The 144,179-nt window shown below is 31.8% G+C and overlaps 13 protein-coding genes and 4 pseudogenes across 15 annotated transcripts in view; 15 read left to right on the top strand and 2 right to left on the bottom strand.

Moving 5' to 3' along the window:
- LOC100800673 (rop guanine nucleotide exchange factor 7) overlaps positions 1 to 793 on the bottom strand; it is a 4,267-nt gene extending 3,474 nt beyond the window's left edge. The window contains exon 1 of the mRNA XM_041017049.1: positions 14 to 793. Coding sequence (XP_040872983.1) covers positions 14 to 656 — 643 coding nt within the window. The 5' untranslated portion in view covers positions 657 to 793. The remainder of the gene's footprint in view (positions 1 to 13) is intronic.
- A 3,301-nt stretch (positions 794 to 4,094) lies between these two features.
- LOC100806714 (probable glutathione S-transferase) lies at positions 4,095 to 5,341 on the top strand. The gene is made up of 2 exons (NM_001317479.1): positions 4,095 to 4,415; positions 4,982 to 5,341. The coding sequence occupies exons 1-2, from the start codon at positions 4,095 to 4,097 to the stop codon at positions 5,339 to 5,341; spliced, it is 681 nt and encodes a 226-aa protein (NP_001304408.1).
- Positions 5,342 to 12,377: 7,036 nt separating this feature from the next.
- HSP26-A (Probable glutathione S-transferase) lies at positions 12,378 to 13,752 on the top strand. Its single transcript, NM_001251510.2, has 2 exons — positions 12,378 to 12,833; positions 13,222 to 13,752. The coding sequence occupies exons 1-2, from the start codon at positions 12,513 to 12,515 to the stop codon at positions 13,576 to 13,578; spliced, it is 678 nt and encodes a 225-aa protein (NP_001238439.1). The 5' UTR covers positions 12,378 to 12,512; the 3' UTR covers positions 13,579 to 13,752.
- A 4,442-nt stretch (positions 13,753 to 18,194) lies between these two features.
- On the top strand, positions 18,195 to 19,572 carry GSTU24 (probable glutathione S-transferase). Its single transcript, NM_001317627.3, has 2 exons — positions 18,195 to 18,650; positions 19,038 to 19,572. Exons 1-2 carry the CDS (start codon positions 18,330 to 18,332, stop codon positions 19,392 to 19,394), a joined length of 678 nt encoding a protein of 225 aa, NP_001304556.2. The 5' UTR covers positions 18,195 to 18,329; the 3' UTR covers positions 19,395 to 19,572.
- Positions 19,573 to 23,080: 3,508 nt separating this feature from the next.
- On the top strand, positions 23,081 to 24,145 carry LOC100808141 (probable glutathione S-transferase). Its single transcript, NM_001317655.1, is given in 2 exon segments — positions 23,081 to 23,401; positions 23,789 to 24,145. Coding segments are annotated over 2 exon segments (678 nt in total).
- A 2,834-nt stretch (positions 24,146 to 26,979) lies between these two features.
- Positions 26,980 to 28,097, top strand: LOC547578 (glutathione S-transferase GST 7). The gene is made up of 2 exons (NM_001251730.3): positions 26,980 to 27,411; positions 27,554 to 28,097. Exons 1-2 carry the CDS (start codon positions 27,091 to 27,093, stop codon positions 27,908 to 27,910), a joined length of 678 nt encoding a protein of 225 aa, NP_001238659.3. The 5' UTR covers positions 26,980 to 27,090; the 3' UTR covers positions 27,911 to 28,097.
- An 836-nt stretch (positions 28,098 to 28,933) lies between these two features.
- On the top strand, positions 28,934 to 30,205 carry GSTU27 (glutathione S-transferase GST 6). The gene is made up of 2 exons (NM_001251714.3): positions 28,934 to 29,374; positions 29,648 to 30,205. Exons 1-2 carry the CDS (start codon positions 29,054 to 29,056, stop codon positions 30,002 to 30,004), a joined length of 678 nt encoding a protein of 225 aa, NP_001238643.3. The 5' UTR covers positions 28,934 to 29,053; the 3' UTR covers positions 30,005 to 30,205.
- Positions 30,206 to 33,954: 3,749 nt separating this feature from the next.
- On the top strand, positions 33,955 to 35,914 carry GSTU28 (tau class glutathione S-transferase). Its single transcript, NM_001248331.3, has 2 exons — positions 33,955 to 34,379; positions 35,333 to 35,914. Exons 1-2 carry the CDS (start codon positions 34,059 to 34,061, stop codon positions 35,678 to 35,680), a joined length of 669 nt encoding a protein of 222 aa, NP_001235260.3. The 5' UTR covers positions 33,955 to 34,058; the 3' UTR covers positions 35,681 to 35,914.
- Positions 35,915 to 38,217: 2,303 nt separating this feature from the next.
- LOC102660209 (probable glutathione S-transferase) lies at positions 38,218 to 39,788 on the top strand (annotated as a pseudogene).
- Positions 39,789 to 42,822: 3,034 nt separating this feature from the next.
- Positions 42,823 to 45,301, top strand: LOC102660336 (F-box protein At5g46170-like; annotated as a pseudogene).
- Positions 45,302 to 46,836: 1,535 nt separating this feature from the next.
- On the top strand, positions 46,837 to 58,497 carry LOC100785150 (abscisic acid 8'-hydroxylase 2-like; annotated as a pseudogene).
- A 13,909-nt stretch (positions 58,498 to 72,406) lies between these two features.
- GSTU30 (glutathione S-transferase GST 8) lies at positions 72,407 to 74,333 on the top strand. 2 transcript variants are annotated; one of them, XM_041016894.1, is made up of 3 exons: positions 72,407 to 72,619; positions 72,770 to 73,180; positions 73,673 to 74,333. In XM_041016894.1, exons 2-3 carry the CDS (start codon positions 72,860 to 72,862, stop codon positions 74,027 to 74,029), a joined length of 678 nt encoding a protein of 225 aa, XP_040872828.1. In that variant the 5' UTR covers positions 72,407 to 72,619; positions 72,770 to 72,859; the 3' UTR covers positions 74,030 to 74,333. The 2 variants fall into 2 exon arrangements, with proteins under 2 accessions (XP_040872828.1, NP_001238675.2); NM_001251746.3 differs by lacking the exon at positions 72,407 to 72,619 and having other exon boundaries at positions 72,803 to 73,180.
- A 1,810-nt stretch (positions 74,334 to 76,143) lies between these two features.
- On the top strand, positions 76,144 to 82,119 carry LOC100812052 (uncharacterized; annotated as a pseudogene).
- Positions 82,120 to 93,844: 11,725 nt separating this feature from the next.
- Positions 93,845 to 95,007, top strand: LOC100805827 (probable glutathione S-transferase). The gene is given in 2 exon segments (NM_001317640.1): positions 93,845 to 94,165; positions 94,651 to 95,007. Coding segments are annotated over 2 exon segments (678 nt in total).
- Positions 95,008 to 102,371: 7,364 nt separating this feature from the next.
- LOC100306368 (adenine nucleotide alpha hydrolases superfamily protein) lies at positions 102,372 to 104,136 on the bottom strand. The gene is made up of 4 exons (NM_001349703.2): positions 103,740 to 104,136; positions 103,524 to 103,633; positions 103,292 to 103,410; positions 102,372 to 102,835 (listed from the first exon to the last, which is right to left on the bottom strand). The coding sequence occupies exons 1-4, from the start codon at positions 103,909 to 103,911 to the stop codon at positions 102,763 to 102,765; spliced, it is 474 nt and encodes a 157-aa protein (NP_001336632.1). The 5' UTR covers positions 103,912 to 104,136; the 3' UTR covers positions 102,372 to 102,762.
- Positions 104,137 to 128,597: 24,461 nt separating this feature from the next.
- Positions 128,598 to 129,158, top strand: LOC102660585 (glutathione S-transferase T2). The gene has a single exon (XM_006584201.1). It carries the CDS (start codon positions 128,598 to 128,600, stop codon positions 129,156 to 129,158), a length of 561 nt encoding a protein of 186 aa, XP_006584264.1.
- A 7,793-nt stretch (positions 129,159 to 136,951) lies between these two features.
- On the top strand, positions 136,952 to 139,763 carry LOC100786732 (uncharacterized). Of its 2 annotated transcripts, none has more exons than XM_003530191.5 (5): positions 136,952 to 137,547; positions 137,657 to 138,004; positions 138,098 to 138,437; positions 138,701 to 138,823; positions 138,999 to 139,763. In XM_003530191.5, exons 1-5 carry the CDS (start codon positions 137,287 to 137,289, stop codon positions 139,115 to 139,117), a joined length of 1,191 nt encoding a protein of 396 aa, XP_003530239.2. In that variant the 5' UTR covers positions 136,952 to 137,286; the 3' UTR covers positions 139,118 to 139,763. The 2 variants fall into 2 exon arrangements, with proteins under 2 accessions (XP_003530239.2, XP_025985026.2); XM_026129241.2 differs by having other exon boundaries at positions 138,104 to 138,437.
- Positions 139,764 to 144,179: the final 4,416 nt, after the last annotated feature.

The following is a 144,179-nucleotide window of genomic DNA, read 5'->3' on the forward strand; positions in this document are numbered from 1 at the left end:
TCTCATTGAATACCTGGCAAGGCTGAAACTCGTTTCTCAAACTCCTTATTCTCCAAAACCAAGTGCTTCTTCTCACCATCTTCACTTCCATGAGGACTAGCACAATCAGATGCAGCAATTTCCTGAACCGGCCACCCCACAGAAGGAGATGAAGATGAGTCCTCAGTGCTACTCCTACTATGCTCGCCATGAGTGGTCTCAGATGACAGAAACTCAGAGCTGAAACTGCTCTCACGACCCTTTTCTTCAATCAAATCAGCAAAAGTTTCTCTCTTTGAACCATTTTCAATTCCTTTATTACTTTCTTCAACAGCCTCAGTACTCTTCTCAGCCAAACTCAAACCCTCCATTGCAGCATGAGAAGCTTTCCCTTCTTCTTCTTCTTCAGAAGAAGAAGAAGAAGCATGGAGAACAGGGGTGTTAATCACCATGCCATGATGGTACTGAATCCTCCTCAAGCAAAACCCTTGTTGTGAGAGCTGAACTCTGAAACACAAACTTCTAAGAGATTTAGACACCCAGAACACCAGAATGGAAAATGGGTTAGGATTAGTGGACCTTCTACTGAGCCTCACCAAAGGGCCACAATGCTTCTTCTGATGTTGATGTTGTTGGGTTTGCTCTCTCACTTCTTGTTGGGTGAAAGTACTATCCATACGTTGTTAACTTAAAACCATGTCTTGTGTCTGGTAGTGAAGAGAGAGAGAGAGAGAGAGAGAGAGAGAGAGAGAGAGAGAGAGCAATTTGTGGGCTACTACATCTGATTGCTTACTTATATTTCAAGGGAGAACCTAGGCATCATTACTCAGGTTTTGTCCCAAAAACTTTATGTGAAGTATGAGACAGAAAACCTTGTTCATCTCATTTCATATAGATTTTGTTTTAAATGTTGAAAAGTAGAAATAATAGTTTATAGGTTAAATTTTTCTTTTCAAATAGAAAAAATTGAGTAATATTGCACTTGTACTGTGTACTGTCTTCAAGCATGTACCATTAATACAAGTTACCCAACAGTAAAATTCCTTTGTGTCTGTCTACCGATGCGACATGTTTCTTGAGGTACAGCTAGCGGACAAATAATACTAATATTGGAGCTGCTATATGTATTATGTACGTAAGTTTATGCTTGAAAAACTTTAAACTAGGCGTATGATTCATATTTGGAACTATTCAAATTATTCTTGGAGTCTTTATCACAGATAACAGAGGGAATAATGTGAAACGAGTTTTGAAAAATTGAATGACTAATTGGTTAAACCGTAATATGTTTTAATATAAGGACTAAATTGCCAATCATAAATATTTAAAACAGACCATAATAAGGTTTAGTTTTAGTTTACTGGTCAATGTTTGTTACGCTTTTACTTAAAGTAAGTATCCAAATCAAATGGGTATTAATTAATGCCAATGTTTTAAAAAATATAATAAAGAAATGTCATGGGAAGTCGTGTAAGCGACGGATCTGGCCATGATGTCTACCAAATTTGTGCTTCATTTTGTTCATAACTCGTTAAATAATTACAATAGTTACCCCACCGCAAAGAGAAAACCTAAATTAATAGTACTAGTGACTAATTTAGGATTCCATTCCAGCCCAGTTAATTACTTAGTCAACCTCATTTTGAAATTACTAACTACTATTGTATATTAGATTAATGTCTTCACTTTGCATTGCCTACGCTCTAACATGTACTCCTTCATTGATCATTAAAGTCATTCAACAAATTGTGTCCTGAAATCATACTTTTTGACACTAGTTACGGTCATAAAGGGTTGCTCAGTGAAGTGTGAATATGCTAAGAAAAATTGGATTCTCTCCGAGCACAGTTAAATTTAAAAGGAAAGAATTTGAAATTGTTTGGCTCTTGGAAGGCAGTGTTAAATGTTAGCAATGCATGGGGAAGTTTGTCTCCCGGTGCCTCACATGACCTGGGGAATCCCAAGTATTAGAAAGTCATTTAGCAAAAGTGATAAATGTTTCTAATAATTTTGGGGTTCCAAAAGGAATATTATCAAACTGCCAAGAAAATGCATCATTGGTAACATTGTAACAATGCTTAGGGCTTTAGGGGTGTTGAGTTAGCTTGGTAATTTCAAGAATCAACATATCGCTGTACTATTATTTTGTATTTTTCTTCCTCTATCTCCAGTATGTTTCTTCTATAGGGTGAAGGTCTTTTTTATTTTTATTTTTTCTAGATGCCATTGACGTTATGGCATAAATATGACGACTATTAGATAGTGAAATTGACATTATTGTAAAGAGAAGAACTCTATGGTCAATATGACCAATACGTTGTTGTGCTTCTAAACAATATTAAAAGAAAAATCAATCAAATCATGCAACACACGAAAGGGCACAAACTGAATTCAGAAGGAACACTTACAAATCCAAGTGAAAAAGACATCAGTTTATTAAGTTAGTTGCAGTTGAGATCTAATCAAATCAAAGCACTTCAAATAATGACAATAACATATTTTCTTACTTTCCTTGCAAGGCTTTTCCTAGTAACAAAACTAACATAATTTTCTTATTTATTCATGATAGCGGTTGTTCCAACAGAATTTGCCAAGGGAAAAAGAAAGAGATCTCACCAACAACGGCTAGCAACTACGTTGAGGTGGACCAAACGTTTGAAAACCTTGAGAGGGAACCACAACAAAACTTAAGCCTCAAGAATTTTGAGTTTGCATTAAAGCTAGCCTTATTTACTTACTCGCTTTTCCCTTTTGTTGATTTTTCTTCTTTAATTTACAAGTTCTCAAAGTGGTGTATTTAGCTTATTCCTTCTTTTAATTTGAACCCGCTTCAATTCAAATTTTGAATAAAAGGGTTAAATAAAGAGGGTGCTCATTTCTTGCCTCTTCTGCCCTATAGCATTCTTTTGGTTCCATTAAATGTGGGGAAGTTGGTAAGGGCATAGGCACAATGGTGTGAAAAGCATAAACAATTAAAGACGAAATGACTTCTTCTAGTCTTTTGAAATTTGAATATGAAAGAAAAAGTGATGAAGGAAACTCTCAGAAATTAGTAACAAAGTCTGAATTTTATCTTCTTTTTTTACATGCATTATTTCCTTACAAAATTAAACATGTAGATGATAGGATGCTTTTTATTTGGTTGTAATGTTTGCCATCGTCACAATTTTATCTATAAATTGTGTTGCTAACTCACTTTTTTTTTCTGGGTCCAGGGGAGGGGGATATACAATTCACCTGATTTAACTAAAGCTTAGATCATTCATGCTATGATGAAGACTTGAGAGATTCTATTACATAATATATATCTATATATACATATAGATAAGAGATTCACCGAAATGTAAGTCTCAACCTAATCTAAAGAAATTGTTAATGATAAAATTTATGTCATTATCTACAGCCGCCACTTGTGTTACGCGGGATCAGAAAGCAAGTGAAATAAAAAATAAATAAATAAAAGGCAGGAGAAAAAACAATATCCAGATTCTGAATTTATTAATACAATAGATCACCAATGGCAATAACGAACTTACTAGATTTTGCATGTGTTTAGTTGTTGAGCCCTAAAAGGCCCAAAGTTGTTCAGATCCATTGGAGTATTGGACTATAGATGATAGGAAAGGCCAGGGCCACTCATGTAGAGTGGTAGAGCTTTTTGTAAAGGCAAGGGAACTGCTATTCTCACCCCCATACGGGTGGCTTTTCTCTTTATTCTGAAAATGTCCTTCCTACGGAATTGTCTTTTGTACGCATCGCTTACCTTATCTCTTACATCATCATTTTCCACATTTGTGTACTGAGAATCTTCTTTGATAGGAAAGGTTATCTTCATATTTTTCTTATTTTCTAGATCCTTCTCATGTGTATATGTCTCCGCAACGCATTCATAGGCAGCATGCAATCAACTAATTACGCGGCACCATCTACACTACATTAAATGGAATTAATAAGCGCGGCAGAACTTTACCATTTTTCTCTGTACCCATAATATGTGTAATGAATATAACATATATGCTCTATAAAAGGAGAATAATTAGGAATACATCACTGACAAAGAAACACGTAACCAGCTATAGTTATTTTTTGAGTGAAGGTTAGAAGTGCTACAAACAATGGCAACTAATCAGGAAGAGGTGTCTCTTTTGGGAGTTGTTGGAAGCCCATTTGTGTGCAGGGTGCAGATTGCCCTCAAGTTGAAGGGAATTCAATACAAGTTTTTTGAAGAAAATTTGGTCAACAAGAGTGAACTGCTTCTCAAATACAACCCTGTTCACAAGAAGGTTCCGGTGTTTGTTCACAATGAGAAGCCCATAGCAGAGTCTCTTGTGATTGTTGAATACATTGATGAGACATGGAAGAACAACCCCATCTTGCCTTCTGATCCTTACCAAAGAGCCTTGGCTCGTTTCTGGTCCAAATTCATTGATGACAAGGTGTATAACTCTTCTTTTCTTTGTTTGTGCTAATTTATCACTAAAACATCATCTTTCATGACATCTAAATATGAGATGTTGTTATATGTTAGAGAACTCAATAGTTAACTGCCAATTATCATGAATTTCTTTAATATTTTTCATTCACTATTAATTGTATACCAATTTTGTCTAAAATTATATTAATGATTCATTTAACAACTACCTCCATTTATTTTTGGGACGTTTATTTCATGCAATTTTTTTTTCATTTCTGAGAATATCATTCATGACTATTTTTTAAAAATATGTTTGATCACGTTTTTAATATTTCTAAAAATAACTTTAAAATTCAAAATAATTTAAATAAAAATAGATAAAAAAAAGAATTGAATGGTATTTTAGGAAATAAACGTGTGGAAAACTATGATAAAAAAATGGAAGTTATTATATTTCCTAGAATCAACAATAGGTGTGAATAATTTTTTAAAATTTATAACAAACGTCAGTATGTAATATTTTCATGCTAATTCGTGAAACAAACGCACTTTATGAATACTAATAAATAATGTGATTTGTGAAATTAGATTGGGGGTGCTGTATGGAAATCTGTTTTCACGGTTGATGAGAAAGAGCGTGAGAAGAATGTTGAAGAATCGTTGGAGGCTCTGCAGTTTCTTGAGAGTGAGATCAAGGGCAAGAAGTTCTTTGGAGGAGAGGAGTTTGGGATGGTAGATATTGCTGCTATCTTCATAGCATTTTGGGTCCCTATGGTTCAAGAAATTGCAGGGTTGGAGTTATTCACAAGTGAGAAATTTCCTAAGCTCTACAATTGGAGCCAAGAGTTCATGAGCCACCCTGTTGTGAAAGAAGTTCTTCCTCCTAGAGACCCACTTTTTGCCTTCTTCAAAGCCCGCTACGAAAGCCTGCTCGCTGATTCAAAATAGATTTATTTAAGGATACTTGTGTGAACAACTTGTCTCTCGTTGAGTTATTGATGTTTGAATTTCATGTCAATTTGATACTATATGTAATGTAACTTAGGATCTTATTCCCATTTTGGCCATTTCATTTAATAAAGAAATTCTTTATATATATATATATATATATATATATATATATATATATATATATATATATTTATTTATTGTAGTGAGAAGCTTTGTCTTTCGGTGGATGCTACATGGATCACACCTTTATAGGTAGTTTGGGGTGCATCATCTTTATCCACCATTAGATTAATTTATACCTTAAAATCACACCTTACGCTAATCACACTAGATTATATCTCCCCATCATCTTTCTTATACCTTTACCCTCCAGCAACTCTTCTTCTGACTACCATTCTCCGTCGTTAAAGACGATTTTCGATGGTTACATTTCATTTTTTTCCTCACAACCTCCACACCTTTCCTCCCTCTCTCCACTTCAGATTAACAAGCGACATAAAAAATGGTGAATTTTGATGATAACAAAAATATGTTTGAAGTCATAACCAATAATGGTTTATTCTTTGATCATGTGGCATGTGGTTTGAAAAGAAACCCTAATCAAAATAGAGATCGCTACATGTGCATGAAACAACAAATAATAGACAAATTTACCAAAATTTAGTGGAATGCATGTTGGGTTTTTTGGGCTCTCTTCCTATGTGAAGTAAAGGCCCAAATGAGAAGACTCATTTTGTCTTATTTAAGTGGAGATGGGTCAGATTAGAAAGAGACACACAGAGAGAGACTCATCTGAGAGGAAAAAATAATTACAAATCATTGAGAGAAAAAGAAGGAGAAGGAAAATCAGTGATTTTCACATACCCACTAAAGAGCATTCTTCATATTGCAACAATGAATTCGTTCACCATTGGATCGGGCTGATATTTGAACAACAAGTTCTACGCATGTGATACTTCAAATTTTCCGGTTGGATCGGGAGAAAGATATCTTTAGAGAGAGATAAGTGTTTTGCATTATCTACTTTATATTTTGGGGTTTTATCTTCTTGTCTCTATTGTACCAATTAAGGGTTTGTTTTGATTTGACTGTTTGTAGCACGTTTTAGTGCACTTGTTGGAGGTTCTCTTGTATATTCATTGATTATAGTGAAATTATTTCTTTGGTCTGGACGACCTGTGATTTTTACCCTTGTATTGAGGGGTTTTCCACGTTAAACAAATTGTCTATGTTTTTTTCTTAATTTCTATTTTGTGCTCTATATTTCATTGGTACTCCTCACAGATTCTTGCAAGTTTGGAGGAATTTATTTCCGTTGCTTATTACTCTATTATAGAGTTTGTTATTATGTTTGCTTAATTTCCCCCATCAGATTTCGATAAAATTATTAGATTTTTTTTCAATATAGAACACTCATCTCGATAAAATGGCTTGAATCCTATTTACTTACGACAAGAAATTGAAAAACGGGTTAATTTAACCCTCCCTTTTGTACAATGTGTAATCGATGACCTATGTATAAATGAATAAGAATTCTTTGGATTTGAAGAAAAAAAACAACTTTGCTGACATATATTTGTTTGGTCAGAAAAGTCCTCCGAATATTCTGGTCTTATATTGGTAATTGTTTTCAATATTTTAAAAATAAAAAATAAAAATAGCGAAGAGAGGATAGGCTCATTACATCAGAGCTTTTGGTTAAGGGGTTGTTTTTTCTACTTGCTTGAACAATGGAGGCACATATGAAGGGTGATAGAGACAAGAGCAAAAGCAAGTTCAGGTCTCGGTAATAGAATGCTGAGTGTCATTATTGTCACATAACAGAGCATATCCAGAGGAATTGTTTTCTATGGAAGAAGGAGAATAAAGAGAAGAAGGGTAAGCAAATAGAGAAGGATCATGATGATGATTGTGTGACTACTACTACCAGTGATGATCTTGTTATTCTCCATGACCCTGATTCGCTTAATCTTGTATTTGATGAAAGCATGTGGATAATTGATAGTGGTGCTACACTGCATGTTACAACCAGGAAGGAGTTCTTCACATCTTACACTCCAGGTGATTTTAGAATTTTGAAGATGGGTAATGATGGCATGTCCAAGGTGATTGGTGTTGTTGATAGTGGTGCTACACTGCATGTTACAACCAGGAAGGAGTTCTTCACATCTTACACTCCAGGTGATTTTAGAATTTTGAAGATGGGTAATGATGGCATGTCCAAGGTGATTGGTGTTGCTGATGTTTGTTTGCAAACCAACATGGGAATGCAATTGCTACTTAGAGGAGTGAAACATGCTCTAAATGTTCACTTTAATTTGATCTTTGTGTAGGTACTTGATGATGTTCTGGGAAGTGGAAACTCACCAAGGGTAACTTGGTTGTGGCCAAGGGGGAGAAAATTTCAAAGTTGTATTGGACAAAAGCTTTGGTTGCTAGAGACAGTGTGAATGCTATGGATATAAAGGCATCTTTGAGGCACCGAAGGCTTAGTCATATCAGTGAGAAGAGATTGAATTGTTTAGCCAAGAAGGATATGCTTCAGGGATTGAAGAATGCAAATTTGGAGAAATGTTCTCATTGCATGGTTGGTAAGCAAACCAGAGTATCCTTTAAGAAGCATCCTCCCTCTAGAAAATCTGAGTTTTTTGAATTGGTGCATTATTCAGATGTTTCTGACCCTTTGAAGGTGAAATCCTTTAGTGGTGCACCTTATTTAGTTACCTTCATTGGTAACTGTTCCAAGAAACTTTGGGTCTATGTTTTGAAGACAAAAGACCAAGTTCTTGAGAAGTTCAAGGAGTTTCATGTCTTAGTTGAGAGGAAGTTAAGTAAGAATCTGAAACGCATTTATACTGACAATGGTGGTGAGTATTGTGGACCATTTGATGTCTACTACAAGCAGCATGGTATTGCTCATGAGAAAACTCCTCCTAAAACTCCTCAACTGAATGGTTTGGCGGAGAGGATGAACAAGACATTGATCGAGGGAGTGAGATGTATGCTCTTCAAAGCAAAGTTACCCAAGCACTTCTAGGGTGAGGCACTGTACACGGCGGTGCATGTTATCAATCTTAGTCCTGTTGTTGTTTTGAATAGTGAGGTGCTGAGCAAAATTTGGTTTGGCAAGAATGTGAAGTATGATCATTTAAGAGTTTTTGGCTGCAAGGCTTTTGTGCATGTTCCAAAGGATGAAAGATCGAAGTTGGATGTAAAGTCAAGGCAGTGTATCTTCATTAGTTATGGTTAGAATGAATTTGGTTACGAGTTTTATGATCCTTTTGAGAACAAGCTTTTTAGAAGTCGTGATGTGAAATTCATGGAAGACCAAACCATTGAAGACATTGATAAGGTGGAGAAGTTTACACCCAAGGAAGACAACGGTGTGGCTGATTTTCAACCAGTTCAACCGTCTATTCAGAATCTGAATACTGATGTTCAGAATGATGTTGGTGTCCAACAACTTAGAGATGAAGTAGATGTTCCTACTGATGATGATGATGAGGAACATGACATGTCACAAGATGAAAATCTTGGTGATGCTATCGAACCACCTCAAGTTCAACTCAGGAGGTCCAACAGGGAGAGGCAACCTTCTAAGAGGTATTCTCCTAATGAGTATGTGATCCTAACAGATGATGGAGAACTTGAGTGCTTTAGAGAGGCTATGGAAAGTGAAGAAAAGAGAAAGTGGTTGGATGCAATGAAGGATGAGATGAAATCCATACATGATAATCACATTTTTTATTTAGTGAAGTTACCTAAGGGTAAAAGGGCCTTGGATAACAGGTGGATCTATAGGGTAAAGCATGAGAGTAACTCTACATCTCCAAGGTACAAAGCCAGATTAATGGTGAAGGTCTATAGTCAAAGAAAGGGTGTTGAATTTAATGAGATTTTTTCTCCCGTAGTGAAAATGTCATCCATTAGAACCGTATTAAGTTTGGCGTCTACTCTTGATTTGGAGGTAGAACAAATGGATGTAAAAACTGTTTTCCTTCATGGTGATTTGGAGGAAGAGAACTACATGAAGCAACCTGTATGTTTTCATGTTGAAGGGAAAGAAGACTATGTGTGTAGGCTGAGAAAGAGCCTATATGGTTTGAAGCTGGCTCCGAGGCAGTGGTACAAGAAGTTTGAGTTTGTTATTTGTGAGTAAGGCTACAGGAATACAACTTCTGACCATTGTGTCTTTGTTAGAAAGTTTTCTGATGATGACTTCATTATCCTGTTAGTGTATGTTGATGACATGCTTATTGTTGGGAAAAATGTTTCCAGGATTGGCAGGTTGAAGAAGCAATTGGGTGAGTCATTTGCCATGAAAGACATAGGAGCTGCTAAATAGATTCTTAGTATAAGAATCATGTGTGACAGAAAAGAGAAGAAGTTGTGGCCGTCACAAGAACACTACATCAAAAGAGTGTTGTAGAGATTCCAGATGGAAAAGGATAAGGCGGTGAGCACTCCTGTTGCTACTCATTTTAAGCTGAGTTCTAAACAGAGTCCATCAAATGAAGTTGAGAAATTAGATATGCAACAGGTTCCTTATACATCTGTGGTGGGAAGTTTGATGTATGCAATGATATGCACAAGACCAGATATAACACATGTTGTTGGTACAATTAGTAGATTTTTGTCAAACCCAGGTAGAGAGCATTGGAATGCTGAGAAATGGATTTTGAGGTATCTTCATGGTGTTGTTGATATGAGGCTTTGTTTTGGTGGTGATAAGCCTACTTTGGTGGGATACTCAGACTCAGATATGGTTGGAGACATTGATTCCAGGAGGTTCACTTCGGGCTATTTGATTAAATTTGCAGGGGGAGCTATTACTTGGCACTCCAAGCTATAGAAATGTGTAGCTTTGTCTACTACAGAGGCAGAATTCATTGTCATTACCAAAGCATGCAAGGAGTTGCTATGGGTGAAGAAATTCTTGCAGGAGCTTGGTTTTGTTCAGGATAAATATCTACTATTTGTGGATAGTCAGAGTGTTATTCATCTTGGTAAGAACTCAACCTTTCATTCAAGGTCTAAGCATATTGATGTGAGGTATCATTGGATACGAGATACTTTGGATGCTAAGCTATTGGAGTTGGCCAAAATCCATATTGATGATAATGGTGCTGATATGATGACTAAGGCATTACTAAGAGGGAAGTTTGAAGTTTGTTGTGAGATCGCCGGTTTGGCGGTCACCTCCCCATAGTTGTAAGGGAGAGATTTGTTGGGTTTTTTGGGCTACCTTCTTATGTGGAGTAAAAACCCAAATGAAAAGATCCATTTTGTCTCACTTATTTAAGTGGAGAGAGGTCAGATTAGAAAGAAACACACACAGAGAGATATAGTGAGAGAGACTCATTTGAGAAGGGAAAAGAGTTACAAATCATTGAGAGAGAAAGAATGAGAGGGAAAATTATTGTAATTTTTGCATACCCACTAGAGAGCGTTTTTTAGATTGCAACTGCGAATTCGTTCACCGTTGGACCCAGTTGATTTTTGGAAAACAAGTTCTACATGCGTGATTCTGCAAATTGTTTGGTTGGATCGGAAAAAAGATATCTTTAGAGAGAGATAAGTGTTTCGCATTATCTACTCTATATTTTGGAGTTTTATCTTTTTGTCTCTGTTGTATCAATTGGAGGGTTTAATTTGATTTGACTGTTCGTAGCATGTTTTAATGCACTTGTTGGAGGTTCTCTTGTATATTCATTGATTATAGTAAAGTTATTTCTTTGATCTAGATGACCCGTAATTTTTATTCTTACATTGAGAAGTTTTTCACGCTAAACAAATTATGTCTCTGTTTTTTTTCCTTAATTTCTATCTTACGCTCTATATTTCATTGGTGTTCCTTATAGATTTTTACAAATTTTGAGAAATTTATTGTGACTGCTTATTACTTATTATGTTTGTCTATTTTCTCCCATCAATGTCATTTAACTTTTGAATAATCGGGGAGTCCAAATTTTTAATTGTAATTAAAAGACTAATTAAGTCATTATAGTTTATTGAGATAAAAAGGAGTCATTTTTTTTATGATGTGACTCCCGACATAGCGTTTTAGCTCCTCATTTCCGACAAACAACAAGTTGAGATTGTTGACAACTGAAAAATTTTCAAAAACTCCACGAAATTGAAGTCAGGATTCACTAACCAACCAAGCTACAACATAATAAATCAATTCAATCTGAAACGAAGAGTATTAGTAAGTAATATCACGTTCTCTGATACATTTTAAGACGAGGAAGGTTTCTTCAATATTTTTGAAATCCTCCTTGAATTTACTAATTGCGGAACATATTCAATTAGAAAAATATTTATTAGTAAAATCATTAATATCATTGATTGTTTTTTAAAATTCCTTTATTGCATGTTATTATAATTTATAGAATAAATTATAACACTCCTTATTCCTTAAGCCTTTATGAAATTACAGTTAACTTTCCATTTTTTTTACACTAATTCCTTTTTAAGTTTAAAAATGTTATATTAATACTTTCTTATATGTTTAAAAATATTATACTATGTTAACATTCCTTTAAGTTTCAAAATATTACACTAATTTTTTTTTAAAATACTTAAAATGTTATACTAACATTCCTTTAAATCTTACGGTAACATTCACTAGAAACAAGGATGGTCAAAGATTCAAAGTAATGAATTTTTTTTAAAAAAACAGAAAATATTTATATAATTACACAAAATCTTAAAAAATGTTGTTATTATTTACTCTAATTTATAATTTGAATTTAGGATCGAGTATATTTAAGGAAATTTCTCTACACGGTTTACGCAATCTCTTACATCATTTATTTTTCCACATTTGTTTACTCTGAGGAATCTTCTTGATAGGGGAAAGTTTTTTCATATTTTTTCTAGATCCTTCTCATGTGCAATGTCTCCGCATTCATACGCAGCAATCAAAATGGAATTAATACACGGTAGCACTTTCCCATTTTTTTGTTATCGTCCCCACTATTGACTATACCCATGATATGTATATAGGTATATCTTTTCTAATTGATTACGTATCTGCTGAATACTAGCTAGTCCTGATTCCTAGCTCTATAAAAGGAGAATACCATAGGAATTCATCACAGACAAACAAACAATTTACCAGCTATACTTGTTCCTTTTGAAGGTTAGAAGTGCTACAATACAAACAATGGCAGCTACTCAGGAAGATGTGAAGCTTTTGGGTATTGTGGGAAGCCCATTTGTGTGCAGGGTCCAGATTGCCCTTAAGTTGAAGGGAGTTGAATACAAATTTTTGGAAGAAAATTTGGGCAACAAGAGTGATTTGCTTCTCAAATACAACCCTGTTCACAAGAAGGTTCCAGTGTTTGTTCACAATGAGCAGCCCATAGCAGAGTCTCTTGTGATTGTTGAATACATTGATGAGACATGGAAGAACAACCCCATCTTACCTTCTGATCCTTACCAAAGAGCCTTGGCTCGTTTCTGGTCCAAATTCATTGATGATAAGGTAACTCAACATTTCAAAAATCTTCTTAGTTTTCATGATTTGTGCTGATTTGTCAGCAAAACATCACGATGAAATCTATATATGTGAAATCTTTCTGGTGTGGAATATATATGTGAAATCTTTGAATATGTTAGAGAACTCAAAAGTCAACAGCCAACCATGATTTTTTTTTAATGTATCAACTTTTTGTAAAACAATATTAGTGATTTGAAACTTTATGGAATCATATACTATGATTTTGGGAGAAATTTTATTTTATTTTACTATTTTTATCTGGGGTGGGGGGATTCTGTCACGTATTTGTTTCTATATAACTCGATCTAAATTCTGTTTGTCCTAATCACTTTATGAAATAATTACTAATAAATATTGTGATTTGCGAAATCAGATTGTGGGTGCTGTATCGAAATCTGTTTTCACGGTTGATGAGAAAGAGCGTGAGAAGAATGTTGAAGAAACATATGAGGCTCTTCAGTTTCTTGAGAATGAGCTGAAGGACAAGAAGTTTTTTGGAGGAGAGGAATTTGGGTTGGTAGATATTGCTGCTGTCTTCATAGCATTTTGGATCCCAATTTTTCAGGAAATAGCAGGGTTGCAGTTATTCACCAGTGAGAAATTTCCTATACTCTACAAATGGAGCCAAGAATTCCTTAACCACCCTTTTGTGCACGAAGTCCTTCCTCCTAGAGACCCACTTTTTGCCTACTTCAAAGCCCGCTATGAAAGTCTTTCTGCTTCAAAATAGACTTATTTAAGGATATTTGTTGAACAACTTGTGTCTTGTTGAGTTATTGCTGTTTGAATTTCATGTAAAATGATACTAGCTATATGTAAATCCCAGAAAAAAAAAAAAAAGAATCCTAGGATCTTGTTTTCGTTTTGGCCATTTCAGTTAATAAAGAAATTATATTTTTCGATATAAATTTTGTTGTGAAAAGCTTTATTCTTCCTTCATAAAATCCTTCAATGTGCATAATCTTATTCGTAGAGAGACTTAGAGCGGCTAGTAGCTACTACCTTGAAATTTTTTCTTTAATTCGAAGGACAACGTATATATTATATAATAATAATTATTGCAAGTTGGAAATCGTGTAAGCATGTTTCATGACTATATGAGTTAACAATATACTGTCTTGCCTCTGCAACCTTCATGGATTCTAAAATTATTCCCTTGGCTGCAGTTGTTATTTCAATGTTGCAACATGAGTTAACAATACATTGCATTAACATGAGTGAACAATACATTACGCATGCTGTTTTTAAGGATTGTTTTATGATTTTCTCCGCTGTTTTCTGTGCTGCACAAGTGATGGCCTTTCAATTTTCTGATTTTTTGTTGTTGTTTATAAACTGCTCTTTACTTTGGAGTACGACTTCACTATTAATTCATGAGACAATTGCTGAATTGTTGAAGTCGTGAAATATCACTCGACTTCACTATTAATTAGTTTTGCATTTTTAATATCACTTAGTTATTATTAATTTATGGTTTAGTATTTTAGAATATTAGTGTTTAGTTATTATTAATTTACGATTTAGTTAGATAAATTATTATACATGTTAAATTAATTTTGTTAAATTATTATTTTGTGTTTTAGAATATTAGTGTTTATTACGGTTTAGTTACATAAATTATTATAGATGATCAATTAATTTTGTTAAATTATTATTTTATGTTTTAGAATATTAGTGTTTAGTTATTATTAATTTACGATTTAGTTAGATAAATTATTATACATGTTAAATTATTATTTTGTGTTTTAGAATATTAGTGTTTAGTTATCATTAATTTATGGTTTAGTTACATAAATTATTATAGATGAGCAATTAATTTTGTTAAATTATTATTTTATGTTTTAGAATAATACCGTTTAGTTATTATTAATTTACAGTTTAGTTATTATTTTGTGTTTTAGAATATGAGTTAGACAAATTATTATTACACTGTTCACTCCCGTGAAACCTATAAAAAGAGAGTTCATTCTCACTTCGATGCATCTGTTGCATCCAAACAATCACCCTAGTTCTCTGATTTTGACGTGTTTCTTAGAGTCATACTGACATAATTTTTTTAGTGTTACATACATGAAAAAGGTATTTAAAAATGTTTTAATTTTTTACATTACATGTAATCCAATGATTCCTTACTAATCAATAATTTTTTTTTACAAATGGCTACTGAAGAACCCATAATAAGAGATAATGTTAGTGACTTCAGTGATGATGAGCAACAACATGATTTTGGTGAACATGGTGAACCAAGCAATCAAAGTGAGTCATCTTCATATTTTGAAACTATTAGTAGCCAAATTTCTAAAAATCAAGAGTACTCAAATCCTTATCAAAGGACAACGAGTGTTAGTACAAATGACCTTTATGAAGGGTTGATATTTGAATCAAAACAAGCCGCTGTGAATGCCATTAAACAATTCCATTTTATGCATTCATTTAATTTTGATGTGGTCAAGAACAAGCGTGACAAGTATGTTGTCATGTGTAATCAATATGGTAATGGATGTTATTGGAGGGCGAGAGTATCGTTCAGCAAAATACGCAAAAGGTGGGAGCTGAAGAAATTAAACGGTATTCACACATGCACAAATTCTACCATATCACAAGATCATGTTAGGTTAGATTCTTCTGTAATTGCCCATAATATTGTTCATTTAGTGAAAACAAATTCGGATATCGAAATCAAAACCTTGATTGCAGACATGCATCAACGGTTTCATTACATTGTTTCATACAAAAAAGCATGGACAGTAAACAAAAAGATCTTGAAATGGCATTTGGAAGTTGGGAACAATCATATAGTTACCTGCCTATATGGTTCACAGCTGCTCAACACTTTGTACTAGGTACCATAGTAAAATACACAACTTCATCTTCAATGGAGGAAGGTAACGATAACCCTCTTAGGGTGATTCTTAACCGTGTATTTTAGGCGTTTAATCCATGCATTGAAGGCTTCAAATATTGCAAGCCACTTGTGCAAGTAGATGGGACATTTTTAACTGGCAAATACAATGATACTTTGTTGACTGCCATCGGACAAGATGGTAGTAGGGACAATTTTCCACTTGCTTTTGCAATTGTTGAGAGCGAGACTAAAGAAGCTTGGATATGGTTCTTGCATTATTTGTGAAGATATGTTACTCCGCAACCAAATTTGTGTATTATATCAGACAGGGGAACTGGTTTGCTAGCAACTTTACAATCCAAACACGTTGGTTGGAATGGACCAGATGTTTCGTCTGTGTATTGCATTCGTCACATTGCATCAAATTTCAACAAATAGTTTAAAAATGTTAACTTAAAAAAACAAGTCATCAATATGGGTATGTTTCTTCCTATTTCATGCATCATATTCTTGCTTTATTACATGTTCACTAAATTTTTTACTCATTATTCTATCTTTTCGCACAGGGTATGAGATGAGGAAATCATGATTTGAGGCTAAGTTGCTCGCTAGGCGAGCAGAGTTTCCACAAGCAGCAGATTGGTTGGATCAAATTCGTAAGAGTAAATTGACTCAGGCCTACGATGAAGGAAAACGGTATGGCCATATGACTACCAACCTTGTTGAATGTATGAATTCTGTTTTGAAAGGAGCCCGAACATTACCTATTACTGCCTTAGTCAATGAAACATTTAATAAAATAAATGATTCATTTGTCACTAACGACATCAAAATCATGAATATGATAAAGGCAGGGCATAGGTACTCCGAAGACGTATATGTCATGATGCAAGAAAATCAACACATTGCTACCTCACATTATGTTCGCATGTATGTTCGAGAAACAAAGGAGTTTGAGGTTCAAGAAATTGCAAATACGCGACTTGGTCGACGAGGAATGGCATGCACTGTCAAATTGAATGAATGGTTGTGTGATTATGGACAATTTCAAGCACTTCGACTACCTTGCTCACATGCAATTGCAGCGTGTGCTTTTTGCAATTTAAATTATGATGACTTTGTTGACCCTGTATACAAGTTGGAAAATATTTTCAAAGTTTATCAACATCATTTTCATTCCCTTGGAAGTGAAGACACGTGGCCTCAATATTTAGGTCCGCATTTTATGTCTGATCCTTCGAAACGACGACAGATATCAGGCAGGCCAGCCACTACTCGGATACATAATGAGATGGATGAATCAATTCCAAATAGGCTTAAGAAATGCTCATTATGTAAAACTGAAGGACATAATCAGAGTAACTGTCCATACAAACAAGTACATAACTAAAATAACTTGTAATTTTTATGTTTTTCTTTCATTTGTATTGTGCGTTTTATATTAATGTATTAATTATGTTGTTTTTAATTTTTATTGATAAATTATTTAAACTTTAAATAAAAAACATTTAAAGTAAACTATAATAAAAATATATATAACATGTTTTAAATAATTAAACATTAAAATAAAATAATAACATATCAAATAAAATCACAAAAAATATACTAATGAAATCAACTTAATATTATTTATTATATATTTAAATATATATTTTTTAACTTTTTTATTTTAAAAAAATAAAATTGTTAACATTATAAAATTAAAAAACAAATTTATGAAAAAAAAGGTTAACAAATTAAAAACAAACTACAAATAGTAAAATAACGTTTTTAAAAAAAAAAGGAGGTTACGATCTCAAAATCGTATACCTCATGAAATTTTTAAAAAATAAGTAAGACAGTTTTACAACTTTAAAGTAATAAAACAAAATACGAGTTTTTTTTTAATACGACTTTAAAGTCGTAAAAAAATTATATTTACATTGAAGTTGTAAATATTTTTACGATTTCAGTTAAAAAAATAAGAAAACTAAAAAGTCGTAATAGGTGCTAACAACTGTTACAACTTAACCCGTTTTAGATAATTTTTTAAAATATACCCCAAATGAAAAATTGCGGATTATTTTATCCCCAATTGGTAAAAAAGCACCTGAATACTAGAAACAAGGGTGGTCAAAGATTCAAAGTAATGAATTTATAAAAAAAAAAAGAAAATATTTATATAATTACACAAAATCTTAAAAAATGTTGTTATTATTTACTCTAATTTATAATTTGAATTTAGGATCGAGTATATTTAAGGAAAGTTCTCTACGCGGTTTACGTAATCTCTTACATCATTTATTTTTCCACGTTTGTTTACTCTGAGGAATCTTCTTGATAGGGGAAAGTTTTTTCATATTTTTTCTAGATCCTTCTCATGTGCAATGTCTCCGCATTCATACGCAGCAATCAAAATGGAATTAATACACGGTAGCACTTTCCCATTTTTTTGTTATCGTCCCCACTATTGACTATACCCATGATATGTATATAGGTATATCTTTTCTAATTGATTACGTATCTGCTGAATACTAGCTAGTCCTGATTCCTAGCTCTATAAAAGGAGAATACCATAGGAATTCATCACAGACAAACAAACAATTTACCAGCTATACTTGTTCCTTTTGAAGGTTAGAAGTGCTACAATACAAACAATGGCAGCTACTCAGGAAGATGTGAAGCTTTTGGGTATTGTGGGAAGCCCATTTGTGTGCAGGGTCCAGATTGCCCTTAAGTTGAAGGGAGTTGAATACAAATTTTTGGAAGAAAATTTGGGCAACAAGAGTGATTTGCTTCTCAAATACAACCCTGTTCACAAGAAGGTTCCAGTGTTTGTTCACAATGAGAAGCCCATAGCAGAGTCTCTTGTGATTGTTGAATACATTGATGAGACATGGAAGAACAACCCCATCTTACCTTCTGATCCTTACCAAAGAGCCTTGGCTCGTTTCTGGTCCAAATTCATTGATGATAAGGTAACTCAACATTTCAAAAATCTTCTTAGTTTTCATGATTTGTGCTGATTTGTCAGCAAAACATCACGATGAAATCTATATATGTGAAATCTTTCTGGTGTGGAATATATATGTGAAATCTTTGAATATGTTAGAGAACTCAAAAGTCAACAGCCAACCATGATTTTTTTTAATGTATCAACTTTTTGTAAAACGATATTAGTGATTTGAAACTTTATGGAATCATATACTATGACTTTGGGAGAAATTTTATTTTATTTTACTATTTTTATTTGGGGTGGGGGGATTCTGTCAAGTATTTGTTTCTATATAACTCGATCTAAATTCTGTTTGTCCTAATCACTTTAAGAAATAATTACTAATAAATAATGTGATTTGCGAAATCAGATTGTGGGTGCAGTATGGAAATCTGTTTTCACGGTTGATGAGAAAGAGCGTGAGAAGAATGTTGAAGAAACATATGAGGCTCTTCAGTTTCTTGAGAATGAACTGAAGGACAAGAAGTTTTTTGGAGGAGAGGAATTTGGGTTGGTAGATATTGCTGCTGTCTTCATAGCATTTTGGATCCCAATTTTTCAGGAAATAGCAGGGTTGCAGTTATTCACCAGTGAGAAATTTCCTATACTCTACAAATGGAGCGAAGAATCCCTTAACCACCCTTTAGTGCAAGAAGTCCTTCCTCCTAGAGACCCACTTTTTACCTTCTTCAAAGCCCGCTATGAAAGTCTTTCTGCTTCAAAATAGACTTATTTAAGGATATTTGTTGAACAACTTGTGTCTTGTTGAGTTACTGCTGTTTGAATTTCATGTCAAATGATACTCGCTATATGTAAATCCCAAAAAAAAAAAAAAAAGAATCCTAGGATCTTGTTTTCGTTTTGGCCATTTCAGTTAATAAAGAAATTATATTTTTCGATATAAATTTTGTTGTGAGAAGCTTTATTCTTCCTTCATTAAATCCTTCAATGTGCATAATCTTATTCGTAGAGAGACTTAGAGCGGCTAGTAGCTACTACCTTAAAAATTTTGCTTCAATTCGAAGGACAACGTATATATTATGTAATATGTAATTAAATTTCAGCCATACAATTATTTGTGTCTCTGGTTGACTTAATGTTGTTCAAATTTGATGTCAAATTGACACTTAAAGTAATATGTAATATGATTTCCTAAGTTCTCTTTTGCTTGCCAAGCAGCAACATGAAAAGCTGTGTGAAACATAGAATTTATAGTTTATTGAGATAAAAGAGCCGAGTGAAAAAAAAATCATGGTGTGACTCTCAGATAAACCACAAGTTGAGATTGTTGACCACTGAAAATTTTCAAAAACTCCACAAAAATGGAGTCAGGAATCAGGAGGATTCACCAACCAACCAACAACATAATAAATCAATTGAATCTAAAAGGAAGAGTATTAGTAAGTAATAACACGTTCTCTAATACATTTTTAAGACACTTTTTTTTTTTATAAAGAAATCTGTATAGTAAATTTTAAATTAAATAATAAATTGTTAATAAAATATAAAGCACCATTAAATTTTTTTTATTTTTAGAATTATTTGTTTACATGCAGAAATAATTATTAATTCTTAAGTATCCCTTAAAAGGATATAAGAAAATTAGTGTTTATAACACACATTTATTGTAGGGGTGTTCAAATCTAAACAAATCCAAAAATAAATCACAAAAATTGATAAAAAAAAAACTTCAAACCAATAAAAATTTATTTGTTTTGGAATTTTTTATTACTATTTTGTATAATCAATCAGGTTTGAATTTGGATGATATTTTCAAAATTGAACCAATTCAAATCAAACCTCACATTATATTAATATCAATCTTACTAGGTATTGAGCATTAGGTAATTGTATTTTAAACTTTTAATAGTTATAATATATAATTTATAATTTAATTCTTTTTATAAGATGTTCATAATATGTGGTTTTTATTAATCTATTAATAATAAATATTAAATTAATTTATAATATTTTTTGCTCTGTAATTTGATCTGCATAATTTACTTTTACATGTTACAGAAAGAGCATAGCAATATAGTTGAAGAATAATGCTAAATATCAAATATTATGCAAGTTACTTTTACATCACAAGATGATGATGCCAATATAATTAAGAAAAAATGTTAAACAGTAGTAAAAAGTATTGTTTTTCAAATTTTAAAAAGAGATAGAAAAGAAAATTTATATTTTAGATCAGTATAGCATAATAATAATTATGTAAATTTAGTTATTAAATTTTATATTGTATTTATAAATTTTAAAAAACATAAATTCATCAAACTGTAAAAAATTAATTTGGTTTAATTTAAATTTCATGTTACTTTTAAATTCAACTAATCCAAATCACATATTAATTCTATGTTTGGTTATTATTTTTCTTCTAAAAATCAAACTAAATCGCATTACATATACCATGTGTTTTCAGTTTGAAGAGAAAGAAGTGACGAGAGTTTTAAGGGAAAAGTGAAAAAAAATGTGGGACTTATTTAAAAAAATGAAATGACTCATCTGGTTATCTATCATTTTATTTTGAAATATGTAAATATAATATTAATACGAATAAATACATATTTACAACAAACACACATTTTTCTATTTCTTCTATTTATTTCTACTTGTCTCAATCCAAGTAACTTAAAAATCTTCTCATTAAATACTCATTCTCTCTTCTATTCTCTTCTCTTTTAAATCTTTTTAAAATTTTCTCTCATTTTTTCCATACGCTTTGGCATGCACGAGCATTGCAATAGGACCTTCTTTGACATCTCACAAGAATGTTAGCACCTCAAATCATTTATCATACAAACAAAACATTAACGCACTATAATTCATTTGTATTAAATATAAGATTTAAATATAATTTTAATATTAATCCTTAAAAAATAAGACCATTTTGACTTTGGTCTTTTAAAAAAATTATTTTAATTTTAGTCCATGTAAAATTTTTTTTTTTAAATCTTTATTGTCAAATAGCAACATTAACTGATATGATAACTACAATATTTCACATAATTATGAAATCTTAAAGAATAGGTACATCTAATATGCTTAAAACTGAGTAAGTATATCAGACTGGTCGATAAGATTTTTTTTTTTTTATGTAATTTGATGAGATATATTAAAACATAGTTTATTAAAAAGTATATGCATAATTGTTTTGTCATGCTTTTTAATTACGTGGCAAAGTCAATAAAATCTAAATATCATTGTTATGTCATCAAATTGGATCATTTGACAGAGACTAAAACTAAACATATTAAATTTTACGTGAACTAAATCAAAATAACATTATTTTTCAGAATACAAAAAATCATATTTAAGCCTAATAAGAAATTACATAAACTCTTGCATCATTTTTTTTCTCTCTCTTCATATATACGTGCATAAAATTATTTTGATGAGGAAGGTTTCTTCAATATTTTCAAAATCCTCCTTCAATTTAGTGATTGCGGTAGATATTCAATTAGAAAAAATATCTCTTAGTAAAATCAATATCATTGATTATTTTTTTAGAATTCCTATATTGCATGTTATGATAATTTATAGAATAAATCATAGCAATACTCGTTGAACTTTTATCAAATTATACATAATTTTATCCTTTTTTATTTTCCTAGACTTCTTTTTTTAAGTTTGAAAACATTATATTGACGTCTCTTTAAATGTTTGAAAACATTACACTACAATAATCTTCCTTTAATTTTCAAAATATTACATTGACACTTTCTTATATGTTTAAAAATGCTATTGTAATATTCCTTCAAATCTTACACTAATATTTCTTATAAGAAATGTCAAAAGTAATGATCCTATAAAAAGATGTATAATTATATTAAATTTTTATAGATGTTATTGTAATTTACTCATGTATTCTAATGAATTCATCTTTTGTTTCAAAATAATTGTCGTGTGAAAAAAAATATTTATTCTAAAATAAGTATCATTTTAAATTTTTAAAATAACTTTTATTATTATTTTTATTTATATTCCTTATGATATTAATGATATGGATAACAAAAATTAACAGTAGATTAATTAATGGTGATAAAATTAAATTTAAAAAAATAAAATTTGTTGACAACAACCATAATCACTCCTTTTCAAGGGTGTGTATTTTATAGGATCCAATAAAAACACGGTGTGTTACTATCTAAGTTTTATCTATCGAGTAAAAAAGTAAATATTTGACTATTCATTAGGAGAATATATATATATATATATATATATATATATATATATATATATATATATATATATATATATATATATATATAATACATCTTATCTAACTGATGACGTATCAGCTGAATACTAGTCCTGATTCCCGGCTAAATAAAAGGAGAATACCTGGAATCCATAAGAAACATTAATTCACCAGCTATAGTTGCTCTGTTAGAAGTGCTACAAACAACAATGGCTGCTAATCAGGAAGATGTGAAGCTTTTGGGAGTTGCGGAAAGCCCATTTGTGTGCAGGGTGAAGATTGCCCTCAAGTTGAAGGGAGTTCAATACAAATTTTTGGAACAAAATTTGAGGAACAAGAGTGAACTGCTTCTCAAATCCAACCCAGTTCACAAGAAGGTTCCAGTGTTTATTCACAATGAGAAGCCCATAGCAGAATCCCTTGTGATTGTTGAGTACATTGATGAGACATGGAAGAACAACCCCATCTTACCTTCTGATCCTTACCAAAGAACCTTGGCTCGTTTCTGGTCCAAATTCATTGATGACAAGGTAACTCAACATTTCAAAAATCTTCTTAGTTTTCATGATTTGTGCTGATTTGTCAGCTAAACATCACGATGACATCTATATATGTGAAATCTTTTTGGTGAGGAATATATATGTGAAATCTTTCAATATGATAGAGAACTCAAAAGTTAACAGCCAACCATGATTTTTTTTAATGTATCAACTTTTTGTAAAACGATATTAGTGATTTGAAACTTTATGAAATCATATACTATGATTTTGGGAGAAATTTTATTTTATTTTACTATTTTTATTTCGGGTGGGGGGATTCTGTCACGTATTTGTTTCTATATAACTCGATCTAAATTCTGTTTGTCCTAATCACTTTAAGAAATAATTACTAATAAATAATGTGATTTGCGAAATCAGATTGTGGGTGCTGTATTGAAATCTGTTTTCACGGTTGATGAGAAAGAGCGTGAGAAGAATGTTGAAGAAACATATGAGGCTCTTCAGTTTCTTGAGAATGAGCTGAAGGACAAGAAGTTTTTTGGAGGAGAGGAATTTGGGTTGGTAGATATTGCTGCTGTCTTCATAGCATTTTGGATCCCAATTTTTCAGGAAATAGCAGGGTTGCAGTTATTCACTAGTGAGAAATTTCCTATACTCTACAAATGGAGCCAAGAATTCCTTAACCACCCTCTTGTGCAAGAAGTCCTTCCTCCTAGAGACCCACTTTTTACCTTCTTCAAAGCCCGCTATGAAAGTCTTTCTGCTTCAAAATAGACTTATTTAAGGATTTTTGTTGAATAACTTGTAACTTGTTGAGTTATTGCTGTTTGAATTTCGTGTCAAATGATACTAGCTATATGTAAATCCCAGAAAGAAAAAAAAAGAATCCTAGGATCTTGTTTTCGTTTTGGCCATTTCAGTTAATAAAGAAATTATATTTTTCGATAATATCAATCTTACTTACACACATTCAAATCAAACCACACATTATATTAATATCAATCTTACTTACACACATTATATTAATATCAATCTTACTTACTAGGTATTGAGCATTAGGTAATTGTATTTCAAACTTTTAATAGTTATAATATATAATTTATAATTTAATTCTTTTTATAAGAGGTTCATAATATGTGGTTTTTATTATTCTATTAATAATAAATATTAAATTAATTTATAATATTTTTTGCTCTGTAATTTGATCTGCATAATTTACTTTTACATGTTACAGAAAGAGCGTAGCAATATAGTTGAAGAATAATGCTAAATATCAAATATTATGCAAGTTACTTTTACATCCCAAGATGATGATGCCAATAATATATAATTAAGAAATAATGTTAAACAGTAGTAAAAAGTATTGTTTTTCAACTAAAATATTTTAAAAAGAGATAGAAAAGAAAATTTATATTTTAGATCAGTATAGCATAATAATAATTATGTAAATTTAGTTATTAAATTTTATATTGTATTTATAAATTTTAAAAAACAAAAATTCATCAAACTGGTCTGAATCAAACTGTAAAAAATTAATTTGGTTTAATTTAAATTTCATGTTACTTTTAAATTCAACTAAACCAAATCACATATTAATTCTATGCTTGGTTATTATTTTTCTTCTAAAAATCAAATTAAATCGCATTACATATACCATGCTTGTTTTCAGTTTGAAGAGAAAGAAGTGACGAGAGTTTTAAGGGAAAAGTGAAAAAAAATGTGGGACTTATTTAAAAAAATGAAATGAATCATCTGGTTATCTATCATTTTATTTTGAACTGTGTAAATATAATATTATTAGGAATAAATACATATTTACAACAAACACACATTTTTCTATTTCTTCTATTTATTTCTACTTGTCTCAATCCAAATAACTTAAAAATCTTCTCATTAAATACTCATTCTCTATTCTATTCTCTTCTCCTCTTTTAAATCTTTTTAAAATTTTCTCTCGTTTTTTCCATAAGCTTTGGCATGCACGAGCATTGCAATAGGACCTTCTTTGACATCTCACAAGAATGTTGGCACCTCAAATCATTTATCATCCAAACAAAACATTAACGCACTATAATTCATTTGTATTAAATATAATTTTAATCCTTAAAAAATAAGACCATTTTGATTTTGTTCTTTTAAAAAAATTATTTTAATTTTAGTCCATGTAAAATTTAATTTTTTTTTCAATCCTTATTGTGAAATAGCAACATTAACTGATATGATAACTACAATATTTCCCATAATTATGAAATCTTAAAGAATAGGTACATCTAATATGCTTAAAACTGAGTAAGTATATCAGACTGGTCGATAAGATTTTTTTTTTTTATGTAATTTGATGAGATATATAAAAACATAGTTTATTAAAAAGTATATGCATAATCGTTTTGTCATGTTTTTTAATTACGTGACTAGTCAATAAAATCTAAATATCACTGTTATGTCATCCTGCATCATTTGAGAGAGACTAAAACTAAACATATTAAATTTTACATGAACTAAATCAAAATAATATTATTTTTCAGAATATAAAAATCATATTTATGCCTAATAAGAAATTACATAATCTCTTGCATCATTTTTTCTCTCTCTTCATATATAGGTGCATAAAATTATTTTGATGAGGAAGGTTTCTTCAATATTTTCAAAATCCTCCTTCAATTTAGTGATTGCGGTAGATATTCAATTAGAAAAAATATCTCTTAGTAAAATCAATATCATTGATTATTTTTTTAGAATTCCTTTATTGCATGTTATGATAATTTATAGAATAAATCATAGCATTACTCGTTGAACTTTTATCAAACTATACATAATTTTATCCTTTTTTATTTTCCTAGACTTCTTTTTTTTAAGTTTGAAAATATTATATTAACACCTCTTTAAATGTTTGAAAACATTACACTACAATAACCTTCCTTTAATTTTCAAAATATTACATTGACACTTTCTTATATGTTTAAAAATACTATTGTGATACTCCGTCAAATCTTACACTAATATTCCTTATAGAAAATGTTAAAAGTAATGATAATATAAAAAGATGTATAATTATATTAAACGTCTACGGATGTTGTTGTAATTTACTCTAATGTATTCATCTTTTGTTCTAAAATAATTATTGTGTGAAAAAAATATTTATTCTAAAATAAGTATCATTTTAAATTTTTAAAGTAACTTTTATTATTTTTTCTATTCATATTCCTTATAATATTAATGATATGGGTAACAAAAATTAAAAGTGAATTAATGGTGATAAAGTTAAATTTAAAAAAATGTTATTTTTTTATCTATTTATTAATTTTTTTTATTTGTGTAAAATAATCTAGTATGATAATTATAAATAATGAAATAAGAAAGTATTTTTTTTTTGTTGACAACAACCATAATCACTCCTTTTCAAGGGTGTGTATTTTATGGGATCGAATAAAACCACGGTGTGTGTTACTATCTAAGTTTTATCTATGGAGTAAAAAGTAAATATTTGACTATTCATTAGGAGAATATATATAAAAAAAATTCTATACGGTTTACGTAATCTCTTACATCATTTATTTTTCCACATTCTATAAATATATAATACATCTTATCTAACTGATGACGTATCCGCTGAATACTAGTCCTGATTCCCGGCTCAATAAGAGGAGAATACCTTAGGAATCCATAAGAAACATTAATTCACCACTATAGTTGTTCTGTTAGAAGTGCTACAAACAACAATGGCTGCTAATCAGGAAGATGTGAAGCTTTTGGGAGCTACTGGAAGCCCATTTGTGTGCAGGGTTCAGATTGCCCTCAAGTTGAAGGGAGTTCAATACAAATTTTTGGAAGAAAATTTGAGGAACAAGAGTGAACTGCTTCTCAAATCCAACCCAGTTCACAAGAAGGTTCCAGTGTTTATTCACAATGAGAAGCCCATAGCAGAATCCCTTGTGATTGTTGAGTACATTGATGAGACGTGGAAGAACAACCCCATCTTGCCTTCTGATCCTTACCAAAGAGCCTTGGCTCGTTTCTGGTCCAAATTCATTGATGACAAGGTAACTCTACTTTTCTTCTTTTCTTGCTTTGTTACTGATTTATCCCCAAAACACCACCTTTCATTACATCGATCTAAATTATTTTGCCCTCATGATTATTTATCAAAATATTACTAGTAAATAATGTGATTTGTCAAATTAGGTTGTGGGTGCTGCATGGAAATATATTTATACTGTTGATGAGAAAGAGCGTGAGAAGAATGTTGAAGAGTCATATGAGGCTCTGCAGTTTCTTGAGAATGAGCTGAAGGACAAGAAGTTTTTTGGAGGAGAGGAAATTGGGTTGGTAGATATTGCTGCTGTCTTCATAGCATTTTGGATCCCTATAATTCAAGAAGTATTGGGTTTGAAGTTATTCACAAGTGAGAAATTTCCTAAGCTCTACAAATGGAGCCAAGAGTTCATCAACCACCCTGTTGTCAAACAAGTCCTTCCTCCTAGAGATCAACTTTTTGCCTTCTACAAAGCCTGCCATGAAAGTCTTTCTGCTTCAAAATAGACTTATTTAAGGATAGTTGTGTGAACTACTGGTCTCTCATTTGTGAGTTATTGCAGTTTGAATTTCATGTCAATTTGGTTTTATATGTAATTTAGTAACCTGGGATATCTCCCATGGAGAAAATAATCCTTGGATCTTGTTTCCATTTTGGCCATTTCAGTTAATAAAGAAATTCATTTTTTCCAAATAAATTTTATAGTGAAAAGCCTTTGTCTTCCTTTATAAAATCCTTCAATGTGCATAATCTTAATATTGGTAGACTTGGAGCGACTAGCCAGCTACTACCTTGAAAGTTTTATTGCCTCAATTCGAAGGACAACGTATATAATATCATATGTAAATTCCAGCCTTAAAACTATTTGAGTCTCTCGACTTAATGCTGTTCGAATTTCATGATTGTCACTTACAATTATATGTAATGTGTGATCTTTGCTAATTAAATTCTCTTTTGCTTCCCAGCAACATGAAAAGCTGTATGAAACAGAGAATTTGTAGTTTCTTTAAACATGAAAAGAGCCTAGTCAAATATGTTTATTATTTTTTTTATTTATGGTGTGACTCTCTTTAATTGGCTCCCTATTCTCCGACAAGCCACCAGGTTGAGATCGTTGACCACTGAAAAATTTCCAAAACTCCACAAAAATGGAGTCATGGATTCACCAACCAAACCATCCATCCCTAGAACATTATTAATCAATTCGATCTAAAAGAAGAGTATTAGTAAGTAATAATACCTTCTCTAATACATTTTTTAAGGCACTTTTTTATTATTAAGTAATTTGTAGTAAATTTTAAATTAAATAATCGATTGTTAGTAAAAATATATAACATCATTAAAGATTTTTAGAATTATTTGTTTTCATGTAGAAATAATTAGGTGGCACCATCTACATCAAAATGGAAATGATACGTGACAGCACTTTCCCATTTTTTTCTTATCGTCCCCACTATTGACTATGTCCATGATATGTATATGTAATGGATATAATATAATATAGGTATATCTTTTCTAATTGATCACGTATCCTCTGAATACTAGTCCTGATTCCTGGCTCTAGAAAATAAAACCTTAGGACCCATCACAGACAAAGAAGCAATTAATTCACCAGCTACATAGTTTTTCTGTTTGAAGTGCTACAAACAATGGCAGCTACTCAGGAAGATGTGACGCTTTTGGGAGTTGTTGGAAGCCCGTTTGTGTGCAGGGTCCAGATTGCCCTCAAATTGAAGGGAATTGAATGCAAATTTTTGGAAGAAAATTTGGCAAACAAGAGTGATCTACTTCTCAAATCCAACCCCGTTTACAAGAAGGTTCCAGTGTTTATTCATAATGAGAAGCCCATAGCAGAGTCTCTTGTGATTGTTGAGTACATTGATGAGACATGGAAGAACAACCCCATCTTGCCTTCTGATCCTTACCAAAGATCCTTTGCTCGGTTTTGGTCCAAGTTCATAGATGACAAGGTAACTCAAATTTCAAAATAAAATAAAATTCATGCTTTGGGCTTATTTATCCCCAAATAATCACCTTTCGTGACATCTAACTGTGAAATGTTAGAATATGTTAGAGAACTCAATACTACCTCAAATTCATCTAACAGCTTACCATGAGCTCTTTTTAATTTGTACTATATTTGTCCTAATTTGTACTATCATATAAGTGAATCCATAACCTGTTTGTCCTCATTACTTTATAAAATACTAATTACTAAAAATTAATCTTATTTGTGAAATCAGATTGTGGGTGCTTCATGGAAATCTGTTTTCACGGTTGATGAGAAAGAGCGTGAGAAGAATGTTGAAGAATCGTTGGAGGCTCTGCAGTTTCTTGAGAATGAACTACAGGACAAAAGGTTCTTTGGAGGAGATGAATTTGGATTTGTAGATATTGCTGGTGTCTTCATTGCATTTTCAATCCCAATTTTCCAAGAAGTAGCAGGGTTGCAATTATTCACCAGTGAGAAATTTCCTAAGCTCTTCAAATGGAGCCAAGAGTTGATCAACCACCCTGTTGTCAAAGATGTCCTTCCTCCTAGAGAACCACTTTTTGCCTTCTTCAAATCCCTCTATGAAAGCCTTTCTGCTTCAAAATAGATTGTTTAAGAATGATTGTGTGAACTACTTGTCGCTCATTGAATTATTGTTGTTTGAATTTCATGTCAATTTGATACTATATGTAATTTAGTAACCTGGGATATTAGGATATCCCCAAGGAACAAAGAATCCTAGGATTTTGTTTCCATTTTGGCCATTTCAGTTAATAATTAAAGAAACTCTATTTTTTCTTGTTACAAATTTTGTAGCGAAAGCTTTTGTCTTCCTTTGTTAATTAAGACGAAAGCTGGCGTGTATAAGACTACTAGCATATCAAGCACCGTGTGAAAGAATTTACGACAGTAAGATATAGTAATTACAATAACAGAATTCAGACATTTCATTCATGATAATTTGATAAATACAAGAAGGGATATAATGAAAATCTTGTCTTCATTTTCGTGATTTTAGTTAATTTTATTTTTCTATTCTCTCTTATATTTTGTGCTTCTTATGTAAAACTCTCTTTTTTACCCAAGTAAAATAATTTTATTGAGAAAGATATCAAACTTAGCACAAGTGATGACAAAAACTTGCCAGCTGTAAGGACAATTACAAGTTGGGTTGGGCAGAGTGAGCTAAAATAGTTTGAGCTTAAATTTTTATAATATAGACCGATCAATCATTGGGCTAATGGGACCAACCCCTTTTAAGACCCCTACCTTCAGGCAATTGCTTCCTACACCGTTAGATTTTTTCTACACCCAACAATATAATTGAATTGTTGAGTTTGCTCTTACACCCCTACACACATCCCCTTCCTCTGCCGCTTCTGTTTTTACTCTCCCTTCTCCCTTCTTGCGCAGTGATCTCCCCTCTTTCACTCCTCTGTTTAACTTCACTTGTTGGTGTTTCCTTCTACCGCTTTTACGTCACCGTCACCGTCATTATTATTGTAAGTAGTTTTCTTCCAATTTTTCTACATTAAAGAATCGGTATCATTCATACGGATGGTCATTCATACAGATGGTCAATCAGTATGAACTATTTAAAAAAATTAAAAATAGATATTTTTAATGTTTTTAAATAAATTTAATTATAACTTTTTATAATTATTACATTAAGTAGATTCTTTATTTTTGACTTTATTATAATTAATTTTGATTTAATAATAATTTTTTAAAATATATAAATTTTAAATAAAAATCATAGGTTTAATAAAAATTTATATATATAAAAAATATATTATTAGATCAAAATTTATTATATAAACTTATATGTGTATTAAATATACATTAAAAAATTTATTATTATATATAAAAAATATATTATTAGATCAAAATTTATTATATAAACTTATATGTGTATTAAATATACATTAAAAAATTTATTATTATATATCGCAAAATTACTTATTTTATAACATAACTAATTTATTAACTTAGTTAATTAAAATATTATAATAATAACATAAAAGTCACATTTTCAAATTCTGCATTACAATAATAACCTTACATATTAACTATTCATATGAACTTTACACGAGGATAATGTTAAAATTCTAAAAAATCTACCGGATATAAAAGAAAAAGGATGAGTGCAGGAAGAAAACGTCCTACCTTCAAGGGAAAAATGTCCTACCTTCAAGGGAAAAATCTTGTTCTTGATGCATCCCCAAACTAACACAGAGGGATTTACTCCATTGAGAAATTTTATTAAATGCATCTTACCCATCCATATGTTTGATTTTTTATTTTTTTTACCGCTCACCACTTTTCATCAAATAACATGAAACCAATTGAGCTTATAATTATGGATTGGGGAGAGGTGGCGTGAAACTAAGCAGGGGCCGACGAATAGATAATTACGGAAAGATGGAGGGAAGAAGACAAGTAAGAAAAGGAAAAAGAGAAAAAGAAAAGAAAAGACAGAAAAATGAGCAGGACCAAAAGAAAAGACAAACAAAGAGATGATACTCTCTGCATAAATGACGTTTAATGGTTCTTTATAGAAATAACGAAAATTTTTAGAACTGATTTTATGGTATTAATTATTTATTAGAGTAAAATTATAATAAAAAACTATATTTTATCAGAAACCTAAAGCGTCGTTTAATGAATTCTTTTAGGAAAAATATGTTTTATTTTTCATACTTTTATAAAATCTTATTTTTAGTTGTTGAAATTTCATACCATCTAATTTAACCCATGTATTTTATAAAAAAAATTGTTTTTAAATTCTTTTTACAAAATTCTTACAAACAACGTTGTTAACGTCTATTTAACGTGACAAATAAGCAAAGTATATTTTTTTTTATTTTTTAAATTAATTAAAATGATATGTATTTTTTTTTTTGAAAAATAATTATTAATATGTCTCTACGATATACATCAAACAGTAACTTTTAATGGTTCTATTTTGTTTTTATTTCCATTCTATGAATTGGCATGATAGGTAAATAGTGTAATTTATGTATCATGTAAGAAATGACGTTAACAATAGAGGTCCTCATAATTTGGATATTTATGCAACTATAACCATACCTAATAAATAATTAGATTATAAGTAGGTATTATAATTATAACTAGTTTTTTAAATATGGGTATAATTTAATATAACTAGTTATTATTTTTAAAATAGAGGTATATAACTAGTTATGAATAAACTAGTTATATATGGATAAAAATAAGTTGTTTGAAATATTCATTTCTATAAAACAAATTATATTTTTATAATTATAATTAGTTTTTTAAATAAAAATAAATTATTTAAAATACCTACTTTTATATAACTAATTATATAAAAATATTTAGTTATAGGTATTTTCTAAAACTAGTTTTTTTAGTAGTCTTAGTCAACATAATTTATGACTAGAGACTAAAAATAAGATTCGTGTAAAGAGAGACTAAATTAGATGATATGAAACTTTAATAACTAAAAACAAGATTTTATGAGAAATAATAACTAAAGATATATATTTTTTCTAATTCTTTTAATATTAAAATATCATTTATTTTAAAATAAAAAATTAATGCCACGTTTATTATCTTGGAATTACTATTTCGTATAAAAAAAAACAGCTTAGACGAATTCATATAAAGACCACTGTTTTTATTTGACCGAATAAAAGTTAAATAAAAAATTGTAACACAATAAGTTGTTTGACAGGAATACGCATGCATGTACCTGGTAACATGGTATTATGGATTTCGTGTTACACGAATTGGTAATTGGTAAAGTAAAGCATTTTCCGTTTTTTATACGATAAAATTTGAGCAAGTTTCATGTAAAACTTGTGGTTTTTCTTATTTTGAGTTTTTCATTTTCATTTGAATGTAATTTATACGTTTTAGAGTACTTGTCTAATTATTTTGTTTAAAAATAACTGTTTTTTTTATAAATAAAGATCATGTCTAAAAAGGTTTATGATAATTAAATATTTTTAAAATTAAAACAATTCAACTCTAATTTATTTTTGAAAAAAAAAAGGCAATGCTTAAAGATTAAGGATCGATTAAAAAAACGTTTTCAAAGCATATTAACGTCAACTGGTTTTGTCTTATTCATTTATGTTTTTTTAGGTTTGCTTCATCTGAGAATTCGTTTTCTGTCCTGTTTTTCTTTGCTCTTTATTAATAATCACAAAATAACCACATCAATTTTACTTTATTTTATAATTCTAAGGAATTGTGAAGAAAATAATGAATTTACGTATACATATTTAAAAAGAACAAAATAAAAATATTATATATAGTTATTAATAAAAACTAAATAAAACTCAACATAAAAAAGAGTTTACCCGTTATTTTCTTTTTATTTTTAAAATGCCGTATATTCAAGATTAGTGACATGAATTATTTATAATTTTTTTTTTACTTTTATAGTATTCAAATATTATTTAAATTAATCTTACTTATTTTATGTAATATTGTAAAAAAAATATTTATATTTTCTAGATCTAGACACAAGGGCTTTCTAATTAGTTTTGTCATCTTGTACCTCTCTATATAATAATTTAATTGCTGAAGAGTGAAGACCACATAGGATTCATCATTTTCCAAACGAGCATCTTCGTAGTTTCTTAAGTCAAGAGAAGAAGTGAAGTGCTGCTTCAATGGCTTCAAGTCAGGAAGAGGTGATCCTTTTGGGGGTTATTGGAAGCCCATTTCTGCACAGGGTGCAGATTGCTCTCAAATTGAAGGGAGTTGAATACAAATATTTGGAAGATGATTTGAACAACAAGAGTGATTTGCTCCTCAAGTATAACCCAGTTTATAAAATGATTCCAGTGTTTGTTCACAATGAAAAGCCCATATCCGAGTCCCTTGTGATTGTTGAGTACATCGATGACACATGGAAAAACAACCCCATCTTGCCTTCTGATCCTTACCATAGAGCCTTGGCTCGTTTCTGGGCCAAGTTCATTGATGACAAGGTAACTCTCAATTAGATCCCTTCCTTTTATTCTTTCCTTTTCTTAAAATAAATCGCTTATATATATATATATATATATATATATAATATGGATCAAACTTCTTTAAGAACTGTCTTGAATTATTGTTATGATTTGTAATTATAGGATTATGGTAGAATTTTCAACTTGGGGAAGAAATATTTGTGTTATGTATTCTAAATTTCTAACCGTAAATAATATAGAAATTAGAAGCTTCTACTACTCACTGACAAGGGGGAGAGGTGCAGGGTTGTTACGGTGAGGCATTGCCGCACACGATTGGATCTACTACTCACTCCGTTATGCTATGCTTTCACTTTAGAACTCATATCCCTCACACGCGAAATGCTTTTGAGGAACCGAAACGACAATGACAGAGAAGATGAACCAGCTCGATTTGAACGCGCGCGTAGATAATTAGGGTAACTTAAACAAAGACGGTCCTTCACCCAAACCCGTCTTTGTTCAAGTTTTTCATATTTACAAAAATGCCATGAACTAGCATTCTAAGACGGTTCTCTACGACCGTCTTAGAATGCACGACGTAAAAACAAAAAATATTACTTCTAATTATAAAAATGTCACCGTCTTACATTTTAAGACGGTTATTAATAACCGTCTTAGAATACGCATCGTAAAATCAACCTCTTTTAGTAGTGAAGGCATTATCAAAAATTAAATTTTAAGGAGCAAAAAGGTATTTAAATCCAAATTTTATTTACTTTTACATAAGTCAATCATATTTCTGATTGATGTAATGTAACTTGGTAGGAAGACTGCATCCTAGCTTTTAGATTTCTCCAAGGAGATTAGCATCTATGAATGATGATTGGAGACATTGGTTGCTATTATATATGTATCCAAGAAAAATCATAGTTGTTTTTATATATTCCAATTATTTACTAACATACAAGTAATGTAACTTGGGAAATCAGTGCGTGGCTCTAGCAGCGAAATCTGTTTTTATTGTTGATGAGAAAGAGAAAGAGAAGGCAAAAGAAGAATTATTTGAGGCTCTGAATTATCTTGAGAATGAGTTGAAGGGAAAGTTTTTTGGTGGAGATGAGTTTGGCTTTGTGGATATTGCTGCTGTGATCATACCTATAATTCAAGAGATAGCAGGGTTGCAATTGTTCCCAAGTGAGAAATTCCCAAAGCTCTCCAAATGGAGCCAAGACTTTTACAACCATTCACTTGTTAACCAAGTTATGCCTCCTAAGGACCAACTTTTTGCCTATTTCAAGGCTCGGGCTCAAAGCCTCGCTGCTAAAAGAAAGAATTAACAAAGACTCAGAATTCCCAAGGAGATTTTAATATTGTAGAAAGTGAAAGCTACTTACTATCTATGTTTAGTTTTCGTTTTGTTCAACAATCTATGTTTAGTTTTCGTTTTGTTCAACAATCTATGTTTAGTTATTGCGGTTATATTTTCATTTCAAAATGAATTAAGCGATATAGGATTTCGCCATGTAAAAAAAATAAAAATCCAAGGTTGTTGACATTTTCGCTATTTCAAATGAGTTGTGTTAATTATTGGTTTAAACTATTTAGTAAAGGGACCAATGAGATTTAGCTTAAATCAAATGAGTATCCAATGATTTTTTATTTTTTTTTACTTTTTAATAAATGCCTTCTCCTTTGGGTCTTGGTCTTGTTGACATATTCGCTACTGCAATCAATAAAAGGAAAAAATATATATCCTCCCTTCCCCACACCATATAAATCTTTTGGTGGATATGCTTTTTAGGGATACGGGTGTCGGAAGAGATAAGGATTTGATGCAAAGATACAACGATTCTTGAAAGATATGATATGCCACATGTGAAAATATCAACATGCTGTAAGTTGATAGATAGTCAATTAAAATTTGTTTAGATAGCACTTTAGAAGAAAAAAAACAAAATTTTAAATTTATCAGATCAACAACAACAACAAAAATTAAGATAAAAAACAAAATTTAATCATTTATCAAAATCAAAACCAAAAGTATATTTAAATTTTTTTATTTATTTTCTAGAAAAAATTCTTGCGATGAATTTTTTATTTCTAGATTTTGATTTTGGGCTCGATTTTTATAATCACTCATTTCACCACTTGAATATATGATTATTTTTTTTTATTGTTTTAGTCGATTTTGATTTTGGATTCTTCTATAAGAATGATTCCCTACGCAGTACACCACACTAAATGATAAAAATTCTCCAACAATAAAACTTGTTAAGAAATATATAGTTCTTCCACATAAGAACTAAGTTAGTTAAGAACATGCATTGAAGATGTGGTAAAAGCATATTCAATAAATCAATGGTGTTTATTTAAGCAATTCATTTGGAATTTTTAGTTGAGTCCAAAACGGGTTCCACTATATGTATCATTATATTTAAGCAACTAACCAGCATTTATTATATTTCAATGCTACAACCCTTTAAAAACTTATAATATTATTCTTTTTATTTGCATTTGATTTTTTTTCCATTAAAATATTAATTTCAAACAACTTTTTTCATAAACAACTACTTTTTATATAAGTAACCATGCTTAAATTTAAGCAATCCATTCTACCAATCACATCAACTCCAATAATGAAAATAAATAAAGAATGATTTCAAAATTTACACAATCCAGTAAAAAAACTCCATTAAAATTACTCTAAATTTAAGAAAGATTTATTATGTTTTTGATAGTTAAACTTTTCCGGACTTCTTTTAGTCTAAATCTAAATTTTGAGCTAAGAAAATCCCTAAACATTTCTTTCTTACAATTTTTAGTTTGTATTATCAAATAATAACATTAATTGATATTATAATAATATGGTTGATAACTCAATGACTTATTATGTCATTAAGGAGTTGATGACATTAGATTATCTGATAAATAATTTAAAGTACATTTTACTAAAAAAAAATATGTGACTATTTTATCACATTTTTTGGTAATGTGATAAGTTATTAGATCATTAATGTTGTTAGGTCATTGATTAATATTTTATTTAAAAATTACTAAAGTGATAATAGAGAACAAATTTAGAAACTTTAAGTGATCAAAATTTAAATTAAGAATAAGCCCACCCCAAAAAAATTACAAACTAAAAAATAGCAAGCCCATGTACAAATCTCATAAATAAACTATTCTAGTAAAAGATATTTCATTATTTTTTTTGTCTCCATCTTTCAATTAATTAAAAAAAAAGATTATAACTAATCTAGAGTTGGACAGAGATAAGTAAAATATGATTTAGAATTCTTTTTATTAAATATCAAACTCATATATGATCCGACAATTTAATCTTAAGTATAACATATTAAATTTTTGGAGTGAGTCACTTACTTGCTTAGATACTTCATCGTATAATATAAAATGCTAAACACGTGCTCCCACGTAGAGGTGACGTAACTCTTGTATCATTTCTAAGTCATTGACTATATGACAATGGAGTTTTCTTCACTTCATGCAAAAACAACTTTTTTATTTGATTTAATTACATTTTTTCATCTTATTGTTTAATTAGTTTTTGACAAATTTTATTTTTAATAAATTAATTGAACACATTTTATCTCTTATTTTTTTAAAAAAAAAGATTGCAAATTTTTTCTTTTTTTTATTTTACTCATAATATAATTATAAATTTACCCCTAAAAAAGTTGGGCATTTGAGGAGAGTTCTATGTTGGATTTGATGTGGAAGATATATTTTTTGTTTAAATTGATTCTGTTGGTTTTTAAACTGCCGAAATTATAATTTAACTTTTTAAAATGAATATTGGTGTTTTCAAAATGGTCACAAATCATATTTTGAAATTTTTAACCAACATGTTGTCACAATTTAATTAACGACATATATATAAAATAAAAATTTTCATGTATTGCGGAACTAATACAAAAGAAAAAAAAATTAGAAACTCAAAATAAAATCCGATTATTTATGACGGAGTTAAAACATATTTAACCAATATTTTATAAAGTGATTTGAAACGCTATATTGCAAAGTCTAGAAAAAAAGTTTTTAAAAATCGACTATATTTCACATAAAATAAAAATATCTAAACCTTATGTCATCTATCATGCACCTTTGATAACCTTTGTAATTGATCTCGTGTCCATGAATACTAGTCCTGGCTCCATAAAAGGAGAACACCGTAGGAATCCATCATAGACAGAGAAACAAGACCAGCGATAGTTGTTTGAGTGAAGGTTTGAAGTGCTACGTACAAACAATGGCCAACAATCAGGAAGAGGTGATACTTTTAGGAGCTGTGGGAAGCCCATATGTGTGCAGGGTGAAAATTGCCCTCAAGTTGAAGGAAGTTCAATACAAATTTTTGGAAGAAAATTTGGCAAATAAGAGTGAACTGCTTCTCAAATCCAACCCAGTTCACAAGAAGGTTCCAGTGTTTATTCACAATGAGAAGCCCATAGCAGAATCCCTTGTGATTGTTGAGTACATTGATGAGACATGGAAGAACAACCCCATCTTGCCTTCTGATCCTTACCAAAGATCCTTGGCTTGTTTCTGATCCAAATTCATAGATGACAAGGTAACTCTACTTTTCTTCTTTTCTTGCTTTGTGCTTATTATATTTGTCCCTAAAACATCACCTTTCATGACATCTAAATGTTAAATCTTTGAATAAGTCAGAGAAGTTGAAGAAACTTCATTCACTAAGTGTACCAAATTTGTCTAAAATCATATTAATGATAGATCAAATTCATTTAAGAACTACCTCCCATTATTATGATTTGTTTGGAATCTTGGGAGAATTTTGTTTTTTTGGGGTGTCACATTTGTTTCTATATATAACTAAATCTAAATTCTGTTATCCTAATTACTTTATTAACTAATTACTAATAAATACTCTGATTTATGAAATCAGGTGGCGGATGCTGCATGGAAAGCTGTTTTCACTGCTGATGAGAAAGAGCGTGAGAAGAATGTTGATCAATCATTTGAGGCTCTTCAGTTTCTTGAGAATGAGCTAAAGGACAAGAAGTTCTTTAGAGAAGAGGAGTTTGGCTTGGTAGATATTTCTGGTATCTTCGTAGCATTTTGGATCCCTATAGTTCAAGAAGTACTGGGTTTGAAGTTATTAAACAGTGAGAAATTTCCTAAGCTCAACAAATGGTGCGAAGAATTCACCAACCACCCTGATGTCAAAGAAGTTCTTCCTCCTAGAGACACACTTTTTGCCTTCTTCAAAACTATCTTTGAAAGCATTTCTACTTCAAAATAGGCTCGTGAAGTAACTACTGAGAGACTCAGAATTTCTAAGGAAAATTGTGTTGACTACTTGTTTGTTATTGTTGTTATGATTTCGTTTCAAAATGTTGTTTGTAAGTGTTAGGTAATTCTATTCTACTGATAAGGAACAAATTGTAAAGATAATTTTTCTGCCCATTCTTATTGAAACTTTAGATATTTAAAGAGTAACATAATACTGCAAAGCACAAAACTACAAAGCTGATAATGGGCATAACAGAAATGCCACCTAAGGAATAACAGAATTCCACTAACAGCCTAATGATTGTCTATCAGAGGGAGAGGGAATTCTTTAGCGGTATCAGACATAATCCTCCAAATGAATGGGCCTTCTGGTTATCCATTTGGGTTTGTAATCTCCTTGGTTTGAATTGCTAACAACACCCTCCCTAGGAAACTCGACATAGTCCTCGAGGTCGTACACATTGTGCAAGGTGGTCCATTCTTCCCAAGAGGCATCCTCTGGAGTGAGGCCGTTCCACTGCACCAAAACCATACGTGAAGGTGGTGTTGTCAAATGATCCCATTTCCAATCTAAGAATGACAGAGGTTCAACCACCGGATGGTTCTCTGTTTGGATGGGTGGGAGAGTAGCGGTCTGAGTGGGTGGAGGTCCTTTGTGTGCTTTCAAGAGTGAAATATGGAATACGGGGTGGATTTTAGAATTCGTCAGGAGTTCAAAGTGGTATGCTACAGGGCCTACTTTATCTGTTATTGGGAAGGGTCCGTAGAACCTCTTTGAAATTTTGGTGTAATGGGGACACACATAGGTTTGGCGATAAGGCAGTGGGCAGACGTATACCAAGTCTCCAACGTCAAATGATACATGACGACGGTGTTTGTTGGAATAGTGTTTCATGGCCTTTTGTGCTTTCCGTAAACGTCTCTGTAACTGAATGTGAGTAGCTTGGCGTGACATTACCATAGAAGTCATGACTTCCATCGGAGAAGAGTCGAGCAATGATGATGGAAGGGACGGGGGAGGTTTGTCGTATGTATCTATGAATGGTGATAGCCCTGTAATAGAATGAGTGGAAGTCTTGTAACACCATTTTGTCAATGTCAGGAAGTTGTACAATAGGGATGGACGATCATGCACGAATGAACGTAGATACTGTTCCAGAATGTGATTAAGGACTTCTGTTTGTCCATCGGTCTCTGGATGGTACACGGTGCTAAATCGCAACTTGGTGCCACTAAGTCAAAAAAGTTCTTGCCAGAACGAGCTAATGAAGATTGGGTCTCGATCTGAAATGATACTTCTGGGGAAACCATGCAACTTGCAGAAGATGTCCATAAATAAGGTGGCGACCTTGTATGCAAAATGGCGTGGGGGTAAAGCACCAAAATGGGCCCCTTTAGAGAAACGGTCGACCACCACCAAAATTGAAGTAAAGCCATGGGACTGGGGAAGTCCCATGATGAAGTCCATTGAAATGTCCACCCAAATTCCATTTGGTATAGATAGAGGTTGAAGGAGGCTTGCTACTTTCTTGGTCTCTTACTTTGTTTGTTGGAACGTAGGGCACTAAGACATAAAACGGTGGACTAAATCGCACATTCCTTCCCAATTAAAATTATCTTGAATGCAACACAATGTTTTCATGATTCTGAAATGTCCCCCCAGGGCTATAGAATGGTATTCATGCAGTAATAAAGGAATGAAGGAGCAATCAAGAGGAAGCCAAATTTTGCTATGATAATGAAGGAGGTCCCGTCAAATGGAATATTCCGGGTGGGCATTTGGATGAAGCCCAACCTTGTTCCATAAGTCCAGAAAAACAGGGGACTGCTAAAGTGACCTTTGTAGGTCTACCAGGAAATCGAATGCTGAAGTGAGAGGGTGAGAAGTTGGCCCCGGTGTGGCATACGGGACAATACATCTGCGGCAACATTGCCGAAGTTAGACCTATATTCAATTGTGTAATTATGGCCCTATAATTTGGACAAATAAGTTTGTTGCTCGGGTGTTTGTATTACTTGTGTCATAAGTTCTTTTAAGCTTTGATGATCCGCGAGAATGACAAATGGGTGTCCCAGTAGGTAATGTCGCCATTTGCGCACCATGATGGTTATAGTGTGCAGTTCCCTGGCATAGGTTGAGTTGCATTGTAAGCGGGGGTAGAAGAGCTTGCTGAAAAAGGATATTGGATGATGTTGTTGAGCCAGCACTACACCCATTGTGAAACCACAGGCATCGATTTCTAACATGAAAGGGATGGAGAAATCAAGAGGAACCAAAACAAGGGCAGTGGTCATGGCGTGTTTCAGTTGGTCAAAAGCAGCTTGTGAGTCTGAGTGCCAAAGGAATTGGTACTTGCGTAGCAATTGGTTAAGCAGTGTTGCAGTCAATGCATGGTGCAGGCCAATCAACCATGGCGCTAATTTTAGATGGGTCAAAGGCCACCCCTTCTACAGACACTGCGTGGCCTGGTTATTGAAGAGATCATTTGGCAAACAGGCACTTGGATTGACGAAGGTGAAAAGATTTCGAGACAACATTGCGAATACTTCCTCCAAAGGGAGCATGTGGTAGTGATGAACTGTATATGAGTATACCATCAAAGAAAACAACAACAAACTTACACAAAAATGGTTTAAGCAATTCAATCATTATCTCCTGAAAAGTTGTCAACGCGTTACATAACCAAAAGGGCATTATGCGATATTTGTAATGACCTTGATGTGTTAGGAACGCCTTTTTGGGGATGTCTTCGTCCGCCATGCCTATCTGATGGAAACCTTGACTAAGGTCAAGCTTAGATAACCATGAGGCTGAGTCTCAATTCATCTAGTAGCTCTTCGATAGTGGGCACTGGGAACCTATCCTTCTTCTTCATGAGAATGACTGGAGAAGAAAAGGGACTATGGCTGATTTGAATGAATTCGACTTCAAGCAACAATTGAATTTGTTTCTCCAATTCAACTTTCTGGCTATGGGGGTAACGGTATGATTTTACATTAATGGGTTTGGAATTTGGTGGAAGGTGAATGTGATGGGAGATAGGGAGAGGTGGAGGGAGCTGGGTAGCCTCGATGAAAATTTGAGCATATTGGAAAAGGAGTGTGGTGAGTTCTGGTGGTTCTATGTGTTGGTCAAGGCTCAGGGAAGGTGATGTGGGGTGATCTTGGGTTGGATCTGGTATGGGTGTGAGTATGAAAAGGTCCAAAAATGACTGTGTTTGAAACATGTGCTTCAATTGGTGGGCTGAAGCAGAAACTAGGCGAACGGGAATATCGGCAACTAATTGGACCGGCTGGCCCAAATAGATGCAAGGCATTGAAAGTGTGGTGTAGTCAGTGGTAATCGGGCCCAGTTGGCGAAGCCAGTGTACCCCGAGAACAATGTCAGCTCCACTGATGGGTAGGGCATATAAATCAATGGTAAATGAATGACCCTGGATGCTTATCGGCACCTGAGGGTGGTAGTGGTTGTAGACCATGACCCGTTGTTACCCACCATGACATTGAGGGGCTCTATCGCAGAGGAGGTTAAGTCCAAAATCTTAGCTACCCTCGTTTGTATAAAGTTATGCGTACTGCCCCCTATCAATGAGTATGGTTAGCTGGTGATCATTAACGGTGTCGTAAAGACAAAATTTTTTGGAGCCGGCATATCAGTCATTGCATTGAGGCTAAGGTGGGGAGTATTGTTCTGGTCAAGGCAAAAGGCATTAGCTTGGAGGGCATGTGGGTCATCCGACAGCAAAAGAGGGTAAGGGTATTCAATATCATCCTCGACTATGAGGAGATGGAAATGGGGCTAACAACGGTGGATGGAAGTCCATTTATCATCACAATGATAACAAAGACCTTTATCGCGTCACACAACCATCTCCTCCGGGGATAATCTTTTGAAGGGTATTTTAGGTAGTGGTTTTGCTGGGAGCATGGGTAGGGAAAGAGAACAATGTTGTTGAGTAGCACATCGATAGTCAATAATTTTTTCTGCCTTGCGAATCGCATTGTCAGGTTACCACCAGTGTGGGATAAGGAGACATGCTGAAAGGCTTAGACCTCGCGGCACAATTCTAGGTTGAGACTGGAAATAAAACAACTAAGGAGGGACGTCGGTGGTAACTGATAACTGTGAAATATGAGCTAATATGATAGTCAATTTTGGCTAATAAATGGGTGTAATTTCTTTACTTTATTATTGTTTTTAAGGAAATAATGAAGAAATTAACATCTTTGCAATTTTTTATTAGCAAAATTCAAAAGAAGAAGATTTCAAGTGCTTTAGAGGAAAAATTGGTGCAAAAACTGGAAGAAAAAACCTTGAAGAAAAATTGAAGAATTGTACAACTCGCTCAACACACACTCTCGCTTAGTGGGCAAAGTCAGACTCAACGCGTAGCCTCGCTCAGCGCGCAACTCAGGCTTAATATGCAGTCTCGCTCAGCGTGCAACTCGGGCTTAATGTGCAGTCTCGCTCAACGCATAAGTCAGACTTAGCCCGAGAAGGTCCATGAGGAAAGCCCAAGGTGCGCTTAGCACGCAAATGCACGCTTAGCACGAAGTCAACGTGAAAAGTAAGCTACCTCATGCCTATAAAAGGAGTAGGAGGTAGAAGGAAAACACACATCGAATCTCAGAGCTATCCAAAAACTAGGCTTATCCTTTAGGGGAAACCTTCTTTCTTAGTCATTCCCCATTTTCTTGCTATTAAACTCCCTTGTAATGTAATTGTTTTTCTTATCTATTAATGCAATTTCAATTTTCTATTCTCTTTTTGCTACTTTTCATCTCTATTGTGTGGTTTCACTACTAGAAAAGTGATTTTTTACAACGTCAATTTTATATCGGTTGGAAAAAAATATCTTAGAAAGAACACGGTGGCATTTCTGTAAATAATTATAATAATTCTACGATGGTTATACAAAAACCGCCTTAGAAAATTTTTATTCTAAGACGGTTTTATAAAATCCACCTTAGAAAATTGTGTGCTATTTTTAATATTTATTGTGTCCCTCTAGCTACTCTTCGTGCTCCCTCATTCTCGAAAGAGCAAGCGTTGCTTCCACTCCCTCGTCCCGCAGGTCAAAAATTTCGTTGTCCGCATCGACTACGTGATCTCTGACGGCGATTGTTCCTCCTCCTCTGCCGCCTCCAACGACAACCCTTTCTAGAACCTCCTCCGCCTCGTCTTTGGCGGAATCATGAAACCCATTCAAACCCTCAACCAATTCCTGAGTCCCAAACGCCTTTCTTCCTCTGTCACCGCTACCGCTGCCACATTCCCTTCCTCCACCTCCTCCCTCGCCGTCGATTCCGACGAAGACTTTGACGACGGCGTCACCCACCACTCCCCAACCCAAGTCCTCAAGAACTTCAACGAGATTCGTCTCCTCCGGATCGAGTTCCCTAGCAGTGACAATCGAAGCATCACTAACTCCTTCTACACCAATGGCGACCTCAAACTGCACATCGTTTGGACCGTAATCTCCTTCAACGCCGCCTCCTGCATACATTACCTGGTTCAACCGATAATCTCTGAGCGGGCCACCCTCGACAACTTGTTGCTCACAAATGCCAATGGCCAAGGGGTGCTTTACATGAACTGGGAGCAGCTGGAGGAGCTGAGGGTGAAGCTGCTATCGGCGCCATCGACGTATTCTTACAGGTTATTCTTAGTAGGCATATGCTTGTAGCACTACATGTATTTTTTACGGTAAGGTGTGCATTTCTTTCTTCTTCTTTTTTAAATTTCAAATTAGCCTTGATGGGAGCGAAAAATGGCAGCTTTCTTGATGAATCTTGGTCTAACATGGAGGATTTGATTGGAAACAGAAGATTTGATTGAGTGTTTTGTCTGATTTTTGTGGATCAATCTTGCTTGGTTTCCTTTTTCATAGTAATGTTCTTTCTGCTTTGAGCTCTGATTCATTTATTCACTACTGTTTCAAAGCTATGTCTATTTTTGGCATTGCTTGCCATTTTAAAGGTTCCAATTCTAGATTTTGGGTTCTCAATGCTTTGTCAATACACTGTTTACAAATGAATTTGGAATTGTAGTCCTTGATTGAGTTTTGTGTTGTCTTGTGTTTTAATTTATGTGTGGCTATTGAATTTGTGTCGTTTTAGTTGTTTTTACTTTGGTACCAATTCTTTTGATCTTGTATGGGTTGTTTACTTTTGTTTGGAAATTAATATCACCAACATATGACCTTAAGTTGATGATTTTTTTTTCTTTTTTGCATTGTTAGACTAACAATATTTTCCTTATTTGTTCTCTCGATGGAAACTGAGCTTTCCTTCCCACAAGCTTTGTTTGATTCAACTTACTGCTAAGTTGTTATGTATTTCCTTTCCTCTGTTTATTGCATCAATCCATAAATAGGGCTGCTTTTTCTCCTTAGGTGCACTTCTTAAAATGCTTTATCATTTTCGTGTAGTCCATGAATTTCAACACATTCATATCTTACCAAGAGGCTTCCTGTCTTTCTCTCTCTCATAAAATGTTTTCCATAAAATAAAGTAATTAGCATAAGCAATGATTTCTAATTTTCTATGATTTTTTTTATGCTCCATGAAACACTTAGGGTCTTAAAACAATCATTTGATTCTATGGTTATATAAGAGCGAATATTTGTTTGATATATGGTGCTATTGTGAATTCGGACAGATATTTATTTAGTTAGATGATGCTTTTTCCTCTTTCTTTTCATTCTTTACATGTTACAGTGTTGGATCGGATGTGTAGTATGTGCCGTTATTGTGGTGTGGGCTTGTCAGAATCAAATTTTGACAACAATCAACAGGGACATGAGAGTAGTCTAAAGTTGAATGTTAAAGTTTCCATTAGGCCTTGCAAATCTTGTGGAGAGAAGCTAGAGCAAGCAAATGTGAAATGGCATAGTACAAGTCCTTATGCAACACCACTTATCAGTCTGACTACGTGTATAACTAAGTACTGATAGTTGTGTCTCCACTTGCAGTAATTACTATCCCCTTGTCCTCATTTTATAATGTTGATGATATTAGTCTTATATGACAAGATGGTCTTTATATAACCTAGTCTTTCTTCAATATCTGATATTTCTTCAATATCTGACTGCCTCTTTGTTTCTATGTTTTTGCTTTGCAATGTGTGAAACAGATTTTCAAACACACGCTAAATATATAGATATTTATTTGAATTTGTGTTTGGTGAGTATTGATTCTGAAATGTACGTGTAGGTATGGAGATATATTCAAGACAAACATATTGGGGTGTCCTTGTGTGATGATATCAAGCCCTGAGGCAGCTAGAATTGTGCCTGTGACTCACGCACATCTCTTCAAGCCAACGTACCCTCCAAGCAAAGAGAAGTTGATAGGGCCAGAGGCTGTGTTCTTTCAACAAGGTGCCTATCACTCCATGCTCAAGAGGTTGGTTCAAGCCTCATTTTTACCCTCCACAATTAAGCACTCAGTCTTTGAGGTCGAGCGAATTGTCATCAAAATGGTGCCAACTTGGACCAACAAAACTATCAACACCTTTGCAAGAGATGAAAAAGGTATCACACATGACATAACTTAACTACATCTACACATATGTCGATCAAAACTTTTAGAATTAACCATATCTTATCATATTAAGAGCATGCTACTTAGTCGGCTTAATGGTGGAAATTTGAATAATATGCATGAGCTTATAAATTTTAATCTTAGTTTGACTTTTGTGTACCAAAAAATATTAAGAATCATGATAGATAAATATTAACTTCATTTTGGTTGGATTATAGTAGAAAGAGGAATAACAAGAAAACGAAAATGTGATAAGTAATGTGATAAAAAGTATTTATTTCATTATGTGGATTTAGAATCTCAAGAAATTTTCTAGGTTTCATTTAATTAGTATGCATTTGAAGTAGCTGCAATCTCAGCCTTTGGGGAAATAAAGGAGCTTGAAATGGAAGAAATCAGGGAGCTCTATTGTTGCTTGGAGAAGGGATACAACTCTTATCCATTACATGTTCCTGGAACTTCCTATTGGAAGGCAATGAAGGTATGTAAAATGTATTTCTTATTATCCTGTTTTGTATTTCTTGCCCTGTTTTTGCATAGTTTGTACTTTTTTTTTTGGAAAAATGTAAATTATATTAAACCCAAAATGATACAACAATAAACGGGGCATACCCCATAGCTAGAGAAAATCAAAAGTCTCCCTAATACAAGAAGGCCTATATCAAGATGTTAAAACAAATGCAACAGGTGCGCTTATCTATACATAATAAACTTAATCTTGCTAATAACCTCTATTATAGAAAATTGGTAATCTTCAAAAATCAGCTTGTTCCTAGACAGCCAGATGCAGTAGACTGTAATTGTTATAGTTAGACAACAAAATTTTCCTTGAACACCTGATGTGGATCGGCCCCTAATTAAAGAGTCAGTAATACGCTGCAAAGAAGTGAAACGCCTGCGGAAAGGAGCCAAATCACGAATGTGAGCCCAAACTTGGAGAGATTTCCTGCAAGAAAATAACAAATGAACATTTGACTCAGCCTCATTTGAACATAAAGGGTTGAGGGAACCCTTGTTCAAAAAAGCAGCTTTGTCAAGAGTAAGCAGCCGGTTCCTTTTAGCAAACCATAGAATGAAAGACATCTTAGGGGGGATTGCTGGGTTCCATATAACAGAACACCAACTAACAGTAGGCTTGGCACCTCTAATGTATTCATAGACTTTGCCAACAAGCAATTGTTCATTGGTGCTCCAAGATTGAATCCTCTTTTTGGCCTCTTCCGTACTTAGCTCTTTGGAGATAATAAAGTCCCTTATTTGAATGATTTTCTTTATCAAAATTGAATCTGATGAAGAAGTATTGTAATTCCACACATCGCTCCCTTTGAAATAGTAATGGTGAACCCATAGAACCCATAGAGAATCTTTCTTACAATGAAAGTCCCACAGGATACGGGAAAGAAGCGCAATGTTCCAGTCCTTGAGATTAAAAAGGCCTAAACCCCCTTCTTTTTTCAAAGAACAAACTACTGACCAAGCAACCAAGGGCTTGTTTTTGCCAATATCTGCTTTGCCCCACAGAAAATTACGACACGAAGCGTTGATCCGGTCCAAAACAGATTGAGGCAAAGGAAAAATCCCCATCCAGAAATTCATAATTCCTTGAATAACTGCTCTGATCAACTCTGGCTTACCTGCATAAGATAAAGACTTCTTGCTCCATCCCTGAATCAGGCCAGTAATCTTGGAAAGCAAGGGAGCATAATGGCATACATTTAATCTAGATGATAAAAGGGAACACCCAAGTATCTAAAAGGGAAGCCACCCAAGCTAAATCCAGTAAGCTGTTGAATATGAGAAAGCTCATAAGGCCTAATACTGACTGAATATATGGAAGATTTATCAGAGCTGATGGAAAGCCCTGAAACCCTATAGAAGTGCTGAAGCTTGACAAACATAGTTGACACAGAAGGGATATCTCCTCTAGATAGAAGCATAATATCATCTGCAAAAGCCAAATGAGATAGTTGAATACCTGCACAGTTGGGATGAAATTTAAAATTGGCATCATCCTTGAGGCTGCTCATATCTCTGGAAAAGTACTATAAACAAAGCACAAACAGATAAGGGGAGAGAGGATCCCCTTGTCTAAAACCCCGCTGCCCTTTGAAGTGGCCATAAATGGATCCATTGACTGCCACACTAAAGGAAGTGGAAGAAACACATTCCATGATCCAAGTACAGAACTGGGTTGGGAAGCCAATGGACTTAAGCATCCAATCCAAGAATTCCCAGGAAATGTAATCATAAGCTTTATGCAAGTCAATTTTCAGGAGGCATCTTAGAGAGGATCTTTTTCGTGCATATTTGCACAAAATCTCTTGAACTAGGAAGATGTTGTCCACCATCTTTTTGTTCTTAATGAAGCCAGTTTAAGTTTCCCCAATAATAGTCTCAAGCACTAGGGCTATGCGGTTGGCCAGAATTTTAGACACAATCTTGTATAACAAATTACAACAAGATATGGGTCTAAAATGGTTAACCTAGGAGGCCTGATCGTGCTTAGGAATAAGCGCAATAATAGCATGATTAATCTGCTTTAAAAAAATTTAAGTTGTAAAGAATTCATTAACCGCCTCAAAGATATCATCACCAATGATATTCCAAGCCTTCTTGAAGAATAAAGCATTGAAACCATTTGGCCCTAGAGCTTAAATAATTATTGCAAATCGTTAGATAGTACGAATAATTTTGATACGAATGGATTACGAGAGATATTTCCGTACGAATCATTATGAGACAACGTGGCAAAATTTTATTTAGTTAAACAATAAGTTAAAACTTTTAAAAGAATAAAAATAAAAGCAAAGAAGTGGGACAAGACCCATGGTGTTCATATACAGTTTTTGCTATAAAAAAATTCCATACCATATAGCCTTTGCATAATTATTTTCAACCATTTGTGCATAATTAAAAGATCAATCTTAGTATTAAAAAAAAGACTAATCTATTTTCAACCATTTAGTAACTTTTTATCAGGGATATTAATTTGTTAGGAAGAAAAATTAAACTCACCACTTATCTCTTCTTTCTTCGGCTTCGACTTTCAAATTAACTTTGTAAGTCTTACCATTTTGTGTAACAGTATTATATGATCTTTAAATTATGATAAAATTCAACAATTTTACTACGTATATAATAATATAGGATTGGACTGTGGTGCTAACACCCACTACTAAAAGAAGCCCTTTTTATCACACCAATTCTACGACGGTTGTTTACAACCGATTTAAAAAGTGGTACGATGACATTTTTGTAATTATTGTCACTAAAAATGCATTTTACGACGCACATTCTAAGACGGTTATTGAAAACTGCCTTAAAATGTTATACGAATTAAATTTTACAACGGGTTTTACTGAACAACCGTCATAATTTAAAAATAAAAAAAATCAAAAAGACGCGAAACCGTGCGTACTAGCTAGCCACCTGCTTGTTTCTCCTTTCGCATTCAAGCCCTAGCTACCCTGTTCTTCATTCTTCCGGTCCATTGAACCCTACTCTCTTCGTTGTTCACCATTGAACCCTTCGATCTTTGACAATCCAGCAACGTACCCTAGCCTCTTCTCCTTCCATTCAACCCCATGACGTTGAGGAACTTCCCGACTCAAACTTCCAAGTTCGTGAAGAAATTAGTTTGAACGAAGGAGTGGCAGTTCGTGAAGAAAGACATTGGAGTCACTGCGAAGAAACCAGGTTAGTGAAAAAATTAGCTTCTTTTACTCAAGATAAGGTTGTCGTAGTGTTGAACAGAGGTCGTGGGTTCGATATAACCTAGTTTTGATGCTGATGTTTGGTAATGGTGGTTGCAGGGAAGATATTTGATGTATTGAATGAGTTGTTGGTGAACAACAGCTGATACGTAATTCACTGGGCTACAAACGGGTCAGTGGGTATTTGTTTATTTTCTCTTGTTCATGCATGTCCGTATTGTATCTTGATATATAGTTGATACTCAGGTTGATGTTGTTTAAGGAACTTGAGTTGAATGGATTGAAGATTAATTATGTTGATCTTAACAATTTTTTATTTTTTGTCTTTAGGGAAATTTGTGTTTGCCTGCATTTATGTGTTTATAGTGTATGTAGTTTTAATTTAAGGTACTAGATATAATACTATAGGTTTTGTATTATATGAATGAATGCAAGGTATCTGGGTTGGGTTATGGTAGCAGAAGAGCCATCTTTCTTTGGTTCTGTGGAATTGAAGTCTGCATTTTGTTCATGGTCCTGACCTTGATCATATTTTAATTTCCTGAGTTCACGTCAACTTTTGTATTTGCCTCTTCCATAACTTCATCAGGAGAGCAAGTCTCTTCATTTTGATTCCTTTCATTTCTATTCTGAGGTAAATGAACTTGCTCATCCGGTTCTCCATCTCCAAAATCATGCAAATGAAGCACTTATGCAAACTTAGAAATCTCCTAAGTTGTGTGCGCCTTGCAAAGATAAAGAACTTGTTGGGATTTTTTAGAAGAAAAGATTTTTCAAAAGAAGTAGTGATATGTTAGGCATTAGGCAAAGAAACTTATTAAACTTTTATTCTTTAGCATTATATATGGAGTCAAAGGGTAACCTAAAATTAAAAAATATCAACAGACAGCAACACTGTAATCTTAAAATCAAAGTGATTGTATCCTTAAGTCTAAATGATAAAAATAATATCCTAAAAATTTGAAATATAACGAAAATTCCTAAAAACTAGGGAATTGCAGATATTTAGGCATATTTTCAACCAGACTCCTATATCAATTGTAAGTGTCTATAATTAACCAGCATCCAAAGTCATGTCTTTGGCATCAAGCATTCAAGCTTCTATGTATAAAATGCAAAAGTTTCCCGTTCTGAGTCTTGAATCCTTGTAATATGTATATATATATATATATATATATATATATATATATATATATATATTGTTGAAAATTCAGAACTACATTGCTTAAGGACTTGAGATACTCTAGAACTTGAATTTGAATGAATGGAGATAATTGTCACACTCAGCCCTTAGCTTTTTATTAACACACACACACACACACACACACACATATATATATATAGTACAAAGAAAGAAAAAGAGAGAGAGAGAGAGAGAGAGAGAGAGAGAGAGAGATGGGGAAAGCTGCCTTTGGATAAGGATTAGACACTCAGCTTCCCACACACTCAACATGACAACACATAAAGCTTAATACATACTCAACCTCACTCACACACTCAAAACAACCTTTTACCTACACAGTTGTCTACACAATACAGTTGTATACAATATATATTTAACACTCTTCCTCAAGCTGGAGCATATAAATTAAATGCTCCAAGCTTGGAACATGAGCTGAAGCATAAGAAAGATTCTTCTTCTAAGTTAGATGATGCGGTGAAGCTTGATTGCTTGATTGAAACCCCTGATTGAAACTCAGTTGACTACCAAACTGGAAAGGACTGCCTCCAGATGAAGTTGATGATTCCAAATACAAAATTTGATTTAACTGGGGCAGGTTGCTGACTTGTGTGGATGTCGAGGCTGCTGCTGTCGGAGTGAATGAGGATTGAGGAGTTGATGCACTGGAGGTTGATCAAAACATTGAGGGAGAACTGTCAGAAGTAACAAACACAGTGGATGACGATGATGTACTAAATGTGGAGCCAAATGCAGACTTAGTGGGCTGCCAACTAAAGTAGAACTTAGACCACATTGGCAGCCCACTAAGAGTAGACCACCGAAGAGGAAGCAGGGGTGCCAAGTTCAAAAGATGTGGCAAGACTTGAAGAAGGAAACAACAAATTCCCAAAAACAAAAGCTGCACTTGCTCCAGGGCTAGACTTCAAAGTGATTAGTATTGATTAGGAGACCACACACTCCCCCTCACGAGATGGAAGGTGGAGTCAACACTTCCAGCTTGGGATGAACAATAAAGTACAAAAATAGACAATGAAACATGTCAAAAATACATTGGCAGCAGATTGAAAATGACTGAAAAACATTCAAAGACAATTGGAATATGTTAAACCATTAAGCAGAAGCCACAACACAATGCTTAACCACTTAACAGAAGCAAACACACTTAACCACCTAAAAGGTAGAAGCAAACCAAAGCTTAACCATCAAGAGCAGAAGCTAAACATGGTGCTTAACCACTCAAGACAGAAGCAAAACACAATTTTTGAATGCTTAACCACTAAAGGCAGAAGCAACACAACAATGTTTAACCATCCATGGTAGAAGCTTGACATCAATGTTTAACCACCATGGATAGAAACTTAATGACCTTTTTTTTAATAGTAGGGGTTCTTGACCAGATTGAACCCCCGGGAACAGCAATTGCTTCAAGGACAGAGACAAGGAAGAAATTGTTGGACAACAGGATCAACAAATGACTTATAATAGGGTTCTTGACCAGATCGAACCCTAGGGACAGGGATATTAATCAGTAGACCACAAAACAAATGAATAGAAGGACATGAGACAATGAAGTTGCACAGTAAAGGGTTAAGAGAGACAAACTAAAAGAAGCCTTGTGAGCACTTCTAGCCAAACTAAAAGAAAACTTAAAAAAACAAGTAGCACCCCTACCAATCTTTCTTCAAAAGTCCAATGGAGGATGTCCAAGGAACAGAAAGAACAGGGTCTAAAGTTGACATTTTTAGAACCATAACACAATGGAACTTCAAAGGCAGCTGGAAGGGGAACCTTGGCAACATTCAAAACCATACCAAACTGAGTAACTGCTTTTAAGGAAGCCAAAGCAATGGGTAACGACAGTGGCCTTAAATAGGACCAGAACATGCCATAGTTCTGTAGACAAAGAAGAAGGGCCAAAAGGAGAGGTTTGAGCGGCTAACGACGGTGGCTGACAGTAGAGAAGGAGAATACGGGATCAGCAGAGGCCATTTCTGATCAAGGAGAAGAAGCCCTAACGGAGAAGGAGAAGGAAACACAAGGGCTGGAACGATCAAGCTGTCAATACCGGAAAACAGGGATTGAAATGTGCCCAGAAGGAGACAACAAAGTTGTTAAAACTGGGTGCATAGGGCTGGAAGAAGCCACTTCTGACCAAAGAAACAAAACCCTAATAGAGAAAAATGAGGGAACACGAGGCTGACACGTTCCAGGTGGTCATAATTAAAAAACAAGGGCTGGACCGTACCTAGGACTGGCCGACGAAGTGATTGGAGGTGATCCAGAAAGGTTCCAACGGCGGGAAGGCGGCGCGTGGCCTTCACGCGCCAGAAATGATGCGCTGCTGATCACGCGATGTGCAGGGGTCGGTCGCGCTCCTTGAGGTGCACCCAACCCTGGTTTCATCGGAAAATTTGACGGCGGCGAACGGCGGCCAGAGGCGATGACGGCAGACAGCGGACGGCGGCTAGAGCAGGTCAGAACGGGATCATTCCTGCTCTGATACCATGTTGAAAATTTAGGACTACATTGCTTAAGGACTTGAGATACTCTAGAACTTGAATTTGAATGAGTGGAGATAATTGTCACACTCAGCCCTTAGCTTTTTATTAACACACACACACACACACACACACACACATATATATATATAGTACAGAGAAAGAGAGAGAGAAAGGGAAAACTGCCTTTGGATAAGGATTAGACACTCAACTTCCCACACACTCGACATGACAACACATAAAGCTTAATACACACTCAACCTCACTCACACACTCAAAGCATCCTTTTACCTACACAGCTATCTACACAATACAGTTGTATACAATATATATTTAACATATATATATATATATATATATATATATATATATATATATTAAATAAAAGTTGCATTTTTTATATATGTATACTTTAGTTGTTTTATCCTTGAGTCGGCCCTGCCTTTGAACTGGATGAAATTCTTAATTCAAGAGTCATAACCAAAAATGTCTAGCTTATTTCCCTAATTCTTGTGAAATGATGTACTCAACCAATCATTAAAGCTACTAGGGAAGATGCATAAGTTATTAGAGGACAATTTCCTTGTTTTAGCCTTGAGGACAAGGTTGCTTCTGCACCTGGGAGTATTGATAGCCTAGTCCAACATGATATGACTGAATTTTTAGAGACTGAAGGTCTTGTCAAAGTCTATGTTAGAAGAAGAAAAAAAGGTGATTGATGATTGTTATGCAAGAGGACAATTATGTGCCTAGAAGGACAGTGTGTGGTAGTTATTATTATTCTGGGTGTGGTTTTCTTGCTGTGTGTTTGTGAGAGGACCAAGAGAACTCTCTGTTAGGGCTTAAACCTGTGTAAAATGTTGCTTTACTTTAATTCTAGTTTAAGCCAAACTTTCAATAAATAAAATTCTTGTCTTATTTGTGTGTTCAAACTCTTGAATTTAAGCGAAAAACTCGAAAGAATGAGACAAAACTGTGTTCTTTCTGCTGGAGAATTCTCATTAAATCAGCTAAACTAACACAATTATGGGAGTCTAACTTAGTTAGTTAAGCAGGTGCATGAGTTGTTATAAAAAAAAATAACACACATATAGGCACAAACACATAACATACATACATCCTAATTAAGGAGAGAATAAAACATTTACACAGTCCAATTTTTGGTTTTGCTAACTTAGCTAGCATACTAAATGCTTTTCTGCATATACATGATATATAGACCCAATATTTGTTAGAGAAAACTTAGCTAGCTTACTAAATGCTTTTCTGCATATATAGATTATACAAATACAAAATAGAAAACCTTTTCCTAACAAGAACCCAGGTACAAATTAGAAGCTGCAAGGGCTGGGGCAGGGACAAGGATAGTGTGTTTAGCAATTTTCCCATTGAAGAGTGTTGTCTTCCACCTCACTTTCTTAGAACTTGTAGTTGGGCTTGGGCTCCTTGAAGGAGAAAGAGTAGTAGTAGAACATGAAGTTGCGCAGCCATCCTCATCTTCTCAATCAGCGCTTCAGTATTCACTTGCTTAGATAAAATTTCCTCAAGTTGTCTCGGGTCAATCAACAACTTCACTCTCCACACCCCATTCTTAGCTGTTGGCAGCACTTCAAGCGCTGACCCATGTGAAAAATTGTCAACATAATCACATGCTGCATATTTGCACATTTCCTCTAAAGACGTGCTTCTTAAAGGGATGGTAGCCTGTCATGACCTCTATGAATTCCCTGGCTTGCTTTAGTCAACTGGACAGCAATGCAAGGCCTCTTTCAGTGTGAATACCATTTCCTATGGTAGCTCAAAACCTGTGTGAAGTGCTTTTTCATCAAATTCTGCAACTTACGTAGATAGAATGTGTCCTACTGTGTCTCATGTAAACATTGCCTTTACTAGCGCTATTTGTTTTGGCAGTTGGCATTTCAGATTAGGTCATCCAAATGTTCATAGTATGAAAGTTGTGCTCAAAATGTGTAACATACCTTTTTATCAATACAACAGGTTCTGATTTCTGCATTGGCAAGTGTCATTGTCTTCCCTCTTTCCCTTCCCTTACTCAGTACTCTAGTGCCTTTGAACTTATTCATACAGCTTTGTAGCACCCATCCCCTTTCTTATCCAGCACTGGTTATATATAATATGTAACATTTGTTGATGGTCACACTGACTTGGGTTTTTCTGTTGAAATGTAATTATAAAAGTCTATAATCTGTTTAAATTATGGTGGGGGGCTATTGGGAGTTCTATTGCAAGCTCGAGGTGAGAAGAACAAGATGTACTATCAGCAGCACACAGATTCTCAAGTTGTTGATAATCTCATTGGTGTCATCTTTGCTGCACATGACACCACAGCAAGTGTTCTAACATGGGTCCTCAAGTACTTGCACGACAACACCAATCTATTGGAAGCTGTGACGGTCACACTCTTTCTCTCTTTCATTATTCAATTTTATTTTCTCTCATTATTGCTTAATTTCTCATTTTTATACACATTTTTTTTATCATATCATCTATAATGTTTAGAACTTAAATCATAATTAATATGAATTTTATATTTTTATTATTACTATCAATCAATTTACATTATATGATAATATGTGATTGATTATGTAAAAATTAATCATCTTTGTATATGTTATTTACTCGTAATATTAATTATTATTCCAATTTTTTTATATCTTCTCTCTCACTTAAAGTACATATGCCCCCAAAGCTTGTCAACTCGTAATATTAATTATTATTCCAATTTTTTTATATCTTCTCTCTCACTTAAAGTACATATGCCCCCAAAGCTTGTCAACTCGTAATATTAATTATTATTTCAATTTTTTCTTTTCCTTTTTTATCTTTTGTGGAAAGTATCGTTATGATAACTTCAGCTCATCTCCAAGGCCTGATTCAAATTTAATCTAGTTTTTATTCTCATTTTTTAAAAACAAGAATTTAATTAATATCTCAATCATGCATGATTAATTTTGTTAAATATTATAAAGGTTGTGAAATAATTATAATACTACTAAACTGAATTTCATCAGGTGATCCAAGAAACATTGAGAAGTGCAAGCATTTTGTCATTCACATTCAAAGAAGCAGTGACAGATGTTGAGTTGGAAGGTTACACTATTCCAAAAGGTTGGAAGGTCCTTCCACTCTTCAGAAGCATTCATCATTCTGCTGACTTCTTCCCTCAGCCAGAGAAGTTTGACCCTTCAAGATTGGAGGTAAAATATGTTGGAAATTTAACAATGAGTTTTAAATTATGATAATGGAGTATAAAATAAAATAACTCATGCATATATATCCTTAACATATATGTGATGTCAAAACCCATTATTGCATTCTTTTTCTAATCTTATTGATGAATATCTCTCTCCTTTTACACATCCAACAACAAAATATCTCATTTATCTAACTTCATATATATAAGTGTGCACAAATTAAATAAATGAATAAAATAATACTACATTATAATAAGAATTCAAGCAATGATTTCGGGACCAGGGGTTATAGAGGGTGGGGGGGTTATATTTTATCTTTTATGCCAGAAACATAAGGTTATGAATGGTTAGAGATTATCCTACTGTAAAGTCCCATTCGTTACCTATTTGAATCTTTCCCTTCTAAGGCGATTCAGTGTTTTTCACAATCTTGCGAGTTTCAGAGGCACGTGATATAAATTTGTAGGGTAGTAGGATAATTAATTTATTTCTCTATCCTTTTGGCTCAACAGCAAACAAATATTGCTACATATATGATATTATATTATTTAATAATATAATATCAATGCATAATTTTTTACACTAATAACATACATCATATTCATCTGTATGACATAGTGACATTATCCTTAAGGTAATTGTGTAGAAATTAGGGCTGAGACATATAACCATGAGCAAATAATGCCTGAAATAAAAACTTTGTAACTTAACCCTTCTTTGTAGGCATGATTATTGTGACCAATTATATAACACTTTCCGTTTATGGAGTTCATTACAAGCTAAGAATTAGCATGGGTCTTGCATGAACTTTTTTGCAAAATTAGTTTGTTAGCTACGATAGAGATCTCTCAATTATATAGTGCTAGCTGCATGTTCCTTAATATATGGAAATGGTCCTTTTTGACGCATTAAAAAAAAAGGGTTTCTTTTAGAGTGTACATTCCAAAACATTATAGCCACTACTAGAAAAGTGATTTTGATATTTGAGTTAGATATTTTTTATTTTGATAAAGGTTGAATCATATCTATTTCAGATCTATTGTTGTAAATTCAGATTTGGCTCAGATCTCTTTCATTTTGATGAAGGTTGCTTCTTTTGATAAATTTTTGTACTTAATTATGTAAATTGTTGTAATATGTAATTAAATGATTTTATAATTGTTGAAAATGATGATTAGATTTTTGGCTTCCATCAATGTATAGTTTGTTGCTTAAAACTATCAGACAGCAAGGACAAAAAACCGTAGAAAAAACCAAAAAAATACAATAAAACAACACCAATAAAAAAAATTCAACTCCAAGACAATTATTATATACCTGTCTTAGAATGATGGACAAACTAAGTCGGTTATTAAATGACCGTCTTAATTTGTCAACCATTCTAAGACAGTCATTTTAATAATTGTCTTAGATTCACAACTATGAACAAGACAATCTAAGACGGTTATTATTTAACCGTCTTAGTATCTCTACCATTCTAAATCGGTTAAAGAGAAAATCGTCTTAGAAAGTAGAGTATACTAAGACAGGTTAGGTGCAAAAATCGCCTTCGTAGATCTACCTAACGGTCTTAGAATAATCATCTTTCTAAGACGGTTCAACAACTGTCATAGTATATGTGATGTCATTTTACGACATGCTCTTTCAAGACGGTTAAAAACCGATTTAGAAAGACCTAATTGACCGACTTAGAAAATGCTAATTCTAGTAGTGTTTGGTCATCCATGCATCTGTTTTTAGGGATTATACATTGAGAAATGATAATGTCTAAAAGAATTGGAAAAAAGCATCTCAACATTGCATTATTAGGGATATAATGACTTTGTTGTGTCTTTGCATATATCTTCATACTTAATGTTATTTATGATTCAATCTTTACAAAGGGATTTGGGAGAGATAATACATAAATTAGTAGATATGGGTGAAAATTGGAAAAGCAGTTAATAGAGAAAAATATTAATATTGCATCAATGATAGTTAGGCATGCTAGGCTTCAACATAATTGCATTATGAAATCATCTTTTGTTCTTTTCTTGTTTATTTTCTTGTTTATTTTATTATTCTTGCCTTTTTAAATTTAATTTCTTTGTTTCTTCTTATTTCTATTCTACTTCCTCTTCTCTTGTTTATAAATTGGATATTTATCAACACAAGTACAAAGTCTTTGTGGACTCGATACTCGATCTTTCATATTAATCATTACTACTTGTGATAAAATTGGTACATTTGTCAATCTGTTAACAGTAACTTGACAATGCGATTCGCAAGGCGTTCGAAACTGGTTAGGTATTCGTTCACTGTATCCCTCTATGGCAGCTTGAACAACACACCCTAAGAGTCATCATAAAAAGATGGTGCAAATCATGATTCCAACACTTGAAGCATGGTTGGCCAAGAGTAAGGAAACAATTCTTGTACATCCACCGATACCACGAAAGGGCAGGGCCTTCCATATAGAATGCGGCTACGGTGAGTCGTTTTGCTTCAGGTATGCCTTGGTAGTCAAAAAATTGTTGAATTTTAAAAATCCACCCAAGTGGATCTTGCCATGTCAAATTTGGGGACCTTTGGCTTCATGTGTGGTTTGGTGGATAGAGGAGGAGGTGGTGGTGTTTTGGGTGAAGGTGGGGGAATGGTGAGGGTGGCAAGCTGATCCAGGATGATTTCGATCTTGTTGTTCAACTCTGTGTGGCCTCTGGTGAGGTGAGCCATTGCTTCTTCCAAACATTCAATTGAAGCCTGGCGGGTATTATGTTTCGGCAAAGAGGCACGGAAGGAGGAGCAGGTCGAACCAAAACCAAAATGTTAGGTAATTTTATTCCACTGATAAGAAATAAATTGTAAAGATAATTTTCCTGTCTATTCTTATTGAAACTTCAGATATTTAAAGGGTAACACAATACTGCAAAGCACAAAACTATAAAGCCGATAATGGACATAACAGAAATGCCACCTAAGGAATAATAGAATTCCACTAAAGGAGTAACAGAATTCAACTAACAGCCTAATGGTTGTCTATCAAAGGGAGAGGGAATTCTCTAGCGGTATCAGACATAATCCTCTAAATGAGTGGGCCTTCAGGTTATACTTTTGGGTCTGCTATCTCCCTGGTTAGAATTCCTAACAGTAAGTTGTAATCTAGGATTTCTCCATGTCAAAGATGATGGAAGCTTGCTTGTGGGGCTTCTATGGAGGCTGGATCTTTGAGCTTCAATGGGGTCCTTTAATGGTGATTTTCCACCATGGGGATGCAGCGGAAGACAAAGGAAAAGAGGTGAGAGGAGGCGCCATCCATTAAGGAATAAGCCATGGAAGAAAGAGCTTCACCACCATGATGAGCCTTGGATAAGAAGCTTGGAGAGGATGCTTCAATGGAGGAAAAGAAAGAGGGAGAGAAAGAAAGAGGGGGGAGCACAAAATTGAAGGAAGAAAAAGGGAGAGAAGTTGAACTTTGTGTTGTGTCTCACAAGACTCTCATTCATCAAAGTTACAACAAGTGTTACACATGTTTCTATTTATAAACTAGGTAGCTTCCTTGAGAAGCTTTCTTGAGAAAACTTCCTTGAGAAGCTTCTTTGAGAAAACTTCCTTGAGAAGCTAGAGCTTAGCTACACACACCCCTCTAATAACTAAGCTCACCTCATTGAGAAGCTTCCTTGAAAAGATTCCTAAAGAAGCTAGAGCTTAGCTACACACATCTCTCTAATAGCTAAGCTCACCTCCTTGAGATGAGAAGCTAGAACTTAGCTACACACCCCCTATAATAGCTAAGCTCACCCCCATGACAAAATATATGAAAATACAAAAAAAAAAAGTTCCTACTACAAAGACTACTCAAAATGCCTCGAAATACAAGGCTAAAACCCTATACTACTAGAATGGCCAAAATACAAGGCCTAAACGAAGGAAAAAACCTATTCTAATATTTACAAAGATAAGCGGGCTCATACTTAGCCCATGGGCTCAAAATCTACCCTAAGGCTCATGAGAACCCTAGGGCCTTCCCTTGGATCTCTGGCCCAATCTACTTAGAGTCTTTTATCCAATGCCCTTGCGGGGTAGGGTTGCATCATTCCCTCCATCTTGGAAAGGATTTGAACTCAAATCCCGAGGTTCTTCATACTTTGGGCTCCTTCCCTCAACACCTGTAAAAAGAACAAAAACATATGTATTAGTGGTGTTTGGTATGTTGAAGTAAGGTAAGGTCTGAAAACCCATTTCCTGGGCATCTTCCCATGAAGGAACATGGTTTCTCACCAACTCAATGAGTGGTGCTACAAGTATAGAAAAATATGGGACAAACCTTTTGTAAAAGTTTGTTAAGTCATGGAAGCCCCAAATTTTTCTTATACTTGGTGGAGTGGGCCACTCAGGAATGACCTTTATTCTCTTAGGGTTCATGGGAACCCCTTGATCACTATTTGAAAAATTAAGAAAAGTAACGCAATAAAACATACCTTTTTCTGTATTTTCATATTGATTATTCCTACCAAAAAGTATGGCAAACCTAAGGTGTCCCATATGAGTACCTAAGTTTGTATTGAAACTAAAAATAAGAAAAAACCTATCTAATGGGTCCCTATGTACACACACCATGAAGATGTTAGGTGTACGAGTGATTTTACAAAAGAGGGTTGTACCACTCAAAACATTTATCATACCACCTATTTTAGGGACTTGGTGCCTAATAATACCTATTTTAGGCACCAAAAAAGCACAAGGATTTAAGCTCTTGCAAACCAAACCCTCATCCAACAACTTCTTTACTTGAGGAATAAACTCAAGTCCAAGAGGTGTGGCAATGCTAGCAAGTGTCTTTATACAAAAGAGAAAATGTGGAGATTGTCTAAGAGGGAAAGTTTCTTTAATGTTTGTCTTTATTGTAAAATGAGTTTGCTTCTTAGCTAACCTCTTGGAGGAGACACTTACCTCCTTACACTTCTCTTTAACCACTAATGGTTGTCCATCTTCTTGGGGGTAGATTTCTTCACTAGATTCTTCCCCTTTTGCTTCTTCACTTTCACTAGAGGAAGGTGAAGTAATAGCCTCATCTTGGCTACTATAAATGTCTTGGCCCCTCATAATCATGGTTTTTGTGGTGGGGCATTGAGAAGTAATGTGTCCTCTTCCAAGACATTTAAAGCACTTTATAGAGCTAGTTTTCTCTTGCATACTAGCCTTAGGGGCTTGCTTTTCTATTGCCTTCCCCTTATCATCTTTGGGCTTAGAAGGTTTCACCCCTAAGATGCCTTGACCTTGGTCTTTCTTTGGATAAGAGTGAGAGCCATAAGATTTTGAAGTAGACTTCTTTTTAAGTTGTTGCTCTACCCTTATTTCCCAATCTAAGTTAGCCTCTACATTGTCCTTCCCATGGAAGTATGAGAGGTTAATGTTAGCCTCTTGAGGCTTTCTTTCCTTTTCTCTTCTATGGGAGTGAGGTCTAAGATGTGACCTATGTCTTCCTTCGTAATAGTCACGAAGTTCTTCACTTAGGCTCTTGCAAGAGTTATGACTACTATAGGAGGCATGTTTTTCTCTTTTCATTTCTTTCATTATTTTTCTTCTTTCTTCCTCTCTTATTTTCTTTCTTTCATCTTGACTTATTTCTTCCACTCTTCTTTTTTCCTTTTTCTTTTCTCTCTTGTTTTTCTTTCCATAACTTGAGGGAACTTAAATCATCTAAGATTCTAGATAAAGGGTCTTTATGACTAGTACCCTTGCCATTAACACTAGATGAATGATGACTCATGTTGGTTCCTAAGTTGTGGTTCTTTCTTGTTGGAGGTTTGAAAACAAAAGGTAAAAGAAACTATGGTTGAAACTAGCCAAAATAAACACTAAAAGAGGTGTGAAAGATAAGGTAAAAACTAATTGGTAAAATGCAAGCTATCTAGGCGGTTTGACAATGGAAAGTAAAAGAAATAAGCTACGAAAGTAAGCAAGAAATGTAAATTAGGCGAATCCTAAGAGTGTTTGGATGACCACATTTAAGGTTCCCAACAAAACACTCACAATCCTAAGGGAAAATTGCCTAAAATTATTACACACAAAAAGAAGTAGGGTGACCTATTGGAGGCTCCCAACTTACTTCCAACGAAAGGCCTTTTTGTTACAAAATTTGAAAGCAATGAAAGTAAAGTAAATTGTCAATTACAAAATTGCAAAAAGGTCCTCAATTTTGGTGGTTTTTCTCTCTTTGGTGATTCACTCAATTTGGAGTGCTTCTTAGTCCAATAGCTCATAAGGTGATTGGCCCCTTGCTTCTTGACTCAAATTCTTCAAGGGATGGCACCAATCCTCCTTTCCAATTCCCTATATGGCAACTTACAAACAAGGAAACAAAGAGACAACAATAACCAAAGACCAAAAAATGAAATGAAAGTTAAACCAATGGAATTTTAACAAGACATTTTTTTCTAGGATTATTCAACAATTAAAGCAATGAAAAGGACATAGAAGCAAGTTAGGACTCAAAGAGAAACTTAGAATGGCTCTAGAGTAGAGTAAAAAAACTAAAAAAAAGACTCAACAAAACTCTAGCTTTGGCACTTGTTTTCACACTAATTTTCTATTGAAATTTCGGAACTAAGATTGGTATAACATAGGCACCAATTATAGAATAAATTTTGAGCCAAAACAACAAGCACACTTCCCTTTCACTTTTTTTTTCCTGGATACTGATTTTTCTGCCAACTTGTGTGATTTTTAGTATTTTTTCCTTTTATCCAAATCACTTTTTTCTTTTTGTATAAATTTTTTACAGATGTCTAGAAAATTCAGTAAAAATTTCAGCTCAAAATTCGATGTAACAAATTCTCAGTAATTTTTACAAGTTTATATGTCCAAGCTGCCAGCACCAGCGATTTTTTTTTAAGCATGGTATATTGATTGCCTTGGGCTTACTTTCAACCTTACTATGTATGTAGAACTCACTAATCTTGTTTACCACAGTTTTAGGAGTTCAATATTCACTTAGGAATAAAATTTCAGCCAGCAATTCAATCACCAAAACTCAAATTCACAATAGACACAATCATAAGGAAACCTAAAAGTTCAAGAAAAGGTTCACAATCAAAGACTTTCTAAGAATTTTGCATGAACATGTTAAGGACTAATTAACATGCAAGATTTGACTCAAATCAAATAATAGGCTAAAAGAATTTCATACACTCATGAACAAATGAGTTAGACAAAGAAACAAGAAAATAAAATTCAGCACAACATAAGAAATCTTATGTGACAAGTTTCATGATAGACATGACTTCTATGACAAAACTACAATAGGTGAACAAGTCACTCTAGATTTTTGAGGTTTTCTTCTACTTTAATATTTTTGTAAGAATTTTATGGTTTAGGTTTCAGCCAAAAAAAATAACAAGACAAAACTCAAAGGAACCTAAACTCAACATAATTCATGGTTCAAGAACAAGAACAAGAAATTTGAACCATAGAAAATCAAATCTAGCTTCTATAGCAAGTTTAATCGGTGGAAACTCTAAAGAATCATGTTAACAACATTTAGCACAAGACATGTGAGGAGATACATGGAGAAAAATGAAGAAACAACAATGGAAGAGAAGGTAAAGCAAAAAATTTAATGGAGGTTTAAGGAGCACCTACTTGAAGCTCTTGTGCTCTGATTACCACTTGATGGAAGCTTGCTTGTGGGGCTTCTATGGAGGCTGGATCTTTGAGCTTCAATGGGGTCCTTTAATGGTGATTTTCCACCATGGGGATGCAGCGGAAGACAAAGGAAAAGAGGTGAGAGGAGGCGCCATCCATTAAGGAATAAGCCATGGAAGAAGGAGCTTCACCACCAAGATGAGCCTTGGATAAGAAGCTTGGAGAGGATGCTTCAATGGAGGAAAAAAAAGAGGGAGAGAAAGAGAGAGGGGGGAGCACGAAATTGAAGGAAGAAAAAGGGAGAGAAGTTGAACTTTGTGTTGTGTCTCACAAGACTCTCATTCATCAAAGTTACAACAAGTGTTACACATGTTTCTATTTATAGACTAGGTAGCTTCCTTGAGAAGCTTTCTTGAGAAAACTTCCTTGAGAAGCTTCTTTAAGAAAACTTCCTTGAGAAGCTAGAGCTTAGCTACACACACCCCTCTAATAACTAAGCTCACCTCCTTGAGAAGCTTCCTTGAAAAGATTCCTAAAGAAGCTAGAGCTTAGCTACACACACCTCTCTAATAGCTAAGCCCACCTCCTTGAGATGAGAAGCTAGAACTTAGCTACACACCCCCTATAATAGCTAAGCTCACCCCCATGACAAAATACATGAAAATACAAAAAAAAAAGTCCCTACTACAAAGACTACTCAAAATGCCTCAAAATACAAGGTTAAAACCCTATACTACTAGAATGGCCAAAATACAAGGCCTAAACGAAGGAAAAAAACCTATTCTAATATTTACAAAGATAAGCGGACTCATACTTAGCCCATGAACTCAAAATCTACCATAAGGCTCATAAGAACCCTAGGGCCTTCCCTTGGATCTCTGGCCCAATCTACTTGGAGTCTTCTATCCAATGCCCTTGCGGAGTAGGATTGCATAAAAAGAAATGCAAGGTTGTTCATGTGTTGACATTTTGCTATTTCAATTAATAAATATATAAAAGCATCTTTGTATTCTTCGAAGTTATTACTCCCTAAGATTAAGAAACTTGAAGCACCGCGCACATAATATGCAAAAGCAGCAACTCTTGCCGTGGAATAACTGGGTTGGCTTTACGTCAATATTTGCTTATTAACTAGTGTTTTTATTATAGGAAACAAGCTCTTAATTTGGACAAAGAACATGGGACAGGACCTAAACCGAAGTGGGTCACTGAAATGGTGCAATCCAAATGAAATGCAAAAGCTGAATCCCCTGTAATAATTACACAATCTGTCCAATTGCTTTTATCTAGAGAGCCTTAAAGCAGTCTTTCTAATTGTTACTTTATTGCAAATGAAGTGCACGATGGATCTGTAATTGAAAATGCTACTGCACAGTTTAATACAAATACAATGGATAAAAACAAAATGAATGTAAAAGTAAGGATTCTAATCGGTTGACATAATTATCTTTGTCCCAAATGTAATTTTGTAACTGCAAAACAAAACGTATTCAAATTTGGCCAAATATCAAACTTTGAGAAATTATTAGGAAATTTAAGAGCAACAAGTGTCTATGCATGTTCTCAACCAATGTTTGCGCAACACATTCAAAATGTATAAATTATAAGAAATAATTAATAACACTTTGCTTGCTTCACGTCATGTGACGTTTAAAGAGTGATTATGTGATTCAGAATTGCTTAATTTCTCATACAATGCATGTAATTTTTAGAAGAAACAAAATAGTACGTAAAGACCATTTCTCTTCCTTTTATTCCAGGTTGCCATAATTTTGTGTGAGTAATTATCGCTTTTCGATTTCTCGTTTTATTCTCTTTCACAAAGATATATCAGAGTTTGTCTGTGGCATCATGCTTTAATCAAACCAACTTAAAATTCATGTATATAAAAAGAAAAACCATCTTAATATTCAAAATTTTCATTTGCCTTTTGTTTCTAAAACTGCTACCTTTCTTTCCTTTTTTTTTATCTTTATCCAAAATTTATTAAATAACAATCTCGCGTAGTTTGGGGAGGCACAAACACACCCATTATTTAGGCTCCTTCCCTCTATCTTGTTTTTATTCTCACTTACACTCTAAGGCAACTTTTCTCTCTTTACGTATACTCTCCTTTCTCTGCCCATAAAAAATTGACACACTTTAATTAATCACCCACTCACATGCGCATGTTCTGACACACACACCAAAATCTCTCATCAGTAAACTTCAATTCAGAGCGTGTTTGTCCCCGTTCAAGACACAGGATCTCCGTCCAAGCACAAGCTATCAAGTGTGTGTTTGATTTGATGTTAGAAAATATTATAAATCTAAAATTGATATTAGATTGAATTTTACATGTTTAATTTTATGTTAAAAAAATTATAAAATTAATTTTAGATTTAGAATTGATTCTAAATTAATTAAAATAATTTTAAATAATTTATTAAATTAATTTTATCAACAGTGTAAGAATAGCTTCCTAACTTTTTTTCATACCAAATGGGAAGTTGACGTGGTTTTGAAGTGAAAGTATATATGTTGACAGTAAAAAGTTTCCACCCACAGCACTCTCACTGGCCTAACAATATTTACTGACCCTCCCACGTACTTATTGTCTTGGCAACCATTTCTTCAATTCGAAATGTCTCATTTTCATGCACATAGTGATCATAGTGCTGCTGTGCAAATGCCACTAGCAAGACTTCATCATTGCACCAGTAGCAACCAAGGCATGCATATATGTCCGTTTAGTTTTGGTACCAAAGAGCAACCAAAGTCTGAGAATTTATGCCTTGGAGAAGCTTCACGAATTCTTTTGGAAAAATCCGCTAAATTAACAATCTTCAAACACTCGAGATCAGAATATAAAATAGAGAAAATTTGTATTTTCTGATTGATTGATTCTGTACAAAGGGTCCTCAAATATGTAGGTACAAGAATCGGCTTAAAAATCCCTCAAAAAAATCGGCTAAAAAATCCCTCAAAAAAAAATAGGCTAAAAGTGAGAAAAGAATAAACTAAATCTAAAGGTATGATCCTAGTTAATTGCATAATATCAGTAAATCTCCTTAAAATAGGCTATAATAATGAAAACAATAAAAATAAAATGTAGATAAAGCAAAGCCAACCAAATCTATACCATATCTCCAAATGAGAGTCCCTATCATATAATATCCCATAATTTTCATATCTCAAAAAAAAAACAAAAAGCATATTAGCCCAAACATCACCCGTAGTCCCCACATGAGCACAAACCACTTTTTAAGTGGTGAAATCCCTTTCGAAGCATCAATGTTAAATTGTACGTTAATGTATGTCCTTATCACATAACTAAATGCATGTTAAATCATGTGCAAAACCAGGTTAGAAATCGGAAGTACTTTCACCCCCTAAGACACACAGGGGATCTTTATATATATATCGTGAGAGATGAACTGAAAGAACAATAAGACACGAGAAACTATAGGTTCAAAGACAGGTTGTCTTCAACGATAGATTATTCGAAAATTATCTTTATCATCATTTCCTATAATTATAAAAACTAGACACACATTAAGCGTGGCGCGGGTTTATAAATAATTAAAGAAATATTTAAATAAATTATTTGTTTGATAAATTAAATTTAAAAATATAATTATCAATGATATTTCATATCATTTTTTGTTAAATGCGACAAAAGAATTATGTATAAATTAAAATATTTTTTATATATTAATATATTTATAAGAAATATTCTAAAATCAGAGATTGACCATTCAATTAAAGTTGATTAACGCGAAAATAAAAATAAGCGTTGAGTATAAATTTTATGAGGGTAATATAAGAATAAAGTGAAATTGACATAATAAAGCAGTCAAAGAAATATATTTAATGAAAGAAAAATAATCAATCATAATGGTAAAAAAACATAAAAATGATACAAATAAAACACCAAAAATTATTCATTTAAATAGACTTTTTGTATCTTTTGATGATGAAGATGTATCTTTTGACTTCTTGGATGGTTGTACCTTTGGACTTTGACTTCTGACAATTTGTTTATTCGCCTTTTTTTTTAATGGACTTTGTGAAATTTGATAGACTTGTTCATTAGATGATGAAGATGTACCTTTTGACTTATTAGATGTTTGTAACTTTGGCCTTTGACTTATAATTAGTTTTTCACCTTACTCATCTGATGATATTTGTTGTGGTGAAGTAGGCTTCTTTTTTAATAAAAATATTAATCAGTGTACAAAACTATTAATATTTTGTACAATAAGTAAAAATGAAAATAAATTATAAATATGGTTACATGTTCTTGAGGAGAGAATCATGTTGAATGATATTTTTTGAGATAAAAGTACTTGTGACGGTTTCAAATCCTTCCTTCAAGTTGTGAGCATGATTTCAAAAATAGAAGTATATTTGCAAAGGATATACAATATTGGGGTATGTCAGTCTTATTTGCACTTTGGGTGTGAAGGAATTCAAATGTTGTGATGTTTATAATTTGTTGTGCATCTCGATCAAACATTCTGAATGTTGCTACAGCTATGTCATTAGAGACTTTCAATTGTATCCTCAACCTAAAAGATATTTTTAAAATTTTAATATTTATTTAATTATGTTATAAAAAATAATTCATTATATACAAATATTAAATCTTGTTGTTGGATACTTGGATGGTTGTTTGCATTCTGTACAAGTGTATTGATTTTCCTCTTTTGTAACTTTCTTTTGGCATCTCTCGCATGCAACATAATTCCAACCAAACGTATAGTCGATCTCATTGATTGTTGCATGAATTGTGAACATATTATCCTGTTATTTTATATATGTTAAAACTAAGAAAAAAATAAAGTATTATTAAATATGAATATGAAGGTCATGGTAGGTTAGCATACTTGTGATTCTTATATTCATTCTTATATCTTGCAAATATCTTCTATTTTTTTACATTCTCTTGTCAAGATCAATCTTGACCGAACTTGAAGAATTATATACATAAAGAAAAGAAAAGAGATAGAGTAGTAAGATATATAAAGTGTAAAATATAAATTTTGTTAAAAATTTTAAATGTGTGAAAGTAATCAAACCTCTGAATTTCTTAACTATGATAGAAGTGATTGTAATTATCTTTGAGTCTTCTTCTTAGATGTTGATTGTTTTTTCAAATCCTAAGACTATGTTTGCCACAAGTAACTTTAACAATTTCATTCTTGAAAATAACCGATAAAAAAAAGATGTGAAAATATAATGTTCTATATTACATTCTTCATTTCCATGTGAAAATATAAAGAAATATATAATGAATTCTACAAAATTATTACTTAAACAAAATTTATAATTAATGATAAAGAAAGGGTAATTTATTTACTCTTTTAGTAGCAATTTCAATCTCCTTATTTTTGTTGGTTTGTCAGTGACAAGTACATCTTCTTCATTTCCAAGTGCATGAAGTGTACTAATAATGTCAATAATAAAATATGAGATATGATAGAGTGAAATAAATTAGTAATGCATTTGCAAAATATTAATGTTGTACTTGTTAAGACAACTCTATCATCCATCTTTGATCTAGAGTTTTCATTGAACCAAACTCAACATAGTGTATTGGATGCTAATGGATATGTTATTGATTTTCTTGACAATAGTAGTAAGTAAAAATAATCTTTTGAACGAAAATGCAAATCGGATTAAAATTAAAAATATTAAATAAATTTAATCAATATAAAATCTGTTTAAAGTAATTTAATTCAATTTTTTTTTTTTTGCATTTTGTAATGTGTAATATTGGAGATAGCAAATAAAATTATATTTGTAATACTTAAAGTTGATGTGAAATATATTTCTTTAAAGACTAATGTGAAAAATAAATAAATTTCAACTTTGTTTAACCAACATATTTTTTTATAGATTAGTTTGAAAACTAATTTTAGATCATGAACTTTATTGATGTGAAATATTTATTTTTTATATATCTTTATAGAGCAGAAAATATATTAGAATTTAGAAATTACTAATATGAAAAAATTGAATGATATGTAAAATGTAAAAGAAAGTGATTATAAAATACAATATAGAACATTGAAGAATTTGGGTCTTGAACATGAGAAGCATTTGGAGATCAGTAAGATTGAATTGAAATTATTTGGTATAGATTTTGTTATGTTGTGAGTAACATTGAAAAAGAAAGAATGAAAAGAAAAGAGACGTGATAAGTACAAAAGTATAATGTTCTCCTTCCTCCATATCAATTTTGCTGACATGACAATATAATAGTCAGGAGGTCAACTTTTATATAAATTAATTTTAGATCATGAACTTTTTTTATGAGAAATATTTATTTTTATTTATATTTATAGAGCATAAATATTAAAAAATAGAAATTACTAATATGAAAAAATTGAATGATATGTAAAATATAAAAGAAAATGATTATAGAATGTAATATAGAACAAAGAATGAGAGTCATGAACATGAGAAAAATTTGAAGGTCACTAATATTGAATTAAAATATTTTGGTATAAAATTTTATTATGTTGTGAGTAACATTGAAGAAGAAAAAAAAAAAAAAAGATTGACCGACACAAAAAAAGAATATTCTCGTTCTTCCAAGTCATCAAATTTACTTACTTAATATGAGGAATTCAACTTTTATATATTATAAATAAATTGTCAATATATTATTTTTAAGAGATTTATCACAATCATAGTTGGTACTTCCTAAATAATATTTTTTATAGTAGTGTATTTTTAGTTACTTAGATGGCATTACTAGGGAATATTTTGGTTAAATGAAATAGAATAAAATAAATTTTAAAAAAATATTTAAATTAAAATAACATGATTAAAGTGTGAGACTCGTTGAAATTTCTGAAAATTTTCCTTTTTTTCTTTGTAGAGAAAGTATAAAAAAACAAATTGACTTCTAAAATTTTTCATAATTTCTTTGACTTTCTTTCCCATTAAAATTTGAAACTTTTTTTTTCCTCTTGTTTTCCTTTCTTCAAATCAAAAGGATCATAAGGTCTAATAGCTTGAATATTTCATCACAATTCTGCCACCCGTGAAGACGATAGATGGAGAAAAATTGTAAGATGTAATAACGTTCCCACGTACGGGGACCAGTGCTATTGTATACTATTTCCATGTTGTACAGTTCAATTCTATTATTACGATTTGTGATGTAATCCCTTACATCACTTCTAAATACTAAACTCTAAGCAATTAATTAACGATGGAAGTCTTCTCGACAGCGAAGGTATTTTTTTTTCTATTTGTTTCTGGATTGTTCTCATGATTTTAGTGCAAAAAAAAAAAAAAAAAACTAATACAAAATAATTCTTAGTCAACATCGCGTAGGCTGAATATTATATTATACTAAAATATTGTACTAAAATAATCTTTCTAGCTCTATATATAGCCCACCAAGCCTTAGCAATTTGAGAACAAAACAAGTGTTTCGAATAGATTATCCTAAGTCTTTGGGAATAGTGCTGCAATGGCTTCAAGTCAGGAGGAGGTGACCCTTTTGGGAGCTACTGGAAGCCCATTTGTGTGCAGGGTTCATATTGCCCTCAAGTTGAAGGGAGTTGAATACAAATATGTCGAAGAAAATTTGAGGAACAAGAGTGAACTGCTTCTCAAATCCAACCCAGTTCACAAGAAGGTTCCAGTGTTTATTCACAATGAGAAGCCCATAGCAGAGTCTCTTGTGATTGTTGAATACATTGATGAGACATGGAAGAACAACCCCATCTTGCCTTCTGATCCTTACCAAAGAGCCTTGGCTCGTTTCTGGTCCAAATTCATTGATGATAAGGTAATTCAACTTTTCTTCTTTCCTTGTTTTGTTCTTATTTGTCCCCTAAACACCACCTTTCATGATATCTATTTGTATGTTGGAATAAGTTAGAGAAACATTTAAAAAAAAAAATTGAATAAATTCTATTCATTAATTGTAACAACTTTGTCTAAAATCGTATTAATTGGGGTGGGGTATTATATATGTTTCACAGTTGGTTGTACAGAAATATCAGCAACACAATTTTTAACATGCCTTTTTTTCAATCATTTTCTATTATTAATTAAAATTTATTAAAAATAACAAGTTTAAGTGAATCACACTTTTAAATCTTTCCTAATCTTGTAATTTTTAATCAACTTTATTCAATAGTATAGTTGTTAGAAAGAGTGTAGAGATTGTTTTGCTAGCAGTTAGCACTACTTTTTATGCTATATATATAACCCAGTTAAGTCTGTCCTAATTATAATATAAATTAAGCACTAATAAATACTGTGATTTATGAAATAGGTTTTTGGTGCTGCATGGAAATCCGTTTTCACAGCTGATGAGAAAGAGCGTGAGAAGAATGTTGAGGAAGCAATTGAGGCTCTGCAGTTTCTTGAGAATGAGATAAAGGACAAGAAGTTCTTTGGAGGAGAGGAGATTGGGTTGGTAGATATTGCTGCTGTCTACATAGCATTTTGGGTCCCTATGGTTCAAGAAATTGCAGGGTTGGAGTTATTCACAAGTGAGAAATTTCCTAAGCTCCACAATTGGAGCCAAGAATTTTTGAACCATCCAATTGTCAAAGAAAGTCTGCCCCCTAGAGATCCTGTTTTCTCCTTTTTCAAGGGTCTCTATGAAAGCCTTTTTGGTTCAAAATAGATTTGATGATGTGGTGTGAGACTTAGTATTTCTAAGAATTATGTGTTTGTTAAAGGCTTCTATGAAAGCCTCACTGCTTCAAAATAGATTCATGTATGTGAGACTCAGAATCTCTGGGGAAAATTGTGTGTGGTGTGGACTACTTGTTTTGTTTGTCATTGAGCTATATCGCTGTTAATTAGGATTTTGTTTCAAAATGATGCTTATAAGTTGTAATCTAGGATTTCTCCCTTTGAAATCCTAGGTTGTTCTTGACATTTGCTATTTCAAAGAATAAATATATAGCATCTTTCTATTTCTCAAAGTTCTTTCTCTTTATGATTTAGAAACTTGAAGCAAAGCTGTGTTTGCAATGATTGGAATTTCTTTGCCAGATATTATGAGGGACATTGCGTATAATAATGTACTAATTGCAGTGGTAAACTATTGCCATGGAAAGAATAATCGATTATTGATTCATACTAGAACCCAAAAGTTCTAAAGATCAAAAGAATCAATTATAATTAAAAATAATCAATTAAATATGTTTGAAATTGTTGCAACTGGTTTTCAAACTTGACTTTTCCTTTCATTTTTCACTTGCCTATAAAAGGTTAACTTTCATGTGATAGTGAGAGAGAGTAATTTCAAATTTTACAAAAGAAAAACTTCAAAAAAATGAAAAAAAAATATTTTATCAAAATACAAAAAATAAAAGAGACAAAATTAAATTTTACAAAAGAGAGAAAAGAATGAAAATTTGTATTTTATAAAATTTTACCAAAGAAACACCTTCAAAAAGAATATATAAAAATAAAAGAGACTAAAAAAAACACAATTTATTTACATATAATTTTATCAAAGAGCGAGAGACTGCAGTTTTCTAATTACACAAAAAAAAAAATGCACCCTTACTTATAAGTAAGTCCACCACTGCCTTCAACATTTCTGAATAATTAATAACTCAAAACCATTGTATAGTAATACAGATAATTATACCTTTAATATTTTTAGTTACTTAAGAATCTTAGATGACATTATAAAGTTTAAAATGATTATTATAATTAAATTCTTTTTTCATAGGTAGAATAATTTATCACAATTCTGCAGACAAGTGAAAACGATAGAACTGTACTACATAAGATAACGTTCCCACGCTTATAATGTGAACCAGTGTTACTGTGTACAATTTCCATTTTGTACGGCCCGATTCTTTTATTAGGATGTTGCTGATGTGATCCCTTGCATCACTTCTATTCTATCGACAATGGAGTCATCCCCACGCTGCTTTTTCAATTATTGCTTCTGGGAACATGCGAATATCTATTTAACTATTCACATCTGTATGCATTAAGTTATGAGAAAAAAAGGAAGTATATTTACTTACAATTCTTTTTAACACAAACTAAATGAAAAGGAAAAATTGAAGTTTGTGATAAGATATCATATCAGTGTGTGGAAAGTGGAAACACTAAAAAAAATTATTACAGAATGTATTATAATGGTTTTAGAATATGATACTTATTCTTAATTTATCGATGCCTCCTTACCGCACTTTATAGTCAACAACGCGTAAACTGAATATTATATTAAAAGTGAATTAAGTTTTTAGTCGTGAAAAATAAGGGTTTTGAATTTTTTATCCTAAACTATTTTCTTAAAATATTTGTTCCTTAAATAATTTTCATTATTATAAATAGTATCTACAATTAATAATTTTTGTTAAGTGTTGAGTTATTATTTAAGTGATCACAAACATCATCATAGATTATAGATGAGGAAAATAAATTCTTGTTCGATGTCGTACATCTCTTCGTGAATAATTATCGTATATTCATAGATGTTTAAAGCGTTAGAATTTAACAATAATTCTTCTATCTTTCTTTTATATTTTAATAACATAATATTTTAATTATTTATTTAAACATAATAAATGTCACGACATGTATGTGATATTTATATTTCATGATATTTTATCGGTTAACAGAAATGTTAAAGGCAGAAATTAATTTTTGAAAGATAAATATTTTAAGAATTAAATTTTAAAAAAATAATTTGAGAACCAAAAATTTAAAATCTGATAAAGGAATAAAAATTTAATTAATTCTTTATTAATTTAATCTTCCTAGCTCTATAAAACCAGAAGCGATGGGAGTCTATGACCAAAATAAATCTCTTGAATTGATTGTTTTAAGACTTTGGAATTGAGGTGCTGCAATGGCTTCAAGTCACGAAGAGGTTACCCTTTTGGGAGCAATTGCAAGCGCATTTGCTTGCAGGGTGAAGATTGCCCTCAAGTTGAAGGGAGTTAAATACAAATATGTGGAAGAAAATTTGAGGAACAAGAGTGAACTGCTTCTCAAATCCAACCCAGTTCACAAGAAGATTCCAGTGTTTATTCACAATGAGAAGCCCATAGCAGAATCCCTTGTGATTGTTGAGTACATTGATGAGACATGGAAGAACAACCCCATCTTGCCTTCTGATCTTACCAAAGAGCCTTGGCTCGTTTCTGGTCCAAATTCATTGATGACAAGGTAACTCTACTTTTCAAAAATCTTCTTTTCTTGCTTTGTTGATTTGTCCCCAAAACATCACCTTTAATGCCATCTAGAAGTGAAATCTTGGAATAAGTTAGAGAACCATGAAAAAAGTTGAATAAATTCCATTCATTAATTGTATTAACTTTGTCTAAATTCATACTACTGATTGGTCAAGTTCATTTAAGAACTACCTCCGATTATCATGATTTATAATCTTTATGGACTCAGTATTTTGGGGGAAAACAATAATTTTGGGGTGGGTTAGAACTTAGAAGGTATTATGTGCCATATTTGATTATAGCAAAAATGATACTATGATAGTAATACACGGTTTAATATTGACTAAAATTAATTTAAAATTACAAATTTTGACATATCACACTTTTTACTTAAAGGTTTGTCACCTGATTTTGTAATATTAGTATAGTATGTGTTAGAAAGAATATGTTAGAGAGTATGTTGGTAACTCGATTATGATTGTCCTTATAACTTTATAAAAAAATCACTAATAAATAATGTGATTTGTGAAATCAGATTGTGGATGTTGCACGGGAATCTGTTTTCACGGTTGATGAGAAAGAGCGTGAGAAGAATGTTACAGAAACGTATGAGGGTCTGCAGTTTCTTGAGAATGAGCTAAAGGACAAGAAGTTCTTTGGAGGAGAAGAGGTTGGGTTGGTAGATATAGCTGGTGTCTACATAGCATTTTGGGTCCCTTTCATTCAAGAAATTGCAGGGTTGAAGTTATTAACCAGTGAGAAATTTCCTAAGCTCTACAAGTGGAGTCAAGAATTTGTGAACCATCCAGTTGTCAAAGAAAGCCTTCCCCCTAGAGACCCATGAAAGAGAAAAACTAGAAATTATAGAATGTATTCATTTTATTTTCGTATTGAAAATGAGAATCAATATCTAAGAATACAGGGTGTATAATTAGAAGGACAGTGTGTATAATTAGAAGGATTAAGTACAATAGTCACCAAAGAAAAAGAAGAAGAAAGAAAGATGTTTACACATTACCACTCCCCTCACTACACATTCTCTCTCCTCTAAATACCACTATTAGTTGGTTACATAATCCACCAATTTAGAGTTGGGTTTTCTCTCTCTCACACTCTTTCTATTACCCATAGTAGGTATGTAAGATTTGTCAAATATTCTCCTCGGCTGAGTTGTTTCAATTGAGTCATTTTTTCCTTCTAGAAGCTTTTCTTTATATGAGATCATTACAACCCAGTTTTTGCCTTTTTCAAAGAAGGCTATGAGAGCCTTTCTGCTTCAAAATAGATTTGATGATATAGTGTGAGACTCTCAGAATTTCTAAGGGAAATTATGTGCACTAGATGTTTGACATTGAGTTGTTGTTAAAATTTCGTTTCAAAATGGGTGCTTTTAAGTTGTAATCTTGGATTTTTCCATGTCAAAGAAATCCAAGGTTGTTCCTGACATTTTTCTATTTCAATAAATAAATTATGTAGCATCTTTCTATTACTCAAAGCTCTTACTCCTGATTATTTAGAAACTTGTAGCAAGCTGGTGTTTTGCAAATTGCAATGAATGGCATTTCTTTGCCAGATTATGAAGAATAATGTAGTATGAAATTGCAGCTGTAACTCTTGCCATGAAAATTTCTTTTCCTTAGGTCAATATTCACATATTGAAATAGGACAGGGGTTATACATAATGGCGTTATTGTGATTTTGAAGTAGTCATTATGATTTTAACGAGCATCTAAACATCTTACAAGTATTACATTATTTCATAAGTTATAAGGTTAATTTGGTGATTAAAAAAAAACTTATGTAATTTAGTTAAACCTCATAAGAGACTTATATAATTTACTCATATTAAAAAAATATAATAAAATGCATGAAAAAAATATCTAAGTGATAAAACTCACAAAATATTAAATAGTTTTTCTTGATTTGTCCCCAAAACATCATCTATCATGACATCTATATGTGAAATCTTGGAATAAGTTAGAGAAACATTAAAAAAAATGAATAAATTCCATTCATTAACTGTATCAACTTTGTCTAAATTCATATTATGTTTCATATTTAATTCTACAAAAATATTAGCAACACGATCTTTTTTTCAACCCATTACGAATTTCAGTGAATCACACTTTTGAATCTCTCTTAATAGTTTCAATAGTATAGTCGTTAGCTTGTCGTTGTGTAGTTAGCTTGTGCAGATTACACAACGTTATTGTGCTGATAAAAAAATATTGATTTATGCAGCACTTAAGTTGTGGTTGTTTTTTAAATTGGCTCTATGCGGATAAATCAACTACATGGTGTCGTTGTTGTACTAGGGGTATCATAAATTCAAGGACCCTATTACATGAACTAGAATTATTTTACTGTACAATAAAAAAAATTAGAGGAGCTAGTGTAGTACTACTCAAACACTTCGATTTAGACTTAATTAGAATTTAAAACTAATTAAAATAAAATAAAATAAAAAACTAATAGACCTTATTCAAATAAATTGTTTTTTTTTATACATCATTGGCATGAAGATTTTTTTTTACAGCAACCAGTGTAAAGATTTTTATGCACTCAATTAACTAAAAATGATTTGAGATATAAGTTTTAATATTAGTTACTACAAAATCAAACAATTTTTTCATACATAACCCTTCTATCTAACTAAACCTTTTTCATTTGAATACTCTCTTCTCGTGAAGTTGTGAACTATGCTTTCCAAACATGCATCTGAAATATTCTTTTTCATGCTTTTAATATCAACTTAAGTAATATCAACTTAAGTTGAGCCTGAATGTGGAAAAACATGGACTCCAAAAGTGTGTTTGGATGCGCATTTTGCATGTCCCAAATGCACAGAATCCAAAAAGGAAATTTAACAGCACTCTTAAAGCTTATATTTATGGATCTTCTTCTTATTTATATGGTACTCAACTTTTTTACTTTTATCCAATGTGGGACTTAATCTCACACTTGAACTACAATAGTATAGTCTATATTGCTGATGCAATTCCTTACATCACTTCTAAGCCATTGACCGGGCCAAGTTTTTTGTAATATTTCTTTTATACATACAAAATTATATTCAAGAACTCATAAATTAAATATTATATTAAGTTCATCTTAGCTCTATAAAAGCCTGATGCCTTGTGACTCTCGATACCAAAATAAGACTTTGGAATTGATTGTTCTTAGGAGTGGGTAAGCGGGCCGGCCCAGCCCGTCCCGCGTAAGGTCCACCCGCATAAGTCCGCATTAGCAGCAGATCGGGTCAGTCCGTCCCGCTTCATACACGAACCAAATAAATTGTTTCGCCCCCGTCCCGCGAATCTCGTGGGTCAAACGGGCCGGTCCGTGGGCCTAGTTTTAAAAGAATTTCAATTTTAATAAAAATATAATACAATCAAATTAAGTTCAATACAGATGTAAATAAAATCTCAATAATTAGTCAATTGCATCAATAAAATAAATAATGTATTAACAAAAGAAAATCCAAGCAATAAATCTAAAATATAAAATTTAAATATCTCCTACAACAAATGATTCCATATTTGAAGTAGTTTGAGCCTTCTCCATCCCCATATTTAAGAGTACAATAACAATGAATCAACCCCAACAAAAATAGGATAAAAATAAATTCTAGAGAGAGAAGAGATGTACTTTGCGTGGTGGCACGATGGTGGGCCGAGGCTGTGCCGCTGTAGTGTGTCGCGTGACTGTGTGAGTGTGAGTCGCATTTTGTTTTCCTTGTAAGGGAACGAGTCGTATGACTTGTGCGCGTGCATGACTGTGTGGTGGAGAAAAACCGTGAGGAGAAAAAGTGTTCTTAGCCTACTACAATGATAACGGCTATATATGATGTGAGCTATTTTTTATAATAAAAATATATTGAAATATCGTTAAAAATATTTATTTAACAATTATTTTTAGCTTAAATGATAAGAATTGACATTTTTATTATCTATGACTTACAGATATGAAAATGATAGATTAAAAAAAAAAGATCGAGAAAATATCAAAAAGGAAGATTTTTAGCATGTTATCACTTATCTTTTTTTATCTTAATCTTTTATTTTTGTTATCTTTTATTTTTCTTATCTTATCCTTTTCTATCTTATCATCTTTTAATTTAAATATTTTATTTTTATCTTTAAATCTTTAACTTATCTAATATATTTCTTTATTTGTTATTTTAAAAGAAAAGTTTAAAGTGAAAAAGAGAAATCAAACCTAATATAATTAGGTCAGGGTCACACAAATCAAACCTAATGCGGGCTGCGGGCAACCCATGGATCCCGCGGGCCAAACTTACATAGTTCGCGGGTTAAGTGGGGTGGGCCCAAAAATATGACATAACCATGGACCGTTTAAAAAAATTGGTCCGTAACCCACATGGACGATGGGCCCCGTAGGCCAGTCCATGGACCTGGGCCCATTTACCCACCCCTAATTATTCTAAGTCATTGGAATTGAAGTGCTACAAACAATGGCAGCTAGTCACGAAGAGGTTACCCTTTTGGGATTTAGGGGAAGTGCATTCATTAGTAGGGTTCAAATTGCTATCTAGTTGAAGGGAGTTGAATACAACTACGTTGAAAAAACTTTGTTCAACAAGAGTGATCTGCTTCTCAAGTATAACCCAGTTCACAAGAAGGTTCCAGTGTTTGTTCACAATTAGAAGCCCATAGCAGAGTCCCTTGTGATTGCTGAGTACATCAATGAGACATGGAAGAACAATCCCATCTTGCCTTCTGATCCATACCAAAGAGCCTTGGCTCGTTTCTAGTCCAAGTTCATAGATGACAAGGTATTCTAATTTTTTTATGTACTGTTTGTCCTCAAAACATCACCTTTCATGACATCTAAATGTGAAATCTTGGAAAGTTGGAATATGTTAGAGAACTCAGTAGTTAATTAACTCTCAAAACAAAAAAGAATTTTGAATAGTTTTCATTCATTAATTGTATCAACTTTGTGTAAAATCATACTTATGATTAACTTATAAAGGGAGTTTAACTCAATTAGTGAAGCAGGGGTGTGTGAGTTGTTATAAATCCTCTCTGATATATGTCTTCTATGATACACTTAAGAACTACCTCAAGTTATTATGATTTGAAGAATTCTTGTACCATATTTGTTTCCACATTACTCAATCTAAATTCTGATAGTCCTAATTATTTTATAAAATAATCACTAATGAATACTCTGATTTATGAAATCAGGTTGTGTTTCCTGCATGGAATGTTGTTTTTAAGGTTGATGAGAAAGAATGTGAGAAAAATGTTGAAGAAACATTTGAGGCTCTACAGTTTCATGAGAATGAACTTAAGGACAAGAAGTTCTTTGGAGGAGAGGAGTTTGGGTTGGTAGATATTGTTGTTGTCTACATAGCATTTTGGGTCCCTACTATAGTTAAGAAATAGGGAGATTGGAGTTATTAAGCAGTGAGAAATTTCCTCAGCTCTACAAGTGGAGCCAAGAATTTGTGAATCATCCAATTGTCAAAGAAAGTCTGCCCCCTAGAGATCCTATTTTTTCCTTTTTCAAGGGTCGCTATGAAATCCTTTTTACTTCAAAATAGATTTGATGATGTGGTGTGAGACGTAGAATTTCTAAGAATTATGTGTTTGTCATTATCACATAACTAAATGCATGTTGAATCATGTGCAAAACCAGGTTAGAAATCGAAACTACTTTCAACCCCTACGAAGACACACAGGGGATCTTTATATGTGTGTGTGTGTGTGTGTGTGTGTGTGTGTGTGTGTGTGAATGATGCAATATGTCAGCTGGAAAGTAGGAATGGTGAATGATTCAATATTTCTATGGAACCATATGATAGCAAAGATACTAGAGGATGAATTTACCTTGTCTTGCCTTTTACGTTCCTTTTCTCGCATTTCATTTAGATCCAACTCGTCTCTATCCTCTTCTTCAATGAATTCACTCAAAAATAACAATTTGCTCAATGAGCATGAAAACCAGACCCACGAGGTCGCCCCAAAACACAATCTCTTCGATAAGGAAGTTCGATTCGAAGATATAAATCAAAACCATGGATGACTGGAACATTCTAGAAATCCCTCAGGACACACTGTATGTTCCTGAGACAATTAAAGACAAACACAACTTTGATTACATAATCAAAACTGTAGAAAATAACATTTCTCTAGGACAAGATATAGGGGAAGAATTTCAAACTCAATTTATGAACATATCTGAAAATATAAATATTTACACATCGGTTGTGTACAAGTAGCCATCAAGCCCTTAATTGATATGGGCATAGATGTAACAGTTTTAATGTGCCTTAGAGACATTAGGCATAACAAATTTGAATATTCCTTAATATGAACAGTAGAAACAAGCCTAGGACAAGGACCAGTATACTTCAATTGTTACCCAAACAAAACAGTGAGTCGGATGGATAGAAACATTCTTGACTCTCTGTTCTTGAACATCCACTTTCATGGTCTCGACATGAAAGAAAGATTGATCCCTGCAGCTCTAATCTATAGGATCCAGTACAAGGTCATGAACACTTGTGCATCTAGAGTCCTATTAAAACCTCAAAGAGGAGAAACAACTTTGTTTATCACTGATATGACAAAGGTCAATGTTTCTCTTCCGAGAACAATAAAATGGGATGAGGTAACTCTTCCCAAAAAATGGGTCATGGATAAGGCCACGCCCGTCTGTTCCCTGACCCGCTCTGACAATTGAACAAATCAAACAGGATAACTCCAGTAAGGTAGAAATAACCTTCAATAGGAGAAATTATTTTTCATCAAGAATAGAAGCCTCTAGGTCTGAATATGAGTCAGCCAAAAGATCTTTTTTAGTTAGAACTTGTACAATCCCAGTAGGATTAACCAGATCTAAGTCCCACAACCAGTTTCCTACGGTAAATCTCCAAGGATTAGATACCACATCTAGTATTCCTAGAACAACTTACAACCAAGAATAGGAGGACGACCAAAAGTCGATCCATTCCCCAACTTATTCTTCTATGGAACCTTATGATATTATCTGACAACTTTAGCATTGATAAGGAAATCCTTAGGAAAGACTTTTATTCTCCGGAGAATAAACCTCAAAGGAGATGGTTTTTCCAACACTACAAGGGTACAAACAGAAAACAGATAAAAGACAGGTTCTATGAATTTTTCGACAGAGTCAAAATTAATGTCCTTTTCTTTGATTGGTTGCATGCTTATACCATTAGAAAGGATATAGATTACCCATGGAAGCAAGACATCATAGGTGATCCAATGACAAATGTTATAACAAACTAGCAAATGAAGGATGGTGAGTTAATCCAATCGGAATTACCTCCCACAACACAATACCAACTACCAAATGTCAAAGACAGTAATAATAAACTTGTCATGGCCATTCCGTTCAAAACAAAAGATGTCAATGAGGAAGCAACCTCTAAAGACATTAAAAGCCTAATGGAACAGGCAAATTATACCAACAAATATTTACAAGTTTTTGGAGAGTCCATCAAAACTAAGGTAATTCCTAAACATAAAACAATTGAGGAAGCATCAACAAGTATTCCTATTGAAAAACCACTATTTAAACCTTTTAAAATTAGTGATAAAGCAAAACGAAAAATTAGGGAACTTAGAAAAAATAAGTCCTTAATTGAAGGAGTAGGTGACAACAATAGCGAATTACTAAATAAAATTGATAGTTTACTTAAAGTCATCCCAGAAACTCCTCAAACCTTAGAAAATACATCAAAAATGGTAACAAGGAGTACCTCCAAATTAATTAATGTCATTAATGAAGATAGTGACCAAAACTCAGAAAACACAACTAAGATAGGTTCCGTATCAGAAAAAGATATAAATCCAATTAATTCTAAACATTGGAAAACACCTTCTAAGTTATATTATCAGCGTACAACTGCCCCTGACCTTCTATTAGAAGAAAGAGGTGAAAAGAATTTTAAGAGTTTTAGTGCAAACAACATCTATGAATGGAACATAGATGCACAAACGGAGTATAATATCATGAATACACTCCAACATATGACTATGGTAGCCACAACCTACAAAACCTCCCATGAGTGTTCGGAAGAAACAATCATAGATATTTTAGTGGCAGGATTTTTCGAACAATTGAAAGGATGGTGAGATAATTATCTCACAAATGAAGAAAAATAAAAAATTTACAGCGTAGTAAAGACAAATCTCAATGGAAAAGTCATTACTAATGACGATGATAAAGAGATTCATGATGCTATTAATACATTAATATTTACAATAGCCTAACATTTTATTGGAGACCCGTCTCTCTAGAAAGATAGGTCTGCAAAATTATTATAAAACCTTAAATGTAGAACTTTAGCAGATTTTAGGTGGTACAGAGATACCTTCCTAACTAGAGTCTACACCAGAGAAGATAGTCAACAACCTTTACCTTCCTAACTAGAGTCTACACCAGAGAAGATAGTCAACAACCTTTCTGAAAAGAAAAATTTCTAGCCGGTCTTCCAAGATCATTAGGAGATAAGGTTAGAGATAAAACCCGTACCCAGTCTGCTAATGGAGACATTCCATATGAAAGCTTAAGATACGGTCAATTAATTTCTTATGTCCAAAAGGTAGCCTTGAAAATTTGCCAAGTTGACAAAATCCAAAGACAGTTAGCAAAAGAAAAGGCTCAAACAAAGAAGGAATTAGGTTATTTCTGCGAACAGTTTGGACTACCAGCTTGTCCAAAACAAAAGAAAAAACAAACCTCTAGGAAAGAAATCCATGAGAATAAACCTGTCCACAAAAAGAGATTTCCAAGAAGGAGATACTCGCATAAACCTTCAACCAGTAAGGAAATAGAGAATCCTAGACAAAAATTAAAATAAAAAATAACATGTTACAATTGTGGAAAACAAGGTCACATTAATAAATATTGTAGGTTAAAAAAGAAATTAAGAAATCTTAAGCTAGAACCAGCTATTGAAGACCAGATAAATAATTTGCTCATAGAAACTTCGGAGGAAGAAACAGAAACTTCATCCTCTATGCTCTCTGATGAAAATCTCAATATGGTCCAACAGGATGACCAATTATCATCAACTAATGATGATGGACAAATCAATACTCTAATAAGAGAACAAGATCTTTTGTTTGAAATAATCAATTCCATACCTGGCCTCTAGGAAAAGAAGGTTTTCTGGAAAAACTAAAGAAAACATTAGAGGTAAAACCTAGACAAAAGGATTTTATTACAAATAATAAATCCGATGTTAGTAACATATTCAAATGATTAGAAAAACACTTCTGTCAAACCAACAACAATCTAGGATCTCCAAACAGAGATTAATAATTTAAAAAGAGAAGTTAGAGAACTTTGTCAACAAGAAGAAATCCACCAAATTATCCTTTCTCATCTCGAAGAAAGCAGTGATTCTGAGAATACTGAAACGGATAACGAAAATGAAATCGAAAATCTAGAAGATGAAATGTTTATGGGATTAATCAACAAGATTAAAATCCAAAAATTCTACATAAACATTAGAATCATAATTAATGATTTTGTCTTCGATACAATGGCCCTATTTGACATAGGGACGGATTCAAAATGTATTTTGGAAGGTCTAATCCCAACAAAATTCTTTGAAAAGACCTCAAACAAATTAAGTACAGCAAATGGTTCGAAATTAAAAATTAATTTTAAACTATCAAATGCAATCATTGAAAATCAAGGCCTTAGGATTAACACAAACTTTCTTTTGGTAAAGAACCTTAAGAATGAAGTAATCCTAGGTACCCCCTTTATTAGAGCATTATTTCCCCTTCAGATATCAAAAGAGGGAATAACTACAAATCATTTGGGTAGGAAAATTATATTCAATTTTTCCACTAAACCAATTTCCAAAAATATAAATTTTATAGAAAACAAGATTAACCAAATCAACTTCTTAAAAGAAGAAGTGTCCTTTAATAATATTCAACTGTAACTAGAAAAACCTCAAATAAAAGAAAAAAATCTAATCTTAATTAAAGCATATTGAATCCATAGTATGTTCTGATTTTCCACATCCATTTTGGGCTTTTGCTTTTTATGTCAATAAATAGGCCAAACTTGAGCGAGGTACGCCTCGCCTAGTCATAAATTACAAACCTTTAAACCAAACATTACAATGGATTAGGTATCCTATTCCAAACAAAAAAGATCTACTCAACAGATTGAATTCGGAAAAGATATTTTCAAAATTTGATATGAAATCTGGATTTTGGCAAATCCAAATCCAAGAATCAGACAGGTACAAGACAACGTTCATTGTACCTTTCGGGCAATATGAGTGGAACGTAATGTTATTCGAAATAAAGAATGTCCCTTCATAATTTCAAAAAATTATGAATGATATCTTTAATCCTTACTCAAAATTTGTCATTGTCTACATAGATGATGTTTTAATCTTCTCACAAAATATTGATCAGCACTTCAAACAAATTCAGATTTTTATCAATATTATCAAACAGAATGGATTGGCAGTCTCCAAATCAAAGATCAATTTGTTCCAAACTAAAATTAGGTTCCTTGGTCATAACATATATCAATGTATGATTATTCCAATAGAAAGGTCAATAGAGTTTGCCAACAAATTCCCAAACCAAATAACAGACAAAACCCAGTTACAAAGATTTCTAAGTTGTATGAATTATGTAGGAGAATTTGTTCCCTACTTAAATAACATTGTCAAACCATTACATGATAAGTTGAAGAAAAATCTACCTCCTTGGTCTGACATCTATACCCAAACAGTAAAAGAAATCAAATTCAAAGTCCATTCTCTAAAATATTTGTATCTTCCCATTCCACAGGCATTCAAAATTGTCGAAACAGATGCATCAAACATAGGCTATGGTGGTATCCTCAAACAAAGAGTCCATACCCAAGAACATGTCATTGCATACACATTAAAGCATTGGAATTCTGCACAAGAAAAATATTCAACTGTTAAAAAAGAAGTTTTAGCAATTGTTTTGTGCATTTCCAAACTCCAATCTGATTTATTAAATCAAAAAATTTTAATCAGGGTTGATTGCAAATCAGCCAAAGACATTCTTCAAAAGGATGTTAAAAACCTTGCCTCAAAACAAATTTTTGCAAGATGTCAAGCAATTTTAAGTGTCTTTGATTTTGAAATAGAATATATTAAGAGTACCTCAAACTCTCTGCCTGACTACCTCGCACATGAATTCTTACAGAGAAACACTAATGCCACCTAAGGCGAAGAATTCCTCCGGTGGAGGAGGAAGGTCTAGCAAAGGAACAATACTGGCTCTACCAGAGCCAAACACCAAAAAGGCATCCTCAACATTTTCTGGGTCATCTACCCAGAAATCAAAACTTGAAGAGTCATCAACTCAGGACTCCCCAAAACCAATCACCACCAAACAGATTGTGGCAAACTATGTCTGGTCAATCCAAACCCTCCAAGCTCTTAAAGAAATGGGCCTCACCAAAGTTCTAAGGTTAGCCAAAAAGACCTGGGCAAAAATGGCTTCAGAATCAGATGATGATTCTGAAATAGAACTCCAAAAACAAATCCAAATTGCCAAGAAAACCAAGACGGTTAGCAACCTCGAAGGCAAACAAACAATGGTTCAACAAGACCCAACACCAAAACCAGCTAACAGCTATGTTTCAAAGAATTTTTTTTTTTGTTTTGCAGATGGAGTCAGAGTATTGGGACAAGAATCCCTTTAAGGCAACTGCAAAAGCTTTCCCGCAGGGATTCCATTACAAGCCGACGAGCCTCAACAAAACCAGAAAATTCTATGAGTTCATCTTAGTGGATACAAATTCAGTATCCATTAAACACTTCAAAGACTCCAAAGATCCAAACCCGAATACCCATTCAACCATTCAAATCCTAAAAGTAATGCAACCATGACATTATGGATCAAACCTAAACCAACCCAAGAAATTCTCTGCTCCATTTGACCAAATAGGATATACGTATTGGGATTACATTGATGCCTAGACCAATGTATTTTGGCATCAAAATAATAAATTTAAACACTCATGTTTGATTTACTTTAAAAACAACACAGTGTATAATTTCCCAAATTGGTTCCTCCAATGGTGGAATTATTTCGGACCAATTTCACAAATTTATTCAGAAGAAGTCCAACAAGGATTTAACCAATTCAACAAAATGTTTAACCAGGAATTAAGAATTCCAGCTGATTTAATGTATTTCTCCAACTTTGCTTTGTCATGGATTTTCTTATGGCAATATAGATATGGGAAGACAGAAAACATCAAGCAATTTTCACCCCTGTAAAGACACGCTTTTGTCAAATGATGGACTCAATTCGACACATCAAAAGCAACTCCAGACCAAGTCAAAACTTGGTTTCAGGCCAACCCAAAATTTTTAAAACCTGCTGATCCGAAAACATTATTGTTTCTAAATCAAAAGTCTCAGCTAGTAGCATTCTTGGCTAGCTCCAAATCCAAAGAAAGTCTGGCAAAGAATCTAAAAGAGGTTCTCCATCTACTTCAACAAGAAGAAGAAAGTATCACAAAGAAGGAAGTTGAATCCCCAGAAGAAAATGATGATCAAGATGACAATCCCTTCTATCAGAATGAGGATTATTGTTTTGGCATCTCTTTAGAAGATGATTAATTAATTAAGATCACTCAACTGCTTAATCAATGTAATTTAGTTTTTCGGTCAAGTTACCGGTATTTTGCACCAATCATTGTAGTAGTTCCGGTCAAGTTACCGGTACTGTAGCAAACAGTAAATCCTATGGCTATAAAAGGAGTCCTCGTCCATAATGTGAGGCACCCTTTTCATTTTAGTCATTTTTCAAGTTTCTGAGGCTAGAGGTGCTCTGCTTAAGAACAACTTTTGTAAGCACTTCTTCCAAAGTTTAATAAATTTCAAGTTTCAATTCATCTCCCTTCTTCCTCATTGTCGATCCTGTGCGGCTCTGCCGCCGTTTCGGTTGCTTCTTTTGTGAAAGACTGGGATTTGTAAATCGTTTAACGGTGTGTCCTTGATGATTGTTTTAATATTTTGATCTGTACTTGTCATATTGCATCATTCACCATTCCTACTTTTTATCTGTCTGTTTGATCTCTTTTCGCTGAACTCTGGTATCATATATATATCATGAGAGATGTACTGAAAGAACACTAAGACATGAGAAACTATAGGTTCAAAGACAAGTTGTCTTCAACGATAGATTATTCAAAAATTATCTTTATTATCATTTCCTATAATTATAAAACTAGACCCATAGTCGCATGTTGCGCGGGTTTGTAAATAATTAAAGAAATATTTAAATAATTTTTTTGTTTAATAAATTAAATTTCAAAATATAATTATCAATGATATTTTATATCATTTAATGTTAAATGAGATAAAATAATTATGTATAAATTAAAATATTTTTTATTTATCAATATATTTATAAGGAATATTCCAAAATTAGAGGTTGACCACTCAATTAAAGTTTATTAACGTGAAGATAAAAACAAGCATTGAGAATAAATTTTATGAGAGAAACATAAGAATAAAGTGAAACTGACATAATAAAGCAGCCAAAGAAATATATTTAATGAAAGAAAAATAATCAACCATAATGGTAAAAAACATAAAAATGATACGAATAAAATACCAAAAATTGTTCATTTAAATAGACTTTTTGTATCTTTTGATGATGAAGATATATCTTTTGACTTTTTGGATGATTGTAGCTTTGAACTTTGACTTATGATGGTTTTATTCGCCTTTTTTCTTAATGGACTTTGTGAAATTTGATAGACTTCTTCATTAGATGATGAAGATACACTTTTTGACTTATTAGATGCTTGTAACTTTGGCCTTTAACTTATAATTAGTTTTTCACCTGACTCATCTGATGATATTTATTGTGATGAAGTGGGCTTCTTTTTTTAATAAAAATATTAATCAGTGGATAAAACTATTAATATTTTGTACAAGAAGTAAAAATGAAAATAAATTATAAATATGGTTACGTGTTCTATGAGGAGAGAATCATGCTGAATGATATTTTTTTAGATAAAAGTCCTTGTGACGGTTTCAAATCCTTCCTTCAAGTTGTGAGTTGTGAGCTGTGAGCATGATTTCAAAAATAGAAGTGTATTTGCAAAGGATATACAATATTGGGGTATGTCAATCTTATTTGTACTTTGGATGTGAAGGAATTCAAATGTTGTTATGTTTAGAATTTGTTGTGCATCTCGATCAAACATTCTGAATGTTGCTACAGCAATGTCATCAGAGACTTTCAATTGTATCCTCAACCTAAAAGATATTTTTAAAATTTTAATATTTATTTAATTATGTTATAAAAAATAATTCATTATATACAAATATTAAATCTTTTTGTTGGGTACTTGGATGGTTGTTTGCATTCTTTGCAAGTGTATTTATTTTCCTCTTTTGTTACTTTCTTTTGGCATCTCTTATGAACACATTATCCTGTTATTATATATATGTTAATACTAAGGAAAAAAATAAAGTATTATTAAATATTATGAATATGAAGGTCATGGAAGGTTAGCATACTTGTGATTCTTATATCCATTCTTATATCTTGCAAATATCTTCTATTTTTTGACATTCTCTTATCAAGATCAATCTTGGCAGAACTTGAAGAATTATATACATAAAGAAAAGAAAAGAGATAGAGTAGTAAGATATATAAAGTGTAGAATATAAATTTTGTTAAGGATTTTAAATGTGTGAAAGTAATCAAACCTCTGAATTTCTTAACCATAATAGAAGTGACTATAATTCTTTTTGAGTCTTCTTCTTGGATGTTGATTGTTTTTTCAAATTCTAAGACTATGTTTGCCACAAGTAACTTTAACAACTTCATTCTTGAAAATAACCGATAAAAAAAGGGAGATGTGAAAATATAATGTTCTATATTACATTCTTCATTTCCATGTGAAAATATAAAGAAATATATAATGAATTCTACAAAATTATTACTTAAACAAAATTTATAATTAATGATAAAGAAAGGGTAATTTATTTACTCCTTTGGTAGCAATTTCAATCTCCTTATTTTTGTTGGTTTGTCAGTGACAAGTACATCTTCTTCATTTCCAAGTGCATGAAGTGTACTAATAATATCTATGATAAAATATGAGATATGTTAGAGTGAAATAAATTAGTAATGAATGTGCAAAATGTTAATGTTGTACCTGTTAAGACAACTCTATCATCCACCCTTTGATCTAGAGTTTCCATTGAACCAAACTATACATAGTGTAGAGGATGCTAATGGATATGTTATTGATTTTCTTGATAATAGTAGTAGGTAAAAATAATCTTTTGAATGTTCCTTTGATAGGTTTGTATGTATCATTTCTTGAGACAATCCTTAAATTATGTATGGTGCATAAGTTTTCATCTTGTAAAATATCATTGAATTTTGAAATCATATTCTCCCTTATCACTACATTTTGTGGAGTTGAAGTTTCCTATGCAATATATTTAAAAGTGAAAATCGGATTAAAATTAAAAATATTAAATAAATTTAATCAATATAAAATGTGTTTAAAGTAATTTAATACAATTTTTTTTTTTGCATTTTGTAATATGTAATATTGGAGATAGCAAATAAAATTATATTTGTAATACTTAAAGTTGATGTGAAATATATTTCTTTAAAGACTAATGTGAAAAATAAATAAATTTCAACTTTGTTTAACCAACATATTTTTTTATAGATTAGTTTGAAAAATAATTTTAGATCATGAACTTTGTTGATGTGAAATATTTATTTTTTATATATCTTTATAGAGTAGAAAATATATTAGAATTTAGAAATTACTAATATGAAAAAATTGAATGATATGTAAAATGTAAAAGAAAGTGATTATAAAATGCAATATAGAACATTGAAGAATTTGGGTCATGAACATGAGAAACATTTGGAGGTCAATAAGATTGAATTGAAATGATTTGATATAGATTTTGCTATGTTGTGAATAACATTAAAAAAGAAAAAAAAGGAAAAGAGACGTGATAAGTACAAAATGATAATGTTCTCCTTCCTCCATCATCAATTTTGTGGACGTGACAATGTGATAGTGAGGAGCACAACTTTTATATAAATTAATTTTAGATCATGAACTTTTTTTATGAGAAATATTTATTTATATTTATATTTATAGAGCATAAATATTAAAATTAGAAATTATTAATATGAAAAAATTGAATGATATGTAAAATGTAAAATAAAATGATTATAAAATGTAATATAGAACAAAGAATGAGAGTCATGAACATCAGAGAAATTCGGAGGTCACTAATATTGAATTAAAATGTTTTGGTATAAGATTTTATTATGTTGTGAATAACATTGAAAAAGAAAATTAATATGCACAAAAGAAGAATATTCTCGTTCCTCCACGTCATCAAATTTACTTATTTAAAATGAGGAGTTTAACTTTTATATATTATAAATAGATTGTCACTGTGTTATTTTTAAGAGATTTATCACAATCATCGTTGATACTTCTTAAATAATATTTTTTATAGTAGTATATTTTTAGTTATTTAGATGGCATTACTAGGGAATATTTTGGTTAAATGAAATAGAATAAAATAAATTTAAAAAAAATATTTAAATTAAAATAACATGATTAAAGTGTGAGACTCATTGGAATTTCTGAAAATTTTCTTTTTTTTCTTTGTAGAGAAAGTACAAAAAAAAAAAAACAAATTGACTTCTAAATTTTTTTATAATTTCTTTGACTTTCTTTCCCATTAAAATTTGAAACTTTTTTTCTCTCTTGTTTTCCTTTCTTCAAATCAAAAGGATCTTAAGGTCTAATAGCTTGAATATTTCATCACAATACCCGTGAAAACGAGAGATGGAGAAAAATTGTAAGATGTAATAACGTTCCCATGTACGGGGACCAGTGTTATTGTATACTATTTCCATGTTGTACAGTTCAATTCTGTTATTACGATTTGTGATGTAACCCCTTACATCACTTCTAACTACTAAACTCTAAGCAATTAATTAACGATGGAAGTCTTCTCGACAGCGAAGGTATTTTTTTTTTCTATTTGTTTCTGGATTGTTCTCATGATTTTAGTGCAAAAAAAAAAAAAACGAACACAAAATAATTCGTAGTCAACATCATGTACGCTGAATATTATATTATACTAAAATATTGTACTAAAATCATCTTTCTAGCTCTATATATAGCCCACCAAGCCTTAGTAATTTGAGAACAAAACAAGTGTTTCGAATAGATTATCCTAAGTCTTTGGGAATAGTGCTGCAATGGCTTCAAGTCAGGAGGAGGTGACCCTTTTGGGAGCTACTGGAAGCCCATTTGTGTGCAGGGTTCATATTGCCCTCAAGTTGAAGGGAGTTGAATACAAATATGTCGAAGAAAATTTGAGGAACAAGAGTGAACTGCTTCTCAAATCCAACCCAGTTCACAAGAAGATTCCAGTGTTTATTCACAATGAGAAGTCCATAGCAGAGTCTCTTGTGATTGTTGAATACATTGATGAGACATGGAAGAACAATCCCATCTTGCCTTCTGATCCTTACCAAAGAGCCTTGGCTCGTTTCTGGTCCAAATTCATTGATGACAAGGTAATTCAATTTTTCTTCTTTCCTTGTTTTGTTCTTATTTGTCCCCAAAACATCACCTTTCATGACATCTATATGTATGTTGGAATAAGTTAGAGAAGTAATAAAAAAAATTGAATAAATTCTATTCATTAATTGTAACAACTTTGTCTAAAATCGTATTAATTGGGGTGGGGTATTATATATGTTTCATGGTTGTGCAGAAATATCAGCAACACAATTTTTAACATGCCTTTTTTTTCAATTATTTTTTATTATTAATTAAAATTTATTAAAAATAACGAGTTTAAGAGAATCACAATTTTAAATCTTTCCTAATCTTGTAATTTTTAATCAACTTTATTCAATAGTATAGTTGTTAGAAAGAGTGTAGAGATTGTTTTGCTAGCAGTTAGCACTACTTTTTATGCTATATATATAACCCAGTTAAGTTTGTCCTAATTATAATATAAATTAAGCACTAATAAATACTGTGCTTTATGAAATAGGTTTTTGGTGCTTCATGGAAAGCTGTTTTCACAGCTGATGAGAAAGAGCGTGAGAAGAATGTTGAGGAAGCAATTGATGCTCTGCAGTTTCTTGAGAATGAGATAAAGGACAAGAAGTTCTTTGGAGGTGAGGAGATTGGGTTGGTAGATATTGCTGCTGTCTACATAGCATTTTGGGTCCCTATGGTTCAAGAAATTGCAGGGTTGGAGTTATTCACAAGTGACAAATTTCCTAAGCTCCACAATTGGAGCCAAGAATTTTTGAACCATCCAATTGTCAAAGAAAGTCTGCCCCCTAGAGATCCTGTTTTTGCCTTTTTCAAGGGTCGCTATGAAATCCTTTTTACTTCAAAATAGATTTGATGATGTGGTGTGAGACGTAGAATTTCTAAGAATTATGTGTTTGTTATTGAGTTTTTGCTGTTAAAATGATGCTTGTAAGTTGTAATCTAGAATTTCTCCATGTCAAAGAAATATTCCAAGGTTGTTATTGACATTTTGCTATTTCAATGAATAAATTATATTGCATCTATCTATTTCTTAAAGTTCTTACTCATGTCGATTTAGAAACTTGAAGCATGCTGGTGTTCTGCAATATCGGAGTTTCCTTGCCAGATTATGAAGGACAGTAACTCTTACCATTGAACTGGTTAATGAACCCTACACTTACTAATGAAATGTACAAAATTAATTACATTTCATTAGTTATTCGTGTAATTATCAACTTCATAAAATCACTATAACAATTTGATTTTCCTTCTCACATTTATCAATATCAATACTCTTAATTACTCTGCTTAGCAAGTAACTTGTGCTTGCTGTAAAAGTTGTCAATAATAAAAAATGAGAATCATAAATTCATGAACCTATTGCGAGAATAAAAAATAATAATTTAGACTATGTCGCACTCAAATTACATTGTTCCTCCCAATCCTTGGATAAGTATGTTAGAATTAATGTCTCATATGAGAGAGGCATGTGACTTATGTATGAACTAATAAATAAATAATTAATGATTAAGGACTAAATTGTAATTGAACTTAATAGGAAAAGTTTTTAGGGTTAACTGCTACTTGATGGGAGTAATGGTTATAAAAGGGACTTAATACCCACTAACATGAAATAAGGTCTCCTTCCTGACTAGAAAAGTGTTTTCTCTCACCCATAGTCATCACGAACGGAGAGAGGCAGAAAAGAAAGGCCTAAGGAATTGAAATCTAATTTCTATCCTTTTTCAAGGAAATCAAAGTGCGCCAGAGAGAAGTTCCTATAGAGAAATGTACAAGTTTTCCTATGGAGAAAGGTACACATCATTATCTATTGTTTATTGATTGTTTGTGAGAATCATAGGTTTCAAGATCCTGTTGTTTCATATAATTGATAGTCTAGGAAATGCCTTAAAGTTTTACATGTGGTATCAGAGCATGTGTTATGAAATTTATTATTCTCCACGAATGATTTAATTTCTCCCAATTATGCATGAACCCTAATTATGAAATTTAGGAATTTTTAAATTATGTTACATGTATTTTCAATTACATGTTTTGATAACATGTCTTTCGTGTTAATTATATTTTCCGCTGCAAAGTATGAAATTCTGTATATATAAAACTTTATGAGAAAGCTTATGCCGTCGCCATTTACGCACGTTAAGCATTTAACTAGAATGAAAGTAGAGAAAGCCATTAATTTATTTCTAATGGAGAAAGGCTAATTCCAATGTTTTGAAAAGTTGTGTGGTCGTACAGTAGGTTTACCTTTAATTCCAATCTTTTTGAAAAGTTGCGCAGCGTACGTAGGTGTAGTACGTAGGTGTAGGTGTAGGTACGTAGGGTTACTTTTAATTATAATGGTTTGAAGAGGCGTACCAAATAAGTCCTTGCAGGCAGAATGAATATTTTAGAATATTTTGGAAATTGCTATTTGCAATCTTTGTTTGTTATTTCCAATCCCACCTATCTCTTTTTTCTTCTGAATATTATTGTTGAATGTTATTGAAAGATTGAAAGTTTATGTCTTATAATTAAATTAATGTGAATGTTTTAAAATTATTGGTGGCAGTAAATATGTATATGCTACATATTCATTTGAATGTGTTTGAATGCAAAATACAAATAAATATGAATATTATTATATGGTCTGCAATGAAATTAATAGAATGACTATGAATTGTTAATAGTAATAAGTATGTGCAGGCCATATATATTTGGTTGAAATTAAATGTATGTTGAATTTGTTAGTCACCAAAGTGGCCTAATTTGTAAGGTTATTTAAGTTCAAATTAATGATTATTTCTATTATAATTGGTTAGAATAAAATGTATATTGAATTTGTTAGTCACCAAACTAGCCAAATTTGTAAGGTTATTTAATTCCAAATTGATGGTTATTTCAATTATAATTGGTTGAAATTAAATGTATGTTGAATTTGTTAGTCACCAAAGTGACCAAATTTGTAAGGTTATTTAATTCTAAATTAATGATTATTTCAATTATAATTGGTTGGAATTAAATGTATATTGAATTTGTTAGTCACCAAAGTGGCCAAATTTGTAAGGTTGTTTAATTCCAAATTAATGATTATTTTAATTATAATTGGTTGGAATTAAATGTATGTTGAATTTGTTAGTTACCAAAGTGGCCAAATTTGTAAGATTATTTAATTCTAAATTAATGATTATTTCAATTATAATTGGTTGGAATTAAATGTATGTTGAATTTGTTAGTCACCAAAGTGGCCAAATTTGCAAGGTTATTTAATTACAAATTAATGATTATTTCAATTATAATTGGTTGGAATTAAATGTATGTTGAATTTGTTAGTCACCAAAGTGGCCAAATTTGTAAGGTTATTTAATTCCAAATTAATGATTATTTCAATTATATTTGGTTGGAATTAAATGTATGTTGAATTTGTTAGTCACCAAAGTGGCCAAATTTTTAAGGTTGTTTAATTCCAAAATTAATGATTATTTTGATTACTCATAGAATAATGGATGCTAAATTATATGGTCATTGGTTTATGGGTAATTGAAATTCATTGTTATAAGGCATTTATGGATCGCCCAAAGGTTGATTAGTTATTCTCATAATTAATGAATATAATTGTAGGCGATTTGTGTGTATCATTAGTTTTATTTATATGCCCAAAGGAAATAGATACTGCTAATTGGTGCATATTTAATTACCAAATAATGTTAAAATTTTATTAGTATCATTATGTTTGTATGTTGTGTGTTGGTGTATCACCTAAAGGAGAACATCAATATACATTGACCGTTATATGAATGAATCATGTGTATGACATGTATTTTATGTCTCAAAATACTTATGTGAATTTTATTATGTAATACATGTTCTCAATTAACTGAATTTTTATGTATCATCTGTGTCAATTTTAATGGGGTTAACTTCTCTAACTGAAATGAGCAAGTTCAATTTCACCTCGGTGTTTTGGATCATGATCTTGCTATGTTGGAAGAGAAGTTTGTTACTATTATTGATACTAGTAGCAATGAAGAGAAAGTTCATTATAAAGCTTGAGAAAGATCTAACAGACTCAGCCTAATGTTGATGAAAATGACTATTGCAGACAGTATTAAGACAACTCTCCCTAAAATCGAAAGTGCTAAAAGGTTTATAAGATTAGTGGGAGAGTGCTCTCAAACAGCTGATAAGTCTGTTGCTGGGACATTAATGGGTATATTGACCAGCATAAAGTTTGATGGTTCACGTACTATGTATGAACATGTCATTGAGATGACAAACATTGCAGCAAGACTTAAGACCTTGGGAATATAATGGCTGTGAATGAGAACTTTCTTGTTTAGTTTATTCTAAACTCATTACCGTCTGAGTTTGACCCATTCTAAATGAGCTATAATACCATGAAAGATAAATGAAATGTGCATGAATTACATAGTATGTTAGTTCAGGAAGAAACGGGGCTTAAGAATCAAGAAAGTCACTCTCCATTATGTAAATCACCAAGGGAATCAAGGAACTCGAAAGAAATTTATGAAGAAGCATGATAAAGGAAGAGAGTAATTAAAGATCAATACTCTTTGCAAATCCAAAGGAAGATATCAAAGGGAAATAATTGTTAATTTTGTAGGAAATCGGGACATTTCCAGAAGGATTACCTAAGGTGCAAGTCTTGGTTCGAAAAGAAAAGTGAGATTAATGCTCATGTATGTTTTGAATCAAACTTAACTGAAGTTTCCCATGATACACGATGGATTAATTCTGGGTGTATGACTCATGTTTCTAACATTATGCAGAGATTCCTTACAATCCAAACCATAAGCCCAAATGAGAAGTTCATTTTCATGGGGAATGGAGTGAAAGCTCCCGTGGAAACAGTTGAGACTTATTGTTTAAAACTGGACACTGGATATCGTTTAGATTTACTGGAAACTCCTTGTGTACCTAGTTTATCTAGGAATTTAGTTTCATTATCTAAACTTGATGTTACTGCATACTTTTTAAATTTTGGTAATGAATGTTTCAATTTATTTAAGCATAATCATCTCATTGGTACTGGTATTCTTGTGATGGTTTATATAAATTGGAAATAGACAATTTGTATGCTGAAACTGTTTTAACTCTGCATCATAATGTTGGCATTAAACGTAGTTTAGTGAATGAACGATCTGTGGCATAAACGTTTAGGTCACATTTCTAGAGAAAGGATGGAAAGATTAATAAAGAATGAAATTCTTCCTTATCTAAATTTTACGGATCTAAATATTTGTGTGGGTTGTATTAAGGGAAAACAAGCAAAACATACAAAGAAAGAAGCTACAAGAAGCACTCAGCTTCATGAAATTGTGCATACTGATATTTGTGGACCTTTTGATGTTAATTCTTTCAGAAAGGAAGGATACTTTATCACCATTATTGATGATTATTCACGTTATGATTATGTCTACTTACTGCCTGAGATTTCTCAGGCAATAGATGCCTTAGAAATCTACTAGAATGAAATAAAAAGGCAATTAGACATAAATGTGAAAATTATTAGATATGATAGAGGTGGTGAGTATTACGGAAGATATGATGAAACTGGGCAACACTTAGGATCATTTGCTAAGCTTCTTCAGAAACGTGGCATTTGTGCGCAATACACAATGTTTGGTACACCACAACAAAATGGTGTATCAGAAAGGCGTAATTGAACTTTAATGGATATAATTAGAAGTATGTTAATCAATTTGACTTTACTCGTATCTTTGTGGATGTATGCCTTGAAAAATGCCATGTATTTGTTGAATAGGGTTCCTAGTAAGGCAGTTCCAAAGACACCTTTGAATTGTGGACAAATAGGACACCTAGTATAAGGCACCTACATGTTTGGGGTTGCGAGGCAGAAATAAGGATTTATAATCCGCAAGAAAGAAAATTAGATGCAAGAACAACCAGTGAATATTTCATTGGTTATCCAGAAAAATCAAAGGGGTATATGTTTTATTGTCCTAATCATAGTATGAGAATTGTCGAAACAGGAAATACAAGGTTCATTGAAAATTGTGAAATCAGTGGGAGTACAGTTCCATGAGAAGTGGAAATTAAAGAAGTTAGAGTGCAAGTCTTTTTAGCTTGGGCCTCTAGCAGTAAAGTGATTGCTCCTTTTAGTTGTTGTTACAAAATTAATGAAGAGGAGCAACACAATAATGAACCCATGATGCATAATGAACCTATTATCGAAGAACCACAAGAAGTAGCATTAAGGAGGTCTCAAAGAGAAAGGAGACCAGCTATTTCGAATTATTATGTGGTATACCTACATGAAACAGAAACAAACTTAAGCATTAATGATAATGACCCAGTTTTATTTTCATAAGCTAGTTGTGATAATTCTGAGAAGTGGTTAAATGTCATGAAAGAAGAGATAAATTTCATGGAACATAATGGTGTTTGGGACCTTGTAGAATTACCAAAGGGTTGTAAGAGAGTTGATTGTAAGTGGGTCTTCAAAACTAAATGTGACTCTCATGGAAACCTTGAACTTTACAAGGCTAGACTTGTTGCTAAGGGATTTACTCAAAAAAATGACATTGATTATAAAGAGACGTTTTCACCGGTCTCACAAATGGATTCTTTTAGGATTATCATGGCATTAGTAGTCCATTATGACTTGAAGCTACATCAGATGGATGTGAAAACTGCCTTTCTAAATGGAGATTTAGAGGAGAATGTTTATATGTACCAACTAATGGAGTTCACAGTTGAAGGAAAGGAACACGTGATGTGCAAACTAAAGAAATCAATATACAGTCTTAAAACAAGTTTCCCGCCAATGGTATTTGAGGTTTAATGATACCATTGTTTCCTTTAGATTTAAGGAAAATATTGTTTATCGGTGTATGTATCTGAAGGTCAGTGGGAGTAAGGTTATTTTCTAATTCTGTATATTGATGATATCTTGTTTGCAACTAATGATCTTGGTATTTTTCATGAGACTAAAAAATTTCTCTCTAGAAACTTTGAAGTGAAAGATATGGATGAGGTAAGCTATGTGATAGGGATAAAAATATTTTGTAATAGATCACAGAATTGTTAGGCTTATCTCAGAAAGTATATATCAATAAAGTACTAGAGAGATTCAAGATGAAAAGGTGTTTAACATCACCTATTCTAATTTAGAAATGAGACAAAGTTAGTCTCACACAATGTCCTAGAAATGATATGGAATGAAAACAAATGAAAGTAATTTTGTATGCATCAGTTGTTGTTGCATCTGAAAGCTGAATTTGTAGTATGTTTTGAGGCTACAATTCAGGCTAATTGGCTGCGGAACTTTATTTCAGGGCTTGGAATTGTCGACAGTATTGCTAGGCCGCTGAAAATATATTGTGATAACTCTGCAGCAATATTTTATTAGAACGACAAGTACTCTAAGGATGTTAAGCATATGGAATTGAAGTACTTTGTCGTGAAGGAAGAAGTTCAGAAACAAAGAGTATCAATAAAATAAATCAGCACGAACCTTATGATAGTTGACCCTTTGAATAAGGGATTACCGCCCAAGACATTATAGAACATGTTGAAAGTATGGGCATTATTGTTATTGATGATCATTAAATGTAATTTATCTTATGCATTTTAGTGACACTTTGAGCTCAATTATGATATGTTTCTGATTACCTGTTCTCTATGTTTGCAGGCATGTTTGTGTTAGAGTAATGTTAACAGGTTTTGTCTTGAATGAAGACATTATATTGGACCAATTATGTACTCCTAACTAATAATCATATTAAGGAGAAGACTAATTTGTAGTACATGGAATGGACTATGTCGATTAGATGATATACAACCGCTATAACTCGAATTGGTTCATATTCTTAATCATAAAATTATGATGTACCCAATGTACAAAACAATTTAGTCATTTTTAATGCGCATTATGTTAGTTAATCTATTTATTTATTTAATCCATAATGTTTATTAATGTCACATGAGCCAAGTGGGAGAATGTTAGAATTAATGTCTCATGTGAGAGGCATGTAACTTATGTAGGGATTAATAAGAAAATAATTAATGATTAAGGGTTAAATTGTAATTGGGCTTAACAGGAAAAGTTTTTAGGATTAACTGCTACTTGATGAGAATAATGGTTATAAAAGGGGCTTAATACCCACTAACGTGAAATAAGGTCTCCTTCTTGATCAGAAAAGTGTTCTCTCGCACCCATAACCATTACGAACAGAGAGAGTCAGAAAAGAAAGGCCTAAGGAAGTGAAATCTTATTTCTCTCCTCTTTCAAGGAAATCAAAGTGCACAAGAAGTTCCTATGGAAAAATGTACAAGTCTTCCTATGGAAAAAGGTACACATCATTATCTATTGTTTATTGATTGTTTGTGAGAATCATAGATTTTAAGATCCTGTTATTTCCTATAATTGATAGTCTAAAAAATGCCTTTAAAGTTTTACAAAGTAAAGTAAAGGGTGGATACTTATTACAGTACCTTACAACTTCTAAGCCACAATACATAAAATTTCATTATGTCTTAATAAAAATAAAAATCATTATGTAGTATAACCCCAACTACCCTGCATGAAAAATATTATCAAAGATGCGAATGTTCTCCCAAATTGATCATGTACTTAATGCTACTCCTTAACAATGGTCACTGGGCATGGAGCATGAGTCATCACGAAGTTGCTCACACTTCCCAATATCATCCTGTGTTTTCAACACAGAGAGCAATTTACAGAAAATAAACTAATTTGATAATTAAACACAATCACACAAAAAAATGTTGAAGAGATCCATATCACAATAAATTAATACTAGTTTAATTTTTTAATTTTTATGGTAAAAACTAAAAATTAAGGGGGAAATATTGTTTTTTCTTAAAGGGAATAATTTCAAGTATAAAAATTTAGAAATTCAATCGTTCTTTATTATTAGTTAAAATTTGTTGACAACTATAAAATTGAGTTTTTTCCTCATTTAATAAATCAAATTCATGATTTTATAATTTATGATATTTTTTTATCAACTGGTGTGGGACAAAACATGTTAGTGTAACTTGCCTTTCATGTTATATCTTCCCAAACATTGTTTAAAATATACTCAGTAACGTGTGTGTGATGAACGAGAGAAAAGTAAAAGCTGGAGATCAAATGAAACAGTTACCTTTGAATTGTGCCAAGACCTCTGCTTCCCAAGACCAAAGAGTCCAGCTTCAGATCTTCAATGGAATCCAAAAGTTTCTCTCTTACATCACCCCAGTGCAATTTTACCACAACGTTAACCTACAAAACCACAACCTCAATAATAATCGCAAAAGAAGAACATGGGCAAAAGCAAAACTAAGAATCTATAAGGAAACAGAGAGAAACAGAGGAAACAAAAGAAAGTCAGAAACCTCTTTTTGTCTGGCGGCAGTGTCAAGCAAATCAAGAACCTCTGCATCATTTTGTACGCCATAGTGCTTCATAATCTCTTCCTCTCTGAACTCTGTCAAAGGAATAAGAGCTGCAAAGAGAACCAAAATCAAATCTATGAACATCACAGCAAAACAGAGGACAACAGGGGAAAACAGAGGATGAGATAAAAGCATAGAAAAAGAAAAAACACTCACGAGAACCAGATTTTGCCCACAACTGGTTACGATCATCAGAAGAATTGGGATTGACGTGGATGATGTAAAAGGTGTGGCATTTATCAGCCAAGTTTTCGATGGCCCATTTGAGAGCAATCTTGCTGCTATTGGAGAAGTCCAATGCAACACCAACCTTTCTATCCTTTACCATGGTTTCTAGCTCTTCTTTTTTGTTGAGTTTCAAGAGTCAAATCTGAAGAATGAACAATTTGATGCTAAAAGGAAAACACTCAAAACAGAATCATGATTGTGGGCAGGAATAGGATCACTGAATTTATTAAACTAAATTTTTGAGAGAGAATTTGTCATTGAATAAATTAAATCAGAGAGGATCAGATTTATACCATTTTTTTTAACAATTTAGACTATCTTGGTCAGGTTTTTTTGTCAAAGGTTAAGTTTAACGCTGATGCATGTGTGTGTGGCAGATAATGACATATAGTAAGAAAAATAATTTTATGAAATTTAAGAAATTTGACCTAATATATATATCGGAAGATAATTATATTTCAATACTTCTCCTATCGAATTTCTTGCCTCTCACTTTCTCCTAAACAACATCGGCACAAATATGTTAAAGGTAGGCAGAGATACATACATGTGTATTTGGTTGCCAATATTACTATTTAAAAAGGAAATAAAGTTCAGAAAGTAAAAAAGAAATATATCTTAGAAATTAATTGCTGAAAGTATTATGAATATTATGAATCGATTCGATATATTCATTAGTATGATTTTTATATTTGTTATCATATTTTTTTAAAAGTAAAATTAATTAGTAAAAATAAAAAAAATTAAATTTTATTCAAAGGAAGGATCAAACTTTAATATTAGAAAATTTCCAATAAAATACACATTATTATCAACCGAAATAGTCTTACTTAATAATCAACAAATTTATAATAAATAATAATTTATAATTAAATAATAATATAAAAAATAATTACATTGTCAGTACATAAAGTATCTATTTTATATAATGTATGTATCATATCCTAACATTATATAATCCACCTCTAACATAAAATAGGGTAACGTCAATATATCTTACCACATACATACATAGAATATTATAAGAATTTCTCATACTATTTTAAATTTAAATCATATATTAATTTGATTTGTTATCATAAATTTATTTTATTTTATCATTATATCCTATTTTTATTAATTTTTATATTTTATTCTAACTATTAAATTATCCCTAATAATATAAAAAGACTTAAAAAATAATCATGGGTTTGTTGAAGCACTCTGTTCCGAAGTCAAATACACAGCAAGATATTTTCTATTAAAAAACAAAATATTAGTAGTTCGTAATATCGGCCCCTCTTTCCATAAAACATGTCCTCTCAGTACCTCTGAAGGTCATTCTATCATATGCAATGACATTAAATCTTATTTAATTATAAAAAATGACAAGATAAATAGAAATGATTTTTAAAATGATTATATAATCACTTAGTGATGAACAATGATCAAAATAATTAGATCTTATTTATATAAATGGTAAAAAAATAGTCAAATAAATAAATTTTATTTATATAAATGGTAAAAAATATTTTTTCTATGGTTACATGATAACTAATATTTCTTAAGAGTGTGTTTGGATGGAGGAATTTAAAATTGTGACAAATTTCAATTGAAATTTTAAATTTTAAATTTTAAATTGTGACAAATTTTAAATTTTAAGAATTTCAAATATTTCAATTGAAATTCTTTTATTTTCAAAATTTTGTGTTTGGATAAAAAAAGTTAAAATTACGAGGGTGAAAAAAAAAATGAATGAAAAAAAAAGAAAAGATATGACTGGTGTGTTAGTTATACGTGCTTCTCTGCATGCATTCTCAGGCTCGATCGATGTTCCACAATCTTAGACGGTGTTTCTTAGAGAAGACGGGTAAGAAGAGAATTTCAATTTTTCATCTTTTAGAAGGAAATTGAAATTCCAGATTTTTAGTTGTTCAAAATTCTGTTTTAAAATTCCAAAATTTTAAATTCTTCACAAAAAAACATCCAAACAATAAATTCAAGATTATAAAAATTCAAATTCTCTGATAAATTATTTTCATCAATTAAAATTTTCTATTCAAACATACTCTAAAAGACATTATTGATCATTTTGGTTATTGAAAAAGAAGAATGATTATCAATATGTGTGCGTGTAATCATTGTTATCTTGGACCCTACCTATATGGGCTCGCTTTAGTGTATGAATTCATTAACCTAAAATACTTCTTTCATGCACTTTTACGGTTGAATTAAGGATTTTTTGTTGTATTTTGAAAAGTCTATTTTAGAATGCAAATTTACAATTCAGAATTTAATGGGAGATATAGGATACATAAATGCAGAATTAAAATGCCTTCACCTAGGTAGACCATTAATATGGGCTCAATTTCAGCTTGGATTTGGGCTTTGTTATTCTTTCCCCATTATTTTACTCTTCTCACCCCATCTTTTGTTCGGTAAGTAAAATTAACAGCGAAACACATTTATGTTATCTTAATGGGGTTGCAAACTCAATCTAAAACAACAAAAAAATGCATCTTTTGTTTGTATGTTACTCAACAGAAACATGTTTTTGCTATGGAATGAGGTTGCAACCCATTAACATTACAAAAACACATTTGCATTATGATTTTTTTTAACAGAAATATGTTTTTATTGTGTTACTTTTTTAGAAAAAATAACAAAATGGAAATGTGATTTCATTTTTTAATTAATTATATAAATAGATATAAGTTATTTTCTAAAAAGTAATCAAATGAATAATGATATAAATTGTCTTTTTTTAAATAAAAATTAAATTAATTAATATATAATTTATCCTTTTCAATATTAGTCGAATTAAGTATACCTTTTTAATTTGAATTTAAAAAATTATGAAAAAATTACTATTTATAATAATAATCAAATTAAATATTATAAAAATTAATTTTTTAATAGAAATTAAATTAATTACAATACAATTTTATATCATAATTAATTTAAAACCTATTTCCATTTAATGGTACTATAAATTATATTTTAAATTGAAATTAAATTAATTATGATACAATTTACCCTTTTTAAATTATAGTCAAATGAAGTCTAATACATATCTCTTTTTAATGAAATTGAATTATTAATTAATATAAAAATTAACATTTATAATAGTAATCAAACTAATTATAATATGAATTCTTTTTAACCGTAAACAAAAACTCCATATTAAATAATTAAAAAAGAATAACGAAATTGCAACTCCATTAGAATTTGGGTCTAGATACATAACAGAGATTGTAATTCTCTTGTAAGGGAATAGATAATAAAATCATGATTTCATTGAATCTAAAAGTTAAAAAAGAAAAACATAAACAAAAAATCAACAAGGGAGGGGTGTCGAAAATTAGAATAGGGATAAAGGTGAGTTTTCACTCTTTTATTTAGTATGGGATGAGAAAAGAAAAAATAACTAAGTGGGAATAGCAAGCCCCTTAGAATTTGGGTGTTGCTAGGTGCACTCAGTATTATTGCTGGTGCACCCAACACTTAAGGTAAAATGACGAAAATACCTTTGATCCGTAAGTCATCTAAGTTGATTCGTAAAAGTCTTACGGATCAACTTGATTCATAGAAACCTTACAAATCAACTTGGTCCATAAGCCTTTTACGGAACAATACGGATCAACATGATCCGTAAGCTTTTTACGGATCAACTTGTTCCGTAAGACTTTTACGGATCATGTTGATCCGTATTGTTCCGTAAAAGGCTTACGGATCAAGTTGATCCGTATCAATCTTACGGATCAACTTGATCCGTACGATTTACGGATCACCCTCACACACACTCATCACAAATGTGAAAAAAGCGCAGGGGCGGTTTTAGTATTTTAATTAAATGTTGGGTGCACCAGCGATAATGCTGGATGCACCTAGCAACACTCTTAGAATTTTCTTCAATTGTAATCAGTTATCTTGGGCCATACCCCGATTAAATGGGCTCGCTTTGTGTATGGATTCATCAACCTAGGTAGATCAAATAAATATTAAATAGCCGAACAACCTAAAGACTAAACTCATGAGTCATTTTTTTAAAGCAGAAGAATTTTAGTATTGAAAAATGTTTGATGAACGCCCATTAATCTATCTAACACCTAAAAAGAAAGGTAAAAATTAGAGAAAAATATAAATATGATAAAATTTATAATGTAATATGAAGAAAAGGATGAAAAAAAATAAGAAGTATTGATAAAATGTTTAAAATAAAAGAATGTATGTATATCACTATTCTTTTAGTAGTAGCAAAACTCGTGAGCTTTGTTGGATTTATTTTCTGTAATAGTGCGTCTGAAAGTGAACCACTTTCACACGTGGAAAGGTACGTGCTAAAACAAGTGTGTAGTACTAAGTCAAAGAACACATATTCAGTTGAGCAGATTTTGCATCTTTAACCGATATACCTATAATGTGGTACCACTTTGCATCTACAATCAGTCATAATCTATAAGAGGAATAACCCATTTATCAGAAAGGCCATTCTCTTCGTTTGCGGTTAGTAACATTGGTTGAATGTCAATGCATTATCCCCTAACTGGAGTGCACAATTTAGGGTGATTAACAATTAACATCAGTTGGTGGAATTGATTCTTCTATTCTGAAAATGGCTCATGGAATTTATCGTATATAGTATAGAGCTAGAGAGAGAAAAGAATATCAAGGCTTGTAAACTAGCATATTAATTAATAAAAAATAAAAAATTAAGGGGTTCCAATTATAACAAGAATGTTCTGCACCGAAAAATGAAGGATATAATTTCTATCACGAGGTCAAAATCTAAATGATGTCTTTAATTATCCTTTCCAAGATATTGACTTTTGCACTTACAAAAGGTTCGGCCTAACCCAATCAAATTCCAGCACAATTGAACATATAACAAAGACACCACCAGATACTTAGTAGGGAAGCAAATGTTTTTCACGTTCTATATACGGATACTCTTTGGCTTATTACCTTTCAGTTTATAAGAACTTTTCAATTAACATACACTATATTTTTTTATTTTTTTTAAAAAAAGCTTTGATAAGTTTATAGAGTTTTATTTAGAAGTTAATGAGTTTTTAATAAAGTGTTCCTATAAGTGCTTGGTAAACAGTTCATCTAAATTAGTTCATGTTGTGTTTTAAATTTTAGCCATCGTGTGTGGTTAATTTACATTTTTTCTTGTAAGTATAAATTAAAATAATATAATAAAGTATTTCATAACTCATTTCTAAACTAGTTTATAACTTTATTTGATTAGTCTATAAATTTATTTGACAGAATAGATACATTAGCTAATTAAATTTATTTCATTAAATTATAACCTTTTTACATATGCTACTTATAATAGAGCTAATTCATAACATAAACTTATTTCTTATAATTAATAGAGCTAGTTCATAACTTAGCAATTTGTATTATTTTGTGCAAATTATCCATAAGTTTATTGGGATTCATAATCTATTTCTTTCCACTTAATTGATTTCACACTTAATTAATTAATGTGCTAGTTTTCTTATCCAATTTTTATAAGAGAGATAATATATTTATCTTTCAAATATATAGCATTTATTGTAAATTTATAAAAAGTATTTAGATAAAAAATAATTAATATAAAGACAACTTGAAAAAATATTATAAAAAGTGACAAATAAAACTGAAAAAATATGGTTATATTTAGAAAATGAGGGAGTACATTATAACAAAAAATACAATAATAAACTTAATAAATCTCAGGCACGTAAGCAAAGTTTAATAATTCTTATCCAAAAACAAAGCAAGTCTTATAATAATTATTCATATTGTTTTATTACAAAACAAAAATTAATGAGTGAATGGAAATCATTTATTATCCTAACGGGAAAATATTTGAAAATTAGGGTTTGAAGCCCAAAACCTTACTGCCAATGTTGTTTAGAATTAAAATAAATCTATATTTAGGGTATGAACCCTAAAATCCTAAACCTGTTGCCTCAAGTTTAGGGAACAGGTGTACTAACTATGGGGGACTCAAAAGCGGAAGAAGTAGGTGTTTTATGTTCTATTGTATTCTCCTTTCTTATCCTTTCGAAACTCTTTATCCCTGCTCAAAACCAGGTTTTATGTAATAAGCAAAGAGTTTGGCGCATTTGTCTTTAGTTCATTAACTTAGGTGTCTTCATAGTGAACCGCACATTTGTATGAAATATTGAATATTCAAATTCAAATGCACAACATAGAAACGTACCAAGCTAGGGTTGGTAACAAACTTAGATACGAGTCCCCACCACTCACCTACACGAAAACCTTTTTTGCCCGCCATTAGTGGTGCTTCATGATTCATTTTGGTTAAGCACAAAATATGCCAAATTATGTGGATTCTGTAACTGGTTCAGCTCACAAAAATAGATAGATAAGATAGAAAATCAGACAGACAGAATGGCCTTTTAATTAGCTAAAAAACTTAATTTTCATTATTTTATTCAGTGTGGTTGTCATCTGGTTTGCACCAAAGAAACTAATTTTCTTTAAAGACAAGAAAAGAAAAAGAAGGAACAAGCTATCTTATTGATCGAAACCTTTTTTGCTTTGTTAATTGATGTTGATAGTGATGGCGTAAGAGTGAACATATTTTTTCCCATTAAAAATTGCACAAGAAGTGGCTAGCAAATTAAAGTTTCCCGCGCTAATGTGCTATGGTGACAAATTTCCTCAGCTATATTAAAAAATGATTTATAATATAAGAGTGAACTTAGGCCTCATAATAAGTTTATTAATAGATATGTCAACTGAACCAATCCGTTAGCACGTGTGTGTATACATTTTGATTCGTCAGAATAGTAAATAAATAATATTAAAAGAAATAAGCAATTGGTTAATATCAATTAATTAAATATAACCAAAATTAAATAGCCTTAAATGGGGACAGATAGTCAAAGATTGTTTTTGCCCTAGAAAGAATCTGTCTTTCTTATTCTCAGTTGCGACTCTTCTATGGACCAGTGATGCATCTTCGGATTAGAAAGGCAAACGGCGACAGGCTTAAGACACCAAACCCATACCTCACCGCTAATCAAGGTAACATGTTCCTTCATATGCTATTGCCACTTTCTTCCTTGTCCAATACTTTATTATAGAGGTGGGGGGAAATTATATATATATATTGCACTATTTTGTACTTGTTCTTCTTCCCTTTTCTTTCTATTTTTTATTTGGTTAACAGTTGATACTTCGTACTCAGTCCCTTGTAGTGCATGTGAGACGCGTATTTTGCGATTAAAAATGATTTTTTTATCTAATTGTTGGATAATATACCAATAAAATGATGTAACTGCTAGAAAAGATAAAGTAATATGACGTATACATGAACATCCTTTTATACGAATCAATAAATTACAAGAAACTAAGGAGAGATAATTAATACAAGGCCACAACCCTCCAGGCTTAAGAAAGTTCTTTACATTAAAAAAAAAAACTAAGAAAATTGTCATTGATTTGGCGTTTGAACCTCTTAAAAACAGACAAAAACTAGATTTCGTTCAAAATTAAGAAAACATCATGGTTGTGGTTGTCTTCAAAGTTGGAAATTTGTATTCCTTGTGGTGTAATTAATCTTTGACATTTTTTTGAAAGATATTGATTAACATGTCAAAGAACTTGCCATGGATATACAGAAGCTTCCAGAGAAAGTTTGTAGAGAAAACTAAAAGAAAAAGAATGAAAAGAAGATCAAATTATCATTAAATGAAAAGTTAGCTTACAATAATTAAATATTATAGTGTATATAGTTTGTTACAAGAGTAACTAACTTGTAACTAACTCATTCTAATCAACTAAGCTAACTCCAACTCTTACATGATAACCTATGCTAATAACTCCCCTCAAGCTAGGAATGGATGTTAGACATGTCTAGCTTGAAATACAAAAACTAAAAAAACACAAGACTGTAGAACTTTAGTGTAGATATCTACAAGCTGATTTACAAAGGTAATAGGAAGAAATTTCACAAGCTCAATCATCACCTTCTCTCGAACTATGTGACACTCAATTTCAATGTGTTTTGTTCTCTCATGAAAAATAGGATTTGCAGCTATGTGGAGAGCAAACTTGTTGCCACAATACAAGGTAGCAAGTTGCTGGAAATGAAACTTTAACTCTTCCAGCAAGAAAGTAAGTCATTGCAGCTCACAAGTGGCACTTGTCAATGCTCTATACTCAGCCTCTAACGAACTTTTTGAAATCGTTGCTTGTTTCTTAGACTTTCATGAGATCAACGAATTACCAATTTAAATGGCATAACCAGTGATAGATCTTCTGGTGTCAAGGCAATCAGTCCAATCTGAATCACTGAAACCTTTCAAATGGATATTACTATCAACAGGTAAAAAGATCCCTGCACCTAGAGATCCTTTGATGTATCTAAGGATTCTTGAGGCAGCCTGTTGGTGAGCAGAAGTAGGTTGAGCAACAAATTGACTCATATGTTGTACAACATATGTAATATCGGGCCTAGTATTAGTCAAGTAAATCAATCTTCCAATTAACCTTCTGTATAAAGATGTGTCATCAGTTGAGAGAAAAGATCCTAGATGTTTATGCAATTTAGTGGTGTAGTCAAAAGGAATGGACACTGATTTGGAACCAAGCATCCCACTGTCATTAAGGATATCCAAAGCATATTTTCTTTGACAGAGATTAATACCTGCAGGTGTTCTGGCTACCTCAAAGCCTAGAAATAACCTTATTTTATTCTGAAGGCATTGTCCAATAAATGAGTAATGTTTCAAATCTCAATCAAGTCATTTACAGACAAAACAATGTCATCTACATAGACTGGTAAAGCAGTAATGGTCTTGGAACCATGTTTGATGAACAAGGAGTAATCAGATGCACAATGCTTGTACCCATGTGATGTTAGAAAAGAAGATAATCTAACACACCACTGTCTACTAGCTTGTTTTCAGGCCATATAGAGACCTTTGGAGCTTACAAACCTGTCCTGGCTTATCCACCTGCAAACCTTCAAGAAGATTCATGTACACTTCCTGATTTAAGTCACCATGTAAGAAGGCATTATTCACATACAATTGCTTTAGAGGCCACCGATTGATAGCAGCTAAAGCCAATAAAAGTCTAAGTGTAGTTAGCTTGGCCACTGGAGAAAAAGTGTCCAAATAATCATGCCCTTCTATTTGAGTGTAGCCCTTAGCTACCAATCTTGCTTTGTTCCTTTCTATTGATCCATCAGATTCGTGCTTCATCTTATAAACCCATCTACATCCAATAGTAGTCTTATGCTTGGGAAGATCAGTAAGAATCCAAGTATGGTTTAGCTTTAATGCCTTGATTTCTACATTCATGGCTTCAATCCAATTAGGATCTTTAGAGGCTTGACTGTATGACTGAGGTTCAACTTGTTGTGTAACAGACAAAACAACATTGTGATAAAAGGAAGACAATTTGTTATAGGAAAGGACAGAGCTGATAGGATAAAGATAATTACCTATAGAGTGACTGGCTACAGTTGATGATGGATAAGTGATTTGAAATCTTTAAATTTCCTCGTCCTATGTACCTGTCTCAAGGATCTTCTAGGGATCTAAGAGTTGTTCTATGAGGTGGGAGAGTTAGAATCAATGACATTAGACCCAGCTGTGATATGATCAATTGGTGATTCATAATTAAAAACACCAGACTGATCATTGGTATCATGAAATGAAGAAGTAGGTACAGGTAGAACAGTTATTAGATCAGGTTTATTCTAATTTGTGAAAGGAAAACAATCCTCATAAAAAATGGCATTTCTAGAAACAGAAACAACTTTAGTTTTGAGATCTAAGGTGACATATCCTTTTGTGTTAGGTTGAAACCCAAAAAAATAGAAATAATAGCTCTTGGATCAAGCTTCTTTCTGTTGGCAGTCTAGATACTATTAAAACACAAACAACCAAAAACTCTTAAAGAATTAATGTCATAGATGGATCCATACATTTTTTCATATGGAGTTTTGTTGCTAAGAAAAGGAGTAGGCATACAATTAATAAGAACAACAGAATGAATTAAAGCATAAGACCAAAAAATGGAAGAAAGATTAGTCTGAAATAAGAGTGATCGTGTAGCATTAAGTAAATGTTGGTGTTTTCTTTCTACAATCTCATTCTGCTAGGGAGTTTCAACACAGGAGGTTTGATGAACAATTCTTGTTTCATCATAAAATTGCTTCATAATAAAATCTGAATCATTGTCTGATCTAATGGTTTTTACCTTTTATCAAATTGTCTTTCAACAAAATTAACAAAATTCTTTAAATGGGATTGTGTTTCAGCCTTTGAATGCAATAGAAAAACCCAAACAAACCTTGTATGATCATCTACTATAGTTAAGAAATATTTGTAACCATTCATAGAAGTCACATTACAAGGTCCCCAAATATCAATATGTACAAGAGCAAAGGCACAAGAGGCATAAGAATCACTATCAGAAAATGATAGCCTTTTTCTATTTTGAATGGTGACAAGTATCACATACAAAATGTTTATCCTAGGTGAGAAGAGGGTATGACGATTTTAACAACAATAACCTTTCAAAAGATTGGTGGCCAAGCCTAAAATGCCACAAGTATATGGATACTTTATTACATGAAAGAGATGATACACTAGAGAATACATAATTTATAGTAGAATTGGAATTACACTCCTTGTCAAGACTAAGAGGAGACATCTTGAGCATATAAAGAGCTTCCTTCATATCAACTGTACCAATCCTCTGCAAGTTCTGCATATCCTATATGAAACACTTGTCATTCATGAAAGTTAACTTGCAAGGCAAACACGAGAGCAATTTAGATATCGAAATCAAGTTGAATTGAAAAGTAGGTATGTACAAAACATCATTAAGGTATAAAAACTGAGAGAATTGAACTCTGCCTGCATGATTTGTAGTGACTATGTGGCCAATGGGTAGTTTAACAGTTATGGGATCTATCTTTTTGTAAGAAGAAAATAGATGAGAGAATATTGTGACGTGATCAGTTGCTCCTGAATCAAGAATCCATTCACTTGGAATGGATTTGCTTATATTGCAAGTGATAGACAAAATCTTACCTTTGTGTATATTCTTGGAACCAACAGAACTAGTAATTGTACCAATTTGATTCACATGTGAATTGTTGTGAGCGGAGTTCTGTTGTTGTTGTAGCAGTGTCATCAAGGCCTTATACTATTGAGAGGTCAGCTTTACTTCATCATTTTGTACTTCTTGACTTCTTTCCAGAACAAGGCCATCACCTTTTTCTTTCACAACATTAACATTGTTAACATTTGATCCTTGAGGCCTGTAAAGCTTGTGTCCAGGAGGATATCTATGTTTTTTGTAACATTCATCAATAGTGTGATTTGTGAATCCATAATGTGTACAAACCTTGCTTCCTTTCCTATCAAAACTCCCTTTATCAAAGCTTCATTGGCTACTTCCTCCTCCTCTAGAAGTATAATTTGGAGGAAAACCATTTTTCCTATAACATTTGTCCACTATGTGATTATCCTTACCACAGTAGGTACATGATTTCGATGAAAGTGAGCCTGTTGCATTGATGAGACTAGTGTTTCCCATCAGATCACTATTATTGATCTGCCTTTCTTGTTGAACAACATATGAGAAGACCTTTGCTATGCTAGGTAATGGATCCATCATCACTACATTGGATCAGACAATGCCAAAATGATAATTTAAACCTCTAAGAAACTGCATAACTTGATCTTGTTTCTTCCTTTCTATAACACTACCAAGAGCATCACATATACACTTTGGGTCACATATACAAATTGGATCAAGCCGATAGCTTTTTAATTCATCCCAAATAACTCACAATTTTGTAAAATAATCAGTTATTATATTATCACCTTATTTAATGGATGCCATATCCTAGTGTAGCTCATAAATTATCAGCAGATCACCTTGTGAGTACCTCAACTTTAAGTATTTCCATATGTCTCAAGCATCATCCATCCAAAGTATGCTCTGTCTAATTGAAGGTGAGACTGAATGAACGAGTCAAGAGACCACCATGTTATTGCACCTCTTCCAACCTGTGTGAAGTGCATGATTTGATGCATATCTCTTAATTGATCTATCGACAAACTCAACCTTGTTCTTCGTACTCAATGCAATGAGCATTGAAAGACTCCATGAATTGTAATTTGATGAATCAGTCACCGGAGAAACTAGCGCAATCACAGGATTTTCTCTTGGATGAAGATAGAAAGGACTGTGTATATTTAAGGATTGATCTTGATGTGATCGATTGGTACTCATGATGAGAAAATAAACAAACAAAACAAGAAGCAAATGATGAGTTGCGCATGAGAGCTTTTCAAGAGAAGAGCTCTAATACCATCAAAGAACCTGCCATGGAAATACAAAAGCTTACAGAGGAAGCTTGCAGAGAAAACTAAAGAAAAAGAATGAAAAGAAGGTCAGATTATCATTGAATGAAAAGTTAACTTATAATGATTAGATATTGCAGTTTATATACTTAGTTACAAGAATAACTAACTTGTAACTGACTATCTCTAACTCACTCTAACCAACTAAGCTAACTCTAACTGTAGTTACATGATAACCTATGCTAATAACATGTGTTATAAATCTATAAAGGGTTGGAACACAAGACAAGGAGGAGGCACACTCGTGTGGTTCCAGTTATTAACTTATTCCACCCCAAAACGGCGTCGTTTTCATCTCACAAGAGGCTCTTGGCATTCCTATGGGTGGCCACGTTGACATCGGTGTTGGTGTGGCAGAGGAGCAGATAAGTGGTTTTCTGTTTGACGGAGTTCATGGCATTGACGACAAGGTTACGCTCAAATGGGAGGTGTTGGTGCTATTTCCACAAACCTATTTTTCAATGTGACATTTTATTTTGCCTTTTGTTTTTAATTCTATACTTATTTATTTTGTTTTTTAAAATTTAAAATTTTAAAAAAATCAAAAAACAAAAATAAATAAAGTGGCACATCGAAAACCAATTTTCTGCATTGAGAAAAACAGGTTGAGAAATCGGTGCATAGACTATTAATTTGCCAATATTGAAAATAATTTTTTTGCATTGAAAAATTAATTTGGAAAGGACTGATTTCTTTCTATGAATAATAATTTGTATTATTTTGATAAATATTTTAGCACACATGTATTATTTATGTATTTTTTATTTGTTTTTGTACTTTTGGGGTCAAAAACTCTATTTATTACTTGTATCATATCAAGCAAACTTGCCGATTAAATTGCTATTGTACCATGCAATCTCGATATATTGAGTACAATGGTAGTAAAATATATAGAACTTCCATGACTTTTAGCCTTTCATTTACTCTGTTTTGCAATAGGAATTGAAGAAAAAGAAAGAAAGCCGATAAGGAGTGGGGTTGCATGCGTGCTTACAGAAATTGATTTCTTTATCATCTGATTCCAATCCCCATAAGTGTATGATATCACATTGCAATGAATATGGTGCCAATATACATATTTATATAATACTCCATTAATGGTTTAAAGTCCTATTACAATTATTAGTGGCAAAAACTTGCTTGCCACGCCCAAATGATTGAAGAGACTAATTTCTTGTTGCTGATGTGATTATATCCACCCCCACATCACACCTTCTCCATATGCACAACAATTATACTCGTAGTAATCTTAATGTTGGATGCATTATCGAACCCATATAACAATTCAAACATTTGCATTCAATTATAATAACAAGACTAGCTAGCTATTACACATTGCACACTACAAATAATGATTGCGACATGGGCACCATATATGTTACAACCTCCACGAATCAGTGGTAGTGTCTAACCATTTCAATCTAGGAAATTCCAATTAGTTTTCTGACGTGATTCTTATCTTGCAAGTTTCCCATACTTTTCTTTGTTAGTTTTTTAAGCAAATCGATGGTGTCATCTAATCTGAAAAGGGAAAGCAAGCAAATACAAAATTAATTAAGACATGATAAGTATACATACATTACAAAAAGTTGTCAGAAGCATGTTCTTCCCATCTCTATTACTTGTTGTGAGGAGCATATTTTATTTTTATATTGCAAGTGTTACGATGCTACGAGGTTTGACTCAAGCAGTATAGTCACTATATGCATGTGCAGCCTCTTGTTTTCATTGCTTAATCAATTTCTTATTATTTGTATTTTTAATGATAATTCTCCTGACTGTACTCGCACAGTTGCAAGTTGCAACCTCACCCCACTACTCATAAATTCTTTAAGTAAAAACAATCACCATTTGTCAATGACAAACAATCTTGATAACGAGTGCACTGGCTATATATTCGATCAACACGTACTTGCTTAAAGAAAAATAATATACTAATGAGTATTTCTCATATTTGTAACTTACTATATTAAAATATATTATTAGTTTTATCAAATTTTTACGTGTATCAATAGTACATGTTAACAAATTTAAATATGATGACATGCGAACAAATTTCTCTCCAAAAAAAAATTGTTATTTTGTAACATTATTTCAAAATGCATGAATACCCAATTCAAAATTCTCAGGGATTTATTATGTACTTGAATTAATTTATTTAAAATTATAAGAAAATTATCAATGGCTTCTTTGGAAAGTTTCTTAAACAATTTATTTCATAAAATTAAGATATTTTTTAATTTATTATCAGTCTCTTCATATATTTAATAATTTTATTTTAATGAAAATAATTATAAATATTAAATACTTAAAATATTATAAAAAAATGCTAAGGGACACTTGATAGTGAAAAATGGCTGCATCCCTCCACGTACCCTTGAATTAAGAAAAGTTAAACACTAATTCAACTTATAATTTATAAAGCTTGTTTTAATTAAGAAATCAAATCCTGGGACGTGAGCATTAATAGGTTCGAGAGCCTCCCGCAGCATTAGGGTGATATTTTTTTTTACTATCATCATCATTATTTCAATAAATTAGAGAATATATAATATGTCAAAATCCATTTTGGCATTAAAGCTAGGATCAATCTCAATGATATTTTTTATAAACATAAATATCGTGATGTATGTTATACTGTTAATAATTCGTTGTAAATAATTATTATAATATTAATTCTACAAAATAATTGCTGAAGAGAAAATGAAAAGATTTTTTTATAAGGAAATAGATAGAAGATATGATTCAACCAATATAGATTTTAATTACAAAGATTTATTTAAAAGCATCGCTAGCTCTTGCTATTTCAAAACTGGTTTATCAACTGCATGGCAAAAAAAGTGATCAGTTATATGCTTCCTAAATTCTCTATGAAGTATGAACCAAACATTTATTTGTTAATTAGAAATTTGTGCAAGCTTACTTAAGTTAACTCCTCTAGAAAGTACATTTTAAAGTATAAAACATACATAGTAATAGTTATTAATTAAGAAATTAATAACTAATTAATATACTGTAATATATACTAATAACTTTATTATTATTAATTAAGAAATTAGCAGCTAATTGATATACTAATAACTTGATTAATTTCTAATTAAAAGTTATTATAATTATATTTTATCCTTAAAGAGTACACTCTCTTTAAAGAAGTGCTAAATCCTTGAGTAAAAACTGTTTTCATTTATTGAGATGGGATCCATAATATGAAAAAATAATTTTTATTTTTGGTAATATATTAATTATACTTTTGACTTATTACTATCTTCCTTTCATATTTATTAATGTTTTAAAAAAATTAAAATTTCAATGTTTAATAAATTTCAAGTCTCGATAATTTATTTAATAATTTTAAGGTAGTATTTTATTATAAATAATTATGTATATATATACATATATATATTAATTTATTAAATAATAGTATTTTAATTTAAATATAATATAATATTTTATATTTATTAAATATTAATTCCTTAACTTATATATTAACATTAAATATCAAGATATGAAAACGTATTCATTTTAAAATTATTGTAGTGAGTAAAAGATGTTGCTGATAAAATAATTAAAGACTAAAAATCTTGTAACACTAAATAGACTTCAGTTCCGTTTATTCCTATTTTGAAATAATTTTATTCTTTCATTCTTATTGAGTTATTGTGTGTATATAGGTAGAGGGTGAAAAGGTCATTTTCAACAAGAACAAAATTAAGAAAAGTTTGTGTAAGTAAACTATTTAAGTCAAGACATATATCTTATGTCTATTAATTTGATATAATATATCAAAAATTAAAATTTTAAAAAAAATGGAATTCGATAAATTAAAAAAAATCATGAATAAAAACTACAAAATAACAAATAAAGGATGATAACTTGATAAGACAAGTTATTACCCATTACAGCGATTGAGTGAGATGCATATAATTAATACTTTGCTTATTAGTGAAACCATGCAGCTATATATGACTTGTGTAAATGTGCCGGTAGAGCAAAACAGCAGCAATCTACATTAGTAGCACATAGCATGTCACAAGTGGATCACAACAAGGATATTCATGTGTATGGATAGATAGAATTTGGATTAATGACGACATACCATCAAACTTTAATTAAATACCATTTTTTTCGAGGTGTAATATCACAAAGCAATCATTGTGCCCAATTAAACCAAATCATAATCTTTTTATTGCCGCTGTTTGTGATTAACCGAATCACCTAAATGAGGTCTTTTCCTAAGGGTCCTACGACCTTGACGCTATGAAAGAAGAATAAAGAAAACAAAAGAACCCTAATGACCCTATCAGAAGATATTCTTGTAATGAAAAGGTTGGTTATTAAGCAGGGTGAAGGAGACTTACTTTTCTTTTCATTAAGTTACTTATTTGATTCCTATAATTTCACGATTCTTATATTTTTAGTTCCTATAATTTCACGATTCTTATATTTTTAATTCCTATAATTTGAAAGTGATTTTTTTAGTCCTATAGTTTACATTTTAATTCTTTTTTAGTCCTTATAGTTTTGAAAGTGATTTTTTAATCCTTATAATTTGTATTTTAGTTCTCTCTTTTAGTTCCTATAATTTGAAAGTAATTTTTTTAGTTCATATACTTTATATTTTAATTTCATTTTAGTCCTTATAATCAAAATATGAGTAATATTATCAATTAAAATTAACTACAAAAATATTAGCAAGTAATTTGTAACTAATTTATCATAAGATAATTTGTAATAAAAAAATAATTTATAATTTATAACTAATTTGTAACTAATTATTTTTATATATTTTTTATAATACAGATTAAAAGGTAATTAAAATACAAATTATAAGGATTAAAAATATCACTTTCAAACTATAGGGACTAGAAGAGAATTAAAATATAAACTATAAGGACTAAAAAGAATATTTTTAAATTACAGGGACTAAAAAAAATTAAAATGTAAAGTATAGAAACTAAAAACACTACTTTCAAATTACAGGGACCAAATGAGTAATTTAATGTTTTCTTTTTATATTTTTGACATAAATTTCCATAGGCATAGATGGAAAAAGCAACAGAGAAATGTGTTTAGGTGTTGAAAAAATAGGGGACAAAAGTGGGGAACCAAGGAATAATTTGAGCAAGCTTAAGAATCACTCGATGAGAATTGAAAACCTAAATCTTAATTGGAAAATATGATTAATATAAGTGCAAACACATCATGCATGTACACACACATGCAAGAGGAAGATATGTCATTTCATATGGTTTGTTAAAATGAGAAGTCAGAAGCCATGAGGCCCGGATGGATTCCACTCACACGCAGTTGCCACTCACCGCCACTCACGGCTTCAATTATCATTCTTTCAAAGTATAATCTACAACTTTTTTTTTTTTCGGTTGAGATGTCCCTCAAATTATTAGCTTGCATCAAGGAAATTTGTTCTTTCAAAATCTGCCTGCATACTTTTAGTCTTTTATTTATAATTCTGGTATTTATTCAAAATTAAATTACACGTGGAGCATAAAAAATAATAAATTCCACCAAACCTACCAATTTGATGGTATACACGTGTATGTGTACATTTAAAAAAGTGATGGGATATATTTACTTTGACCGCAAATTTCGTCACTTATTTCATTTAATAAATTTCAATAAAATGTAAAGTTAACAAATTTAATAGTTAAATCATGTAACATTATCTTCTTTAAAAAAATGTAATATTACCTTAACATACATGGATATCAAAATCTAGATGAATTAAATATTCATAACTATGTAATTTTATAACTTATATATATTTACTTATATTTGAAAATATTAAAATAAATTTAATTTAAAAATTATCCATTAGAATCATTTAAATTGTATGTAATTCTATATACTTAACTTATTTATGAGAGCTTTTGTTCTAATAATTTATTCAATTTTAATGTTTTATGTATACTCAATAAACATAACCAAAATATTTTTAAATCACAAAGGGATTGAATTGTGATTTTAAAAACTTTTTCATAGAAAGCTTATCATTTGAAAGATCGGATTTTAAAGAATACCTAAACAAAAATAACTAAATACAATAGGTTTTTTTGAGAGCTAAGAATATTATCTTAGAAAATATTACAAAATGTTTGAAGACTTGTGAATAATTGCTTGTTAATGCTTCTAACTTCAACACTTCAACACTTCAAGTATAAGTAGACTTGTTGGAGAAGTAGTCTTTGTCTTTAAATAACTTTTTTATTAAATTCATCATTAAATGCATGTTACTAACTTGTCAAAGCATACTAATAAAACACTTTGCTTGTATTCCTTTTTGCACACTCCAAGTACTACATCAAAAGTTGAGTCACTTTTGTGCACTTAAGTACACTACAACTAGTTTTAGGCAAGATTTTTGATGGAGTAAGTAATTTTATTATTTGATTTTTGTCTTTCTATTTGTTCTTGGATAGATCTTAAGAAGAATAAAAAGCATTCCCTACATAAAGAATCAACTAAAAAAGCATAAACTTTGTTATAAATGTTACAAACTTTACATATGTTGACTATGGTGTGATGTATTAGAGCATACACAACACAACAACTTTTGTTTGCAAGCTTATGAGACACAATCTTTGGAACTGAATATTTATTTTCATAAATCAAAATAACAAGGGTATAAATTCTTCTCATGACTCAACAACCCTCCCCATCAAAACTTTCCCCTCTTTCCCTCATTTTCTATTCAAAAAACCTTCATCGTTACCACCACTAGCGGATGCACCTTCTATGTTGTGGGAGCAATTACCCCACCAGATTTTTTTTTATTTGTTAATGTATATAAAAAAAATTCCCTCATAAAAAATTATATATTGCCCCATTGAATTTTTTTTAACTCACAAACAAACATAAGACATTCAATACAAAAATTACATGCTCAAGCCCAAATCATTTAATCCAATTTCATTATTGTTATAGTAACACAAAAAAAAAACACCACACACTACACGGAGCACACTGTTTCATGTAACATCTAAAAAATAATCCAATAATTATTTAGATAAAGATTATCTAAATATATTTTTTAGTAAAAGAAAAGATAGATTAAATTATTTTAATGCATTAGATTGGATAAAGATAATAAAAATAGATTGATTAAATAAATTTTAAAAGATATAATTTCAAATTACGTACAACACTTATATAAGGATAACTAGTTCTTTTTCTTAAAATCACAGAAATAAACAATCTCTCTTAACATTAGTGAGTTTCTCAAGGATTGAGAAAAATGAAAAAAAAATAAAGAAATTTTGTTGAGGCAAAGATAACGAAGAATTCAAATTACTTGTTTCAAAAGGTGAATAAAACACGTACATTTTCAAAACTTTCATGCTATAATTCTTGTAGAAGTGTTTTTCTTTTATTATATTTTTCTTTTATGGTGTTATTGATATAAAGAAATATGAATTAATGGTGTTTTAGTATTGGTTATTTTAATAAAGGACATTACATTTCACACATTAAATTAATAATTTATCACTCACATTTGATTACAATGTAAATGGTCCCTGGCTCCTTTGACCCTCCCAATTCTCAAAAGAGACAAACACCACCACCTCCCATCCTAAATCACTTTATCACTCACTTATATTTTTTTATTCATTTTTCCTAAATCTAACTATATTTAATTCATAAACTTATTCAATTATTCATGTTCACGGAATCACGGTGGTCTCACTCATGGACGTGTGTGCTATGTGCATTGGTAGCATTGTGGTCTTTACGGAGTTGTGATTTTTGCAAAATTGCGGTAAGACTTTTATAAAAAAAACAATCCTTTTCTCTTTTCAAATTTTTAATATAAATTATTGATGAGACTTAATTAACATAGTATAGGTTTTATTTGTAAACAATAACAAGATTAACTTTATTTTGTTCTTTTTTATGCTAATTAGCTTTTTTTTTAGTGTGCTAAAAATGAAGAAATTTATAAAAAAAGGATTCCACAACACCATTAGAGTCATATGTGAAAAAAAGATTCTTAAAATTTTTTAAAAAGGAATTTTACAACACCATTAGAGTAATTTTGCATTTGATAAGGAAAAAATGATTTGTTTGACTAAGTTTTATCTATCAAAATTTTCTTGTGTGAAACTTATAAGACTTGAAAGCCAACTTAAATTTTTTATCAAAGGTGTTTAATTCTGATGATCAATTATAAAGTTAAAAGGAATTGTTAATCTTTCTCAAATGTTGGTAAAAACTAAAAAAGATATTATGTACCCAATACTTATTTGTGAAGTTAACTTTGATTTTGTTTGTGCCAACTGCAACATTTGAAAGATGTTTCTTTACAGTAATTTTTGTGAAGAATAGAATGTATTTTGTGAAGAATAGATAGTTTTATTACATACATAGAGAGAGATATTTTTCATAGTATTGACAATAAAAAAATCATAAAATATTTTTAAAGTATAAAAATACATAAAAAAATAATTATAATTTATAAAAGTTTAAGCATTTTAGATTTATTTTATTATAATATTATATATTATGTAATACTTTACGATATTTTACTTTTATAAAAATATTATAAATTATTTATTATCTCCACTAAAAAATTTTATGGATCCACGTCGGTTATCACTGTGGAAGATGATTTTCGACCACAATACCATTTTTCCTTCTTTTTGTTCTCTCTCTTCACCTTTTCCAAATCGCACACCCCTACCATTTTGTGATTTCCTCTAGCAAAACGATCCTATACAACATTTCAAATTCCAATTCTCAAGAACCATAAAACAGGCAAAACTATAAAACAAGTAATAATGATATTTTGAAAAATAAATAAACTTTGTTTGATGATAAAAAAAAAAAACTTTAATTTTTATAACAACTTAAACGAACAGGTTTATCATTATGGTGCAGGGCACGCGCTATAACAGCAAGTTGGGAAATTAAATGAGAGGTGGAGAAAGTCACGTGAGTAACATGCAAAAGGGATGATCCTCTGTAACCAGGCGTTAACTGCTAAGATGGAAGACGTTCACTGGCTACATGTTAGTGGGTCAGCTTCGTAGCACTACCCACATGCTGAAGTTGAACCAACCCTCACAAATATTTGACCCAACCCTCCCAAATTCAGGAATCGTGAAGCATGTATCCTATTATGCCATTAGAGTAACAGTTTGATGACCAAGCAAACAACAAAACAAAAATTAATCTGAAAACCAATTTGTCTTGCTCGATCTGCTTTATACTAATTGATATTTTTATTATTGTTCTTAGGAATCAAAATGATACTTATAATACGAGTGACCTTTTTATGCTTTTGGGGTCGCTGGTGTCCAGTGTCCATAGTGTATAGAGACTAGTTATTACTGTCCAAAAAAACTGTTGAGTGTCAATAATTTTTTGCCTAAATTGGAAGCAAGAATTGAACTATTTTGTAAGACAACGCACCAAAATCCAGTCAATGTAATTTAGGGGCCATTTCACGATAAGGTGGTCTAAAAAAATAATTAAAACTTAAATTTTAAATTTTCCAATAAAAAATATTTATTATTGATATTTATAAAGTAAAAAAGATCATATATAAAAACTTCGTACCCCATTGCCCAGATGCTCTTTCCGGATTTGAATCCATGACCAACAGGTCACCAAGGCACAACTTTACCGCTGCACCAGGGCTCGCCCTCTAAAAAACATCATATATGTTTTAAAAAAAACTACATATAAAGAATTCAACATATTTAAAATAAAAAAATTTATTTTACTTGGATGAGCCCTATTGACAATAGTTTCTCTAAGTACAAAGTTACATAGATAAATAATTATAATATATTTCTAGAAAGTACTAAGAAATTCCTTAAAATGAAATTTACAAAAGTAAAGAGAAAGAGATTGTTGGTTTCGATTTTAGGGTTTCACTAGCTCCCATGCATGTGAAAATGTGATTCTCCCTTCCTTTTTTTTAATCTTATTTTTGCATAGAGTCAACAATCATTAAGTTTTTTTATTTATATGACTGCATGTATGTGTTGAGAAAGTCTGATGCTGTATTTGTTGTGAGTGAATTGTAGAGCCATCAAACACATGGTTTTCCTTCAAATAAAAGATAGTTGATTATACAATGCATGAATGTATTTATCGTGGAGTTATGAGTTATAAACTGTTAGTTTTTGAAATGTGAATAGTATGATAAGTATTTTCACAAATCAATTAAATTAAAGAGTTTTAAATGAATTGAAATAAAATATTTCACGTATAATGTGAGATCATGTTATGTAACAATTCTTGAATTGTTAGAATTAAAACAATTAAACTTAAAATTACTAATTTAACTCTAACTATTTCCCATTAAAAAAATAGTTGAATATAATTATGAAAAAATGACAGGTCTACGTGTAAAATATTATATTTTTTGCACTGACATGATGAATACATGATTAAATTCAACTATTTAATCATGTCAGCATGGTCATTATAACTATGCTTTAAGTTTATTTTATTTTAAAAAGTTTAACAAACCTTCCTTTTCCTTCGAAACATACTGTAGGAAATTTGTAAGAAGCATTTGGATGGTGAAATGTGAATCGCAGTATTTTGTAAATAATCACAGCAGTTCTCCGAAGATGGATATATTTTAGCCTAGCACCATAACACAAGGTAATTAAAGAACATTAGAACACATGAGCGCAAAATGCAAGTTACCAAAAGAGTGGAAGTCCAATTGATAGCAATTAAGAGTATCTCCAATGCATATTTCTTCCGGGTGTTTAATGGAAAGAAATCGCTTCTTAATTTTTTTTTGCACAGGAACAAATTGAACAAATTGACATGACAGAGTACGTTCCTTCGTTGTTGAGAATAATTTCTTATATAAGAAACCATACTTAACAATTAAAAAAATGATTTTCTCAAACATAACAAATATCTAACTATTAAAAAATTGATTTTCTCACATAGGACAGGTTTAACATGAGGGAAAATAAATGTCCAAGGGAAGAACAGGGAACATATAAACTCGTTGAACAACCACGATAAATCCCAAAAATCATCAAATTTGAAAAAAAAAAAGATTTAAATTCAGATTCAAGCAAAACAGTAAAGGGGAAAAAGGAAAAAACCAAGCACAGCAAAGGTGACGGCAAATGCACCATGATAGAGGTGTTGTTGCCAGATGCGACCATGGCCGGAGGTGTTGACGTCAGTGAAGGTGACGTGAGACGCTACCATGGCCGAAGGTGGTGACGCGAAGTGAAGGTGAGACCAGACGAAGGTATTGCAACACGAAGGTGTTGTGGTGGTGGCTAGAGGTGTTGACGCCGACAAAGGTGACGCGAGACGAATGGGCCATGGCGGAGAGGAAGAAGATAGATAGGAGCAGAGGGGGAAGCTTCTAGAGGTGGTGAAGAGAGAAAGTGTTCTCTCGAGAAGATAGAAAGGCACAGAGTAGGTAGCCTAGGTAATAAATGAGGTGACACGATCTAGACCGTCCATTTTATTAATGAGGATGAATCTGGACTGTTGAATAGCTTAGGTAATTAATAAGGAAGGATTTTGAATGTTGATGGAAATGTTACCGTTGTGTAGTACCGTTGATTTGAAAATGATACCGTTGACCGTGTAGAAATGACCGTTGTGTAGCATTTTTTCATTGTGCTACACTATTCACTATAAATTTGTGCACGATACAACATGTTTTGCACAGTTCTTGTACTGGTAATTTTTGTTGTTTTTGCTATCAAGTGTCAATTTTTTTTATTCTCTCTGAAATAGATTCCAATCAGTATAATTATCGATGTTACTATAGTTATTTGCAAAACTAATCACTCCCTACTAGTGAAAATTCTCAAAATCCTCCGTAATATGTTATGTATTGACCACCTCATACCAGTGAAAATTTTTAAAATCCACCGCAGTATGTTATGTGTCCACTACCACCCCTTACTAGTGAAAATTCTCAAAATCCACCACAGTATATTATGTACCCACCACCCCCACACATGTGGTATATGCATCATTCATCCAATGTAGAGCCATCTACCAGGGGTAGTTCTCAAAATCCACAAATTTATAGTCAACCATCAACTCCCACTAACTCAAACATGTGTTATAGGCCTTCTTTATCCAATATTCCGCTTCCTAGCAATGAAATTGAATCACCCATCGGTGTTGACAATATTCAACTAGACGAAGGAGATCAAAATTCTGGTGGAAAAAAAGTCGCACCGCATTCTTGGTGACAGAAGATGTGATTCTTGTCCTATCGTGGCTGAATGTGTCAAAGGATTCAATTATAGGAGTTGACCAAACATCAAAGCAATATTGGGCAAGGATAAAAAATGCGTACAACAATGACGACGTGCATCAAAGTGGGCAATTTTGTGAAAGAAGTTGGACTCAATTAAAATCTCGGTGGAACATGATCCATCCTCCATTTCAAAAGTTTAACGGGTGTTACAAACAAGCAGATAAACATAGGAGAAGTGGAAGTTCAGAGAAGGATGTTTTGGCTGATGCTCATATGATTTACTCACAAGATACAGGTAAAAAATTTGAGATTGAGCATGCTTGGTTGTTGTTGAAAGATCAACCCAAATTTGATGCAGAATTTATGTCAAAGTGTTCAAAAAGAACAAAGGTTTCTGCTTCTGGAAATTACTCATCGTCTTCTAACCCAGAGACACCCGTTGAAGTCAAAGAATGTGATACGTCATCGCCAATGTCTCGCCCAATTGGACAAAAAGCAGCAAAAAGGAAAAGCAAAGGAAAAGAATCTCGTAACACTCTTGATTTATTTGGCATAGAAAGTGTAATGAAGGACAAAAATATGAACACATCAAAACTTATTCAGTTAAAGAAAGCACATGAATGGCGTATGGAGTATGAAATCCTCATGAAGGATACATCCAACATGTCTGAACAACAATGCAAAGACCACGAAAAGTATTGTGACCATATTAGGAAAAAACTAGGATATTAAATTTTTAGTTCTTATGCTAATGTTGTGTTTGATATTTAATTTTAGCAATGTAGGTATTTGTTGTGTCTTAAATTCAAAATTTTATGTTGTAAAACTAGTCGTTATCAAAGTAGTCGTTATAAAATTGGCAGTTGCAAAACTAGTTGTTATGAAAGTAACTATTGAAAAACTAGCCGTTGAAAAATTAGTTGTTATTAACGAAGCTATATAAATGTCCAATGTTTCATTATTCTGACATATTCTCATACAAAATACACAATATTTCTCTCTTATTTCAAACACATTGGTTACCATATAATGGATCCAACCATCAATTTAGATGAAGTTTTAGATCAAATGATAGATGAGGAATTGGAAGACAACACCGATGAAGAAATCATTAGGTTGATACTTGAGAGCCAACAACAACTACATGGCAACACCACTAGGCATAGCCAAAGAAGAAGAGTGGTACATCATAATCGTGAAGAAGGTCATGATCGATTGTTCAATGACTATTTTTCAAAAAATCCTGTGTACACAGAGATTCAATTCCAGAGAAGGTTTCGTATGTGAAGGCATGCGTTTCTCCAAATTGTAGACGCACTCAACAACCATGATGAATAGTTTCAAATGAGGGTTGATGCACTACGTCAAAAAGGCTTATCTCCATTGCATAAATGCACAATTGGTATTCGTATATTGGCTTATGGATCACCTGCTGACAGTGTGGATGAATACGTTTGAATTGATGAAACAACTGCAGTGGAATTCTTGGAGCGATTTGTATTAGGCATCTGCACCATATTTGGGAATGAGTACTTGAGGAGACCAAATAACAAAGGCACCGAACGCCTACTACAAATGGGAGCGGCACGCGGATTTCCAAGTATGTTAGGTTCCATTGATTGTATGCACTGGGAATGGAAAAATTGTCCAGTTGCTTGGAAAGGTCAATTTTGTTGAGGTGATCATCACAACCCAACAATCATTCTTGAAGTTATGGCATTACAAGACTTGTGGATTTGATATGCATTTTTTGGAACCGTCGGTTCAAATAATGACATTACTATGTTAAATGAATCTAATGTGTTTGATGAAGTTTTGTTAGGACGCACGCCCGCGATGTAATTCACAGTGAATAGAACCTAATATAATATGGGATACTATTTAGTGAATGACATTTATCCAGACTTTGCCATGTTTGTGAAGACCATCTCAATGCCACAAGGAGAAAAGCGAAACTTATTTGCATAACAACAAGAATCGGCAAGAAAGGATGTAGAACGGGCGTTTGGACGATATGCATATGAAGTTTTTAGACGATACACTTATAAGACAATATAACATTTGAGTAATGTATTTAAGACCATCATTTTAATACTTTATGTGTGATATTCTTTTATGTAGAAAATATTCTCTTAGGATCTTCAAAATCCCATGAAGACGTTAATCCTCATAAAAAAAACATGTGTTGTTGTTGACCTACTATGATGAAAGAAGTTACTCCCTGCTAAAGTACAAGACACACTATCCTTTGAGCATGAACCTTGCATGAAGAAAGGACATGTGTTTAATACAAACATTAAAGGCTTCAACAAATTCAAAACCTCAAACAAAAAACATAGTGGAGAATCCAATTGTTGAAAGACAACGAATACTTAGAGATGAATACTATATATAGAAGAAGTTTTGAAGATACAAGACATGAATCATTTGTGTGAAACACTCTTTCATTCTTTTTTGTAAAACCTTGTGTAAATTCTTGTAAAGATATAAATCTCTCAAAACATCTTGTATACCTTAAGAGTAAGGGTGAGTAAATGGATTCAACCCCACCCAAACCCGACATAACCGAACTAAAAAAATAAATTTGGGTGGGTTTGGACGGGTCAACAGGTGAGCAGGGTTTAAATTCAATCCCAAACTGTTTCTGACAATTGGGTTGGGGTTCAAATTTTTTAATTGGTCGATACTCGACTCGATCCGATATAAGAGTTTAATTTCAATTTTTAGCCTTTTGGCCATTTAATTTCAATTAAAGAGCCTAATGCAAAATTTTATGGAATTAAACAACAAAGAAAAAGATTGAATGATAAAATTTGACTTGACAATATGGACCCAACTCAAATGAATAAATTAAGTAGGAATTTGAAGAAAAAAAAATTAAGCCCAAAGTGTCCTAGCCTAATTCGTTTGGACTCAACTGACCCACTCGTAACCTGTCAACCCGAACCCGCCCAACTTGAAGACAAAAAATAGTTAGAATTGTTCTTGTTTTGTAACTTATTGAATTGGCCCAGATTTCCTGAATTAGGCCCAAACCCAACCCTATGCTTAGCCCTACTTGAGAGAAAAGACTAAAAGTACTAAGTTATATATTTGTCTACTAGACAATCATACTTTAGTCAATGAACAATCTTTCAACAAATCTTGTTGTTTGTTTAGAGTCAGCAATGACTTGATAAAATAAAAAATACTAGATCTAAGTCAAGTTTGGAGTAGAGCTTGCAAGTATAAGAGGCAAAAGTGATAGTGAACAATACTTGTAACTTTGATAAGTTAATGAAAACTTGATAGTTATCAAGAACTAAATATAGTCTTATAGTTGAGACGGATCAATATAAATTCTTTATGTACTTTCTTGTTTAACTGAAAAAGGACTTTGAATTTTTATTAGATCTTTCAAAGAAAATTGTTTTTCTCATCTTTTATTTTTTATATTCATCAAACAATAAACATGTTTTATAGTCTTAGAAAAAGTTATAAATTTTCTAAAAACACAATTTAACTCTCTTTTTGTGTTATTTGCTTCTACAATTTTGAAAAATATACATAACGTTTTTATAAAAATGTTTTAAATTTTAAGAAAAAATATAATATTTTCTAATATTTAAAATTATAATAATTAAAGTGATTAATTTAACCCTAGTTATTCTCAATTTCAAGAAAACATTATAACATTTTGTGAAAGTTTTAAATTTGACAAAAAATTATTACAATATAAGTATAATTAAATAATATTTTAATAATATATATTATTAGACTATGTATATATTATTTCATTATATATTTTTAAATATTAAATTAGTAGTATAAACAAATACAAATACAAAAATGATAATATATAAGAAATAATTAAAGTATCAAATGATTATAAATTACAAATTATAACTACGTCAAATATTAACAATTGATAAATAAATAAAAATTATAAAGTATATCTAATTTATAGTCGATAGTAAAAACAAACTATTGATTTTTGGAGTTTGATTCTTTGATACAATTTATGTGGGATAAAAAAATATTATTTAAATATTCATTAACAAATTTTGATTGATTGTGTTTTATTTATAAGCAACCTTATGAGAAAAAGGGATGAAATCGTAATAGTTAAATAGTTAAATAATTGAATAATAATCAATGGTCAAACTATTGAGAACAACACACGTTAAGTTATATATCTATATATATATATATATATATATATATATATATATATATATATTAAAATTAAATTATATTTATAAACAATTAAGATTTGCTTAAAATGAATTGGCTTAAGATTAGGATTTTTTTTTAAATTTCTATAACTAAAATATTAATTATAAATTATTTTAAACATAAAGATAAATAATATAAACACGGTAAATTTTAAAATGATAAAAACACAACTTACCTATAAATGAATTGTATCAACAATATTATAAATGAATTGAATGGATTATTATAAAAAAATAAAGGCTAAAATGAAATGATCTTTTTAAACTTTTGCTCAAATTTAAAAGACATTTACTGTTTAAAAATCAACAAACTTCTACAACTCAAAAATAGGTTTTCTGTACACGTGCAAAAATCTCCTTATAATGAAACAATAAGCTACGTTTTTAAATTGAAAGCATCAAGTATGAAATTGACACATAATGTTTTTTTTTTTTTTGTATTTCAACTTAAATAAAAATAATGATTGTTCATTTTACTTTTTATAATTTTAATTTATAAGTTAAATATATGTTTACATTATTTTATTTCACATTTAATGATTTATAATCAAAATGTTGATATTGTTATTAAATTTTAACAAATTTTGCTGACGTTAATTATAAAAATGAAAATGTTGGTGGATGTTGTAATGTAAGAAAACGGAGGTAGCACATTTATACAATGTGAAAAGGAAAGGCATGCCAAAATTATGTGTGGAAACGACACTATCAAGGCAACGAAGTTTGACCCCTAAAATCATAGTTAAATGCTTAGGCTACCAATTGACATCTTTGTTCGTCAATTTTTTTCTCATATATTTGAATTCTTTTCATAAAATTTAAAATATTTTATAGTGAAAATATATTCAATTATTTACTTCAATAGGATCATTACGTGAAAGAAGGATATTGGCCAACAACAACAACAACAATATGTTATTGCAATTAAAACAAAACTCGAATGTAGAATATATTAAATTATGTTAACAATTTCATTACTTAACTAGTTATCTGATAAACTATAAATTCTAACATTTATGAATGAATTTAACCGAATGAGAATACCTCATTATATGTTTCAAAATTAAATAAGAAACCATATAAAAAAGTTAAATAAGAAACATGCAAAGAATATTTATAAACTTAGATAATCACATTTAAAAATAACACTTACCAACGACTGGAGTTTTCCCTGTAATTACGTTTTTATTCTTCTGCATGATTTTGAATTTTTTGGGGGCATTTAGGTAAAATAGAATGAAAATGCTAATTTATTTGTTTATATAGTTTGTCTATTAAAGGATAAAAATAAAAGGGAGGACGCAAGAGACACAGGATGCTTGGCCAGAAGAATGAAAGAAACAGAGAAAATTTCAAAATTATGAATAAAAAAGGTTATATTTCTATGAATGGAATGAAGGTGAAACGACAGTGCCAGATTATATACGTACACTGACAAACAAATCACGCTTATTCTGAATTCAATCCATGAAGTTTATTTCTTTATACATTATTATAGTTTTTTCTTAACACAAAATAATGGACAAACGCTTTAGGGGCATTTTTTTTCTTTCAAATTATTCATTTGGGATAAAATTTAAATTAATATTGTGAAAGAATAAGTTGTAAGATAATTTATGATTTCTAAAGTGAAAGTCATGAACTCATAAAAAAAATTATGATTTCAATTTTTTATTTTTTATAAATACGACTTTAAAGTTGTAATTTTTTTTTGTTTTGCATTTTTTTTCATTTAACATGACTGTTGTGTAACTAATTTGGCCGCTAGAGTTTAAGTTTTACACCATGGTAAAGCTTGTGTTTTGTTTAAATGACACTCAAATATAAAGCTGACTTTTTGTGTGTTAAATTGGTGAAAACAAAATCGACAAAAAGAAAAGAATGGGTAGATCAATTAAAATAAATTAAACTATACAATAAAGAAAAGATTTGACAAGAACGGGTGAAGAAAAGAATAGTTTACAGAGAAAATGGTTCGATGAAGAAAAAATAATCCTTAGACAGAAAAATAATTTGACAAAATAAATCCACAGAAAATTAAAATTGTTAGAAAGTACATGAAAACTGAAAAGCAAATTGGATTGCTAATTAATTTAAAATGAGAGAAATTTAAAGGTGTAAAAATATAAACGGATAGACAATAAAAGAGTGTGAAACGTACAATGCAAGAAAGGAAATAAAGACCACAAAGAGTGTTAATATTATTTGTTAATATTATTAACAAAATATTTTAATATTTTTGTTAAATAAATATGTAATATATTTTAATATTTTTATTTAAATTTAACTCTTTCATTATTTTTTAATCTACAATACAAATAATAATCTTTAACATTAATAAAAAATATAAAAAATATATTAAATAAGATTAAAAAAATATATTAATTCATTTAATAATTAAAATAAAAAATATTGATGATTTTAAAAAAATGCAAAAGGACAAAAATATTAAAACTTTAAAGTGTAAGAGTAAAAAAACAAAAGAAAACTCTTAAGACTTTAAAATCACAAGAGTTAAAAACAAATAAAAAGAAAAAAAAAACTCTTACAACTTTAAAGATATAAGAGTAAAAAAAAACTCTTTCAACTTTAAAGTTGTATTTTAAAAAATAAAAAATTAAAGTTGTAAAATTTTTACTACTTCAATAAAGAAAATAAGTAGTAACATAGTTTAAGACTTTCAAGTTATAGATTATTCTACAATTTATTTCTTTCGAGGTATTAATTTAAATTTAATCCCCAAATGATAAATTTGAAAAAAAATTTATCCCAAATGGTCGTTTGCTCCAAAATAATTTGGTTCCTATATCATTTTGGTAGAATGTATTGACAATGTGAATAATTTTTATTGTTATTTAATTTTATGTTAATATATAACTTTGTTTTTTAGTTATAAGGTTGATGGAGTGGTAAAAGCAAAAGGAAGATAGAAAAAAGTCTTAAGTTTGATTCTTTAGTTAACAAAACATTAACAATATTTATCGATAAAAAAATATATAACATTTTTTGAGTTATTTTTTTTGTTGAACATAATATTAATACGAAATAATTCATATTGAAAGCGATACCTAATTTTTGTTGGAGACGGTGATTGCATACAAAGTGAATATTCCCTTTTAAATATAATTTTTTTCATATTCAATAGTTGATTAAGATTCAAACTCTTGAGCATTTAATGATATATTGAATATATTTTTTAGTTATAACATTGATAAAGAGTATTTTTCAGCATTGCTTACTAATAATTTTTGTTGAAAAAGATTTTTTTCCCTTTCATACTCAAAACTAGACACTCTTTGTTCATATTTTAACTACAACCAACTAATAAGAACTAAAAAAAAAGTAAATTTTTACATAAAAAATAAAATGATTTTTTAAGTTTATCTTTTACACTCAACTTTCGCCGATTTGATTATAAAAAACTAGACCTACCAACCTGTATATTTACACGGAAAATAACAGCAACAAAAAATATTAAATATAATACAATAAAACATGTATATAGTGTAAGTGAAGAAATATGTGATTGCTTTTAACTAGCCTTTTGAGTTTTTGATTAAAAAAAAAACTAGCCTTTTGAGTTTGACATTAACTGTTTAAGATGTTTTTTTTTTTTTTAAGATTTCTTCTTCTTATGCAATGTATGAGACTGTATTTAGTTTTAAACAAAATAAACCAGTAATAATATATTTCATAAAGACTCTATTTAACTTTTATAAATAAATTTTAAATGTACAACTCAAATAAATCTAACCATACGCTTGTACTTCAATTTTTAAAAAATGTTTTACATTATCACTTTAATACGATTAATTTTTAAACACAAATTTTAAATATTATTTTAATAAAAACAAAACCTATATATCTTAAAAATAAAGCCACGAAATTACAATATTTCAAACTCACGAAAATTAAGATAAAAATAAATTATACTTATATATCTTAAAAATTAGTGATATTAGATTAGTTATAATGTTAAGTATGTCTTTGTTTACTATATCCATTTTTTTTTCTTGATTTTTGCATCATATTTATTAACACGATCTTTCTGCGAATTGCCACGATGTATATAAAAATTGTGAGTAGCAAGTAGCAACTGGCAGGCACGCGAAATATTAAAAAAAGGAAAAATATAAAATCCAATATAAATAAATTTTAAGGTATGTAAACGTAAATATAATAGTTTACGCTTAAGTTTATCACAAGCCAAAAAAAATAGTATTTAATTAAACTGAACAATAATTTTCTAACTTAAAAATCTGTCCCGCGTAATAATAATTTAAGAAAAAAAAGTTGATAGGATATGACTCTTCGCCGAGCAGGCACAAAATCATTTCATTACACTATTTGGAGTATTTTTATTTGTATTTTCCTTATTAGTGCGCGTGTTGCCCACTCTCACTCACACGCGTGAGCTTCCCCGCACCGCCCATCCCTCACCGTGTCTACAAATACACCCATCTTTTCTCTCACACACTCCCTTATTTCTCTCTCACACACTCTCTTTCGCGTTTCGATGGGACCCTTCAGTTTCTGCACACACCATCGTACCTTTTAAAATCTTCACGAATCAGAAAAATCTCCTCACACACCACACCACTCCCTCTCCCAAAAGATCTTTCTTCTCTTTTTCTCTCTCTATCCTCATGGCTGAGAATTTGGACGACGGCGAGTTCTGGCTGCCGCCGCAGTTCCTCGCCGACGACGACGTCGTCGTATTTCCGACACCCTTTGAAGCAAAGTTTCCGCCTTTGTCCGACGACGCCGTTTTGTTCCCGTACGGTTCTCCCGTTGATTCCACCGTTGGTGGCTCCAGCGAGACCGAGAGCGACGAGGAAGAGCAACTCGTTGCCGAGTTAACTCGCCACTTAACTCGCTCCTCTCTTCAACCTGACACCGAGTCTGTGGTACGTTATATAACTTTTGTCTTTCTTTCTCTTTTGTTCGGTGTGGGACAGTGAGTGTTATTTAGGAGTTTTCTTTCTAATTTTTGTATTTTTTTTTACTTTATTGAAGGGTCGGTTTGTGTCTGGTTCTCCTCAATCCACGCTTTGCGCGTTTGGAAGTGGGTGTAGTTGCGGCAAAGGGTCGAGCCAGGGTAGCCCAGATGGTGTTTGCAAGTTGTCCTCTGCGAAGACCACTTGGGATCTGCTGCATGCGGCTGCAGGGGAAGTTGAGAGGATGAGGTTGAAGCAAGAAGGTTATGCTCTCAACCATCACAATGGAAACTTTGTTCCCCAAAGAAAACCCTCTCCAGTCACCACTTTACCCTCCAAAAACACCACCGCAAATCCAAACCCTGATGTGGGTGGTTTCTACACCCAACAACAATCACTCTCTCACCAGCAATTGCAGATAGCACAAGTAAGCTAACCCCATTACAGTATCTTTTGTTATTTTCTAAAAGTTTTTCCTTTTGTTATGTATCTTACTGATTTTGTTTTTTTTTTGTTTTAGTTTCAGTTGTTGAGGCAGCAACAGCTGGCAAAGCAGCAGAACTCGGTCTGGAATGTGCAGAAGCAATGTGATGGGGTTTACTCTCAGAGGCAGCAACAAAGCAACCAAATGGTTCCCAATAGAGGGAGGAACATTGATGTTAATGGAAGAAACATTAGACCTTTGGGTTTGTCTGCATCTGCATGGCCTACTCTGCAGCACGCGAAGCAGCAGAACCAGCAATATGGCTCTGGCATGAGAGCTGTGTTTCTCGGAAACCCTTCTGGGAGAAGGGAATGTGCTGGCACTGGCGTATTCCTTCCTCGGCGAGTTGATATCCCAGAGTCACGAAAGAAGCCAGGTGATTAACACAAGCTAAGCTTCAAGTTTTATTTTTGTTTCATTTAATGTTTTAATGTAGTCGTTGACACCATTAATTAAGGTTGTTTAAGAGGTTTACGGGTTGTTGGAGATTGTAATAAATGTTGGCTGCTGTGTCTTGTTTCTTGTTAAATCTCTGCAATGTTCTGTCCTAGTCATGGTCTATTGTTTTGATTGCAACCATGTAAATGTTCATATCTATGATTTTTAACCTAAATAATTGTTATTAATTTGTGTTTGCAGCGTGTTCAACAGTGCTGGTTCCAACTAGAGTGGCGCAGGCCCTAAATCTGAATCTCGATGATATGATAGTTGGTCAGCCGCAACACTTGCAACGATTTAATGCTTGTCCCAACATTGAAAATGGTAAATAATTTTTTTACACTTGTGGTTGTAGTAGTCCTTTGAAATCCTTGTTTTGTTCCAAAATTGTTTGGTTTATCAATGTAGTCCTTTTGTTTTGTTTTTTTCCTTGATGCAAAAAAAATCCAAAAATGTTTGGTTTATTGAGCTGTGCATCTTTGACTTTGTGTGCATCCAGGTGCAGCTGTTTCCAGGCTGAGGGGTAATTATGTCCTTTCTCAACAGAAGCGCAACCTCAACAAGCCTCAGCCAGCAGGGTACCATGAGATTAGGTTGCCACAGGAGTGGACATATTGATAATGATTATTAATCTTTTGCTTGTTAGGGTGGGGAATAGGGTTTTTTATAATCTTTTTTTGGGGGTGGGGGTGATTTAGGAAAATGGTAGGGGTTGAAGGGTAGAAATGAAGATGTAGTTGTCTTCTACAGGAGGAATAGTTTTATAGAAGAAGAAATAGGTTTATGCTGGCAATTGGGGGGAAAAGGAAGTTAAATGAAAAAGGAAAAAGCTTTGTTGGGAGAACAGAAGATGGTTTTATTTTTTTGTTTTGGCTTGGTTGGTTACAGTTGTAGAGGGTTAAAAATAATATTAGGAGCCTCTGGAAGAAAAAAGCTAACAATGCTTCAGCAGAGCTGAAATATTGCAGTGATATCAGTTACTTTTGTCCTTTTTGATGGGGTTCGAAAGTCACAACAAGGGAAAGACAAAAACGGTGGAAGGGCAAATTTTTACCCTTTTTTTATTTGGTGCTTTAGGGTAAAATAAGCAAAGCAATTTGGAAGGGGCTGGATCATATTTGCTGGGATTACGGCTCCTTCCAATGGTTGAATCACATGGAATCATTTTGGGGGAATACTTGTCAGTAGTAAACATCTGATTCCAACCTTGTCCACCCGCATCACACTTTACTATAATAAATAATAATGCATGGAATTTTCACTATCTCCTCTCATTTGTTGATAATGATGTGTGTACCTTATTTTTTAGCCTTCTCCAATTACTAATTTAATTCCATTTGTTCGTTGTAGTTTCAAATTCAAGCACATTTTGCATAGGTAAAAAAATAACCAATTAATGACAAGTTTTTGGAGTAATTATTAATAATTGTGGAATAGTGATGAAGGGTTTCTTGTATGATAGATGTGTCTCAATGAAGGCGTGGTTGCCTTTACCTCAATGAAGGGGTGGTTGCTTTTCCAGTACAATTTAAAAGTGGCTTTCACTTAGTCCAAGGAGTGGTTGCAGCTGGATATGTGTAAATTTATAATAAAATTGCTGAACCAGTTGGGGACTCTTATAATAATAAATAAAATAAAATGTATAACCAAGAAAAAGCTAGTGATTACGGAATGTCTTCATGGGTCCATCGTGAGTTACATTTAACACTACTTATATTATGCTTTGGAAGATTAGGCCATTGCTTGGGAGGGAAGCTTCGGTGTAAATAAATGGGTTTGGAATGCCCCATGTGGGTGACTTTAACACGTGTAAGGTAGAAGGGGCATTGCTTTAGGAATGCTCACAAATCGTTTTCATGCATTCTTTTTTATTTAATGGCTGAAAAATCCATGTCTAGTCTCAATCTTGGAACTAACAAATGTGGGGGTGGCTGATGCCTGGTCAAGACTTTTGAGGAAACGTAGCAATCTATAATGATAATGGGTCTCACTTCTTTCTTCAGAGAAATGCATGGCCAACCCTACTATGCGATGGTAAGAAAAGGAAGCTGGTGGTCATTGCAATTGCAAGACACATAACGAAGCATTAACACACAATGCCATAACACCAATACGTGCTATCTTTGCTTCCTTTATTCGTGCCACCTAGTTTCCTTTTTCCCTTTTTTTCTTTTCTTTATTTTTTCTTTATCCTCTTTTGGTGCACTGTATCTACGTTCGATAGGCTTTGTTGGAATGCTCAGTTTTATCTCTAGGATTTGCAAAATCTTTTCGTGAGAAAAGTGTGGATTTGCGGGTTAAAGTTGGCTCTCTTATATTTTACTCTACCAAAAAATATAACTAGTTTTCAATTTAAAATAAAGTAGAAAATACTTGACAATTTTAATTAAAAGTTTCTTCTAAAACTAAAAATTGTTTTTGGACATTGATTAGTTCCGAATGAGAGGGCAAAAACAACTAATATTTGTGAAACATCAATTCATTTTTTTTGTTTATACAGTACATATTTTTGCAATGTTTACTTGCTAATTTTAACTTTATGTTTGTGAACTGTGACGATTTCAGAATCTGAAGTTTCTGGATTTAGGGCATGTTTTGATGAGTTAAAAATCAAATTTTGAAGAAATTAATGAGAATATTTTTTTACAAAATAACTTATAAATCTTATAAGTTAATTTTAGTTTATGGACTTTTTGTTTTTCAAATTTCTCTCCAAAAAGTACTTATGGACAGAATGTCCAAATATACCCTCATTAAATTGGCTTTTTTTTTTAGATGTACAACTTTTTAAATGAAATGAACTACTTCCAACTTCCATAGTTTGTAGTACATCCTAATAAACGACCGACAATAAATGTCTAAGGTTATTTAAAAAAGAATACCTCTACGGCTACAAAAACCAATTTTCACGGTTGCAGAGATTCTCCCATAACGATTAAAATTGAACTTTACATTAAGCTAGATAATGTGAATTTAAAGGGATACTTATCACTATCTAATATATTGAATGCGTTACGTAGCTTATATAATAAAGAATTCGAAGGATTCGGAATATGCATTACAGTGTCACTTATATGATCTATAGTTTGAAGTCGAGCTGGATTCGATGGGTATTTCATGTCGTGGGTTGTACATAGAGGTATCTATCACTCATTCACTTGTCCATTATATAATTGCATATGCTTTCCCAATATAAATGGTACCAAAGAACATATGGTAAAGTTTTGTCTAAGACATGAAGATATGCAACGTGTAGAAAGTTGTAAGATCACTTGAAAGAAACATAATGTGATGTATACTCTGTTTACATTGACATGTTAGGGTTTGAGTAATCAGGTGGTGAGAAAAATGTGGACCCGTTGAATCACATCAAGTTTCATGATTTCAGAAAATCACGAGAGACAGCAGGCAAAAAATTATCGCTCAATCTGTATAAAATTTATTTCATGATTTGTACAATATCGCATTAACTTTTTCCTTTTCTTTTTATATATACATTACCCCCCAAGTTGTCTCTGCACACGAACTGTTTTTCTTTGGTCTATAGAATGTTTCTCTACTAAACTTTTCTTAAATAGTAGGACAAATTTTTAAGCTTTTGCAAAATTAATTTCAAATACAATTTCTTTTGTAAAATTATTTTTATATAAAGTGATTTATGTTTGAATGTTTTTAGTTTAAACTAAAATTAAATTAGTAGAAAGACTTGTGAAATTTTGATGCAATGTAAAAGCTACTTATCACATGTTTAGTGTAGGGGTGCAATAAAATAAAATCATGTCCATTTTCATGTTGAATGTAAAGCTACTTGATGGTGATGATATTTTATGTTTTTTATTCTATTTTAGAGAGTTAACGGTAAAACTAAACACATGATTATGTTGTTTCAACTAAACATTATTTTCAGATCTAGAATTAATTTATCTATGCAAAACAAAACTTGTGAATATTTACTAAAGGTTACATTGACTATTATTCCAACGCAATTTTGCATCATCATCTTATGTAAATCCAAATATGCTATTAATCACACACTAATAGAATCATAATTCACCCACGATTCTATGCACCATATATTAAAAACGGAAGGAAGAAGTACCATGAACACGTGTCATTAGTGGTAAGGCTTTACCTTCTCAAACTACAGTGTATAACTTTGTTCCCATGGAAAATAAAAGGGTGGAAGTCAAATTTAGACGCATAGCAATAAACCCAGTCACAAAATGCAAACATGTATACATGGTGAGAATAATGACACATAAATCACTCTTCATTTAATATATCTCATCAACATATTTTTCTTCTTCTTTTCATCACATTATAAATCGTATGTACCTATATTTTTTTCTTATCTTTTTTGACCAAACATTTTCCTTTGTAGGAGCAGCAGTAGAAAATCAGAAATTGCACCGAGAGAGGACACAACTACAACACGCTCAAAAATAAAATTACACTTTGTTTGGCGTGAACATTTTGACTTACGTTGTTGATTCTTTTGTGATCATTCCGTTTCAGAAAAACAAACAGTGGTTTGCAACAGTGGAAATGTGATGCTTGTAGCAGGATCTCTACGCGTGTTATTTAGCCTAGCCTCGATGACTTTATGAAAGAAAAAAATTAGGCATAGGATTCCCATATTTTATAGAGGGTCATGCATGCTCCCTCATTTTCCCTAGGGATGCTGCTGCAACTTACAGCCTAGGTAGTGGGGCATGATGCACCATACACCTTTATTTGGTAACACAGTCACACTCAGTCCTGTTGTTTTCCTTACATCTTTGAATTTGCTTGCTTTAGTTTTGTTTGCGTTGTTACTTTTAGCTTTAGAATCAGGAGCTAGTACACTAGCCAATACTACTATTCAAAATCCTTTCCTATTGCCTTTATATCAAATCCTAACTATTCATTAAGATATACATCTCAAGGTGCAAAATATACTTTTGCTTGGTTCTCAATTTTCAACCTTGAGTACCTTATCGGTTATTCTAATTTGTGTGTTAGTATTCTAATTTGTGCGTTAATATTGTGTTTGATTTAGATGATATATAATAAAGAAAATAAAAATAAAATAAAATTTTAAATTAAAATAAAATATAGAAAGTGTGAAGTACACATGGTATCCCCACATTTTTTTTTCTTCTTTTTCTCTCCTCTCCCCTCAACCAAATACAACATATAAGTTAGAGCTTTAACAAAATGATTTCAACATAATGCTTATAATTAGAAACATCAAACATATTGTGCAGTATACCCATATAAAAGGGATAACTTATCATGTAGCGGTTATTTTTATTTCTTTGTAATTAAAAATTTGGTAAATAATTATTTTGGTCCCGGGATGTATAGAGTGTTGATAAATTTATACCTGAAAGATAAAAATTCAAAATTTAGTTTTCGAAAGTGAAAAAATTACAACAAATTCATCTATTTGTTAACTTATTAATGAAATAGTCTATGTGACACATTTATGGATGAGTTTGTTAGCATTCTATATATTTAAGAACCAAAATGATTATTTATCTAAAATAATTTAATTTTCATCTTTCCTTTTTTTATCGTTACAAGCATCATATTACATTAAACACTTAAAAAAACTAAAAAAATAAGCATAAGTTAAAACAAATATAATAATAAACATAATATTGATTAATAAAAAAATAAGCATAAGTTAAAACAAATA

This window comes from Glycine max, chromosome 7 (assembly GCF_000004515.6).
Source record: "Glycine max cultivar Williams 82 chromosome 7, Glycine_max_v4.0, whole genome shotgun sequence".
Classification (NCBI taxonomy): Eukaryota; Viridiplantae; Streptophyta; class Magnoliopsida; order Fabales; family Fabaceae; genus Glycine; species Glycine max.

Excerpts from the sequence above, each read along its gene's own strand:
- LOC100806714 (NM_001317479.1), top strand. The coding sequence starts at position 4,095 with ATGGCAACTAATCAGGAAGAGGTGTCTCTTTTGGGAGTTGTTGGAAGC. Across the intron at positions 4,416-4,981 it reads CCAAATTCATTGATGACAAG|ATTGGGGGTGCTGTATGGAA; the intron begins GTGTATAACTCT and ends TTGTGAAATTAG.
- HSP26-A (NM_001251510.2), top strand. The coding sequence starts at position 12,513 with ATGGCAGCTACTCAGGAAGATGTGAAGCTTTTGGGTATTGTGGGAAGC. Across the intron at positions 12,834-13,221 it reads CCAAATTCATTGATGATAAG|ATTGTGGGTGCTGTATCGAA; the intron begins GTAACTCAACAT and ends TTGCGAAATCAG.
- GSTU24 (NM_001317627.3), top strand. The coding sequence starts at position 18,330 with ATGGCAGCTACTCAGGAAGATGTGAAGCTTTTGGGTATTGTGGGAAGC. Across the intron at positions 18,651-19,037 it reads CCAAATTCATTGATGATAAG|ATTGTGGGTGCAGTATGGAA; the intron begins GTAACTCAACAT and ends TTGCGAAATCAG.
- LOC547578 (NM_001251730.3), top strand. The coding sequence starts at position 27,091 with ATGGCTGCTAATCAGGAAGATGTGAAGCTTTTGGGAGCTACTGGAAGC. Across the intron at positions 27,412-27,553 it reads CCAAATTCATTGATGACAAG|GTTGTGGGTGCTGCATGGAA; the intron begins GTAACTCTACTT and ends TTGTCAAATTAG.
- GSTU27 (NM_001251714.3), top strand. The coding sequence starts at position 29,054 with ATGGCAGCTACTCAGGAAGATGTGACGCTTTTGGGAGTTGTTGGAAGC. Across the intron at positions 29,375-29,647 it reads CCAAGTTCATAGATGACAAG|ATTGTGGGTGCTTCATGGAA; the intron begins GTAACTCAAATT and ends TTGTGAAATCAG.
- GSTU28 (NM_001248331.3), top strand. The coding sequence starts at position 34,059 with ATGGCTTCAAGTCAGGAAGAGGTGATCCTTTTGGGGGTTATTGGAAGC. Across the intron at positions 34,380-35,332 it reads CCAAGTTCATTGATGACAAG|TGCGTGGCTCTAGCAGCGAA; the intron begins GTAACTCTCAAT and ends TTGGGAAATCAG.
- GSTU30 (XM_041016894.1), top strand. The coding sequence starts at position 72,860 with ATGGCTTCAAGTCAGGAGGAGGTGACCCTTTTGGGAGCTACTGGAAGC. Across the intron at positions 73,181-73,672 it reads CCAAATTCATTGATGATAAG|GTTTTTGGTGCTGCATGGAA; the intron begins GTAATTCAACTT and ends TTTATGAAATAG.
- LOC100306368 (NM_001349703.2), bottom strand. The coding sequence starts at position 103,911 with ATGGTAAAGGATAGAAAGGTTGGTGTTGCATTGGACTTCTCCAATAGC. Across the intron at positions 103,634-103,739 it reads GTGGGCAAAATCTGGTTCTC|CTCTTATTCCTTTGACAGAG; the intron begins GTGAGTGTTTTT and ends TTCTCTTTGCAG. Across the intron at positions 103,411-103,523 it reads CTGCCGCCAGACAAAAAGAG|GTTAACGTTGTGGTAAAATT; the intron begins GTTTCTGACTTT and ends GTGGTTTTGTAG.
- LOC102660585 (XM_006584201.1), top strand. The coding sequence starts at position 128,598 with ATGATCCATCCTCCATTTCAAAAGTTTAACGGGTGTTACAAACAAGCA.
- LOC100786732 (XM_003530191.5), top strand. The coding sequence starts at position 137,287 with ATGGCTGAGAATTTGGACGACGGCGAGTTCTGGCTGCCGCCGCAGTTC. Across the intron at positions 137,548-137,656 it reads AACCTGACACCGAGTCTGTG|GGTCGGTTTGTGTCTGGTTC; the intron begins GTACGTTATATA and ends ACTTTATTGAAG. Across the intron at positions 138,005-138,097 it reads AGCAATTGCAGATAGCACAA|TTTCAGTTGTTGAGGCAGCA; the intron begins GTAAGCTAACCC and ends TTTTTGTTTTAG.